Here is a 144,179-nt window from a genome sequence, read left to right as displayed (position 1 = left end):
TGATTTTTAGCATTTCTTGAATTTTGATTGGAACATTCTTTGTTAACATATATGACAAACTCTTTAAAACTGAACTCAAATTGGTAAAACAAATTACTAACAAGAACACATTAGGTGTTAGTTTTTTTCAAGTTGTGATCTACAGTAGTAAGTTACTTTAATTAAATTGATGGTAGAGACAAATGTGTATTGACTACTTAAAACCTAAGCCTTTAGTGTCATTGAGATCTCCAGTTATGTAATAATTGTTTCAGTCAAGTAAAATGTATAAATTGAATCTACTTTTTACTTCTGTTTGCATTTTCTATTTCTATTAAATTAGAGACTGCTTCTTAAATTCATATTTCAGTCTATATTTTAGGATAATCTTCCCCCTTACACTTTTTGTTCTTTAAACTTTGTTTTTAATTTATTGTCATAATTATCACTAGTATACTAACAGGTAAGTTACTTATTTAATTACAATCCCAAGTGCTTGTCATATAATAGTAGAAGACCAAGTACATTTGCACTAAGTGAAACTTAGTTACTCTAGATTTTTTCTGTAAGATTGAGACTTCTATAATTCTAAGCATCACTCTTCAATTACATTGTGTTTGAAATTACCTTAACGCATACTTTTATCACTTACATTTAAATATACCAATGGAAGGATCCAGGTATATTGTAAAATGCTGCGTTTTCTCTTAATAAGCCTGAGAGACCTGGTGTGACTTCATTTATTTTTTCCTTTTAGTTACAGATGTATTAGTGCTATGTATTCAGAATGTTGCAAATTTGTTGTTAAATGTTATATTGTGCTCTCGGGACATTGAATTAGAATACTTCAGTCATCCGTTGCTAATATTTTTTCACTTTCAGTAAAGGATAATATATGACATTTAAATATACTAAGGTAATCTTCAGGAATAGGATAAGGTATAAGAGCTAAATATACAACTGATAAAATAACTGAACTTGTACTATATGGGTCAAATGAAAAGAGATTTAAGGATGTTGAAATTTGGTTGTCTGGAATCCAAGCTATAAACATTTAGAAATACCTAGACTAGTTTTAAAGAAGGTTTCAAACTTTTGAGAGTACGTATGTGGGTGCTGTTGTCTGGCTGTTTTCATGTGGTTAGTACTTCAAAATTACCTGAATTCTGTTTCACTGATACTTACAAAAGTGCCATTCGGATTACGTTTAATGGGTCTTTCCCTTTGATTAATGGAATGGAAATTGTAAAAGATTTTTAATTTATACAATGAATTTTAATGTGTTTAAGAGCACATTTTTTTTCATAAGTTCACTCATAGATACAGAGATAATTCTCTGGATTTATAATGCTAAAATCAGGGCTTCATTTCCCCTTGGTGGATACAGCAGATAGCCAGAAGTGGCTTTGTTATAAAAAAAAATGCAAATAATCCTTTAATAACGTAAAATACAAAAAAAGACTTAAACATTTTTTATCTTGATGAAGTAACTCTCTGTTATACACTTTATGTTCTGTAGTTTGTGTATGCTACAAAATTAATCATAAATATTTTATCCTTTAAACTCTCAAAATGTCACAAAAGGTTAAACACTTGTCCAACTAATTGTATTGCTTTGTATTTTAAAACCATACAACAAAATTACAAATCAAGAATTAAAAATAAAAAAATGAATCCAATACTACCCTGTAGTAGACATATGACTAACTAAACAAAAATATATATATTTGTAGCTTTTATAGTGTTGTGTTTGTTTTTATTGATGTTCATAAGATACCGTGTTTCTCCGATAATAAGACCTAGTGTGATTTTTGGGGATAGTTTTAATATAAGCCCTACCCTTAAAATAAGCCCTAGTTAAGAGTGGCAGGAAGAGGAAAGAAATAAAAAAAATTAATTTATTAATTAGTTTAATAGTTAGTTAATTAGTTTAAGTATTAATCAGTTAGTTTAATAGTTTAATAATAGTTTATTTTAAATGGTTAGTTTAATAGTTTCACTTTGTAACTTCATTTTTTTAATATATCAAAATAAGACATCCCCCGAAAATAAGCCCTAGTGTCATATTTTGGAGTGAAAATTAATATAAGCCCTGTCTTATTTTCGGAGAAACACGGTAGTATACGAAGAAGTTTAAATTATTACATTGTCCCCTAAGCTTGAGAGAAAAAAAAACAAAAAAAAACGTACGAATTTCAATAGTACACTGTTGAAAACACTTACGGAATAATCAGTTTTATAACTTCTAGTTTTAAGAAAATAAGATTACTGCTATTAAAATCCAATCTGTGATCTGATGAGACCGAATTTAGAAATTTGGGTGGGGCCAGAGAGTGATATCATGATTTTTTAATATTCAAATTAGAACCAAAAAAGTATTTAATAGAGGGTTTTACTGCCACATTATGTATCGTGATTAATCTCGGACGAGTCTCTGATTTATTATGGTAAGTACGCTGCGCATTAAGATTTAAAATAACAAGACATTTTTATTTTTATTTAGAAGTTAATGTCAATATGCATCAAATTTATATTTGCCGACAAAATCGGTATCAGTTTTCTTTCTTAACACACACATTTTAATATACAATGAATAATACAATTTATAATAACCGTTATTACAAATGGCAATTAAAAATAATGGTTTATATACAAACCATATTAAGTCTTCTATCTAGTCTAGGACTGAATATTTTATCAACAGCCCAGGTACACGACGATAAAATGAATTCTAAGTTGATATTTTTAACCTAGCTAGCTTGACTGGCCTCATGCCATTTTTAAGATTATTATTTTGCCGACTAAGATATTTCATGCCCTCGTAGAAATACTAACATCTGAAGTTAATTCACTAAAGTTGAACGGTTCGTAATGCTCGAAATCAGTAAACGTTCCAAGTCACATTCGGTAGTTTTACGAAGTAGTTTTACGATTAATAAGCGTTAACCGCAATTCTAGTTTTCGAGGATGCCTGTAGCTCATCAATAATATTATATTACTGTTTGTTGGTGCGTCGGTTTATATATTCTAAGACGAAATTATCGAAAGTTCAACAATAATCAGTGATGACGAGAAACCCACTTGTTGAGAAAATTTATATGCAAAAACGGCTCGTTTGGGCTGAGAAAACACTTTTACATAGAAGAGCTATGTAGCCGTTTTTGCATATAAAAGTTCAACAATATTAGAAGATACGTTAGTGTTTTCGTAAAATATATATTGTTGATTTTACATTCGAGAATCTTTACAAATTTATAGGACAGGTGGGACTTCCCAATACACAGTTGACAATATCCATTATATTAATTAAATTGAAAAAACGTAGATATTAAAATTTACTGTATGGCAGTAAATCCGCTACAACTCCTTCCTTAGAGATTTAAAAATTGGCGTTAAGTACTTTTTAACTAAGTTATTATATGTGTGCATGTATATAAGCATTTGTTTTTTAATTTCGCGCAAAGCTACACGAGGGCTATCTGTGCTGGCTGACTCTAATTTATCAATGTAAGAGTAGAGGGAAAACAGCTAGTTATCACTGCCCAATGCCTACTCTCTTACGAACGAATTGTGGGATTGATCGTCACATTATAACGCCTTCACGGCTGAAAGGGCGAGCATGTTTGATGTGACAAGGATTCGAATCCACGACCCTCAAATTATGAGTCGAGCGTCTTAACCACCGAGCCTAGTTCATTTTTTCTCATTGATTTTTTAACCTCTAATTCTAAGATTTTAGCAATTTCAAACAATTTACCTTTGTTATAATTTTCTAGTTCTTCTAGGGAAGGTGATTCAAGAAAACCTTGAAAATTAGACATGACCAAATATTTTTTGCACTGAAAAATATAAATTGAATTATGATTTGAATTTCAATTTATTTCGAATTTTGTCTCTGATTCAAACCTCGGATACGAACCCAAAATATGTTAGGTTACAAAAATAAATTTATCTCGAAAAAGTCCCCGATTTATTATGTTTCGTACACTATGTATTAAGATCATCAAATGGCCGGAAATTTTCATTTGAATTTAGAAGTTAATTGAATATCAACATCTATCAAGTTTATAATATTTGCCAACAAGATTTATACATATAATTTTATTTTTTTAATAAAAGTACCACTTAATATACAAACAATTATACAACTTATAATAACGATAAGGCCCGGCATGGCCAAGCGCGTAAGGCGTGCGACTAGTAATCCGAGGGGCGGGAGTTGGCGCCCACATCGCGCCAAACATGCTCGCCCTCCCAGCCGTGGGGGCGTTATAAAGTTACGGTCAATCCTACTATTCGTTGGTAAAAGAGTAGCCCAAGAGTTGGCGGTGGGTGGTGATGACTAGCTGCCTTCCCTCTAGTCTTACACTGCTAAATTAGGGACGGCTAGCACAGATAGCCCTCGAGTAGCTTTGTGCGAAATTCCAAGACAAACAAACAAACTAACAAACTTAACCCGCTTGAGTTAGCTAGCTTGGCTGGCCTCACACCACTTATAAGCTGACTCTTTACCGACGAAGGTATTTAATTTCCTCGTAGAAATATTAACGCCCGAAGTTAATTCACTGAAGTTGAACGGTTTGTGATGTTCGAAATTTATAAACGGTTCTGGTCTGCAGCTTTTGTCCCGATTAATAAGCGTTAAAAACAATTATAGCCTCTGAAGCCTATAGTGACTGTAGCTGACCAGTAATATTATACCACTAAAGGATTAAATTAGTTGTTCTGATGCATACTGAGTTGGTAGTCCGTGAAATATAAAAAGTAATTTACTTTGGAAGTATTGTAACTCTAAATCAAATTTGATAGGAGAATAAAATGCTGAAAATAGGTAATTAAAATACAATAAAACAACATTATTTTGAAAGTTTAGTGGGGGAGGCACCTCAGCAACAATTTAAAGGATCATAACGCTGAAACTCGAGTTTCAATACTCGTGGGAGCACAACACAAAATGATTTGTGTAGGTTGCACTTAGCAACAAACAAACAAAGGTTTGGCAACATTGTCCATACCATGGTGTCGCTGGCAATTAAACTCTAAAAAAGTTTTTCCTATAACATAGCCACATTGAGCTATCTGCTGTGTCCACCTAGGGGAATCGAGCCCCTGCTTTTAGCGTTGTAAATCTGTAGACCAACCGCTGTCCCAGATGAAAATGTGTCCTGTAACAACATTTTAAAGCACATGTTTTTTGTTCCACCTTTGGAAAGGTTTAGGTTTATTCTTCACAAGGCCGTGAGAAACGTAATGCTAGTCAGGCCATAAATTAACCGCGTTTTTCAACATGTATAGTTACAAATTATGTATTAATAGTTGCTTCTTTTAATTCAATACATTGTGTTGTAAGTATACAGTATTTGTAGTTAAAATAGTTCAAGATTCAATCTTATAGCATTAAATTTTCATACATCATCTTGGAGACATGTCCTCAGACACTCCTAGAAATGGCATGCTTGGCATGCCAATAGTATACTTTTCAGCCATTGAGTCACATTGTTTAGCCATGGCAATGCTTCATAAAACGTTTGAAGTACTTAATTTTGGGGCTTGTTGAATTGGAAACTCTCAAAGTAGACAAGTAAGCAGTCCACTTTTTGAAGTATTCATAAATTCATGGTATTATGAAGAATTTTTCTGGTGGGCGGAAGCCAAATGTGTTGAGAATTTACATTTTTTTAGGCAAAGCTATTTCCCACAGTACTGCAATATTTTCTAAAGTATGTTATGAAAATGAGAATACATTATTCTTTATCCCATATTTCCCTGAGCTCCCTAATTGATCCCGGCCTTCGGGACTGTAGCACTCCTGACCCTTCTCTCATCAGGCCTGCAAGTAAGTACTATGAACAACTTTCATGGATAAATTAATATTCATCTAATAACTGAAAATTATTTTTGAAATATCGAATACTTTCAGCATCTCATCAAATAATATACATTCCAATATTCCATGACTTTATTTCATTTTCGATGGAACAGATCGCATCTTTGATCTACTTTTCTTTTTCAGTTGAATAGTAATACCAATGTATCAAAACATAGTTTCGTCACTGTTCTTGGGATTAATTTTGAATCTCAACTAATGTTTGGAGAGAGAACGATCACTACTACTTTATAATCAAAGAGATTGGTACGTCATATTATTTAAATATTAGCTGATTTAGCTTATAAGATAAAACAACAACAACAAAAACGAGTAATACAACAGTTCGAAATATCATTTAGTTGTTTCTGCAAAAGTCTGAACTATCATTAGTAACTGAAAATTTATTATTGAATGTTTTTTTGTACCATATTTCATTAAAAGAAAACTGAGGAGAAGTTTGTAGTATTGTTGATGTAGCGTCAATAGCAGCGTTAATTGTTGTTGTTTCTTGAGCAATTCGTTTATCCTGATTTTCGTACGTTATAAAGGTGTATTGAAAGATAACAGAAGCTCAGTAAATTTCATAAGTACGGAAACTTAGAAGTTTTCATCTAGTTTTCTCACATGCTACCTGGATAAGGAATGACGTAGTTTCATCTAGTTTTCTCACATGCTATCTGGATAAGGAATGACGCAGTGATCGTATTACGAAACAACGTCATATTGAAACAACTGAATTTTGAAGCCTTGCGTGTTCTGCTACTTCTCGAGTCCTTAAAATGATTTTTGATAGAGAGATATGACCTTATAACCGATTCCATAAAAGTGGCAAATTAAACACTTATTTTGAGGAAATAAAGTCTGAAATCAAAATATATAAAAATGTTTCTCACAGTGATATAGATAAATCGACGTTGTTCGAAAATCTTTTAACAACTCTCGTAGTGACGTAAGTTTCTTATTTATTGAAATATAACATGTTTGAAAGGCTAGTAGTAGTTGTATGCATAGCTGAAATATTAGTAATTTTCAAAATATTATTACACATAATCATGGCTATATTACTGTTCTATATGAAACATTTGCAGTTTTATTTTATAAACAACAAAACCTCAGGTACAGGTTTGGGCTTTGTTTTCAATTTTGTTACACAGCATTAAACTAATTAGAGTCTGTTGCGTTTCACTTTTCAAACTTAGAGAATTCAATGGGTAAACATATCCAACAAAATTACTTCGAATCAGTATGTAATCTTGTATGATCAAGAATAAAGGCGATATACTATGATGACGTTACATATAAGCAGATCAATCTGTACTCATACTGCTAAACCTGCTTGCTATAAAGCTCAACACTGTTACATTGTAATCGACCTCGTGACTCACGTTCGACACTAATGCATTATTTTATTTTTAACAAGAGAAGTTACAGTTATACAGTGTCAAATAACGCTATATTTTCAATATTTTAATTCTAATGTTTACTGCTAGAGAGAGGATGTTATAACGTCTAAATATTTCATGAAAGTAAGGAATCTAGAATTTCATATGACGAGAAATGATACAAATGCCAGTAAATGTAGTATTCGGTGCGGTCCGGCATGGCCACGCGTGTTAAGGCGTGCGACTCGTAATCTGAGGGGCGCGGGTTCGCATCCCGGTCGCGCCAAACATGCTTGCCCTCCCAGTCGTGGGGGCGTTATAAAGTGATGGTCAATCCCACTATTCGTTGGTAAAAGAGTAGCCCAAAAGTTGGCGGTGGGTGGTGATGACTAGCTGCCTTCCCTCTAGTCTTACACTGCTAAATTAGGGACGGCTCGCACAGATAGCCCTCGAGTAGCTTTGTGCGAAATTCAGAAACAAACAGTATTCGGTGAATTAATAAAAGAATCACTTCTCTGATTAAGTTAGTAAGCTAAATGCTGAGTTAGCGTATTAACAAGAAAGTTTCCATGTAAATTAGATATACCACAAGTCCAGAATTTTTTCTTAAACGTTGTTCGTGAAAGTACTTTGTAGCAAACATTAAAAGAGAGATAAACTAATTCGGTTTTGTCAAATGGACTAGACATTGAAATATTTTTCCAAAATAATACAAAAGAATTTGGCTTTTTGCACTGTATTAATGTAATTAATACGAAGTATCTGTTGGATTAATTAAGATATAATAGAGTTTAACAACTATAAACTCTAGAAATTTGTATTTATTTCTTTATTGGACAAAACTAAGATTTATTGAAGTAGCTGTTCTTCTGCTAATTTAATAAATACTAAAAGTCATTGACAGCTGTTAAAACTGTTAAGCTTGATGAATAGCAGCTGTTATCAGTATCACTCTTTTATTTTAATTTACGATATTTGATTACAAACTTTCTCTTGAGTATATTAAGATTTCAGTGTCACGTAGGTTCTATTATCAATCGAAATTTATAACCTTGGCGCTGCTTTTTGTATGAAATTATAATTAATGCGTCTCAATATTTATGCCAACTTGTTGAGGATCGAATCTAGGTCTTGCTGGGCTCTACGCAGAAATGTTAGATAATTAACCCCCTTCTCCAAATGAGAAGTGAAAAGAAAACACTAAAAGTTACTCAAAAGCAATCTGCATTAATTGCTCATAATTTAGAATAGATGGAAGACAACTAATCAACACCAACTCTTTTACCAACAAAAAGTAGAATTGATTATCACATTATAACGCCTCCACAAACGAAAGGGTAAGCATATTCACTGACAATATTCAAACTGAAGAATCGCAGATTATGAGGCGAGTGCCCTAACCACCAGTCTATGTCAGACCCAGTTCATGCTCAGGTCTGGTGAAAGGCTCTAAATGAAAGAAGCTTTATATGGATAACCTTTCTAAAATATATAATCCTCAAGAGTATATATATATATATATTGTATTCTAATATTGTCTGCATAACATATATCATTGTTATTATTGTGCTTTTTTGTTTCGTTTTTTTACTATATTCTTTCCATCAGAACTAGCCGAGGGGGCGTTATAATGTTACGGTAAATCCCACTATTCGTTAGTAAAAGAGTAGCCGGAGAGTTGGCGGTGGGTGGTGATGACTAGCTGCCTTCCTTCTAGTCTGACACTGCAAAATTAGGGACGACCAGTGCAGATAGCCCTCATATAGCTTTGCGCGAAATTCAAAACAAAACAAACCGTCAGAACTATACATTTATAGATCTTTAGGCGAGAGTGAGAAAGATACAGACGTGTTCTCTGAACGCTAAAAAGGAAAGATTGAATAGATAGGCTTCCCCAACTAATACAGCTGAAAAAATATATAACACATTACCAATGCGATTGACTACAAAGACAACTACTACAGCGGCGGACACCTAAAGAAATCACTGACAGCAGAACGGGAAACCACGTTTAAGATCTCACCTGGAGACAAAAATCAGACCAGGACAAACTATGGCAGACGGAAAAAGTACCGATGCCGACCAGGATATACAAAAAACAAGTAAGTCAAGTCTTGTTGGTGGCAAATCGAAAAGTAATTTAACTAGTTCACCATTATTAGCGCTATGTACTATAACTAAAGAGGAACTTAGTACAGCAGAAAAAACAAATGAAAATAATGTAAGAAAAAGAAGAAAAGTCAAAAGAAAAATTATTAAACTAACTCTACGGAAAATTCCGAAAACGAAGAAGAAACAGTTGTTGTTACTAATACCGAGGTAGAGGTAGCTTCCCCTGCAAGTAATATTAACAATAAAATAACTAACAATGTAAAAGAAATAGAAGTAAAAACAAACGCCGTGGATGTTGACAGATCTACCGAAAACACTCAAAATAATATTGTGAAAAATACCATAGACAGTGAGCCAGACACCGAAGATCAAGAAGGCTTTATTACAGTCACATCAAAAAAAAAAAAAAACATTACAGAAAGAACAAAAAATAAGTAACAATATGGCACAAAAAACAAAACCACCACAATTCTCAATCATTATAGAAGGTATTCCAGGCCAGTACAACCAACCCCTACTTGCGACAGAGGTTAAACGCTGCAAGCCGCATGTAACTATTGTTAATATCAAGCGTCTGCCCAGAGGCGGTGTCCTTGTTCAAGGACAAGACGCTGCTGACCTAAACAGATTAGTAAAAGAGTGGCCAGCAAATGCTTTCAAACCAGGAAAAATTAAAATCCACCTGCCAGGAAGTAAGCCGCAGCCTAAGGCCATTGTAGTAAGAGGGGTTCACCAAACCATTAACCTTGAATCAATTATACAAGCTTTAGACGAACAAAAAGAAAACACAGGCACCCACTAATCTTATACGTATAGACATAGACGACAGTTACAACATTCTAAAACTAATAAATAATGTAATAACGCTTTGGTGTAAAAAATACCAAGTAGAACAACTAAAAACTCCGGCAATTGTAGTAACACAATGTTACAATTGCCAAAGATATGGACATGTTTCTGCAGCCTGCTTAGCAACACCGAGGTGCTGCGGCTGTGGCGGGGAACACCATATCAACCAGTGTATAAAAGATAAAGAAACACCCAAATGTTGTAACTGTGGTCAAACACACACAGCCAACTATAAAGGATGTGATAAATACAAACAAATAAAACAACGTATTTGTCACGTAAGAACACCATCATCAGAACAGAATCAACCAAATACAAACAGACTACCAAAAACAGACATATCAACAGAATATAATAAAACAACTAAAACCACATATGCAGAAATGTTAAAAGGAAAAGAACCCCACAAACAGCAAGAACAGAACATTATTACTCAGGATAAGAACACCTTAACACAAACACAAAAGCCACAAGAAAACAGCACCACCATACAAGAAACGAATACACACCAGATAAAACAAGCCTTTTCACAACCATAATCAAAAACATATTTACAGAAATTGTTACAGAATACACAAAACCGAACCAAACAACCAACTGCTTCGAATTACTGATTAATATCTCCAAAAAACGCATCACACCACACATACCCTACATAATATTAACACATACTGGTTACATGCTCACAGCATAATGTTCACAGCAGTATATATCAACATCCAAGGTGCAATAGCTTCCAAGAAACATGAGATCGAAGACCTAATACAAGAAACTAACCCCCACATTATAATAGTAAGCGAAACTCTGATATACAATAACAATAGATTTAAAATACCAAATTATACAACAATAAGGAAAGACAGAATAAACAAAAATGATGAAAATAGAGGCATTATGCTGCTCTACAAAATGGAACTATCAGTTATAGAAATTAAATTGAGCAGTAACAACGAACATGTTACTGTCGATATCCTGCAAAGAAATAAAACAAAAGTAACTGTAGCAGGAATTTATTGCTCACCTAATGAACAACTAGATATGGCATTACTCGGCAACATCTTTTCCCACAACCAAAACTCCATAGTTATGGGTGACTTAAATAGTAAAAATGTTACCTTTGGATGCTGGAGCTCAAACTACAATGGTAGAAGTCTATTACAATTCATAGATGACAACAATATAGATTTATTAAACGATACCACCTCTACACATATAGCGTATGCCACTAACTCCAGTGACATACTTGACCTGTGTATTTGCACATATAATCTGAGCCAGAAAATAATAAAATTTCAAATGGGAAAAGATGTTGACAGTGATCACCTTCCAATATATTGTGTCTTCGATCTCGCCCCCATAAAAATTTAACATTTAGGAAAGAAAAAATTTAATTACAGAAAAGCAGATTGGCAAAATTACAAACAGGAATTAGACAACCTATTACCTAATAAAGTTATAAAAGAAGTTAAAACCCATATTGAAATGGATAACTACTGTCAAACAATTACGGAGAAAACAGCCAAGTTAACAATACCAAAACAACACCATAAAACAACAAACAACACATGTAAACCCACCTCAGAAATAATCAATCTAATCAAAAAACGAAGACAGTTAAGAAGACAGTACATGATAACAAGAGACAGAGAAACAAAAACGCAAATAAACATTAGAAATCACATCAGAACACAAATAAAACAACAAAAACAAGATAAATGGGACAACTACTGCTCAAAACTAAATGATAAAACTTAAAAGACTCACCAATGAAAATACAGACACAAAGAAATATCCTTCACTTGAACACAATAAACAGGCCTGGCATGGCCAAGCGCGTAAGGCGTGCGACTCGTAATCCGAGGGGCGCGATTTCGCGCCCGCGTCGCGCCAAACATGCTCGCCCTCCCAGCCGTGGGGGCGTTATAATGTGACGGTCAATCCCACTATTCGTTGGTAAAAAGAGTAGCCCAAGAGTTGGCGGTGGGTGGTGATGACTAGCTGCCTTCCCTCTAGTCTTACACTACTAAATTAGGGACGGCTCGGTGCAGTGGGCTAACAACCTACTCACTTAAATACCTGTTGAAGAATTCGCAAGCGATTGCGGCCCTATATTCCTTGATGGAATCTAATGGTGATAACTAACTGAACATAATAATACTATAGCACACACAAATAAAGAAATAGCTGAAGCTTTCAAAGATCAACTTCAAAATACTTTTAAAACTCACACTGATCCAGATATGAATACATATTTCTACAATAAAGTCACCAACCATATATTAAACAACAAAAAACAATTTGAACCAATTTTTCCAATAAACATAACTGATACAAATACAAGTTCCGACACAGATTATACATACACATTACTAACAAATGAAATATCTCTTCAAGAATTACTCGAAGCAATAAAAAACACAAAAACAAAGCACCAGATGAAGATGAAATACAAGCTATCCTTCTAAAAAAAGGGCACTCCGAAATTGTTTGACCACCTAAATTCACTTTCTAACCTATCTCTATCCTCAGGATACATCCCAGTTTCTTGGAAGCTTGCAAATATATTAATGTTCCATAAGGAAGGAAAGCCAGCGAATAAACCTAAAATTCTTGAAAGAATAATCAGTAATACACTCACCACATTCTTGGAGATAACATCAAAATTACCAAAAGAACAAAATGGATTCAGGACATTTAGACAAACGACAGATCACTTAATCAGATTAACCGAAACCATAATAAATAGCTTCAATAAAAAAGAATGTACTGTCGCTTGCTTCCTTGATATCGAGAAAGCATTCGACACTGTATGGCACGATGGTCTAAGGTTCCGAATGAATGAAATGGAACTACCGCGAGGAATTATTCGCTGGCTATCTAACTTTTTGGAAAATAGAAAGTGCAGAGTGAATGTTGAGGGTACCTTTTCTGAGTACTTTACTCCAGAAGCCGGTGTCCCTCAGGGAGGGGTGGTTAGCCCTATACTCTTCATCATGTATGTAAACAATATGACACTGAGGGATCCAAATCATGGATTCTCTTCACAGTTCGCAGATGATGTGGCAGTCTGGAAAAGTGCCGCAACACCCACGATAGCAGCCACTAACATACAACCGCAACTAAATAGAATAAGTGAATACTGTCAAAAATATAGAATAAAAATAAACACAACAAAACCACAACTCGTAGTCTTTACGAAATTGACGAAACACAAAAAACAACAGCCAGAATTATATATGAATGGCACACTACTCCAGTAAATACTAAAATGATGTCAGATAATGGACGCATAACGATACAATTTGTACTGTCGTTGTGTTAGTGAAACGTGCAGATACCCATCGGCAAAATTTTTAGGTCTGACCTATGATTCAAAACTAACTTGGATCATTCATGTGAACGAAATTAAAAATAAAGTCTGGCGAAGAACTACCTATGCTAGGAGTCTAACTGGTAAAATCAGTGGAGCATCTACAGATAACATACTAAAAATCTATAAACATATATTAGACCTGTAATAGATTATGCAGCTCCAGCATGGATAACTGTAAGCAAGAAAATAATTAAAACCAAACTACAAACAATCCTAAACACACTCCTCACAACAGCATACAGAGTTCCAAGAACTATATCATCTCAGTTCATTCACAAATACTCGAACATACCAACCATACCAGATAGACTCCTACATAGTACAATAATGTAATAAGAATTGGATGAAAAACGAATTACTATGCGAACTAGACAGGTACCTCATACATCATGAAGCTAGTCCTAAATATCTCTCCCCAGTTAACTTATATTTTAAATATAAAAATAAATTACAAAAATATATATTAAATAATAATAAAAATAATAATAAAATAAATAAAAAAGAAAAAATATAAATTAAAAATAACAATAAATATATATATATATATGTATTAAACAATAAAAAAAATGCCACCAACAAACTTGACATTCTGCTGATAGAATAAAATAATCACTGTATACGAGCCACAATACATGGACATTGACCTGAAAAGGATCAAAATAATATTCAGTTACACACTTATAAATACCAATCCGTCAAGAACATAAGTACGGGGAAGAGGAAGAGGTCATAGAGAACCTGACCCTACAGGGTATGAACTTTTCTTACCCAAACACTGACAGATATTCATATACATTTATAAAAATATATGCATACACGCTTCAGCTGCCTATTTCAACAAGTCAAAAAATGAAAAACAGCACCAAGTTAGTCATTTTTTTAATTTGTGAGAAATGCTTGACTCCCGCCTCTGTCCCACTTCCCCTACCCCTTGATTCAGCGGCAGCTGTAAAGGCTTATAACACTGAAAATCGGGTTTCAGAATTAGCGGTGAGCGCAGCAGATTGTTGGCGGTGGGTGGTGATGACTAGCTGCCTTCCCTCTAGTCTTACACTGCTGAATTAGGGACGGCTAGCAGAGATAGCCCTCGTGTTCTGTTTTAAGAGTAAATAACATCAAAATTAAAAGTAACATATTTCTCTCTCTTGCTTTTGATGTTCATGTCGTATTGTGTTGTAGCCTACATAGTGCATACTTCTTCACGTGATTAATGGCATCCGCACCTTTCACTAACACAACGACAGTACAAATTGTATCGTTATGCGTCCATTATCTGACATCATTTTAGTGTTTACTAACTGACAGACAATACACTACTGCATTGTGGTGCGACTGGTTAAAACAGAACACTTCGCGGAGTTTCTTCTATTAGCGTAGATGCTATGTTGTGTTTGTGTAAGTTTGTTCTTAACAGTGAACAGAATACCTATACCAGGTGGTGAACAGAATACCTATACCGGGTGGTGAACAGAATACCTATACCAGGTGGTGAACAGAATACCTATACCGGGTGGTGAACAGAATACCTATACCGGTTGGATATGTACGTGCGTGCATGAAAAACTAACAGATTTCACTGTCTCACGGCAGTGGTACTGTGCAGTGAACTGTAGTTCAGGACTTTTTTTTTTATCGTGAGTATTCATGTAGTGACTGTGTGTGGCTCGTCTGCTTTCATCATGTGCTCATTTTACTTTAATGTTTACACCAATAACATTACTAAATCTTACACTTCTGTCACTTTGTGTTTAAAGATTCATTTATTCAAATTTTGTTCTCAAATAATATGTATTTTAAAGTTTGTCAAACTGGTAAAAACCAGTTAAAATAAACCGGAAGAAGAATACATATTTAATTATTCTTGAATAACTCTTCGTTAAGATAAAGTTTAAAAACTAAATTTTCATAAGGACTTGTTTTTCAACGCTTTAGAAATGTCAAACACTACTAAACGTGCCAGGAAAGCAAATATAACATGTTCATAAGTTCTCAAAATCATACCACACTGAAAAGTCTTTAAATTAATTCTAAAACAAGATATATCAATAAAAAGTATTCTATAAAGATGAACTGCTACGTTACACAAAATGTTAGTTATAGTGAATATTAACTGTTTTATTGAAAGAACAGTGTCTCTTGGTTTATTATTTATTCTTGACTCTGATGGTATTATAAAAATTATTACTTTCGCATTACTTAATGTAATCATTAAATGTTTTTTTTTATATAGTAACTCGATTTTTATCGTACAGGTAATTATAAGTCATTACTTCTGTACGGATTAGTCACGTTGAAAAAGTTAATCCAGTACATTGAAATAAAATGAATTTATGGGAAGTGTTAATGTGGAATGTAAGAAAGCTTTAGTAACAGATCGAGTTTGACAGTCAAAATAGTTTTTTATATATTTTTATTGTATGCGAGTTACTACACCAAATAGTGTCGTGATTTTATCAATAATTAAATTAGTTCGTGTATAGCCAGAGTTTACGTATACATGATTACTACATTTTAATAGCACGGAAAAAACTAGAACATCACGGTATCGAGCCCAGGAATCGTTTTGATTATTACTGTCCAATAGCTAAGGTAGTTTTAGTCTCTCATTAAGCGTTTAACCTCGTTGAAGTTTCTTTGAATTTTATTTTTCTTACTAAAAAAAATGAACATATATCACGAGATTTTGTTTTTAGTTGTTTTCACCATGCAATAATCGTGACAACATTTAGGACTACGCTTAGTGTTCAAGGCGTTTTTACACTTCTTTCAATTTACCGACTAATACACGCGGAAAAAGAAAGGAAGATCGATATGAATGATAAACAGGTAAAAAGAAATGTAATAAGGAAAGTGAATCATGGAACCGATGAATTACGGAACATGAAAAGAAAACAAAACAACTGGTAAATGGAAATAAACAAACAACAACAAAAAAAACTACACTTGAGTCACGGTTTTAAAAATAGGCCTATCAGTACCAAAAGGGTGGCAAAGTCTACAATGTATCACACTTTCGGCGCGTAAGGCGTGTGACTCGTAATCCGAGGGTCTTAGGTTCGCGCCCGCGTCGGGCTAAACATGCTCGCCCTCCCAGCCGTGGGGTCGTATAATGTTACGGTCAATCCCACTATTTGTTGGTAAAAGAGTAGCCCAAGAGTTGACGGTGGGTGGTGATGACTAGCTGCCTTTCCTCTAGTCTTACACTGCTAAATTAGGGACGGCTAGCACAGATAGCCCTCGAGTAGCTTTGTGCGAAATTCCAACACAAACAAACAAACAAAATCACACTTTCGAAAGCTTCAGTATCTATATTATTGTTATGTATAATAACTTTGCTGTAAACGTTACTATCCCAGAAATTATTAACGATTTCTGTAGATATCTTATTTATATTATTAAAAAAATGACGTTTTACCTGTTTCGTTATACGCACGTGGATTGTTCACAAATCCATTTAGGTAGACATGACAAGCATTTCACATCCACAAGAAGGTCTAAACTATTATTCACCCAATGTTAGATATGCATGACAATTTAAGTGTAATACAATGGTATTATTTAGTTTATATCGTGTGAGTGTTAAAGTTATTTCGAAGCGATAGTTATGGCAAGTTTGCCTATGTAACTTTATGAATCATTTGTTGTATAATTCATTTGCTGGGAATTGATCCACTTCACTCGACTCCTATGTATTTTTCTCCTTTCTTTAAAAGAGTATTGTTATATCATAACGTCTGGTAGTTAGTAGAAAGCTCTAAGTCTCAGTAGAGCAATGTATATACATACATACATATAGAAAAGATCAATACATATAACCGACCAAGTTAGCACAAGTTAAGTAAGTCAGTAAAAGAAAAAAAGACGAACGGCATGATTGTCGGTTTAACTGTACTTTCATTACATGCTTTTTATTATGTACTATTTTAAAACCCTCCATACTAATTTGTACATACAATAATAATCTGTCTTAACTTTTAAACTACTTTTTATTATTGTTGAGCGGATTATTTGAAGTTTTAATAAAAATAAAGCTACATTAATTCCACATAAGGATGACTTCATTTCTTCAATAATGTTTGATACAGGCTACGTTTACTTTGACGCAAGTTGTAGACCCAAACAAATGTTTCAACGTAAAACTCTGGTATTACTGTAAGCCTAATGCATTGTAACTTTCAACATACATTTTCTTGACTGTTAATAAATGGTGACTAACTTACTAATTGCCTTACAGAAGTACTGACCCTTGCTAATTAACATTATTTTATCAATTGTTTCTTGATCGACAATTTCTCGACGATTAACTTGTATTTAAACAGTAATTCTCACTTTTACAAAGCATGAAGAGCTAGATTCTAATTCTACGTTTATAAACGTTCCCGATCTTAAAGTTATGCGTCTTTAGCTATCGTCTAAATTAGACCATTGAAAACACAGCTTAAAATACAATCTACGTGTGTATGATAATAAGGACCTGTGAACTATGTGTTTTAAGAACTATTTCTCCAATAATCATAAAACTTAAAATTTATGATGACATGTTTATGCCATTCTTCTTACTGTTTCATTTGAGTCTACAATTTTATTAACGCTATTTCGAATATTTGATTTCTTTATCACAAAATATGCAAAGAGTATCGTATAGTTTATTAGTTGGAAGTGTTTTTCTAAAGGATGTTTTTTGTTGTTTTTTTTGGTTCATCAGAGAAGTATTTCCTCCAGATTTGTTCTGTACATTTCAATACATATCTTTATCATGAATGTACTTCGGGGCCCGGCATGGCCGAATGTGTTAAGGCGTTCGCCTCGTAATCTGAGTCGCACCAAACATGCTCGCCCTTTCAGCCGTGGGGGCTTATAATGTGACGGTCAATTCCATTATTCGTTAGTAAAATAGTAGCCAACAATACTCTAGAGTTGGCGGTGGGTGGTCATGACTAGCTGCCTTCCCTCTCGTCTTAAACTGCTAAATTAGGGATGGCTAGCACAGATAGCCCTCGAGTAGCTTTGTGCGAAATTCAAAACAAAACAAACAAAATGTACTTCGACATTGTAGGTGGTTGTAAAATGAGGTAATTTTGTCTTTGATAAGGACAGATATCGATAACAATAAACAAGCACAAAGAAGTGATTTATGATTCTTTATTCCCGCAACTTTAAGCAAAGTTTGGTAGGATTCAGGACTTTAAAATTAAATAATATTTGAACAAGGATCTTTCGTATAATTTAAAGATGCTCTATGAATGATACAGCTATGTGGAAATATTCTCTGTAGAACAGAAGAAGTGTTTGTTCCTGACTCATCAGTCTTCTTGTTTTATCAGCACAGTTTAAATATAATGAATAATCATAAAATAAGCTTCTCGCATTAAAAATTGGTCCGACAGTTATAACTTTGCATATTTCTGTTAACTGGCCAATTATTTGAAGCTTTATTATGGAGAAGTATTTTTTTTCAACTGAGTTTATTTCAAACACAGTTAAGTATGCATGCATATAAAGAAGTGTGATAAAAGCAAGCAGTGAGTAGAGGTATATCATGATATGTTTCCTCCCACAATTCGTTTTTCTTTTGTTTCCAGATGAGATAGAAGAATATATAAGGACATATTAGCAGACCCAATATGTCTTTGCTCTAAAAAAAACAAACAACCTCACAACAATTCTTGTTGTTGTTTTTATCATAGGTAACTCAAATACCAAAATAAGAAAATTAAGCTTATATATTTCTCTACTTCTAATTTGTACTATATAAAATTTTGTACGAGCTTCTTGACCATTTAGAGTCAAATATTTGATTTCCTTTGATCAAATAAACCACTGGATTGCCTCTTTTTTTTTCTTTGCAAATGATATCATGTGAGCTTTCTTAAATTATATCACTTTCAAAATTCATTCCTCTTTTTGGTACTAACAACATTCCCTGGCGCATAGACTATTAATGACACAAAATTGATACATACCATAATCAAAGATTTGCAAAAGGGAGTTTTAAAGGAAGTGGTAGAATGCTAACGACAACGTTTATGGCTGAAGTACTTTATCCTTACGAAAGTTTTCCAAACTTACTTATGTTTTTTCTTCAGAGACAACTATTACGGATTTACAGCAACAGATGGCACTAATGCATGAATGTTAAATTGCAATTAGTCGGATGATCCACATCAAAGGTGGAGCTGCTACTACTACGTACAGTACTATGCCTGTTGCATTGATAACATCTCAAGTGACATTTATGTAATTAATTCTGCCTATTAGAACTCATATGCTATTACGACTGTTTCGCAACAATTGGTAAAGCCAATCATAGAACCCACGGAAATATAAAACTGGTAACAATAAAAATAGATTTCCGCTTATAAACTTCACAGTCAGATTGCTAATCCTTTAGTTTATTAGTGACCAACAGATAATTGTCCAGAAATATTTTGTACTATTGGTTTCATAACATTATGATTTACATTATGTGAAATATAAGCTTGGGTCTTATCTATTTTGTAGTGTGTGTTGTTCTTTACAATCAATACTCTTCACAAGCAAATTAAATATTATATTGTATTGCAAATTCACTTAGCTAAGAACACTAAAAATAAATGAAATAAAAACCAAAATACTCTTAATTATTTTCAGATGTTTGGTTCAACAAGATGTAGGACTACACAACTTCACTATTATAGAAAATGCTGTCCAGACACTTTGAATATAATAAACATGTATTTAGTTTGTTTGTTTTTGAATTTCGCACAAAGTTACTTGAGGTCTATATGTGCTAGCCGTCCCTAATTTAGCAGTGTAAAACTAGAGGGAAGGCAGCTAGTCATCACCGTCCACTCTTTTACCAACGAATAGTGGGATTGACAGTAACATTATAACGCCCCCACACCTGAGAGGGCGAGCATGTTTGGCGCGACGGGGATGCGAACCCGCGACCCTCAGATTACAAATTGCACGCCTTAACACGCTTGGCCATGCCGGGCCACATGTATTTAGAGAGGGACCTTATAATATAAACTCAAAACGTTTCAAGTGAAGAAAGCGTAAAATTTATTGCACATGAAAGGTAATGACTGGTAAGCAATTACCAACAGTTTCTTACCATGTGGAAAACGAAGCCTACGTTCATAGTTCCTTCTTTGCTATATTCTTACATCCTATTAGGTTGTCAAGAAATAAATGTTGAAATTCGCACGATGACATTTAGAAGCTGATTATTGATTAACTTATCGTTGGTTGGTTAGCTTAATTCAACGTTTGTCGCTTACAAGGTGTCTTAATTGTCTTCTATTTCAATTCTACTCAGAGTAATTTTCGCAACCCTCGAGACAATATGGATAAGAAGGACTTTCGTCTGATTTTCCTCTACGACTTCAAACTTACAAATACCTATTATTTAAAATATTTATGTGGTAAATAAGTAAGTTTCTGTAAGAAGCTCAGCCGCCTTCACAAAACTAGTCAAGACTGAAAGTTGCATTTTTTTTGTGATTATTTTAAAATAAGAATATTATTTATAATAATACAACGAAATAGGTGCAGAGTGTTGAAAAGTATTTTCTTAATGTTTTTTTTAAATATTTTTATATTACGTGATGAAAACTAATATAAATCCAGATTGTTTGTGAGGTTCAACTATGTAATTTTGTAAAAACTATCAGAATAAATAACATAGCCATGTATTTTGTGATGTGATATTGTAATCTTCGATACAGTGAAAAGGCAAATATTTTTTAAACTTTTATTTACACTAAAAAATACTCGCATTTGAAAACAAAAACAAACATTTGTAATGTAAAGATTGGTTCTTAATATAAATACATAAAAATATAACTTGTTTGAAGACGCGCAGAATAATAAACATAAATCACAAGGCTGGTGATGCCTTTATATCTGAAACAAAACAAGACGTATATATTGAAGAGTAGGTTCAAAGAAACCTTCTAGAAGGTTGTATATATTTCATTTTGTTTCCTTACTTTCATTTTTCTTTTGGCCTCAAGAACATAGTTTGGTTCTCGTAAAACTATGCTTCTTGTCATTCTTGGATCTATTATTTCGGGTAATAGTGCGTGAAAATAAAACCGATCCATATTAAGGAACATTTTTTCATTCCAAAAATTCTCATCGGGGGGGGGGGTGTTCGTTCGATACTTATGTTGAGAGGTGTCTAAATAATGAAATCACAATTTTTTTTTAAACCAGTTATATGAAGTTGACCCTGTAATTGGTAATAATATATACGTGTATCTTTCAGTTTTACAGTATTATCAAATAAAGTACAACAAAAATCTTTAATTGACAGTATATCATGTAAGGGAGTCATTCTCTTAGCTTTTTAGTAGGCAATGAAATAATACCATCAGACCCTACAGTGGCAAACTGCTAAGTATCCATTCGCTATGTCAACAAATAGATCACACTTCTGTAGTTGGTTTCCAGTTTTAGCGGAATAATCAAGTCGGGTATTTCTTTCGTTGATTTTACAATAATATTACAGGTGTAGAGACAGAAGTGTATAAAATTATTTTCACTTTGGAACCTCTTGACCTAATATTTCTCATCTTGTAAAATTCTACAAAATGATAAACTGTAAGTAGTTGTTTCCTTTCTGTCCTCCATGAATAGTTGTTGCACTGACCCTGTGTTTGTTTTTACATATCAATTTGTTGTTATTTTGTAACTTGTAGTTTTTTAACAAATCATTTTTTTAGTTCTATAAACTGTGAATCTGGGAGATCGGACTTTTTTTGACTGATGTTCATAATCCTTCTTTCCATTGTTATCCACAAATAGAAGTTTCTTGGCTATCCAGCATTTCTTTTTTGCCTCAGGAGCTAAAAGTCTATTGCAAACCATCATCATTTGAGTCTGAGTTTTAGCTGTAGGTTTCTTTAACACTCCTACGAAAAGACGTTTCTAGTCCTGATTTCTCCAAGCCCGTTCCCCTGGCTGTGGTTTCGCTAGATAGTAGATAGGGACAGTGGGAATCTCGTTAATTCACTCATTAATGGATTTAAATGGCAATTTCATTTAAATACAAAATTATTAGCCTAATATTAATAACCTTTCAAGTTGCTCTGGAGCCTATTAGGCCCCACTTTTCGTAGGAGTGTTAAAGATCATGTGGAATATCTGTTGTGCTGGATTTCCACGCCATGATGGACCAAGTTGAAATGCTAAACCTGCAACATATGATCTTCTTTTGTAAGATTCTCGTTTTGCTCTGCAGATATATTTGCCACCGATAAATCTTGCCACAAGATACATATAAATTTCTGCTAAGTTGCTTGTTGAATTACTTACTTATCAGACGGTGTGCCTTTCTGACTAATGCATCAACAGCAGTCATTATTCTGCTTATGGTTTTATAAGGTATGTTATTCAAATAGTTTGTTTTGATGTCAGTTGTGTTTTCATGGAAACAGTAATAGGATTTTCACTATGATCACCAAATATATGACAGGATGCATTCTTTAAATCTTCCTTTATTTCCTCTACAATAGTAGTTCTTAACCTGGGTTCAATTGAACCCCAGGGGTTCGGTGAGTCGTATGATTTGTGACGTCATGCTCCACTTGGCCATCATTGGCTGCAGCTGATCACGTCATATCACTTGGCCTTAATATCTATGCTGCAGGGAACTTTGTGCGCTTAGCAGTTGACTTGTGACTGTGGTAATCGTGCGTCATTTGCGATTTTTTTCCTAATCTTTCAATCCCTTCATACTAACTATGTCGAGCAAAAACAGAAAGTGGTCTGACAAATACGTACAATGTGGATTCACGTGTATAACGGAACATGATGGGAGTCAGCGTCCTCAATGCATGATTTGCAATGCCAAGTTGAGCAATTCTAGTCTAGCACCGGCAAAACTAAGAGAACACTCCCTAAAGTTGCATGGAGATGGGAAATACAAGAACACAACGCTTGCTGAATTCAAGGTAAAGAGAGCCAGGTTCGATGAAAAGACTACTTTACCTGTTCTCGGCTTTGTACCCATCGACAATCCGATCCTCACAGCATGGTACGAAGTTGTGTACTTGATCGCAAAGCAGGACAAACCACACACCATTGGTGAAGCACTCGTAAAACCTGCTGCGTTGAAGATGGCGAGTATCATGCTGGGAAAAGCTGCTGAAAATAAGTTATCCCAAATTCCTCTTCCAAATGACACCATCAGCAGCAGAATAGATGGCATAAGCGATAACATCTTGGCTCAAGTAGTTGCAGATCTGATTTCAAGCCAAGCGAAATTCAGCCTTCAACTCGACGCGACCACCGACGTTTCCAATCTAAGCCAGCTTGTTGTATTCGTACGCTATGTCAAGAACGACGAGATAAAAGAAGATTTTTTATTTTGTAAGCCTCTTACAACAACAACTAAGGCAGCCGACGTGAAGAAACTTGTGGATGACTTCTTCAGAGACAACGATCTTTCGTGGGATATGGTTTCTGCAGTTTGTTCGGACGGAGCTCCAGTCATGCAGGGACGAAACTCTGGTTTTAGTGCGCTGGTGAAAGCCGATGCACCACACATCATTGTAACGCACTGTATTCTGCACAGGCATGCGTTGGCAACAAAAACCTTGCCTTTAAAACTGGCAGAAGTATTAAAATTGTAGTGGAATGTGTGAACTTTGTGCGAAATAGTGCCCTGAAGCACCGCATCTTCAAAGAGCTGTGTAATGAAATAGTCTCTGAATTCGAGGTACTTCTGTACCATTTTAACGTTCGGTGGTTATCCCGGGGAAAGGTGCTGAATCGTGTTTTTGCCATGCATGTGGAATTAGTCCTGTTTTTGCGAGAGCACCACATTTGTCATGCAGATTGCTTCAAAAAATCTGAGTTCATTCTCGTTTTGGCGTATATCACCGATATCTTCAATGCTCTCAATCAACAGATGCAGGACGGTGGAGTCAACATCATCAAAGCGGAAGAAAACCTGAATGCTTTTCAAAAAAAGCTACCATTATAGAAACGACGAACAGAGAATGATAACTTCGCAAACTTTCCCCTGCTGGACGACTGTGTAAGTAAGATCAAAGATGTGTCTGAAATCGGAGACATTTCTGTACCCGGGGAACTGAAGCAAGCAATTGCCATGCACTTAGATGAGCTCGCAAAGTCTCTCAACGGATACTTCCTCACCAGAGAGTCATATCCAGCATGGGTGAGACAGACGTTCACGTTTAGTGTTGCGACAGCAGATGTCAATGATGAATACCTGGACGAAATCATTGAACTTCAGCAGAGCCAGGTTTAACAGCAACTTTGCAGAACAACAACGCTCTCAACGTAGCGTACCCTCTTATTTCTAAGAAAGCCCTTGAGATACTCATACCGTTTGTTATAACGTATCTTTGTGAGCAATCCTTTTCGAGGATGGTAGACATAAAAACGAAGAAAAAAGAACAGGCTTTGTTGCGAAAATGATATGAGAGCGGATCTTGCCAAGGTTTGTTTGTTTTGGAATTTCGCACAAAGCTACTCGAGGGCTATCTGTGCTAGCCGTCTCTAATTTAGCAGTGTAAGACTAAAGGGAAGGCAGCTAGTCATCACCACCCACCGCCAACTCTTGGGCTACTCTTTTACCAACGAATAGTGGGATTGACCGTCACATTATACACCCCCACGGCTGGGAGGGCGAGCATGTTTAGCGCGACGCGGGCGCGAACCCGCGACCCTCGGATTACGAGTCGCACGCCTTACGCGCTTGGCCATGTCAGGCCTTGCCAAGGTAAAGCCGCGCATTTCTGAACTTGTCTCAGAAAGGCAACATCAAAAGTCACATTGATTTGCAGTAAATATTCATTGAGTTATGTTTTTGTTTTTGTGTGAAATTCATGTTTGTTGGTTTTGTTGTTTGAACACAGTGATATTGTGTGCAACTGATGCATGGTTCATTTTGTACACTAATAAAATATCTACTAATGTTTTGAATTTGAAAAAAACTCATATTTTATTTTTCCAATTACGAAGGGTTCAGTGAATGCAAGTACGAAACTTCTGGGGTTCAGTACCCCCAACACGGTTAAGAACCACTGCTCTACAGAATTGTTGTTTTGTACATTTTGCTGAATAACTTCACGAGTACATTTTCAAATCTCAGTATTCCGTCCTTGCTCAAGTGTTTGCAGTTTTCTGCACTTTTTCCTGTTATTTGGAATAAAGTGTTCGTGTATAGTCTTACAGCACGATTAGCACATTCCCTTTTGTCTACATTCCTCCATAAGACACATGCTCCATAAATTTTCTATGTACACATGAACCATCATCACCAAACATCTGTCTTCTCTCGAATTTCTCTAGGCCAGAATCGTTGATACCAGCACATGGTTGTCTTTCTGTCACATATGGTAGTTCTTGGGTATCATTAAAACTGAAAAGTAATAAATTTATATAGTGAAGTTATGGCCCACATATAGACCACACTTCTGTTCTATGACTTGTCTTATGTATATGTACATACATGTGTGTGTATACTATGATCAGTCTTTTATATATGTGTGTGTATCCATGTATGATATATATACTGACAAAACTATGATTCGTCTTATGTGTGTGTACTGCTGGTTATATACTGACAAAATTATGGCTTGTCTCATGTATGTGTACATATATATATGTGTGTATACATGTATACATGTATATATTGACAAAACTATGACTTATCTTACGTATATGCACATATATGTGTATGTATATACTTATATACTGACAAAACTATGACCCGTTTTATGTATATGTATATACATGTTTATATAATGATAAAATTATAATTATTGTTATGTATATAAACGTGCAATATTGAACGCATACAAAATTATGATTGACAATTTTGAAAAGGGACCTTTTTTGTGCAGTGGCGAACTGAGTATAAGTTATTTATCCCAGTTAACGATAATAGGTAGAAGTGCAGAACTCTTTGTAAGTGGAAAGATTAGACCCGATCAATGAAATTGACGATGAACTAAAAATTTTGTGCTGGCTGCCATCTATGAGATTTCACGTGAACTAAGCCTCAATGTATTTTCTAATGGCATTTTGTAATTCATCTCTTTTACAAAAATTGTTACTTAAAGAGATTTATCATTTTAAGAGTAAATCATAAACATAATTGAAGTGGTTAATCTTGTAGATGTGAGTGTGCTTGCGTTTGTTTTTTTATGATATTTTAAAATTACCATAAAATTCCATGTTTAAATAAACTAAATTTTAAAATATTACATTGTAAAACCAAAATCGAAAAAGATTAACAAACCAATCACATACGATGGTGAGTAACCACGTACAAAAAATTGGACACTTTAGCCACACAGTGTTTATGCAGTAACTGAATTTCATGTTGAGAAAATAACTTTTTTAAGAATTCATTTAATAAAAGACTGTCCAATAAGTGATCTAATTTAAAGCTGTAATTAAATCTTTAATGTCTTGCCTTTTCTAACAAGTTGTTATTTTTGGAACATTTTATTTATCAATCTCGTAAAACATATGGAACATCCTTTAAACATCTCTAAAAAGGTGAAGGAAACCTTTATGCAAAACTTACTCTTATAAGTCAAGTTCTAGATTTAATAATCACTTTTCTCGAAACTATGTTTACCATATATACATATGTGTGAAACTTGTACTCATATTCAGGTTGGCTTAAGCAATGATCTGTATCACATTAGTGCTTTTATTTTACCTTCCAGATATAGCATAGTTTTATGAGATACACGTGGTCCTCACTTACAATGTATAGAGTGAAAATTGCTGTAGACAAATCTTTGTTTTAAGACAGGGCCCTTAAATCATCATTAAAACATAAAAAATAAATGAAACTTTATTCATTTTACTAAATATTTTCAGTTGTGGTACTGAATTCCTTTAGTCTGTTTGTATATATGTTTTTATTTAATTTCGTGTAGAGTCGTATCAGTTGTAAGTGTTCCCCCTTTTCTGGCACAATGAGCATTTCCTTATCAATAGAAAACGCCTATGAGTGTTTAAAGAACCTTTATCTATAAACATGTCACATGACAACACGCAGCACTGTGATTTGCTACCCTCATCTGCGAGACACGTCATTCTGGGTATATATACCGATATGCTCCATTTTGTATTTGTGTATTCCGATGTGAAACGGTAAAGAGAGAAAGGACTGTTTGGGCATCAGCTATCCAGCTGAGCTCTAAGCTTGCAGCTGGGCGTAAAGCCAAAGCAAGAGGTGGTTTGTTGTAAATTTATTTTCTTGAATTTCTTCTACTAGTTCTGTACTATCAGCGAGTATTTTCACCTCATGTTATGATGTAATTGCAAACGAAAATTTCAAACGCAACAAAGTCGAGTTCAAGTGCTTACCCGCTGATCATTGCTTATGGTGACAGTTTCTAAGGTTACAGATAGGCCTAACTACGGTTTGACTGTGTTCGATTCCAGTTCAGTTAGAAATCTAGACTAGTTGATTAAGTTTTACTTTTAGTCTATGATTTATTATGCCAGAATCGATTACAGTTAAACAAGGTGTTTATGTTGATGAATCTGTTGATATCTCGATGAGGGAACAAGAATCAAATCTTGATCAAGATCGAGATCGTGCGTCTGTTCGAAATGTGTTTACTGGAAGTTGTGGACCTCAAACAGAAATCACCGAAACAACAGGTAAGCTAATATAATTTATTTATTAAGGCAAACAGACTGGAAATTAAGTGTAATATATTTGATGTTTATTTTGTTGTTTTCCAATGCAACTATTACAAGTACACAAGAGCATCAAATTTTTGTCAGAAAAAAAACAACTTTGTAGTTAAACTAAACAATGATCGATTTAAAGACCTGGGGCAGTGCCATACATTTGTGTCGTTAGGTGATGTGTATGGATAGTTTAAATGAAATATTTTAAGCTTTTTTTTATATATAGATAATAGTAGGACAAGAAGCAATGCCTTTGTAGCAGTATAATTCTAAAGGTGGATTGATTTTAAACTTTTTTTTACTTAACGTTTTCAACCCCTGTTGAGACAGTAAACAGAACATGATTTACCATTGCCACAAATATAAGCGTGAATTGTTGTAATCCATGATATTTTTTACTTGCCAGCATTTGATTTTAGAATAGCTAGTTGTTTGCTGCATGGTGTTTCATTAAAAGGAAACTTGCTGTGCTACTTAGTTTTCTATCAAATATTAATATTCATACAATATAAGTTCATGATTAACTTCTTGCCAGTATTTAGGTAAGAGCTAGAGGGTGGTTCAGTCCCAGGTTTCTAACCTTAAATTTGCCACTCTACTCATATTCTAAGTATTCCCATTCACAGGGTTCTATGGATGTACTTTGAGGAATTTTGATACTAAATCTAATTGTATATGTTGGATAACTTTTTCTTTTTTCAATAAAATATACAGAAAATTAATCAAACCTACAGTCTTTGGATACTTCATCACTTTTTTTCTCATGCTTGTGCAAATACAGTACACCTGGTTGAATAAAAAGGGCCTAGAAGTGCATATACTTTTTAATATACATTCCAATCCTTTGTACTTCCCAAAAGTATCTTTTAAAGCTAAATAAGTTATTCTTTCAGCTAATATCCAGTGTAGCTCATTTTGTCAATCTTGTGATAACTATCTCTAATAATTTTTTTTTTTTTTATTAGAAGTTGTTTGGGCATATAAGCTGTTGTCTCTTGCAAATAACTTGCAACGCTTTGTCATTTTGGCAGATAAAGTATACAATTTCTTTTTTGTACACCTTTTTTAAATGCACCAAAGTGCATGTTCTGTCTTGAAAGTTTAGGGGCTCTCCAGGTTACAAATGAACTAGTATTCAAACTTTCCTATACAGCTATTGGAACAGTCTTACTTAATCACTGAATTAGAAACTTCACCTGTTCCATAATATTTTCTTTATTGGGTAATAGATTTACTAATGCATATTTATTTTAATATCTGTTCGTTTTAATTAAATATATGTAACTTATTGTTAAATGTGTACTGCGAAAGTCCTGCCTTTTCTTTAAATATGTAGAAGATTCTTGAGCGTAAGAATCAACAGTGTATGATATGTGTGTGTGTGTGTGTAAAATATCGGTATTGTTGCCATAGTTGAAATTTCTAGAAAACCTCTTCACAAACTTATAAAAGTAACTAACGCAAGGTAGGGAGATCGTGCAATATCGTTGCGTAGCTACAGTTAGTACACTAAATCTCGGAAGCGATAATTGGGATATACGCCTATTAATCGGAAAAGTACAAATATTTGACCGTGAACGTTTATTGACATCGATCGAACATTATAAACTTTAGTGAATTAATTTCGGACGCTAGTATTTCTACGAGGACATTGGATATTTTGTCGGTAGAAAAAAAAATTACATGTGCCCAATATAGCTGCTAACTAGCTTCCCCGTAAAATGCATTGTCTCTGTGTATCAACATAGAATTATTTTGTTCTCCGTGAATTGTCGATAAAAGATTCGGTTCCACATCAGATACTTGGTATTATTTGTAAGTTTGTAAAACTTTTTGTAAATAAATCATTATTTGCAATAACCGTTATTATAAATTGTTTGTAAATTAAACCCATTTGCGTTAAGAAAGAATTGTGTATCAGTCTTGTCGGCAGATATCATAAATTTGATACATATTAACATTTAGTTAACTTCTAACTCAAAAGTTCTGGTTATTTTAAATATTAATACGTAACATAATCAATAGGAGGATCGTCCGTGGTAAATATTAATACGTAACAATCGTATGACAAATGTTTTAGGTGTAAGAAATTATCGGGGTTATAGATAAGTGAAAACTATCTTTTATCAAAGATGAACTTTACCTTTTTAATGATATTTCAAGAGATATTTATATTAATTTTAGCTATTTCATACAGGACAGGAGCCAGAGGGAAATTCATCAGGTGTTCTCCATAATATGTGATGGATAGATCAATGGGAGACAATTTTAAAATTGATTTGTGTCTAAACCTGTGGACTTCTGATAACATATTTTGTACAGACTTTTGGGTTAGGGTAGTTTTTAATCTTTAGTTTCTATATACCGAATATTATTTTCCTTCTATCATCAACTGTAGGATAATTTCTAACTTAACACATATAACATGTAAATTTGTTTAAAATAAGGTATTATTTGATTTAAAAGACGTGACGTGTAAAAAGGTTCACCTGTTATATATGATTGCATTGTTGTTTTTCTCTTGGGCAAGTTTAGTGTCATTTTCTTGTGTATGTGTTATTGGTATTTCGGGAATTAAACATGAATATAACAGCTCCCAATATACGTGTTTAATCACGTGCAAAATTTCTTGTCTTATATCTAGTACGTATACAACTATGTTTCACGTCTGAAGAATGTACCGTTAATTTTGGTCCTAATGATATATAATATCCAGTGCCTTCAAGCTGTAGCATTTCATTACTCGAGTTTCACTTAAAAACAATTTAACGGTCTCTTCTCTAGTTTCAATTATTTTTTTATATATAAATACATGTATGAAATACCCACGCTCTGCTATGAGGTTAAATATCTCATCCCCCCCCCCTTTCACACACACACACCTTCAGGAGTCCCCAGTATACTAGTCAAGAGCCTCCATTATCTTCAGTGACGTCTATACCTATCCCAAAACAACACGCACACACTGGAACGCTCGTATATGATACCTGAACACGTATGTAAAGCTAACTCCTAAACTGTTAGCTGGACGTCAATATAAAAATACAATCTAAATTATTCTCTTAACTCGCTGTGTCACTCGGTAGTTAGCAAATCTGAAATTCTACAGGACAATATTCAATATAATGTAAACCGTGCGAGTCGGAATTTTTGTTTTTCTCGGTTTTCGGTAGTTGCAACTGTTTTAACCATATATGACCGAAATTACTAAGTGACGTGATATCTAATCTTTAACTGTTGTGAAACACGTGTACATAATGGCCTCGTAATAAGTATGCATAATAATATGGCAACTGTGATCATATTTATATCTAACTTTCCCTTGTCTGGCATAGTTTCAGCGAAATGGAAGATTTATTTACTGATGTATATAACACATACCATTTTACACACACACCTACTTGTGTATTTAATAACTGAATGTGATTTATAATTACCATGTAAAAGAAAATAATATATTTTTCAACAAGTGAACCCTCAGTTAAATCAGCTAGTTAAATTTCCTAGAATTGGGCAGTTACAATCTATTTACAAGTTTAAACGTGCACAACAAATGTATACATAACTGCTTTTAACTGGAGAAGTGGCAGGGTGGCCAAGGCGCTCAACTCGTAATCCGAAGGTCGCGGGTTCGAATCCTCGTCACACCAAACATACTCGTCCTTTCAGCTGTGGGGACGTTATAATGTATAGTTAGTAAAAGAGTAGTTCAAGAATTGGTGGTGGGTGGTGATGACTAGCTGCCTTCCCTTTAGTCTTACACTGCTAAATTAGGGACGGCTAGCGCAGATAGCCCTCGCATAGCTCTTTTAAAAAAAAACTGGAGAAACTGAACATACAGTATTCGTGAAACGTAAGGACGAACGCGAAGGAGTTGTCACTGTAGTTTTCTTTGCCATATGTGTTAATTGGCATTTCTAAAATCGTTAAAGTGCTCTTTGGTAGTTTTAAGTCCTCAAACCTTTTATAAGATGTATTTTAGCGTTAGGTATGCTATACATGGCATAAGCTTTAACTGACATCTGTGTTTATATGCAAAAACGGCTCGTTTGGGCTGAGAAAACACTTTTACATAGAAGAGCGAACAACGTTTCGACCTTCTTCGGTCATCGTCAGGTTCACTCTTCTATGTAAAAGTATTTTCTCAGCCCAAACGAGCCGTTTTTGCATATAAATTTCTCAACAAGTGGGTTTCTCGTCATCACTGACATCCGTGTTGTTCTTTTAACATTGTCTGAAGTTGATTTAAGTACGTGTAAAGTTATCACGTGTTCACTCTTAGGGCGGATTATAACCAAGGCTTTAGAAAATTCTGATCTTCCACGGTATAGAAGTTTATGAAATGCTTTGTTTCTTTGTGAAAGTTTATAATTTTCTGTTTTGTTTTTCTTTCTTTTTACAGTGACTGGATGAATATACTGATTCCTCCAAACAGAAAAATGTTTGATTTTCTTAAGATGTAGGATGGTGTCACTTAATTTCAGAGGTTTTATTCGTTTATTTATACAGAAGCTTCTAGCCCAAAATTAGCTCTCTTTAGGTTACATCTCTAATTAAAGGCAAATAAATATTCCTATACTTTCGTAAAACAAACTCGGAAACGGACATTTCGCCAAAACTGTGTGTGTGTGTGTATTTTCTTATAGCAAAGTCGCATCGGGCTATTTGCTGAGCCCATCGAGGGGAATCGAACCCCTGATTTTAGCGTTGTAAATCTGGAGACAAAACTGTTTTATAAGTAGTTTGTTAGAAACTGTTGTTTCTGTATATTTTATTATATTCATAATTATTGTTTGTTTGGATTTAAGGACAACGCTACAAAATAGGATATCTATGCTCTGCATACCCACCATGGGTATCGAAACCCGGTTTCTAGCGGTGTGAGTCCGCAGGGAAGGGAGTTCAGAATTTGAAGTAACGTCAATACCACTCGTTATTTTGGGAAATTTACTAAACTGTCGAGATTAAATTTACCCCCTCGGTGTGGATTCCTGTACGTGGTGAGGGGACCTCCCAGGGAAGGTTCTGTTCTATCTGGTTACCTTCTCTGGGATCTAAACATCCACCCACGTGTTTGCCGTGCGTGGCGACCCGTGAAGGGGAGGAGAGGATCCTGGTGGTTGAGGGGTCCAACCCTAACACACCACTTTGGCCTCGAATTCCTGTAGACGGGCTAGTCCACTTGGGCTAGAGTCAACCAAGTACCAGTGTTGGAAGTCCTCAACGGGTGTTGTGGACATTGTGCCTGATGCTGGTGTTTGGGTATAGTACTCACGAAACCCTGGCGTTGCTGCATTGTCCTTGCATGACTTTGTAGTGCGTCCCCTTGTAGGGCTCCATGGTGGGTAGGGTCAGTGGGTACCGAAACTTTTTCCTTTTCCTATGGATCCTCAAAAAATTTAAATAAAATTGTAAAAAAACAGTCAATGGGTAAGCGACCACGTCTTGAATACTCAGAACAGCAATCTTCAACATCAGTAACACACGTACCTCATTTTCTTATATTACATTCTCTTTCGGAAAAACCTTTAGGGCAAATGTCCCCTTTTTTATTCAAAAGGGACTAGAGGGACTTGCTGGCTCTCCAAAGTCAGTAAAGAAACTTCGATCTGGTGACATATTGGTTGAAACATCCACATCCCAACACAGTGAACTCCTCTTGAATTCAAAGGCAATTGGGGATATACCTATTGAGGTTACACCCCATGCTACCTTGAATTCTTCACGAGGAGTTATTGTTGAAAGGGATTTGAAGAACGTTCCCGAGTCAGAGATTCTCGCTGGTCTCTCCACTCAAGGAGTTTCTGCAGTGAGGCGCATCTCCACTCGCAAAGATGGAGTTACACTGCCAACAAATACCCTCGTTTCAACATTTACTTCACCACGTGCACCTGCCACCATCAAGGCAGGTTATCTCATTTGCAGGGTTCGGCCATACATACCAAACCCTCTTCGATGTTTCCAATGTCAGAGATTTGGCCACTCAAAGACATCTTGTCGTGGTTCCCTGACATGTGCTCGTTGTGGAGGCAAGGACCACGATGCCTATGACTGTGACATGAACCCACATTGCGTAAACTGCAATGGTTCTCACCCCTCTTACTTTCATTCTTGCCCAAAATGGTTGGAGGAAAAAGAGGTGCAGCGTTTGAAAACGACACATAACATTAGTTATCCTGAGGCTCGGAAATTGCTGCCCACAACTCCATTTCGGACATATGCTGCTGCACTTCATTCCACAACTACAGTGGGAGTGCAGACAGACCTCTCTGTGCCTCCAAAAGAATCGTTTTCAAAACAAATGAAAAGCCTTTTGACCTCCGTGGTTAAAAAGGTTGATAAATCGACTTCCACACCCATCTCTGTTCCTCCCATACCTTCCAACAAACCTCAAGATCCACGTCCTTCAGTTTCAAATACAGGCATTTCTTCTGATACATCTTTTTCTCCCACCACAAGAGACAAAACAATTATTCGTTCACGTCCTCAGTCACTGGATTCCCCTTCCAATAACAAAAACCTGCCCACCCGACCCAGAGCAGGATCCATGAAGGTTGATAGACCTCCTCCGACTAAAGACAGTAAAGAAAAAAGACGTGGTCGTAAACCGAAGGGTTCTCCAGCCACTTCACCTATCCGTTCTTAAAAATGGCCACCTTCATACAATGGAACTGTCGAGGTTTACATTCTAATCTGGATGATATCAAAACGCTGATTGCTTCCTACCATCCTGTTTGTCTTTCTTTACAAGAAACATTTCTCAAAACTGCTGATACTGTCTCCATTTGGCAGTTTTCTCTGTACAGAAATGACAGGTTGGGTGATGGTCGAGTACATGGAGGGGTGGCACTGTTGGTTGATCAACACGTGCCCACACTGTCTTTGTCACTCAACACACCCTTGGAGGCTGTAGCCGTCCGTGTTTCCTTGGGTCATACCATCACTGTTTGTTCTCTGTACCTGTCCCCTGGAGAGACATATGATCAATCAGATCTTGATGCTCTCGTTGAACAGTTGCCATCTCCATTTCTAATCCTAGGGGATTTTAATGGACATCATCCCCTCTGGGGAAGTGCTATTATTGATGGGAGGGGCCGATCTGTAGAGCGGATGCTCTCTGATCACAATCTTTCTCTTTTCAATACTGGTTCTTCCACTTACTTTCATGCACCTAGTCAGTCCTTTACCGCTATTGATCTCTCGGTTTGCTCCCCTTCATTATTCTCCTATTTTTCATGGAGGGTTGACAGTAATCCACTAGGCAGTGATCATTTTCCGATCCTTTTGAGAGAGACTGGCCGTGGTCGATGCCACCCTACCCGCGTGCCCCGGTGGAAGCTGGATCAGGCAGACTGGTCTACTTTCACTGCTCTCGCAGAACTTGATCCTGCCATCGTAAATCAGCCATCAATAGACGACTGTGTAGCAGCAGTAACTGACTGTATTACACATGCAGCTGCTCAGTGTATTCCTAAAACCTCGACACGTTTTCCACGATATCCTCGTCCGTGGTGGAATCCTGCTTGCCACTTAGCACGGAAGGCTCCAAAGCTGGCCTGGGATACTTTTCGTAGATATCCCACACTTTCAAACCAGGTTGCTTTCCAACGGGCCCATGCACATGCTAGGTGGGTAAGACGTCAAAGCCAGAAGGAATCTTGGATAAAGTTCACAACCAGCATATCTTCTACCACCAATTCCAAGATCATATGGGACAGGATTCAAAAGGTTAATGGGCATTACAATTCTGTCCTCCTCTCGATCTTACTCTCTGATGGTCAGGAGGTGACTGATGTTCGGAACATCGCTAACACTCTAGGTGAAAGCTTTTGCCGGGTATCTAGCACTTCTGCTTGTTCCTCCACCTTCCTGGCCATCAAGACTCGGGCAGAGCGATCACCTCTTTCCTTTCGAACTGACTGTTTCTTTGACTATAATTGTCCCTTTACCCTGGTGGAACTAAAAATGGCCCTTCATCGGTCTGCCAGTACGTCTGTTGGACCTGATGATATTCATTATGACATGCTGCACCATCTATCTCCTGCTTCTCTTGATGTCCTTCTGATTGTTTTCAACTGGATCTGGCAGGAGAATATTTTTCCTGATGCCTGGTGCCAGGCTATTATTTTACCTTTCTCTAAGCCAGGGAAAGATCCCAAGATTCCTTCAAACTACCGTCCAATTGCTTTGACGAGCTGTCTCTGTAAGACATTAGAAAGGATGGTTAATGCTCGTCTTGTTTGGTTCCTTGAATCAAACAACCTCCTCTCGCCCACCCAGTGTGGGTTCCGTCGACAGCACTCCACCACAGACCACCTAATTCGTCTTGAAACATCTATCAGAGAAGCCTTTCTCAACCGCCAACATCTTGTATCAATATTCTTTGACATAGAGAAGTCTTACGACACAACATGGAGGTATGGCGTTTTGCGAGACCTCCATACATATGGGTTACGTGGCCATCTACCCATGTTTATTAAATTTTTAATGGACAGGAGATTCCAAGTTCGTGTGGGTTCGACACTTTCCCGTTCTTTTGTACAGGAACTTGGAGTCCCTCAAGGCTGTGTATTGAGTGTTACACTCTTCAGTATAAAGATAAATGCCATCACTGAACAACTCCCTCTCACTGTTGCGAATGGGCTGTATGTCGACGACTTTCTCATCTCATGTCAGTCGTCAAACATGAGATATATTGAGCGGCAACTACAAACTGCCCTCAATTGTGTACGGAAGTGGACTCTGGCGAACGGCTTTAATTTTTCTCTCTCCAAAACTGTATGCATGCACTTTTGCCGTCGACGGGGTATTCACCCTGATCCTGAACTTCATATCGGTGAAGTTTTGCTGCCAGTGGTCCCGGAGACCAAGTTCTTGGGGCTTATCTTTGATCGTAAACTGACCTTTTGTACCACATTTAAAGCAGTTACGGGTCAAATGCACAAGAGCACTGAACATCCTCCGTGTTCTCTCTTCTACCAGTTGGGGGGCAGATCGCTGTTCAATGTTAAAGGTATATCGTGCTCTTATTAGATCGAAACTCGGTTATGGATCAGTGGTCTATGGCTCTGACAGACCCTCGGCCTTAAAGATGTTGGACCCCATTCATCACCAAGGACTTCGACTCTGCACTGGGGCTTTCCGTACCTCTTCAGTTCAAAGTATATACATTGAATCTCATGAACCTTCTCTACACCTTCGCCATTTGCAACTATCTTTACAATATACTTCGAAACTTCATTCCTTACCAAAGCATCCCACATGGAAATGTGTTTTCCTTCCTCGGTGGGCAGTACTTTTTCAGAACAGACGATCTGTCATTGCTCCGTTTGGCCTTCGCATCCGGGCGCAATTGGATGAATTGGGTCTGTCCTTGGATAACATTGCAGATTCCACAGGTCGGCCCATCCCACCATGGCTTATTACAGCCCCCAAATGTGACCTTTCTTTCAGTCACCTAAAAAAGGCAGATACTCCAGATTGGAAGTACCGTCCTTTATTCAATGAATATCTTTCAAACAATCATTCAGTTCCCATTTATACAGATGGTTCCAAATCAGGTAATTCATTGGGCTCTGCTATGGTTTGCTATGGGTCAGTAGTTGCGCGCAGAATCCCCTCTACAGCTTCTGTGTTCACTTCTGAACTGTACGCCATATCTCTTGCCCTGGATCATATTGCAGCTGAGCAGCACTCCAACTGCACTATTTATACTGATTCGCTTAGTTCTATACTTGCCTTGGAATCGCTACACGTTAGCTCACATCCTATTCTCGCTGATTTTCGAAACCGACTGGCCCATTTCTCATTAGCAGCTACTTCAATCCAGTTTTTCTGGATACCAGGCCATGTTGGTATTCGCGGGAATGACCTTGCAGACATGGCAGCTAAATATGTCTGCTTCAGCACCATCACTCCTATGCCTATTCCGTACATGGACTATGGTGTTGTCTTCAAGGCTCGGCTCCGTGCCAGCTGGCAGTCCACTTGGAGTGAGCAACGCGACAACAAACTTTTTCAAATCAAACTTAAAATTGGACTTTGGCCATCTAGCTTCCGTAAAGTTCGGAAGGAGGAAGTTGTTCTCGCTAGGCTACGCATTGGTCACAGTTTTTTAACTCATCATTTTCTTTTATCTGGAACTGATGCACCAATGTGTAGTTTGTGTAACACTCAAATCACTATCAGCCACGTTTTACTTTCTTGCCATCGTTACAATTCTCAACGACGTCAATATTTTTTTCCCAGGTTCAGTCTGTAACATTGGACAGAGTTATTGGTGATGGTGACTGTCCACCTTGATAATGTTTTTAATTTTTTAATGGCCATTAATCTTTTTAATCTCATTTAAGTGTTGCATATTTATTCATTACACCTTTTTAATTGTGGTTCCTTTTTTACAGTTTTAATCTCTCTCATTCAATTTGACATTGGACAATGGCCAGAACATTAAATAACTCGACACCAGGACTGGAAAGACCAACTTCAGGTGACTAACACTACTGTTTGAACTATCCGTTTGAACTGCTCGTTAGTCGTCCTGGCGAGTTGTTGTTATACTTTTGCTGCATATTATTTCACACTTTTACTACTTTACTTTTTAGTACTGGCCATATTGACTCATAACCCGGAACCAGGACTGGAAAGACCAACTTCAGGTGACTGACGGTGGTTTTTATACTTACCTGTTAGTCTTCCTGGCGGGTTATGATCATTACCATTCTGCTACAGGTAGTCCTTTACAACTTTGTTGACTGGATGTCACCATTGGTTTTTACACCATTTTCTGTTTTAATTGCTGTTTTGTTTTTACCTTCATTTACTTTTACAAATTTTACTCCATTTACTTGACTTTATCTTTTTACTGGACTTTTGGCTACTCATTGTTACAATTTTGCTATGTATCTTTTAAAACTTCTATTCTTTTACATTTTGATACTGGTTGCTATGACACATAACCCGGAACCAGGACTGGAAAGACCAACTTCAGGTGACTGACGGTGGTTCTTGAACTTACCTGTTCGTCTTCTTGGCGGGTTATGATCATTACCATTTTGCTAGAGTAAATACCTTACAACTTCTTATACTCTGCTTTCTCTCTTAACATTGTAGACTAGGTGTCAACATTGGTTTTATACTTTTTTGTTTTACCTTCATTTCCATTTATGTCTATTACTACATTTACTTTATTTATTATTTATTTTTATTTTTTTACCGAATGTCTGGCGCAGATAGCCTCGCTGCTTTGTGCCATAAAACACTAAATCAATCAATCAAATTAAATTTACCTGTTACATGTGTAAATTCAGTTAAGCTCATGAACGTAGCGTTCAACGTGTCATTACTTGGGTACTTTTTTAACACTTACTGCTCTTAGACTGGGCTGATAACGCCAAAAACTGTATATCAATAATAGCCCGTTGTGTTACTTTGTACTGAACAAGAAAACGCAGAGCTTTGTACATAATTATGGGCAGTTAGAAGTGGATATGAAGGCTATTTTTTTGTAAAGTGTCTTATAATATATATTTAATATAATGTATATATCTTCCATTATGTTCACATATTTTAAACTATCGTATAACTTACTGAACACATTTTGAGTCAGTTTCATTTGGTGTTAATGATTTATAGTTATGAATCCGATTTTAATGTTTCTTTCAAACTTGTCGCATAAGTGTTTGTCACCAGTCTTTAAGTAAAATCAGGCCCGTATAACTAAAATTATACTGTTTATCATTTTTACAAAATCTTGTATAATCGAAGAAGTTTTAAATTCTAATTGTACTTGTCAGATTTTAGGCTTTCTCTAAAGTTTCTTAGCTGAGAAGTAAATGTGTTCGAATGTTTCAGTTTATTTCGCGCATGTTGTAATAAATAGTCGTGTTACATTTTAACAAATAATTCCTGGTATTTCTGAACCTGTAAGTAAAGCGTTTTCAGTTCTCTTCGTTCCAAACTCCTGCGAAGCTAGTACGTTGATTTTATTCCACTACTGCACTTGAATGAGGATATTTACGTATTCTCTCTTCCCGTTAATTTTCTCTTGTAAAGTAGGTCGGTTCAATAACCAGACACGTGTGGGCAAAACAAGGTAAAAATCAGGTTTGTTGCCTTACCCGATTATTACGTTGCGCTTTGTAAGGACCTGTTTAGAATTTTTAAGCTTAGAGAAGCACATGTTAGTAATTTTCAATGAAAAACTGTCGAGAATGGGAGAAAAAATACTAAATATTCGAACAGAAATAAATCGGATAATTCGATCGTTTATCCATGTGCCTTTCCAGGAAAAACGAGTTACTCGGAATGTTTTGGCATTTTAGCTGTGGGTTAATAAATATATTTAATGCTAAAATAAATCGAATCAAAAATATGTAGAAAAGAAAATGTGCGGTAAAAACTTAAAGGAATGAAATGAAACTGGAAGCTATGACATTAAGAATTTTACACCAAGTATTCATTCATTAGTTAAGTCTAGCAACCAATTTGGGCGCAAATTTTGACTTAATTTCTTTAAATCTCATGCTCAATCCTTTTCTTCAACCTAAAGTGTTTTTATTAGGTTTCGTGACTTTTTGTTAACACGCACCAACAAACCACAACGACCCTCTTATTTGGAATATACCTTTACTTAAAAATCTAACAACATTCTTTGAAATATATGATGGTATATTTTCCTCTCTAAAACAGTGTTAATAACGTCATTTAAAATAAACGCTTTGGAATCTAAATCAATAGTTTCTTGTGATCACCTGCGTGTACTTGGTACAGCTGTATCAAGAATCGTTACTGATAATTGCTTAAGCTGATAGCACATGACGTTAAACGCTCTATGATTAGAATAATTTCATAAAACTTAAACTTGTATTGAGATGTTGGTAAAGAATAGTCAATAATAACCGTTAACCTTTGATTCCATTGAAAAATTAGAAACTGCTAATCTAGTTTTCTTGGCCGAAACAATATTTATGTATTTGCATGTCTTTCATCCGAATGACACAAAACTAAATACTGCCCACTTTTACTCTTTTGAAGCTGTAGTAAAAACATTACAAACTGATAACTCACGTGATTTTTTTTTTTTTTTCATAGGTGCGAACAAAAATTTTGTTTGTCAAATTTGAGTAGTTTTTGTTCAATACATTTTGTATATATGGCTTATATTTAGACCAAATTTGACACTTTAATTACAAGTTTTAAATATCCCGGTGTATTTAATCTACAAAAAAAATCCAAAATGTTAAGAGTTTCTATGAAATAGTTTCCGTACTGTTGGTGCGGGCCCTGTATGGCCAGGTGGTTAAGGCACTCGACTCGTAACCTGAGGGTCGCGGGTTCGAATTCCGTCACACAAAACATGCTCGGCCTTTCAGCCGTGGGGACGTTATAATGTGACGGTCAATCCCACTATTCGTTGGTAAAAGAGTAACCCAAAAGATGGCGGTGGGTGGTGATGACTAGCTGCCTTCCTTCTCGTCTTACACTGCTAAACTAGGGACGGCTAGCGCACATAGTCCTCGTGTAGCTTTGCACAAGATTCAGAACAAACCAAAACCTTTGGTGCGAAGGAAAAATAAGTTCAATCAGAATTGGATTTTATATCTCGTGTATGTTTTAATTGGATTGCCTTAAATTTGGTATGTATATATTTGTAAAGTTAAGGTTCACTAGAGCCTATCCACGGAAAATAAGTGAGTTTGGATAACGACATTTTAAGCTATAGAAAGTGAAAAATCACTAAACTATCACTGCTGTTAATGACACACAGTGTGTCTTTCAGGTTTCACTACCGTGCGACATGAGTTTGAACGGTTATTTCTGGTTCACCATTAGATATTTAAATCTCATTCCAACTCTCCCACACGTTTGCCACCATTTTGTGTCATCATACAGCAGGCTTTTAATCACATGGACAATATAGGAATTAACAACTGACTTGTGTAATTATTCAGGAATTTTTAAGGTTTACAGAATAAGTCCCAAGATAGTTAAGCTAGAATCTGTGTACTTGTACGAACATAATGCTGAACGCCCAATATGATTAGATACAACACTAAATTCAACTCGAATTTTAGATTACTCAACACTAAGCAGTACTCGAACAGTTAACTTGTCAGCTTGCTCATTAGAGAATCTGGAACCACAATCTCACCGTCAGGCTTAACAAATCATTACAGGAATTTTTCTGGTAAATTTAACTCCTCATCCAGAGATTTTTAAAATGGATCTATTACTACGGCTCAAAGAAAAACTACACCAACAGGATAATGACAGAAGTGTCTGAGAAACTCGAACATGCAAACATTTTCTTCATGGTAAAGTTTCTTATGGAAAAATAAAACTTTAGTTGCTTGTCTTTGGCCAAAATAGTGACCGACGAAACGTTGTAATAAAATTCAAATAAAAACAACTCCGTCTGTACCTTTTGTTTTCTTAATTATAAATAATTACACTATACTTTCAGGTCTTATCAGTAACACAATGTTTTTGCATAACGATTTAAATATTGTCCTTATATTTTGTAACTTACATGAATATTATTAAAGTGGTTATTGGCTAAAGTGATTACTTTTAAAAACGTTGTTGTGGAATTGAATGTAAACTGTAACTAACAGTATGAACGACTTTACAGTTGTATGGCAGATACTATTTTTTAGAGAATTTGAAGGTTATATGACTTCCTTTGGATTGCGATCAACTGAAGGTTGAAATGATTTCCTATACATGTGTTACGTACGTTTCTCTTTTGTCGCGGTAGTTTTTTGCTTTTTTAAATATGAATAATAATCTTTGCAACGATTTTATTTGTTGTGTACTTAAAAACTCTGTTTGAATGTTTGTTTTTAAAATGCACTGTTGAGGTATCATAGCAAACTCCCTCCCCTCTATACCAACAACTGAAAAACAAACTATAATACACATCATTGACTTGACCTTGTATGTAGCTGTGGGCCATGGAGCTGCAGTAAGCAGATCACGACTCCAAAACAGCTATCTTTCCGGTAAGTTCTACGTTGGCAGATGGCGCGTGGTCACGTGATATAGACCAAAGAATAATTGTGAATACATCGCTTCGCACTTTTTCGAGGATAATTAGAGATCTAATATACCTCTGATTAAGTTTTAATTTTAAAGTTCTATATAACCTTCCCGATTAATAAATTTTGTAATTTTATATAGGTGTTCAAAATTTGTATTCGAAAATATCTAGTGTTTTTTTTTTTTTTTTTTATTAATTTAAATATGAAACTATTTGTAGATATTGGCTAAATACACATTTTATAGGGATTGCTTTTACCTTTACACCATACTCAATAAACCATTTTGTGCTTTAAGAAGAGCTGAACCTTTTATTTATAGGCTCTGAACCAACAAACAGACACAACATATAAATATATAATGAGGCTTGTAAAAAGGTTGGATTGCATACTTAATTTGCCATACACTAAAAGATTATAATATACTAAACCTAATACCTTTTATTAAATTTCGCAGTTCTTAAAAGCGTTGAATGTCGCCCCAGTGGTAACTGTGGAAATATAATGTTCTATTATTTGAAAAAATCTTGTAAAACAAAACCATCAGCGTAATTTGTGTATGGTACATTTAGATTGTCGTTTAGTTACCATAAGCATCTGGTTATATATAAGTAACTTGAAGGATGTGTTGTATTAATACTACTAACTGACATGTTGAATATATCTACTTTCATATGTCAATATAATAATAATAATAATAATAATAAATTTATTAAGCAATAAATTAGACACAAAAAATCAAATAACAATATAAAACCATCAACAAAGAGTTAACTCGTCCTGTGATGGTTAAACACATAATAAAGTAAAATCAAAACTTACAAAATCAAAATAAAATTCCCAGAATATTATCATCAGTATTTAAGATCCATTGTTTTAAGTATTTCTTTTGATTAACACGATTAATAGAAGATCTTATACTATAAGGAATAAATTAATGAATACGAGGTGCCAATAAAGATATTGATGAAGTGTAACTGTTTTACGTGGTGTGGGTACATTAATTGGAAAAAAAGATTGAAGTCGTGTAAAATATGAAGTGACTTTAAAAAGCCTATTAAAAGAAACATGCATTGTAGATAAAGCTAAAAAATATAAATAAAGTTTATCATATGAAAGAGGGGAGTTAAATTTACTGAAATTGGTATCAAGCCTATGGGTAAAAATAAGAGAGAAAACACTTTTTTGCAACTTGTGAATAGGAATTAAAAAAGTCTTATATGTGCCACCCCAAATTGAAATACAATATTGTAAGAAAGATTGAAAGAGAGCATAATATACACTTAACAAAATATGATAAGGAGCACAATGACTAAGTTCAAAAATTAGCATAGAACTATATTTTAATTTATTAACTAAAGAATTAATATGAAATTGCCAATTTAATTTTCGATCTAAAATAATTCCTAAATATTTAACAGAGGAAACTTGAGTCAATTTGGGACACTTACAATTAGGGTAAGTATAACAATCACTGGAATGATAAAAAATAGAAGGAAAAGCTGGAATGACACCATAAAGGTTAAACTGAAGAAGAAAAGATTTAGATATATTTAAGGATAAGCCATTACAGAAAAGCCAATTTTTAATTTTATTAAGATCACTAGAAATAATGGCTTCATTAATTAGATTTGGCTTACTATAAACAACAGCAATATCATCGGCATAAGCTTGGATATCTACAGAAAACTGTTGGTAAAGAATATCATTTATATAAATGAGAAATAATAAAGGGCCCAGAACAGAACCTTGTGGTACTCCAACATTAATTGTAAGCCAATCACTATAATTATTATGAATACAAACCGATTGCTTTCTATTGTGAAAGTAAGAAAAAAACCAATCAAAAACAATACCTCTAAAACCATAATAAGATAATTTATTTAACAAAATTTTATGATTAACAGAATCAAAAGCTTTGGCTAAGTCAAGAAAAACAGCAATTGGATGAAGATCAGAATCCAAAGCTTCTGTAATACTTCCCACAAGTTTAAGTGTACATTTTAGAACATTCAAACAAAATACTAAATATAAAAGGTTTTAAGTGTCTAAAACTTGATATTGTTGAGTTGCTGATGAAGATTGGAATTTTCAAAATTAACCAAAATTGGTGATAAATGATAAGTCTAATAATAGTAGGGTTTCCTGTTACATTCATAAAAATTCACACTAGGTGGGATTAATACTGATACAGTCTTGGACATGTATTTTACCAGCTTTTCCACTTCTTAAAATAAGGGAAGCATGAACACTCAAAGTATATTGAGAATTCTCATAATACTCATGTTTTCCCAGTTTAATTTGTACCCAAAATTATTTGTTGCATGTGAAATCTATAGTAGTGTTTAAGAGAGAATGAGACTAGATTACATACATATGTTTGTTTTCTGATAACTTTAACTGTGTACAGGGACTTTGTAGGAAAATTATAAATGCATACAAATTTCAGTTGTGTTTATCTTGTGGTTTAAGATACTACATCCAAGAATGGTAATGTCACCAGCAAGCCTGAACCCATTCCCATGCAGCAAGGAGAGCGAAAGAAGAGGAGGAAGAAGAAGAGAAAAGAGCCCAGTTTGGCAGCCAGCACCTTTGAAGGTATATAGATTGTCATTGACAGATATTTCCAGTTCAGCATAACCATGGCAGACTGTTTCATCTTCATTTAATTGAATTATACTTCTATTTTGAGTGTCACAATTTCACAGTCTGTTTTTGCAATGAATTTAGGGTATCCTATCTGCCGTCTTTTATTACGTAATGGCGATTTGGGTGACACTTCAACAGTTCATTAATTTTTTATTTTTTTTTTGTCATATTATTTCAGAAGAAAAATATTCCCTTAATGTCAAAAAGAAAGATCCAATTGGATGTTAAACATATAGTAAACTTGAATGTTGTGCTTTATAATAAACTGAAACATCAATGTTTTGTTTATATGATACAAATTTCATAAATATCATTTTCTTAGGGTAAAAACTAGTTTGACTAATATTTGTATACTAAGGTAAAATATTTAGTATATTGATTCAGTGTTGTTTTCTAGATTTGTACAGACTGACAGAAGAAATACTTGGAGAAGGAGCATATGCATCTGTCAAAACATGTGTTAACCTTTACACAGGGATTGAATATGCTGTGAAGGTAAAGTTTATTCTTTGCTGCAGTGGATTCAGAAAGAACTGATGTTACAAGTATGTTATATATAACACTACTCTTGATGTATCTGCAAATCATTTGAATATACATATACCAGTAGTTTCAGTCCTTTAAACAGAGTGGTTGGTTGTCTGTTGGGCAGTTAATATTAATAATTATCAGTTTTTCTCTTCCCCCCATTGCACCTAGAAATCTAAAACTTCTGTGCATTTGTATTTTAGATTATTGAAAAAGAACCTAACCATAGTCGGGCACGTGTGTTCCGAGAGATTGAAACATTCCACCACTGCCAAGGGCACAAGAACATAATCCAACTTATTGAATTTTTTGAAGAAGAGGATAAGTAAGTAAATCTAACCTTTTCCAGGTTCTCAGATGTTACTTAAGAACATGTAGATCCAGGGAAGTTTAGAGTTAATTAGGATAGAGTGTTAGGAGATTATTATAAATAGGTCTCTACATATAGGGTGAACTTGATCTAATAGTGTATTGAAATAATAAAAGTACAGAGAATTTTTTCTTGCAGTAATATCAAGTATGTATTGAAGTTTGTGTCTGAAGAAACATTTATATTAATGGTATTTTTAGGAAGTATTTCATATGTAACAAATTTCAAATTATTATAAGGCATTTCTTGTTTTGTTTCCTAAGAAGCTAAAATTGGCACTTGTTTCAATTGTATTAGGCATTTTTTTGTACAGGGTGTTTGGAAAATCACTGTGCAGTTTTGTCTGTTAATAAATATATAAGTGCACAGTGACTTTCCGAACACCCTGTAGTTAGATTTATCTCCAACTTGCATCTCTTTTTAAAAATTTGTATATTAAATGCTATTGAACAGTGTTTCATAATTTCTTGTATTCCAGTTTCTTTTGAAGAATGTTAATTTCTGTTCTTATTTTACAGGTTTTATTTGGTTTTTGAAAAAGTTTGTGGAGGTAAGCAAACATTTTATTATGTATGTAGGTGTGTGCATGCATGCATGCTACATTATTATGTGTGTATGTATGTATATTTTATAAACAAGCCCAAAGAAAAGTAAAAAATGCTGCACTAATTAAAAGGATCTCCTGGGTACAGACTATAATGTGGGATATAAAATGTACCCTAATTTTTGGAGATGAATAAAGAAGTAGGACCCACATTGTGGTGGGGGTACATCATTTGTCAGTCTTAACCTCCATTCACCAGTCTTGTGTGAAAAATAATCAAAGAAATAGAAATTAGAGCAAGATATGGGTGCTCAAGTCCACAATTCCCACATATCTATCACCCTTCACTGTCTACAGACAACTGTGGGAAGGTGACTCCTCTCCTAATAATAGCACCTTGTTATGTTTTTTTTATTTTTTATCTTTTTCTTTACTTTGGAGAGCAGTCACTTTCCCACAACTATTTGCATGCAGTGAAGGGTGATATGGATGTTGGCTTGAGCATTCACTCTCCTAATTTCTATTCCTTTGATTATTTTATTTAATTATTTTTCATCTAAGATGGGCTAGTGTTAAGACTGACATGTGGTGTATCACCGACTGCAGTGTGGGTCCTTCTTTTCATTCACCTCCAAAATCTAGGGTACATTTTTACATCCCACATAATGGCCTGTAGGTTGGAGATCCTTTTAATTGATAGAGCATTTTTGATTTTTGTTTTGGCTTGTTTTTAAATTTAACATAGTCCTTCTTTTTGATTTGATTTTAACTCATCAGTAGTAAGTCTGTGTGTGTGTGTAGTTATGTGTCAGTTTTTAATTATTTCTTTATCATACTTGCTATAATGTTGACAAATTTACTAATATAGCTGTTTTACATGAAGCCCTAATATATTACATAACATTATACTTGTGCATTTTCTGTCTTTATTGTTAAAAAACTCATTTTCATCAGTAGAAATTGTGGAGTCTTTGCTGAAATGACAAAACTTTAGTGTTTTTTTTATCATTTAAAGGTTTTTTTTTTTATCCAGATTTGTTCTTTAGGTTTCCTGATAAAAGTTAACCAAATGTGCCTGACATCAGAGAAGGAATGTTGATTACTACATGTATCTATATACTATACCTATATAAAATTAAGTGTTACAGAAGTATTTGTACATAAGACATCTGTGAATTGGTGTCAGTTTAACAAGTTGGAATGCTAGGTAATGCTCCTGTGAATATTAAACTTTTGTTCATTGTACAGATTTCATTTGCATATGTTATGGAACCAACATGGTCACCACTTGGCACATGTGGAGAAATGGCTGTCGACCTGTATCAACTTGGTTCTTTATCTCTTCTTTTTTTTTTTTTTAAGTATAATTATTTCAATCAATAAATAATTGAAAACATTACTGTGTATTTTCCTACCCCTATATCTATAAACACTTTTTTTTTTGTCATGTGGCAGAAATGTTAACATTTTCCACAGTTTTTGCACTTTTGAAGAAAAAAAACTATTGGATGCTGCTGCTGTAGAACCTCTAAATTGTATATATACAGTTTTTACAGATTCCCTGTATATTTAATCTGATATTTAGGTTTATCTACCATGAACATTTGCTACGTGAGCCATGTAAAAGAATAGTTAATTTGACATTAAACACATAAGAGCTTCATATGCTAGATTTGACCTAGATAGTTCTATATTTTAATCTTGGCGAGTCTGAATATAAATATAAGATCCAGACCACTTATGCAGATGTTATTATTTTAAAGATAAAATTAACTTTGATAGCCATTGTGTGAAATACTTATTTAAAATTCAAAATGACAGTAAGGTTTACACAGTGCTTTTAAAAAACTGTGAAAGACACCTGGCCTTATGTAACAACTATATGTTTCAATGGGTTGCCATTATTAAAAAGGATATTTAACCTTTCTAATATGGATTGGTGTATTCTGCTCAGTCCATATTCTCTAAAGTAACCACAAAGCAGTTATATTTCATGATATATGTATATATCTTCACAAAATCCTTTAGATTATCAGTAAATATTACAAGGAATTAAAATGAAAAGTATCGGATTTCTATTTAATTATTTACTTATGATTTTTTTATCTTTAAATAATAACTGTTCCAACATGCAAAGTAATTTTGATTTTAAAATAAAATACTTTTATGCATCAGAAAATTGTCATAATTCACATGCAAAGTCTCCATAATGTCCCACTATCCTCTAGGTAATTATTAAACATTTTATAAAAGAAATATATGTTATCTGTTATTTTTCACTATTTTATCTTTGTATGGGTTTGGTTGATTCTACTAACCTCATAACCACAATGGTAGGGAAATAGGAAATAGCTATAAATTGTTTTATTTTTTATTCTAAAATTACCATGCATTATAGCACACAACCATATTTTTTTAAGTAGTTTAAACCTCGTAACATTTTACACATTAAAATTTATTTTTATTTTATTTACCTTTCAACAGTGTCTGACTAACATTAGAAGTTGAATGACACTGAGCACATGTATTCATATTACCTTGTCCAGTAATATAAGATTGACCAAAGTACTGGTCCACTAGAACACTACCAAAATATGCATTTTATATACACACATTATTCTTCTTTACAAAAGTTCTAAAGTTTCAGCTGTTTTTCTTAAAACCTAGAACAGTAACCAAAGAGATATAGAAAACAATTCATGTATACTTATGAAATCTGTAATTTTTCTGGTTACTATAACTTCCAAAGTCTTTCCAAATTTCTCAAGTGAAGAACGTAAAACAATTTGTTTTTTATATGCATTTTGAAATGACAAAGAAATCAAATTACTATGTAAATGCTACAGAACTCCACTAATTTATCAGGCTTTGTAGCTAAGCTGTAGCTGGATCTAAAAATGATTTTTAAGCTGAATAATATTATAATATACCATGTGAAATCTGCCATGAAAAGAAAGTGTTTCTTGTATAAATACTTTTCAAAGGTTCAGACACTCGCATGAGGGATGTTCTGAGCTTTTGATTGGTTATTCACACATTGAAGCTGGAAGTAGTGTGTGAGCATTTCTAAAATTGGAAAGAGGGACCATTATGTTTCATTCACTAAGTGTAGCAACATTTCAACAAATTGGAAGCTTCATTGGTATTGTATGGAAGTAAATCATCACCTTCTAATTGTTTGTGGGGACACATGTTTTCTTGTTTCAAATGTCATAATAGTTTTAGACCTTAATACATAATAGGGCTGTACATATTTATTTAGGTTTGAGAGTAGAATGTGTGAAATTCTTATTACTTGTATTAATGATAAAAATATTTCAATTTATTCATTCCCATCTTCTCCCTCCTAGTGAACATTAATAACTAATGTTAGCAGAGGTAAAGCTGTTGAATATGGTGGTGGCCTTTAAATAGTTAATATATTTATTGTAGGTCCAAATCCTATTTGTTTGTTAACTTTTTAGAAATCATCCAAGTGAATTATTATTTAATAGTCAACATAAACAAATGAAACTACACTTACAGTGATTTTTGTGCTATAGAATAATCAATTCATAACATGTTCCTATATTTAACATTCCTGATGTGATTTGACAGGAGCATTTCAGCAAGCAGTACTTTTGTGGCCTGTTATGAATATATCTTAAATATTTCAACCAATACTGTTAGTAAAATTAACATTACAGAAATAGTAGAATATAAATTACAAGATTGGAGGAAAAAAACTTATTTCATGTACTATTGCAAATTCTTTGTCTCTTAGAGAATAACATCTTTGTTTAAAACTTTATATAATTTTCAAAATAGTATCTTGTGACTAGTGAGGGCTCATTAAATATAAATGACTCTGATGGCAAGATCTAAGATTGGCATCTAAACCCTGTGGTGACATGGGTTAGCCATTTACCTGCAGTTGAACTGTAGGATGTTACATGATATAAGAACTTTTACTGTTTGTGTAATGATTTAAACCATTGTGTTCCTGTGTTTTAAGAAAGACTTGATTTTTAGATGGTGAAATGAAGTCTGAATGTGCAATACCAATTTTACAACATGTGAAATTCATCTGACAGAGGTACTAAAATTCATGATTATTCTCTAGGTTCACCTTGGAATTCAAGATAAAAAAAAAAAAGTGTCTTCAAATTATCAATAAACTTCTTATCTTCCTAAGGTCCACTTTTAGCTCACATTGAGAAACGGGTCCATTTTACAGAGCAGGAAGCTAGTATGATAATCGGGAATATAGCAGAAGCTTTGAAGTTCTTGCATAAAAAAGGTAGAGTTTAAATTTCAGAAATTTTGTTATTTATAGTTGAAAACAAGAAATTTGTGAAATGACTTAATATAACCATAGTTTAATATAGGTGAAAGTGGCCTTGGGGATATTTTAAATATTCTTTCAGTGGTGAAAAGCCTTATAACAGGAGGAAATCTATTCATTTAATACAGAATTAATGATAAAAAGTTTAGGTTTTCCTTTACCAATAACCCTTTTTTAAAAAAAATATATTCAGCAGGCAAATATTGAATAGTGGCTACTTTAGCTGATTTTTATTGAAAGTGGTGTTTTTTATAGTTATATTTTTCAACTTAGTTTGAATAAGGTTACATGTTTTGCTGATTTTATTTGTAGGTATAGCACACAGGGATCTGAAGCCAGAGAACATCTTATGTGCCAGTGAAGACCAGGTATAGTTAGATGCAGTATAAATTTTTCTCCTTACTTGTGTAGTTTTTGTAACTGTATTTTTTGGTTCTTTCATTTTTTTTCTAAACTATTACTGTGCCCATATTTATTATGTATTATTATTGTTCTGTTGCTTTATATATAAAAAAAAAAATATATAATGTTTTTTAAACAATGATCCAATTAATATCTGCAATTAATATGTAATGGTTATTTTTATGTAAGATTTTAATCTTTTTCAGGTTTGTCCAGTCAAGATCTGTGACTTTGATTTAAGCAGTGGAATCATCTATGGTGGTACCACTCCAGTCAGTACACCAGAGCTTCTGACTCCTGTTGGTTCAGCTGAGTTCATGGCACCAGAAGTAGTTGAAGCTTTTACTGGTGAGGCCACTACGTATGACAAGCGTTGTGATTTGTGGAGTCTTGGTGTGATCATGTAAGTGGATCTGAAACTGCTATAAAATCTAAACATTTGTCTTTTTTTGGTTAAAACAGCTTCTTATTTGTAATTGAATTTTGAATAAAGAATTCTCTGGTATGTAAGTTAATTGATTAAATTCAAAATCTTTCAGGTATATATTATTGTGTGGTTATCCTCCATTTTATGGACGTTGTGGAAGTGACTGTGGATGGGAGCGTGGTGAATTTTGTGAAGGTTGCCAGGTAAGTGTTTAAAGACATTCTTACTTTACAGTTAGATATTTAATTTCTTTCCAGTCAAGTATTTAGAATGACTTTTTGGTTCCACATGCAGTGTAATATTTGTATTTCATATTGTGAGGAATAGTTAGCATTATTTACTAAAATATTGTTCTGTCTAGCCATGAGCCCTCAAGCAAATTTATAATCTGCAAAATGTAAACTTTTTTGTTAAGTCTCATTATGGAATTCTCCCTGTAATATATCTTTATTTTAAGTGAAGTATCTAATGTTTACAAAAAAGTGTTTGTAGGAAACACAATTATGTAGTAATAACCATAAAATGGTACAATAAATGTAGGGACTATCCAGTAATGAAATTATCTGTGTTTACTGTCCAATGAAAGATTTATATATCAACAATTCCATGATACTTTGGTATGGCAGGCTCTTGTTTGACAGTATGTATTAAAAATAAATGCCACAGATATGAAGTAAAACTAAAGTATATGATTCTTGAGGTCTGGTGCTGAAAAATTGCATATACTTTGTAGTCTGTTGGCATATTAACTAAGCAAAGATCATGTCATTTACACAGATTATTATTATTAGTTCTGTGAGTCAGGTGAAGAACTGAGTAGCAATCAGCCTACTTATGTGGAACACTCTGGTTTGACCACGAAGGAAATCCAAAGGATGTAGTCTAGAAAATGTTGAAGAAGGGGGTAATGTGAATGGAAGTGGTCAGACTTGGTGGTAGTTCATAAATGGAAGAACACATGGGAAGTGCTCACAGTAAGCAAAATATACAGAGGAGATATTTGATGTTGTGAATTGGAATAATAAAATTATGAAGAATCCAACATGGTCCACAATTATTGTAACAGTGGAATGTCTGTGTTGTCTTGTTACTCAGCTCTTCTTAAGATAGAACAATGTTATAAAAACATTATCCTTCACATTGCTAAGGTATTTATTCTGAATGCCCACATGTTGTATAAAATGACAATATAGGGCAACAAATGAAACTATTGAACTGTTGTGAACATGTAACAATTCATCTTCTACAAGGACTTTCTAGGCCAGGGTTAACATACACCCCGAACAGTTGACTTGTTTAATTACCTTGCATATTTATCACCCACTGAAAGGAGAGAAGCCAACTAAACTATATCATGTCTGCACAAAGGCTGGTAGGTGCAAAGAAACCTGCTACATTTTCCTGAAAATCTAGCCTCTGTTTAGATAAATGCTTCAATAAATACTGTGTGTCTCAGTATTGGACAAATAAACAAAACACATTTACACTCATTTTCTGGACATTTTTTTTTTTGTCATTTGTTTGTGATGCAAGAACTTGTTTATGAAACCTTGAAAGAATAAAAATAATAAAATTTGGAAACGTTTATTGGGTATTAATATTTTTATTCATTCAGACCTGGATCGTATAGAATAAGCTTCTTTCAGCTATAAGTATTCATTTTTGTGTTTTAACTACCTCTTCTTTAGTTTTAGTTTGTTGAAGTGAGTTTTGTGGAAAGAAGTTTGCATACCTTAGTGAATTTCAATAGCTCAAATAATGACACAGATTTGATCATGATTATTATGGATTTATGTTCCCCATACTGCCAGCAGATTGCTTTAATTATCTGGAAAGCCAGCATTTTTTGTTTACTTTACAATAGCATAATATTTGCTACAAGTACCTATGTTACAGAGTATACTTGTAGTTGGCAGTCAACAAGTTAAAGAAAGTGTAAAAAAAAATGTTATTGATTTTGTTGAGTTAACCCTTTCACTGTGGGTTCTCTATAATATACATGGGTTCGTTTACACATTTGCGCACATTAAGTATTTGCTATTTGCACTATAACTTTTTTAATACAGCATGTGTATCTTTACAAAATTTAGTAGATTTTAGTATAGATTACAAGTGTTTTGTATACAAAAGATTAGATTTTTTAATTTTTTTACTAAAGATTTGTTTATGAAAATAGTCTTGTTACTAATCTCAGTGCAAAGTGATTTCATGTTATGTTGTCCTCAAAATCTCATATTATTTGCATAATCTCTCAAACCTTCTAAATACACTTCAAACATTTGTTTTCAGTAAGAATTGTTTTATTTTCTATACTCTAACTTTGTGGGATTTTTAACTTGAACAACCTCACAGCCACTAAAAGAATTGGAAATTAATATAAATTATGCTTTTTTTTCATGTTAGAATGACATGTTTATAACAGATACAAATGTTAAATCTAAGTATCTTAAGTCTCATCATGTATTTACACATATTTATTTTTATTATATTAACCTTTCCATTGTTCCTAACTAACATTATATAAGTTGCATTGATATGAGGCACATGCACTTATGTCACTATATCCAGTAATATAAAAGTGACCGTTAAGTCTACCCTGTCTTGTGTGTGTGTGTGTGTACATATATTATCACTACTTAGAAATAAGTGGTTGCATTATTTTTCTTAAAATATAAAAGAATAAATCAAGAAGTAAGGCAAACAATTCTCTTCTTGCTGTGAGATTTGTACTCAGCTGTTGCTGGACATGTTGTTTAGGTTACACACATGTGCACACTTGATTAACCAAAACGTTGTAAATAACTACACTACTACCACAGTATGCCACTATAAATGTATTACATGTAGCAACTACAATGTATCCAGAGTAAACAATGACATTGCAAGCAGACTAAAGACACAACATAACACCTCCATGAAAATGTGGATCAAAGGAACATGGTAGCCTTGCCATGGACTAAAATGGCTGAGAAAACCACTAAGCTGTTGATTGGTTATTCAGGTCATGTACTGTAGTAAGAGGACATTCAAAAAGTGGAAAGAGTTGAATTGAGCCTCCATGTTTTATAAGCCATATCTCAGCAAAACAAAAAGATGTTCTTATTTTATAATCTAGGTTGTCGATATTAGTAAATTTAAATTATAAACTACAATTTGATTTGAAACTTACTGACATAAATTCATAAAATAGTTCAATAAGATTTTGAATGCAACATAACAAACACTATGACATGACCTGTCATGAAAGGGTTAAAGTATATTGCAGAGTGCAGATAATTTATTAGGTCATAACTAAGGCTTTGTAATTAGGTAAACCAGTGATTCATGAATCCAAATAAGTTGAGCTTGCATCTAGTTTTATAGAAATACAAACATCTGTTAACTCTAGATAAACTTGTGAAAAATGCTGGTTTTACAGTAAAACAAACTGGTTAAAATTAGGTAAGGCTTAACCTGATGGTAATTGATAATAATGTAATGTTTTTTATACATATTTGAAAATAATCTATATAGATCTAATAGAAGTATAACAACAAGAATATGCTACTATTTTTTACCTCATTTATTTAATTTTCGTAATGGAATTATTTAATTATGCTACTAAACAAATGTGTGGCAATATATCAAAAACCATGTAAAATTTTTTTTTTTCCCTCTAAGAACAAAAACCTACAAATCTAATTATTAGGCAAGTATTGAAAAAAATCTAATACTTAAAGAACTTATTGTAATAAACAAGAAAATAATTTGACTGAAATTTGTATTTCATACTTGACTGGTTATTCCTGAAGTTTTTATTTTATTCTAACTCATTTGATGCATACTTCTTGTAGGACATGTTATTCACATGTATTCAAGAAGGAGTGTATGACTTTCGTGATAAAGAGTGGTATTCCATTTCTGAGGAAGCTAAAGATCTGATACGCCACTTGTTAGTGAAGAATGTTAGCCAGCGTTATACTGCTGAGATGGTACTGAGTCACACATGGATTAAACTTGGTGGACCAACAAACTTGTTAGACACTCCAAACATTCTGAGGAAGTATGTGAAAGTTTAATTGTCTTAAAACATTTGTTTTGTGCCTTTATAAAATTAGATATTTTTGAATAGATATTTTTAATTATTATTACAGGAATAACAGTGCACGAGATCTGGCAGCTTTTACTGAAAGTGCCAATGCTGTAAAGCGTATGGTTGTACACCATCTAACTTTCAGTATGGAAATGATTAAACCACACTGTTGGGAGGATGATGAAAACGTGATGGAAAATGTATCTTCACCCGTGAGTGACTCCTCTCCACTATCTATCTTTGAATTGTCTCCTCCAAGTGATTCAAAACTAGCTCAACGTCGACTCCTCCGAAATCTGAGTTTGAGACGAGCTGTGGAGTCTGTCATGATGACTTAAATAGTTGGTTTTGAACTTTTTTGCTTCTAAGAAAATTCAATAAAATATTTCATTGTCTTTTATTTTATTTAATGCCACTTTACTTTCTCATCTTAACTTTTCATACCAGATAAAGTTCTATTTTCCAGGATCCAGAAAACTCACAGTTGTGTAATCTTCCTCAGAAAATTTCTTTTAAATCTTTAAGAGGCATAGGCAATCACAAAGTGATAAATTGTTTGTTTGTATCCTGGGATTTTTTAGTTGTTAAAACAAGTTATACAACCCATTTTGCATATTATCAGCCATGAGAGATTATAGTATAAATGAAGTGAAATTGGTGAAAAGAAGTTTCATGTTTTGTCTGTCTTTACTATAAAGCTCTGGTTAAACATGAAACTTGTTTCTGACTGTCTTCAGATTACTCTTGAGGTAGAGCCTTGATTATCCTTTGGCAATATAGTTTGATATACAGTATGACAGGGAGCTGTTTGTAGTAGTAGAGAATTCAACTCCCACTTGATATATTAGAGCGTACAGGTACTGTATGTTCCAGTTGTAATATATCTATTTAAAACTGCTTCAAAAGTTATTTGCTTGTGCTGGCAGTTGTTTTGAAATAGTGTTTTTAGACCAGATAATCAAGGGTCTACTAAAAGTAAATAATCTTGAAATGAGTTTGATTTGACACACCAACTTGGTAACAACTTCTCGGAGCTGTTGTATCAATATAATGGAATGTATAAACCAAGACGTCTCCTCATGAGCTGCACTGTAATTTACTAGACTGTAATTTCAATTGTATCGTGACTAATTGGACTTTGGGGATTTTGCTACTGCAATCTTTATTGTGAAATACAATATTTAGTAGATTGTCAGTATTTCTAATTTAAATGTGTAAGACTTTATTTGTCACAAATATTTTCATGTTTTGCAGTTGTATTAATATCCAGTTATTAGTAGCTTCCTCAGAAGGGGTTATTAATTTTATTAAACACACTTGGTCATGTACACAACATAAATATTTGTGTAATAACTATTTTTTCCATCATTCCTTAAATTTAGATTACAGGAAAAAATATTTAAAAAAATTGTGGGTTTAGTGGTTCTTCATTTAGAATTTGTTTGAAATTTAAAAAAAAATAAAAAAAATGGTGGTCAAAGTGTGAAGTTATAAGTTCAGTTTAAATGAATGCCTGGAAATAATTCCGTCCAGTCGAAGGAGAAGCTTAGTTTATGATTTGATTTTTTTTTTTTTCCATTTGTGAAGTTTGATAAAAATAACATCTGCTCAACTAAGAGTATTTTGAATGGTTTGTTGTTTGTACGTTAAAGCAACTGAACTCTACACTGGTATTCCAAGACAAGGCTATCTTTGAGTAAATGAGAATTTGTAATTGGTTTCTGGAAGATAAGAAGTTTTCAATACTTTAAGTAAACTGGACACATTGAATACTGTCTACTTGGAAGAAAGTTTCTTTTATTAACATTTACTATTAGGAAAGAAAGCAAATTCTCATAGTGGGAAAGGAAAGTCTTGCCTGTTCAATAGTTATGTAAGAGGCACTTATGTATGTCAGAATATGGAAAGAAATAAAGGATGGTAAACTTCTTCATCCATCTTGGTTTCTTTTATTATCTACATTCATCAAACTCCATTTAATCCTGTATGACATGCATTATTTAAATATGGGGGAGGTAAAAGTTGTGTATGAATTTTTTTATTTACATAGATCCATATAGTGTGTGTGTGTGTTTGTTATAGCAAAGTCACATTGGACTATCTGTTGAGCCCACTGAGGGGAATCGAACCCCTGATTTTAGCATTGTAAGTCCATCGACTTACTGCTGTACTAGCAGGGGGATCTATATAGTACAAAACATTTTTTGACATGCATTTTAACTGAAGCATATGTGTACATGTATTAAGTAACAGATATTATTACCTGCATAGCACAATGTACTTTAAAGGGTTAATCACTAGTTATAGTGTACATTAAAAGACTAACATTTGCTATCTGAAAAATGTTCATTGTATAATGTTTTTTGTTTTCTAATGAAAATTAATTTAAGTTCATAAACTAAAATTTTTCCTCTAACTGGGCTTTAAAGAAACTATATGCCCATTGTTGTAACTTCCATTTTTATACAGCCAGAAAGTAATCTCTAACATCTAAATATAAGTAGTTCTGGTTTTTAAGAATCAGCAGCAAAAAAAAGTGGAAAATCGTTTTTATAACAAACGAATAACACCCAGAAAATACTTAACACCAACAAACTGTTTGTTTTTGCTGCTTTTAATCCATGAAACACACCAAGCCAATAAGATATTAAATATTTACTCCTATTATGAAAGCAAGCTTATAAAATATTGGTGGGTAAAGAACACGGTAGTCAAGTTAGTAGGGGAGACTAAATGGGGCAGAAATCAGAACTATGGAATTTTGTAATTAAAGAACTATGAAAGTCGATGTGATTTATATAAAATTAATACCTTTTCCAACAATTATACCATTTTTGAAAAGAAGTCCTTGTTTATGTACAACTTGTTCATTCCAGAGCACTTCAGAATCTCTGCTCTGAGGCCGAGTTCACGTATTATCACTACGTTTGACTTAATCAGGTCCAGGTGAGTTTTCGAGTCAACCAAAGACACTAGTATCTGATAACTGTAGACTTAAAAATATCTTTTCTGTGCTTTTTCCCGTTTTAAAGAGAAAAAAAAAACTACCAGACACTATGGAAATGTGAAGTCAATTCTAAGTTCCTGTATCTTGTAATTGCAAATTGATTAGCACTACACCCTCGCAGCCCCCCGCTAGTGCAGCGGTAAGTCTATGGATTTGTAACCCTAAAATCTATACGAAAACGCATACAGCCTAACATTTGTAAACATAAGAAAGCTTATCATTTCTCAGCATAAAGATTACAAGTATCGTTAAATAACTAAAAACAGAAATCTACTAAACATCACCCCTACCGGATTATACAATCTCTTGTACTCGGCACACGAAAGAAAGTCTTCAAAACTATTGTTGTACGATAAAATTATCAATGAAATCAATTAAAACAATATTTAATAAACATCAATAAATTTGCTTAAAACCGTTAAAAACATTACACATACAGGCCAACAACAGTCATCAACGAACAAACGATAATAAAATTAATGTTTTAGTTTTTTTTTGAATTTCGCACAAAGCTATTCGAGGGCTATCTGTGTTAGCCGTCCCTAATTTAGCAGTGTGAGACTGGAGGGAAGGCAGCTAGTCATCACCACCCACCGCCAACTCTTGGGCTACTCTTTTACCAACGAATAGTGGAATTGACCATCACATTATAACGCCCCCACGGCTGAAAGGGCGAGCATGTTTTGGTGCGACCAAATAAATTCAATGAAATAAGTTATTAAAATTTTGCACTATTGCGTACCGTGTATTACCGATAAAATAACAGATACGTGAAAAAAACAACATACCAATAAACCCTAAACTCGTTCACAAAATAGGGACAAAATGAAAATCCTATAATATATAAAAACTACACTGACAAACATAATGTTAATGAAATACAATGCAAAAACTGCCGCGACATCTATATCGCAGAAGAATGAAAACCAGATCCAAAGGACTGGATACGGATAATGTATCACCCAAATAGTTTTCGTATAGTCTACATTTTTATTTTTTGAAGACATCTTGAAAGTTTGTTTGTTTGTTTCACAGTGAGAAATTAATTATATCAAGAAAATTACTTTAAAAGATTCGGATTGCGAGTCGAGCGCCTTAACCATCAGGCTATGCCAGGCCTGAAACGTGTTTGAATGAGTTTGTGGTCACGAGAAGAAGGTATTCTAGACTTTCTCGTTTTATCTTGTTAATTGAATGGTTAATTTCTCATGACCGAGACTACCAGGTAAGAGGTACCATTGTTGTCGGGAGAATGGAAGTATTAAAGGAACTGACCACAATGGTACCTCCTACCTGGTAGTTTTAATCATGAAAAAATTTGCCATTTAATTAACAAGTTAAGACGGTGTTCTAGGCTTTATCGTTTTATCTTCGAACTCAACGTAAAGTCCCCTTATGGTTTTAACTAAAATATCATTTTCGTGTAATAATAATGATAATTTCCTGAACCTATTCTTAGATATATTTCTTTAAATATTTTCTCTAGTTATGTTTCACTTATCCTTTAATTCTTCCTAAAATTTATTTTTGAACTTTACCCCGTTCAAAGTCGTTTCCTTCCCATAAGGCCCGGCATGGCCAAGCATGTTAAGGCGTGCGACTCGTAATCTGAGGGCCACGGTTTCGCATCCTCGTCGCGCCAAACATGCTCGCCCTTTCAGCCGTGAGGGCGTTATAATGTTCAGTCAATCCCACTATTCGTTGGTAAAAAAGTAGCCCAAGAGTTGGCGGTGGGTGGTGATGACTAGCTGCCTTCCCTCTAGTCTTATACTGCTAAATTAGGGACGGCTAGCACAGATAGCCCTCGAGTAGCTTTGTGCGAAATACCAAAACAAATAAACACACCTTCCCATAATTATTTCCCTGGATTATTATTTTATTTCACTAGGCTATTATTATTTTTCGAATTTATGTTTTATTATTTTTCCGTGTTTATATTTCTAAATCTATTTTAGTTCTCTTCTATATTTTTTCTAATTTTGATGACCCCCAGTGCCACAGTAGCATATCTGTGAACATGCAACGCTTAATTGAAAACAACGGCTAATTTTGATAATAATTACTTAATTAGTTCACTACATTTTTATTAAAATTTTTGTCAACACGTTAAATGCATGTACGTAGAATATTTGTATCATTTTGTAATTAAGAACAAAGCTGTCGAAACCCGATTTTCAGCGTTGTAAGTCCGCAGACATTCCGCTTTGCCACTGGAAGGTAATATTTGTATTCTTTTACATTTCAACGATTTTTTGTGAGTATAATTCCATTGTAACACGGTCTTTACTGTTTGACGAAGAGCATTTGCCCGACACAATTGCACAAAATAAAACTTTTTTTTTTTTTTTAATTTGGATGAATTATTTGATTATTTGTTATCTTTTACCCCTAGTGGCATCATTACAATCGAATCACGTGGTATGTCCATGCGACTTTGAAACTGAGTAGCTTAAGAGTTTAAATTGGAATAAGAGCTAAAGTCAAATATCTATTGCTATTATCTCCGTAAATATCCTGATAATAATTCTGCGTTTTACAGTTAAACAAAACTAACATTATTTATATATAAATGGCTGAATTGCTCTCATGTTTGATGTATTTCCCTTACAAGTTGTTGTGATGATCTGGCCGAACCAGTTCCCAGAAAAGAAAACCGAATTCTCTAAACAAGTACTTCGTCGAATAATTCGAGTTTGTCGGACATTTCAGTTTTTAGAGTGTGAGAATGATGTTATATGATCAACATTAAAATGTTGCACTTAGCGCGTTATTTTTGGCGCTCTTAAGTTCCTTATTTTGTAGACTTGCATGTCGAATGGTACATGCGCAAGCCGGCCCACCATCCCCACAAAACGAACGAAATAAACAAAGCAGTTGACATACTAACCTATATGTCCGTTTCGGATAACATTCCAAGGATACAGTCACGTGATATTAAACACGCCAGTTACTCCAACTGAAACCGTTCTTGGCAAGATGCCAATACGACAGCTGTGTATTATAATTATAATTACAGATAACGGAACAGAGTTTTCTATAACGTCTCTAGTTCAAGATTATTACAATTTAATTTAATACCACTCTACTTATCTACGTGTGCGTGTATTGATTGGTTGTTTTGGAATTAAGCACAATGAGCTATCTGTGCTCTGTCCACAGACGAGTATCGAAACCCGTTTGCAGCGCTATGAGTCCGCAGACATATTCATGAAACGTGTTAACCTTTTCAGACGTGGGTAGTGTAAATAAACAATATAAAAACATACCGTTGTTAATATCTTTGAAGACCAGGCCAAAAATGTTCCATATAAAACAGCGATCCAACCTCAAATTCACATAAATAGAAACATACTAACCTGGTCAAACAAAACGGTCCTCTTGTAGTGAAAATACAACAAAAAACAGAAAAGGATAAATAAAACTACTGCAGTGTTTTATTTTTTACATAGTTTGCTTATTATGCGCAAAATATACATGTTTATTACTCTTAACAAATATTAAAAGTGACAAATGTTTTTATTTGTTTTACATATAATTTATTACGGACATGTCTACGATTTATTACGTTACGTATTACTATTTGAAATAACTGGAATTTTAAATTTGAAGTTATTAAATGTTAATATGTATCAGATTTATGATATTTGCCAACAATATTAAGACACACAATTTTCTTTCTTAACACAAATAAAGAGACAAAAACAATACACTTTATTATAACGGTTATTCTTAATAGTTATTACAAAATTAATACGGCAATGATTTCTTAAATTCGTGAAAGTTTACAGCCAGCGAACATCTGAAGTAATTCATTAAAGTTGAATGGTTTCTAATGTTCCTGATTCCATTAAGTAGTTTTCCGATTAACAGGCGCTAATCACAATTATAGCTTCAGAGGCTCATGTCACACTGACTGTAGCTGACCAATAATATTCTTTCATTACTGTCTATCGGCTAGTTGCTTTTATACGAATCACGCGAGATTCTAGAACGTTCATCAATCTTCGAACACGTTAGTGTCTTTGTAAAATAAATGTTGCTGATTCTTACTCTCAAGAATCTTCTTCAAACTTGCAGAACAGGCAGGACTTACGCAACACGTATGCAACAGTATACGTCACATACATCAAACTGAATCACACATAGGTATTAAAATATATATAACGGTAAATCCCTTACACTTTATCTTAAACTTTGTTTTGGAATTTTTGCGCAAAGCTATACAAGGGTTATCTATGCTAGCCGTTCCTAATATAGCATTGAAAGACTTGAGGAAAAGCTGCTATTCATTACCACCCACCGCCAACTTTCGGGCTATTCTTTCACCAACGAATAGTGGGATTAATCATCACATTATAACACTGTTGAAAGAGTGAGCATGTTTGGCAGATAACCCTCGTGTAGCTTTGCGCGAAATTTAAAACAAATAAACAGACATCCACGAACTTGTCTATAAAAGGATAATGAATTATTAAATAGATATCTGGACAAGAATGAGTGGTGGAGCCCCCTCTAAGAATTATGTAGAAACAGCAAAACCCACATGGAGGTCACATGGCCTACTTGAAAATATATAAGTATGACACTATTATATTTTGCAGTTTCACTCCTGTTGATGACGTTGAAACATCTAGAGTCAATTCGTTGAAGGTTATAGGTTGGATTGAATTTAGGGTTTTTAAAATTGTGTATGTATTTTAACATTGTGTTACAAAATTTTTCACCCTTGAAACGATTTAAAGAGCGTGATATGTAGTTCTGGTTTGTTTTTCGAATTTTGCGCAAAGCTACGCAAGGGCTATCTGCGTTACCCGTTCCTGATTTAGCAGTGTAAGACTAGAAGGAAGGCAGCTAATCATCACCACCCACCTCCACTCTTGGGCTACTCTTTTACCAACGAATAGTGGGATTGACCGTCACATTATAACGCCCCCACGGCTGAAAGGGACGAGCATGTTTGGTGCGACGGGAATTCGAACCCGCGATCCTCAGATTACGAGTCGAACGCCTTAACCCACCTGGCCATGTAGTTCTGGTGACTTGTTGATATACTTATCTAGTGAAATACGATGCAAACAACATTCTCTATGCTAGGGGTGGCCAAACTTGCTTAACGTAAGAGCCACATGCAATAAACATCAGATGTTTAAGAGCCACAAGACATGAACAAATATTACACACACGTTTTTATTGTTACACACATGTTTTGTTATATAAATATTAATAAATACATGTACGTAATAATAGTTATTAATGTATGTTGTTTTTAAACTGTTAACTTGTATTAGTTTCAATAATCACAAAGTACACACACATATATATATAAAATGCTTTCAAAATCCTGTCTGATTATTGTTTTAATTATATTGAGAGTATTTAATACGGTAATAAATTATGGAAACATCTAAGAAAAATATGCAAATTTTCATTTTATTGACATTAAACGAGGCTGCCAAAATTAAAAATAAGAGGTAAAAACAGATATTTTTAATGATATTTATTTGCCTAGTCAAAATATGGAGAACAATAAAATTAGAGATATGTTAATCAGATACAACCTTACAAAATTTTAGTCTTATTGTAATATTTTAATGACACAAACAGACATTGATACAATTATCAGGCTATTTACTGATAGTAGAGAGAGGTCTTGTGAGTTTCCATCTTGGTTGTGTGCAAGTTGTTAAAATTTCGGCTGACATGTTGTCAAGGCTGAAGGAATTCGTTCCATCAGGTGTTGATTTTTAAGGATTACACGATGCTTCGACTTCACAAACTTCATTACAGAGTACAGCGATTCACAGCTGTATGTTGTGCTGAAAATTGAGATGAGTCGCACACTGGTTTTCTTCGGTTCAGGATATTTTATTTCTGGAACTTGCTTCCAGAATTCAATTGTAGAATGGGATTTATGGATCATCTTTAAATCCAGGCCTCCTGTAGTTCTATTAGTTCCATTTCCACAGCAGATGATTCTGTAACCAGAGGTTTGAGAATTGGACAACCATCATTAATCACATCAACCATGAATGGATTTACAAGAAAAGCGAAGCAGGGCTTCAGCTTCTGCAAGTCCTCAAACCTATCTGGGAAATTATCAATTTATCTTCGTAGTCTTCCAGTTTGTGGTATATTTCAATATCAGGGAATGTATTTACTATCCTTTTGAGACTGGGAAAGTAACTGAAGTTTTTTGACAATATGTCTCTTTGGAAAAGTCTTATTTTGTTTTGAAAGCTGAAACTTGTCTGAGTAAGATCAGAAACAATCGTATCCTTCACATGCAGTGCCAAGTTGAGAGTTTGTAGATGATTCATTATGTCAGTAAGGAACATTAGATCTTCCATCCATTTATTATTTCCCAGTTGAGGATACAATATTTTTTTTTCTTCAAGATAAGTAATAATAGGCTCCAACAGATTCACAAACCTATTTAAGACATTACTGGTAGACAGCCAACTCACACTGCAGTATAAAGAGACATCACTGTGTTTATCTTCAAGCTTCAGTTCTTCAATAAAATGTTTTAACTGTCGGTGAGTCTTCGCATTTAAGCATATGAAATTGAAAATTTCAAAAACAAATTTTATAACATATTCATACTTGAAATATCTGGCCGTGAGGTGTTCACGATGAATAATGCAGTGAACAGGGAGAAAACTGGAAAAGTGGGATCACTTTTCATAAATGCAATTAATCCTGCATTTTATATTGCAGGTGCTCCATCTGTTGCAACACTGTGTATTTATCCAGTGGAATATCAGCATTTGTTAAGGTTCTGTCAAGCGCATTTTTAATGTCAACACCACGAATTGTTTCTTTTATTGCCACTAAGTTCAACATCTCTTCTTTCACAGTTGTATCATAGGAAATATAACGAACAAATACCGCCAGTTGTGGGTTATCTTGCATGTTTATAGATTCGTCAATGGCTAAGATGAATGTAAGAAAATTCTTTAAATCATTTTGCCTGCAACATCAGCACTGATCTAAGAGATACTCTCTCTGTAGTGTGGCGTGAAGCTGGTGTTTGTGCTATTAGTTGTTGAAGTTTTGCGTTATTTCGATTTAACACTGCAAACTCCTCAGCTATGTTCTTCTCAATAAATTCACCATCAGAGTATAGGCGTTTAGCACGAGCAATATTTCATGATATAACAAAACTAGCTTCAGTCGTTGTATAAACTTCCTCACTGAACGTTGTCAACAGTGTCTGCTGGTTATGTAGTGATGATTTTAACACAGCTAACTTGTTTTTCCATAATTCTGATTTCAGGTGGATAAACAGGTGAAATGTTTTTGTGATTTGTTTCATAGTGGTGTTTCAAGTTACTAGATCTGTAATGACTGAGAAACAAATTGCAGATAAGACACAAAGGTTCACCTCCTTTAACGGTGAATGCAAAATCCCTCCTCCCACTCTACCTTAAAATTTCTGTTTTCATCTTCATACTTTTGCTTCTTATAATTTCATGACGCCATCTTCCTTCACAAAATTTTCACAGACACTTCTAAAAAATTAAAGTTGTAAGAAACAATAAGCTCCAACAAGCGCAACGCAAACAAACTCTACAGCGCCCAGTATCACACAAACACTCCGTTATTTTCACTGCCCGTAACACAGCCACACACGCCACAATAACGCGATCGCAAGCCACGCCCACTAAAACTAACATTGTCAGCACCGGCTTGTATGATTACTAATTCTCCAACACAATTCCTCTGTAATCCTTTGTTTGCATGATTACTGATTCTCCAATACAATTCCTCTGTAATCCTTGCTTGTGTGATTACTGGTTTTCCAACACAATTCCTCTGTAATCCTTGCTTGTATGGTTACTGATTCTCCAACAGAATTCCTCTGTAATCCTTGCTTGTATGATTACTGATTCTCCAGTGCAATTCCTCTGTAATCCTTGCATATGTGATTACTGATTCTACAGCACAATTCCTCTGTAATCTTTGCCTGTATGATTACTGATTCTCCAACACAATTCCTCTGTAATCCTTGCTTGTATGATTAGTGATTCTCCAACACAATTCCTCTGTATTCCTTGCTGATTTGAAAGCTCTTCAATCTGTGACTCAAATCTAGCATTAAGATTAGGATTTAAATTTTGAAATATATCTACTTATCACGGACATTAAACTTACGTTTTAATCCAGTGGACTCTCAGTGTATACCCAGTAAACAATTATAAAGCTTGAATTTTTTTTATTTACCATTTATATTAATTGTAATGCAAAAAGGAGCTCAGCCAACATATTTCTGCGAGCCGCACATTATATGTCAAAGAGCCGCGGTTTGACCACCCTGCGCAATGCATTACTAAAGTGTTATAGTTTCATATATCCTCGACAGATGACAGCACAATATCTAACTTCAGACAACGTTGTTTTGCTCTACAATTAATTGTATTGAAGGATGAAAGTCGAAAATAAAATAAGATGTAGTCAAGCATTTTTAACATTATTTTATAAAATACCGTTATAACTTAACTTAATAGTTAGTTAGGTTAATTTTCCCGTTACGAGTGTCAAAAATACTTTCTACAGGCATAATAAATATTTAAATAATTGTATTAATTTATGTGACTTCGAGTACAAAAACAATCGTTCGAAATAATCCTAGTGTACACATTTCTAACTAAAGTAAATGCGTAAGTTGTTTGAACTCATGGTGTGTATGTGTTAGTGGGATCGTGGCTGAAAATTTCGTAAATAGCTAGAGTACGAAAGTAATAAATCCACGTGTTATAATTATAGCAAGTTTGTGTTATATAGTATTACATACTCCTAATTAGGTTATCACATTAAATTAACTCGCATTGATCGCTTTTTTTTCTTACTTCTTTTATTTCTAAGTTTATTTGTTTATTTTGAATTTCGCGCAAAGCTACTCGAAGGCTATCTGTGTTAGCCGTCCCTAATTTAGCAGTGTGAGACTAGAGGGAAGGCAGCTAGTCATCACGACCCACCGCCAACTCTTGGACTACTCTTTTACCAACGAATAATGGGATTTACCGCACATTATAACGTCCCCACTCTTGGCTATGCCAGGCCCTCAATTTCTAACTTATTAAGGTGTCTTGCTTCGAACTTTGATCATTGAAAAAAAAAAAAACGCGTGAAATAATATCATATCGTAAAATGAGGCTTAACAAATAACTGCTCTAGTAAATATGTTGTTTGATTTTGAAATAACTTTTAAAACTTAGTTAATGAAAAACCTACAATTTGTTATTTGAGGTAGCCAGTGGCCTACGCTGGCTGTAAACTTCCACGAATTTATGAAATCACTGCCTTTCTGATTTTGGAATAGTCAGGTCATTTCTAAGGCGGTCTGGGGGCACTTCCCCTTGTAATTTTTTTGAAAGTTTAATGTTATGAGATTGAATCTTGAGCCATTTTAACTACAAATACTGCATACACACAACGTAATATTGAATTAAACGCAAATTTTATTACATGAGTTGAAGGTATACATGCTATGAAAAAAGTGGTCAGGCCAAAGCCTGACTGACTTTACCGCTTCACACAACTGTAGAAATACAATATATATAGAAAGTTACTTGACGTTTCTGACGGGATTTGAGGGATTTGCAAGGTTAACCTGCTCCTGTAGGCTACTACTTCTTTCGTTACAAGCTAGTAAGCCATTATGCTGGAAAGTCTTCCACTCTATACTAGTAAGGCGTCTGTCATATTCAGAAAATTGGTTTGTAGCTTATGTGTGGATTATCTCGCTATCTTGTTAGATAACACTGGATATTTAAAATACCCACTGACAAATTTATTTACATATATGAAACAAATCCTGGTAATTATTTAAGGTTTGGTTTATTTTAAATTTCGCGCAAAGCTACACGAGGGCTATATGCGCTAGCCGTCTCTAATTTAAAAGTGTAAGACTAGAGGGAAGGCAGCTAGTCATCACCACCCACCACCAACTCTTGGGCTACTCTTTAAACCAACAAATAGTGGTATTGGCCAACACATTACAACGCCCCCAGGGCTGAAAGGGCAAGCATGTTTGGTGTGATGGGGATTCGAACCCAGGATCTTCGGATTACCTGTCGAACGCCTTAACTACCTGGCCATGCTGAGCCAATTATTTAAGATATATCACTTGAAGGTTAGGACTATTTTTATTTTTGTATTGAGAAGAGTTTTTACTTGATTATTTTCCAGTTGCAATTTGAAAAATGTATGCTGTATGTTTAAGATATGTTTGTAGTAACGATAATGAAAATAATTCCCGTGTTTCTTTATATGCATCCTAAAATTAAATATTTTTTTTGGTGTAAAATATTATTGAGTAAATTAAGTTAAACATGTTTGTTTCGTTATAGAAATTGAAATTCTTTATTAAATGGGGTAAAAATAAATCTCTTTTCTGATACGCACACACCCACATATATTCACAGAGAGAACAGAAAAAAAACAACAGTATTATGCATCACGATTTTTAGGTGAAGCTACTGTGCTACCGAAATATTTCATCTCATGTTTGTTGCAATGATTATTAACAAAACAAAGGCGCATAAACTTACTTCACTTTGTTGAATTTATCCAAAAAATGTAATGCTACTTTATTCGAGTTTGATATTCGGCAGGTTTCAGATAATTGTTTCTGTAAAAGTAGTGCGTAATATCAACGACAGATGGCAATGCGTTAATATCAAAAGACAGTAAAAAACCGTTCATTACAGAATATTTTATATATTGATTGTTTTGAAGTTTGCGCAAAGCCACACAAAGGCTATCTGCACCAGCCGTCCTTTATTATATTTATACATAGTTTATAACTAAATCACGTACATAAAGAAGTAAGAAAATTCACAAGTAATACAACAGTAATGACATTTACACAGAGCTGTTGTGGTAGTGAGTACTTCATTCACATTCCGCCCAGTTTCTAAGATTTTGATCGCAAATAATTGTTTTTGCAAACCTTCGTTCAAGTTTTATTATGTAAAAATTAGTTTATGTGTAGTGTTAACATTGTTATTGTAATCTTGCTGGAGGTAGATGATGTGAAGTATTAACCTTTTTAGTGTAGTTTTCTAACATTAGACTTTGTGCAATGTTACCATTGTTTGTGTATGTTAGATTATGCGAAATGTTGACCTTGTTAGTGTAGTCTTGCTATTGTTAGACTAAGAAAACTAAAAACACTGAGGAAAATCGAGAGTTTCACGTTGCACTTGCTAGTTATTTTTATTATAAATTTAGCATTTTGTATCTAAGTGTAATAAGTAGATATAAACAGTTGTATATCTTTATGAAAGCATGTGTATTCCGAAAAAAATAACTTACCTTCTTATGTCGACGCTTGAGTAAACTCCTATAATTCAAAATATAACACTTTTTTGTTTGTTTAAAATTAAGCACCAAACTACACACTGGGATATATGAGCGCTGTCTACCACGGGGATCGACACCTGGGTTCTAGCAGGATGAGTCCGCAGACATACTGCTGTGCCACTGGAGAGGTAACGTTTTCTTAAACCTAACCTTCTTGCACTATCAGACTCGCACACAAACACCAGCTTAACGAATCTTCTTCTATGACATGTTAGTGACTACTGACCAGTATTTGTTTTAATGCTGTTAAAAGAATATGATCTTTGAATGGTAAAAAAGAAATCTTTTCTTCCGTATGGATATTTTTCTCATTTCATTTAAAAAAAACAAACTCTATTGGTATTTCGTGTTTACGTTTCATCCAGGCAGCATTTATTCTCGGTAAGATTAGATACTGGCCCGGCACGGCCAGGTGGTTAAGGCGCTGGACTCGTAATCCGAGGGTCGTTGGTTTGAATCCCCGTCGCACCAAACATGCTCGCCCTTTCAGCCGTGGGAGCGTTATAATATGACGCTGGTAAAAGAGTAGCCCAAAGAGTTGGCGGTGGGTGGTGATGACTAGCTGCCTTTCCTCTAGTCTTACATTGCTAAATTAGGGACGGCTAACACAGATAGCCCTCGTCTAGCTTTGCGTGAAATTCAAAAACAAACAAACAAATATTAAACACAAAAGACATCTGTTGAGTGAATTTGTATGTGAGAAGAGTAGATTTTTTTAAATTTTAGATTATTCGTTAAAAGCTACTCATTACTCATCCTATAATGTGAAGAACCATTTAACATGTAACAAAATAAATCGTAGAATATTTATCGATGTTGAAAAGATGTGGTATATGCATTACTGCGTTCCTGTTATGACAGTTAATTAAAAATTAGAGTCTTTAATTCGGTCTTTTCGTAACTGTAGTTCCACGCGTACTGAATGTTGAGATGTACGGCATTACTTCTCCAACTTGACAGAAAAACTCGGGCGTCATCTAGCGCCAAAAATCATACTAATTAAAAGTTACCTGCTCGAAGCACTACAAACCGGGTGTTCAGGGAGGTCTGTCTAGTTACGGCGGGAAAACAGTGAAACCGGGACTTCACCTACGACAAGTAGGGAGACTGTGGCGTCTTCTTTAACGTGTGAGACGTCGACGTTTCGGCGTTACTTGCATGATTGCTCAGCCGTACAACAATCCATTTTGAAGCTGTATTTGAAAGTTCATGCTATCCCTAGAATTATTTCTTTGGTAACACCAGTAATTCAACATGAAAGGTAAGACTAACAACGTTATACCTAAAACACAAATTTTAAAGGAATACAAGGAAAGGACAACCACCTAAAGCGATTTCATTTTAATATTCTGTTTTAAAGTGATGAAAGTAGAGAAAAAGTAATTAATATTTTGGCAAAATGTAGAATTGTAAAAAAAATCCGAGTACCTGAGAAGTGAGTACTGTCAAAAAGCAGGTATATCCGATCTGTTTTTGAATGTTTTTCTGTGATTCTCTGATGGCCTTATCTAAAACATTTTTTGCATGTTGTTCAGTTGCAAGAGTTGACCGTAATTGCTTTCCAGTATATTTATTGTAGTGTATTTATATTATATTTATATAATTATATTTGTTGTATATTTATTATATTTATTGTAGTGTATTTATATTATATCTATATAATTATATTTGTTGTATATTTATTATATTTATTGTAGTGTATTTATATTATATTTATATAATTATATTATTGTATATTTATTATATTTATTTATTATATTTATTGTAGTGTATTTATATTATATTTATATAATTATATTTGTTGTATATTTATTATATTTATTGTAGTGTATTTATATTATATTTATATAATTATATTTGTTGTATATTTATTATATTTATTGTAGTGTATTTATATTATATTTATATAATTATATTTATTGTATATTTATTATATTTATTTATTATATTTATTGTAGTGTATTTATATTATATTTATATAATTATATTTATTGTATATTTATTATATTTATTTATTATATTTATTGTAGTGTATTTCATTCTCTACGCAAGATTAATTATTTCAAACAATCCATTAGTCTTAGACACTTGTCTTTAGTGGCAATAAACCTTCCTCACCTCAGTATCTATTACCTGTTGCTCTCAAACAAAAGCTGTCATTGTCTCTTGTATCATGGTTCTTTCATTGTACAAAATCCAAAATAGTATAATCTTTAGAATGGACTCCGTCGGCACTTTAAACAGTTTTTCTAAATTATTTCGGTCTAGCTTTGCCCAATGAATTGTATGTCCGGATCCATGAATTTGAGGGTTCATGGTTTACCGCAAGAGAAAGTGATGCGTACTGTGGAATCGTGGGTGCGATATAAGAAAGACATTAAAATTAAACTATTTAATTATACAAGAACAACGAGCTGGTATTAGGAAGAACATAAAGTGTATCTAATTGTTTGTGATATTAGAAAGAATACAAAATAGATGTCGACTCGTAATCCGAGAGTCGCGGGTTCGAATTCTCGTCACACCATGTATGCTCGCCCTTTCAGCCGTAGGGGCGTTATAAAGTGACGTTTAATTCCACTATTCGTTGGTAAAAGGGTATCAAAACAGTTGGCAGTGGGTGGTGACGACTAGCTGCCTTCCCTCTAGTCTTACACTGCTAAATTAGGGACGGTTAGCGCAGATAGCCCTCGTATAGCTTTGTGCGAAATTCAAAACAAAACAAGCCAAAATAAGTGTACCAAGTTGTTGGTGGTATTGGGAAGAAGACAAAATAACTGTATCTAATTGTTGGTAGTATTACGAAAAATACAAAATAAGTGTACCTAATTGTTGGTGGTATTGGGAAGAATACAAGAGACTTGTACCTAATTGTTAGTGGTATTGGTAAGAATATTGTTGAGATTTGTCAAGTTTATTCTGCCCGTGTCCGACCTTCACAAAACGCGTATGTGGAAAGAAAAGTAATTCGTTAGGTTAATGTTCTTGGGTGTCTTATTTACACAAGAGAATAATTGTTATGACGATGAAGTTTACCTTCAACCTCAGATCTTCGCAATCACGTGATGACCTTGACTTTGTATACGGGTAGCTGAAGTGGAAAGTAGACCGGCAGGTAGTGTGTTTTATTTTCACGAAAAGTTATAAAGTACTTGATGCGATATTTGACATGTCTCTAATCAAATCATTACTGAAATGTACCGACAGAAAGTTTCTTGTTTACTTTCGAAAATATTTATTTTAAATAAAGGAATTACAAAGGAATATGCATATAATTATTGAACGTTTTAATTATCTTGTTATCTTACCAAAGCTGCAGATGCGTTATCAGAATGACAGTCAATCCCTTTGTGTGGACCGTAGTGTATAGGTACTAACAATACTGCTCCCCCTCCGGTAGCTCAGCGAGAAACTTAAGCGGGAAACAAATCGGGTTTCGATACCCACTGTGAGCAGGTAACAGATAGCCCATTGTGTAGCCCTTAAATCACAAATAAATAAGCAGTTTTATAACATATACCTCCTGTGACGTGGACGGTGGGGTGCTGTTGATTAGAAGACTAGTTTGAAATTTCGGTACTAGGACAAATAGCTATAAAATACATATAAAATAGAAGAGAAAATACATAAAAGTGTTCAGTATTATATAATATTACAAGAACATATTTACATACGTAATACGATACGCATAATTATAAACACCTTCTGACCAAAATCAACCACCTGCAAAAATCAAAAGTAAAAATTAACCCAGTATATAAAGTGAGTAATTTAATACTAGCTGGAGTATCCTTCCTCTGAATGGAAGTTATGTAAATACATGATTAATAAAAGGTTATCTTAGGACATGAAAAATTGCTTCCCTTTTACGTAACCACATCAATCAACATAATTGAATGAAACACTTAGAAAACTCTTCCACTATGCGCAGTAGGCTGAGGACTGTTATTTAGAACCATCCTCTCCGTTCTAGGCTTAGAACTGCCATTTAGAATGTTTTCCCGTAGAAGGCTTAGAACTGTCATTTAGAACCTTTCCCCGTAGTTGGCTTAGAACTGCCATTTAGAACCTTTCTCTGTAGTAGGCTTAGAACTGTTATTTAGAACCCCCTCCCCGTTCTAGGCTTAGGACTGTCGTTTAAAAATCTTCCCTGTAGTTGGCTTAAGACTGCTTTTTTATAGTAGTAGGCTTAGAGCAGTCATTTAGAACCCCCTTCCCGTTATAGGCTAAGACTGTTGTTTAAAACTCTTCCTGTAGTAGGCTTAAGACTTTTTATATCCCTTCTATAATAGGCTTAGGTTTCATCTAATTGGAATTGTTTTAAAGTGGCGAGGTTAGAAGAAAGTGAAGTAATTGTAAAAACTGTTCATAAAAAAACTGCAAAACACAAAATACGAAACTGAAAATTTGTATCTACCTCTGCATAGATCTAATGAACCTTCATACCAATTTTGTTGAAGATTCATCTACACCCTGTGAAGTACAGGGTGGCCCGTAAGTCCCTACCCATGCATATATCTTATATATCCAGTGTATCTGTGTGGTGTCACCAGTATTCTTGCGCTCATGTACCCACGTACTTGTCACAATACTTCATGCTTCATCTTAAATCCCAGGGTTCCATTTCCTTATAAGCATTTTTGTCCACTTGCATCCAGTGTCGTAAGTTTGCCGTACCAGTTTCGTGGAGTGTAGCAAGTCAAAAGGCCCGAATCATAACTACAATTTCAGGGAACTAAATCTAGGAGATCCAACTATTTCTCTTGCAGTGGGGGCTTTTATAATTACACCGCTGTTTGCATAAACACGCAACAGTATTGACTCCACTTATTGTATAACTAATATTCAGTCTTTTATGGACTTGTCCATTTGCAGTTATAAAATAATCGTTCCAACAGTCTCTATATTGAGAATTTGTACAGCTTTGTTTGTTTCGAAATAATTACTTGATTAACTGCAGAAGGCCTAGAACGTATTCTTGTGCTACAATGGAAAAGGGAACTTGGACTGTTCGACGATGAAGTTTAGGTTCGTTGTTATATTCCAGTTCGTTAAACTTGTATAAAACTTTTTTCTGAGATAAAGTTATTTCTCTAGATCAATTTATCAAACACCAGTCGTGCTCTTGTTGATGAGGTTGCGTGAATTGGATCCTGGTATTATTAAACAAAAAGTATTCTTGAGTATATATTTCTTTTATTTGATACAAAGAATGACCGGGTGTGTCTCCGGAACACCCAAGCTCGATGTCGAACGGGTTCTTTGAAGATTATTTTGTATACAATAATAACATCGCACTTTTAAAAATAGCCGACTTGTATCAATCATACCCTGGCTTAAGGGCTGTTTTTCCGAGTTGAAACGTAGAACCCGAGGCAACTGCCAAATATCATGATTATCGCGTCTCTATTGTAGTTAGGGAAGAGTTATATCTACTCCAACGCTGCGATAGATTGTGTATCATACAACAAAAAGCACGTACACTCACGCTATGAATAGGAGTGAACACTGTTTACATATATAGTGTATTACTATGAATCGTATTTAGTATGTTTACTTTAAGGTTCTTTCAAGAGAAAGAGAGGTCGTACATCATCATTACAATGTAATTCTGTGTAACACTTGTAGCACATAATAAAACACGAATGAGATAAATGTCATCAATGAGCCATTTAGTCTACAAGAAAAAGCATAGGACACTTAATGTCGGTTCATAGACAACCATTTTCATTTTTGTCTGGGTCGTGCAAAGAACGTTCTGAGGTTCATCAGTTTGTTTTAGTTTCTGAATTGAGTGTAGTTCTAAGTTAGCAGTTTAAGTGCTTCCTGTAATAGCAGTGACCAATGATTGGATATTCTTATATGTTCAGGTTATTTGTAGGAGTCCCTGTGTTGATTTCGTATTTCTTCCATCCGTTGCCTTAACGTTTTTATTATTACAAATACATGTAATTAGATATACAGGATCCTTTACGAAACAAGCCTGTGTTGTTTGTACAATGGGATTCGTCAACTTGTGGATACCGCTACTTCAAGGTTACCATGACTGATGAAACTCTAGATAATTTAGTCGTAACTGTTATTATCGTTCTACAACAGCCAGGCTGGTATAACAAAAAACTGTTTGATTATCTTCGATGGCTCATAGATACAATGGTTGATGTTTCTGGTTGCTTTTTTATTTTTCTGTGGCTATAGCTGTCTCATGACAACAGTGTTACTGGATTCTGTTCGTCTTTCTGTGCCTAATGTTGTTTCACGACAACACAAATCGGTTGATGTTGCTAGATTCTGTTTAATTTTCTATGGCTTCTGTTGTTTCGTAACAACAATGGTTGATATAACTGGATATTATTTGCCTTTTTATGGTTTCTGTTGTTTCATGGCAACAATGTTTGATGTAAGTGGATGATGTTTGTCTTTCTATGCCTTACGTTGTTTCATGACAACATATACTGGTTGATGTTGTTGTATTTTGTTTATTTCTCTGTGGCTTCCGTCGTTTTATGACAATGGTTGATGTAAGTGGAGGTTATATCCCTTTTCATGTCTTATGTTGTTTCATAACAACAGTGATTGTTGTTGCTGGATTCTGTTCGTCTTTCTCTACCTTATGTTGTTTCATGACAGTAGTGGTTAATCTTGTTGGATTATGTTTGTTTTTTATGTGCCTTATGTTGTTTCATAACAACACACACTTGTTGATGTTCCTGGATTCTCTTTATGTTTTTATAGCTTCTGTTGTTTCATCACAACAATAGTGAATCTAACTGGATGCTATTTGCATTTTTTATTACTTTTATTCTACAGTGGTTGATGGTTTTTGTCTTTCAGTAATTTAATAGTGTTTTACAATTACTAAAATCAGTGTAAACGAGTGTTGTTGAGGTGTGTGACTTTAATAATATCATACAAGAAAATTGTTTGTTTGTTTTTTGGAATTTCGCACAAAGCTACTCGAGGGCTATCTGTGCTAGCCGTCCCTAATTTAGCAGTGTAAGACTAGAGCTAGTCTTCACCAGCTAGTTATCACCACCCACCGCCAACTCTTGGGCTACTCTTTTACCAACGAATAGTGAGATTGACCGTCACATTATAACGCCCCCCACGGCTGGGAGGGCGAGCATGTTTGGCGCGACTCGGGCGCGAACCTGCGACCCTCGGATTACGAGTCGCACGCCTTACGCGCTTGGCCATGCCAGGCCTTAACAGAAAATAAAACTCAACTACTGTTCACATGAGTTACGGCATCTATTCTACATAGGTTTATAATATGGGAAACAACCGTAAAATTATTGGGCATGTACGTTACAATAGCTAGTTTACTCAAGATTACTCTTACAACGACAGTCAATAATTTGGAAAATGTAACACATATCATCAGGTCATCCCTTAAGTAATGATTCAGGAAAAGAGAAAGGATTTCATATGCTTATAATATTATTTAATCAATAATGTATATTCCATTATTATTAATTACTTCTTGCCAACGATTCACAAGCTTCTAAATGATACTTCTATGAAATTCTTGGGGTTTGAAGGAAAATAATGTAGAGATGGTAGTGTTGACGTCTTCATGTGTTTCAAGCTCTTTTCCATCAAAATAGTTCTGCAAACTTTAAAATAGATGATAATCAGATGGAGCAAGATCTGGAGAATAAGGAGGATGTGGAAGTTTTTCCCAGTCTGGCTCTTCAATCTTTGCAGATGTGATCCTTGCTGTATGTGGCCGTGCATTATCCTTGTGTAACACAACACCTTTACAATTGATCAAAGCAGGCCTCTTTTCTTTCAGTGCAACATTCAAGCGCTCTAACTGTTGACAATAGAAGTCTGATGTAATCGTTACAATGAATGACAGCAACTCAAAATGGATCACACCAACAATATCCCACCAAACGCTTAACAAGACTTTCCTAGGGTGGAGTTCCATTTTGGCTGTGCTTTAGCCAGTTTAACTGCACTAAGCCATTGTCTGCAGTGCTTAACATTTTTATAAGATATCCATTTTTCATCTCCAGTCGCTAATCTGTTCAAAAAAGGTGAGTTACGTTCACGAGAGCGCAGAGAAGTGGAAATGTCCACTCTTGTTCAAAGTTGGCTTCTGTCAAATTATGTGGGACCCATTTTTAAAGTTTTGACACCTTTCCAAGCTGTTACAGATGACAGTGAACTGTTGAATGGGTTGAATTAAGCTTCAGTGCTAGTTCTTCAACTGTTACAGCACAATCTTCATCAAGTGCAGCCAGCAGCAAGTTATTATTAAACTCAACAGGACAACCTGAACGTGAAAAATCACTTAAGCTATAGTCACCTGGTCTAAACTTCTGAAACCACCTTCAACATTTTCTTTCATTGAGAGACTCCGCACCATAAACACCTTGAATGTTTCGTGGTTTTTGCTATACTATTGTCTTTTTGAAACTCATAAAGCATTATATGCCTAGTGTGTTCCTCAGACACATCCGTCTTCATAAGGGTTTATTTGATTAATGATCTGAAAAAGTGGAGTTGGGTTATTTTCTTTTATTTGGCTGAATATTTTTATACATGTCCCACTAGATATTTTAGTCATTAAAGCCTTCTACAAAGACAGAAATGATGATGCCCTTTTTGTATTAAATTTTTTAACATTACTTATAAAATGACCTGATAGTTTAATATATTTTTGACATTATCAGAACGTTTGGTTCGCTGAATATTCTACTCTTTATCACTTTGTTATAAACCTTTTCGAACATTTTGATTTCTTCGTTTGAAAAGTTTTATTTTTTGTCGTGAATATAGTTTTCTCCACCATTATTTTGTCCTCCTACATTTCTATCCTGACAGCAAATATCTGTTACGTAATTCTTTCTTAATTGAACCATGTAAATTCAATTTTGTTTTTAATTTTAATACTTAAAGATTATTTTTTTAGGCTTAACAATACAGTCGCAACGTTTTTGCTCGGTATGTACGTTTTAGTGCATTTCTGCATAACAGGAGATTAGGCTGGGAAAAAATAAGCACAATTCGTATCGCTCTTTTTGTTCGACCTCTTTCTCCGTTTTGGGGGGATGCAGATTTTAACAATATTTTTCTAGCATAGAACTGAAAGTTATTTCTTATGGCACAAATGATAAACTTTTTCCCTGAAAAATACCTCCGAAGACTCGTATGATAAACCAAAAGTAGACTGGCTCCTCACTAGCAGACGTTGTACAAATTGATACATTTATCAAGGGGCATTGACCGGAATCTTGGTGGTGGGTATTGGCTGAGTGGTTTCAACAGGTGACAAGGTGTGGGGAAAGAGACCGCGACCCTTAAGGGAAACACTATAGTTAGGTTCAAACATAAACTTGACCTTTGCCAATTCAACAACCACAGTTACAAAAGGACTAGGCTAGTGTATTTATTCAACCCGTAGCGGATACTAGCTAAATCGTTACTTTAAACCGTAATGAAAATGAGTAAGTTATCTAAATCATAAGATTAAGCTAAAGTTCAGAATCTACTAGTTCCTAAGTTGTGGTCGTTAGATTTCGCTTGTAGCTTTAAAACCACACCAAAAATGGTCTTGAAATTTAAATTGCACTGGTATCTTCATAGATAAACCAAAATAGTTGATAGTATTTGTTTAAAATTTATTCCTGTAATTTCGTAATCACACCTGAATGGTCAATAGCAAATAGTTCGTAGCTTCAAAATCACACGAAAATAGTTGGTAGTTGTTTAATTTTATTATTGGTCGTTAGGTTATACTCGCAGCTTCAAAATCACATTGATACAGTTAGTTGATAGTTAAAATAAAAGTATAGAAGAATAAAACATAAGTAATATTGATGAGTAACAAACTGTCAGGTCCGTGACTTTTTTCGTTGTTTACAGACAGAATGTTAATTAATTCAATTATTTCGCAGAAACAACAAACCGGCATAAACCAGTTTGATATGAACATTAATCATTAAATTGGTTTGCGGTAACAGTAATAACGCTTTTTTTTCATATTTGACTTGATAATTTGATAAAATATATGTTTAATTAGTACAGCCGCTAGGCGGCTGAAGGCGTTACGTAAACAAAGTTTATTTTGTACTAAATATGTTCAACCTACTGAGCCGACTGTTTTCTTCAGTTTTATTAAATTAGATTGCGAGTTTAAAAAATAACTGTGTTTACAGTCCAAGAACATTTTTATGCACCTGTTCAAAGAAATTCAGAAGACAATATGGTCTTTATTCTCTAATGGAGAACTAAAATTTACAGATCACTCAGAGCCACAGAAACTAGTGGAACTCTGGATTTAATTTGTCAATACAGTACTGTTTAAAGCGGAGAGTTGATAAAACTATCATTGTTTAACTAGACAGAAGGCATAATTGAAGAACGTATAATAAGTACAAACAAAGAGGTTTTAAATTAGAATCCCATTGTTGACGCGTTTTCTGTGTTTACGCTACAAGCGTCTAACACCGGGTGAATCATACATGATTTGAACCACAGCAAGACGGACTGCGCTCATACACTACAACACATACAGTTCCATCTCTCACAAGTTCTAGCTTCTATGGACAAATAATTTTTACTCTTAATCTTTCAGGCTTAATCTTTTACTCGAAATGTCGTAAATCCTCCTATAGAAATAGTTATTCAAAGAAACTGGAAATTGTATGCTATCCTTCGTTTTCGTGGTAACTTTTTGTTTGGGTTTAGTGGTGTAGATGTAATGTTGTAAGCATTACTGGTAAAGTCAAGAAATGACACGTACAGTGTTGGATTTTAAACATTTAAAAATAGAGTGATCCACGTTCTTCAATAAAATGTCTTCGTGTTTCTATGATTTATCTTTAAAAATTAAAAAAACACGAAACCTTTATTGTGGGTTTAGTGTAGTAAAAACATGTTTTAACTTTGAAATGTTTATATATATATATGTGTGTGTGTGTGTTTTGGAATTAAGCGCAAAGCTACATAAAGAGCTATCGGTGCTTTTTCCCATCACGAGTATCGAAACCCGAATTCTAGCGGTGGGAGTCCGCAGACATACCACTGCCCCACTGAGGGACGTGTGTGTGTGTAATGTAAACACATACATTAATTAAACAGTTATTATTTTCATCATAAGGAAGGACTCCGTTTAAAACGGTAAGACCAAATCATTGATAAGTGAAAATATTATTTGTTCCCTGGTGACATTAGTTTGATTATGTAGTGTTTATTTTGTCGTTAAGGTTAGTTTTGTATTTTTGTCTGTTGTCTATCTAAATATAACAGTACTGTCTCTTGTATGTTATTTATCTAAATATAAAATATTACTGTTTGTTGTACGTTAGATATACACTGCTGACCAAAATATTAAGGCTAATGAACATAAACAAAAATATGCATTTTACGTTGTTAGACTCAACCACTTATTTGAGCAGAGCTTTGAAAGATGAAAATAAGAAAAGGGAAAATAAAAAACTTTTTAGAATTTAATGGGGAAACTGTGAACACTACGAAATTAGCCTAAATACTAGCTGGTCAAATGTTTAAGACCATATCAAAAAGAAGTCCTAAATAGGGTAGGAAATGCCCAACAAGAGGTCTTAGTAGTGAGTTGCACGGCTGTCATTGCGAATAACTTCAAATATTCGCTTTGGCATGGTCGATATAAGCGTTTGCAGAAGGCTGGCTGGAATGTTATTCCAAGTGGTGAAGATGGCTTCACGAAGATCATGCACTGTTTGGAATTGACGTCCATTTCTATGGACTTCCCTTGCCATCCACCCCCACACATTTTCAATGGGGTTCAATTCGGGTGAACACGCTGGATGGTCTAAAAGAATCACGTTATTCGCCATGAAAAAGTCCTTTGTCCTGCGGGCATTGTGGATTGCAGCGTTGTCCTGCTAAAAGATCCAATCATTTCCACACAAGCGAGGGCCTTCAGTCAATAAGGATGCTCTCTCCAACATGCCAATGTAGCCAGCTGCTGTTTGACGCCTCTGTACAACCTGAAGCACCATTGTTCAAAGTACCCCAGATTATGATTGAACCTCCTCCACTGTGTCGTGTAAAAAATGTCTCCAGTGGGATATCCTTATCGTGCCAGTAACGTTGGTAGCCATCTGGACCATCCAGGTTAATTTTTTTCACATCAGAGAACAAAACCTTCGTCCACCTTTCTACGTCCCATGTTTGGTGCTTCTCAGCAAATTTTAACCGAGCTGTTTCGTGGTGTGGAAGGAGACGTGGCCTTTGAAGACGTTTACGGTTTTAAAGCATTTCTCTCGTAGATGCTGTCTTATCGTTCTTGAGCTGCATTCTGCGTTCGTAAGGGCTTTAATCTGGTTCGACGATCGGCTGGTGTCACGTTGGACAACCCGTCGAATCCTCCTGCTCAACGCCGGCGAAATTTTCTTAGGCCGATCTCTTGAAATTATCGTTCCATATCCCTCAGGGTTTTTAAAGAACTTTGCAACAGCAGTTTTACCACGCCCAATCTTACCAGTGATTGCACATTGAAAGAGATCTCGCTTTTGCAGCTCGACAATTCTGCCATGTTCAAACTCTGTCAACTTTTTAGCATTTGCCATGTTTTTACCCAACGTAACACAGGAGATGTTAGTCGGAGATGTTTACAACGCTAATGCTTGAACACAAATGACTAAATTTCGTTTTGTGTTTACCGATTAACGCTTCGTTTCAGTATGGTCTTAAACTTCTGACCAGCTAGTATTAGACTAATTTCATAATGTTTACATTTTCCCTATTAAATGCTAAAAAAAAAATATTTTTATTTATGGAGGTTTGTTGGGTTCATACAAGTAAAGTTTCATTTCTGCGGTTTTTAATCGGCGTATTTTTGTTTTTTTACAGTTACATACAAGGAAAGCAACTTTGCATGTCCTAAGATAACCATTCACTTATCATGAATTTATATAACTTCAGCTAGTTATAAATACCGGTAAATGTGATATACTAATTGAAAAATTGTAATTGTTTTATTAAAGACTCATATTTTCACTGAAAGTATTTTTAACTTGATTTTCTATAATGGTTAAAATAAATGTAAATTAATCAATGTTTCACTTCCTTTTTGTCAATATTTTATCCTGGCCATGCTTGTTATAACAACAATAAATATAAACAAAAGCTTCTTTGGTTTTTTCATTCATAACATTTTAGAAAAACAAAATCCATTAGGTGGATCAGTGGAAAATTCATAGACTAATAACGCTAAAAAGTTTCATGGTTTGATTCCCGCGACGGACTGAGCGCTAAAAAACAACAAAAAACAAACAACTAAACAAAAAAATATTGTACGAGTCATTACCTGAAGACGCACACCACGGTTTTCTACATTTTTTCCCTTAAATCCTGTTCGTATGTTTTTTTAAGTTGCACTAGAATACATTTAGTAATCACTATAAACTTATTTAATTTATTTCTTAATTATGACCCTCTCTTTGTTCCTACTGGTCTCGTGTTGTGACGCCTGTGTGATGTTCCTGAGAACTAGAAGCTTTCTCAGAAGTCCGCATCTAAATTTTTGTTGGCATGGAAATTTGTGTTAATAATATTATTACCTTGTGCAGATATATTGCGTTTGTTGCTTGAGTAACAGAGAGCTGCAAACTTTAGTACATTGTTACCATTTTATTTTATTATTTCTTGATCTCTAAGATAATTATGGTCATTATCCACTTTTGTTATTATTATTTTTTCTTGTAAGAAGTAATATTTCATGAATGTGTGTGTGAGTGTATTCAAATGCAGCGTATTAAGTAATGAGTCATGAGATTCATGAATACCTGAATACCGAAGAGTACAAATACCTATAGAATTTTCTATATAATTATGAGGTTGGTCATGATGCTCACAACACACATATAACTCAAAATAAAATTTAAAAAATAATTTACAGTAGAATCAATACTGTGAATAATTCTAGTATTTGAAACGCCTGAACAGCCTAGTGTCGATTGGCAGCCATAGTTACTTTTTACGACAATACAGAATTTAAAACGTTAGTAATAAATTTTGATCAGCCAAGTAATGATAAACCTTTACCATTTGGTTTGGGAATGGACCGGCCACACAAGTTATTTCCTACCATGAGTTGATTGAGTAGGGAAGGATATATTGCAGGTATATAAAACTGCCTAAATAAGTGTTTATTTATGTTTCAGCTGTATGCTCGTTTCCACCGCAGGGATCGAAACATGGATCTTAACGTATAAGCCTTGAAGGTTATCCCTGAGCCACTTTTGTGTACGTTTGTTTGTGTAACATATTCCCCTTTCCGTTGGTTTATTTCAGGATAAAATAAATAATCACCTTTTTTACTGTTACTTAACTTTCTTACCCAGTTTAATAAAAACAAAGAGTTAGTAATTATGTGAAGTAAAGGGTATAGAGGGCGCTTTTGTATATCTACCAGACATTTAAAATGTACTGATTTGTAAGAAAACAGTTTCGACATGCATTATCTATAACAAAGTTAGGAAGTTAATCCATGTTTGTTTTGTTACAAATGCATTGTATCTTCATCGATAAAACATTTCTAAATTCAGATTTGCGCATATCGCTTATCAAATATCCTGGGTTTATTACAGATTATAATCAAGGTTTATGAAAACCTTGAATTAATCATTAATCTTTAACATTTTATACTTCTAGTATACTGTTAAGTTATAATAGTGTCTTTTAAGATTTAATCCTCAGGATTGCCGTTACGATACTAGTTAAAGAAGATGGAATAGGGAAGTAATGGCTTTTTAAAGTTCAAAATAAACTACTTTAATTATGGGAAATGTCAAATCTCTAATACACTAGTCGAACTTCCGCACTCGCGCCATTTATGTTATTCATAAACTGTTTTCTAATACAGGGCCTGACTCGAGCACGTCGTACAATATTAAACTGAGTGATACACATAAGGTGTTTCTTTATGTAACATTTCCTGATTGTATGCGTTGCACGTAATTTGCTCTTGGATACTAAATTTGAACATATGTTAACTACTGTAGGCCCTACTTCTTGTACATGAACATTAGTTTCTAATTACAGTCCCTCTTAAACCATTCAAGTCTCATCACGATTGATTTGTACTCGAAACATTCTAGTCCTCTCCTGTAGAAATAGTGTCCAGAAATATGAACCGTAAATCTTTACAATTATAACCTTCGGGTTATTAAACTCAACAATATTTGTTCACGACTTATATAACTGTCTTAGAACGTGATTGAACAGGTCTAGTCGTTACATACAAAAGCCCAGACACTTCCGTGACAAACTTAGCCATACCCTTGTTTGAGCCACTTGACCTCTTCCTAAACGCTACTTAGGCAATGAATCCATCTATAAGAATATCTGTGCAAAAAAACGAGACAAAGCAATAAGCGAAACCTAAACTGTGATAGAAACAGTACTAACAGTGTAAGCCGAGTTAAGCCTAAATATAAATCAACTATAATCTCGTGAAATTAGGAGCAATGAGCAGAAATTACGAGGTCCAACAATTCACAAACGTATTTCTAAAGAATTACAAAATACGTCGGCAACTGATTACCTAGGTAACACAAAATTTGTTCCTGGATAGTATGTATTATTTCTTAATTGTTTATGTTGTAAATGAACAGAAAATGGCCATTATTCTCTTCAAACTTTGCTTTTGTGGCCTGGATAATGAAATTTAGAAATTAACCTATTTTCTATGTAAAAACGGGCAAATTTGCACATTTTCATTTACATGAGGTCTGAAGAAAACAAGATATGAATCAAGATTTACATGTATTTATACTAACGTAAAACAAAAATGAAGAAAAATGTTTAGAAGTGAGTAATTTTTCGAGATTTCCGACTGTAATGTAAATCACTTTCACGTATCAGCCCCCAAATACAGTTTTCTGTCATGTTTTCGATATACGCTCTCAAGTCACAAAAGCAAAGTTTGAAGAGAAAAATAGGTCTTTTCCATTTACTTTAGCAATTGAGAAATGACACTTTCTGCCCAGGAACAAGAAAAAGTAAAAATTTTGTTACATAGTATTATCTGATTTTACACTAAAAAACAACCATTAGCAGTAAGAATTAACGTTATCAAATACTAGGTTTAGTTAACTTAGCCGGTCACAGTGTACATTTTATTGTCGCCATCTTATAATTTACGAAGCAAATTTTTCTTATATTTTTCATGTTATTTTAGTGAGATTTCAGACAGCGTGAAACAATTGTGTTCCATTGAGTTCAATGAAAAACTTCTAGTGTACTTCAATCACAAATCATGGATACTCCTCAGTTCGCTGATGATGTGGCAGTCTGGAAGAGTGCACCAACACCAACAATAGTAGCCACATATATACAACCATAATTAAACAGAATAAGTGAATATTGTAAAAATACAGAATCAAAATAAACACTAGTAGTATTCACAAAGTTAACTAAACACACAAACACAACCAGAGATCTATATGAATGTAGCATTCCTTCAGTCTGCTACATCTGAAAAATTCTTAGGACTAACATTCGACTCTAAATTAACATGGATAAACCACATAAATAACATTAAAACAAAAATTTGGCGAAGAACAAACTATGCTAGGAGTCTAACTGGTAAAAATAGTGGAGCAACGACAGATAATATCATAAATATATATATATAAATACATCAGACGCGTAGTTTACTATGCAGCCCCTGCATGGATAAATGTAAATAAAAAAACTATTACAAGCCAAATTACAAACAATACAAAATACACTTCTTACAAGAACTTATAAAGTACCCAGAACTACCACATCAGAATTCATGCATAAATACGCACACATAGAAACAATAGTAGATAGACTCCTACATAGTACAATAAATTATTTTGAAAAAATTACAGAAAAACGAACTAGTAAGCGAACTAGACAGATACTGTGTACATGATGAGGATAGACCTAAACACCTTTCCCCAGTAAATATATATTATCAAAATATAAGAAAAAGGCCACCTATAAGCTAGACTCCACATTAGCTAGAGATTAACTAGTCAATGTTGAAAGGGATTTATGTAAATGTTTTATGGTTAATGCCTATCTAGTGATAGTGCAACTTGTTATGGAGCTATTAAGAGAATTGATATATTTGCACCAAATGTATGTGTAGATAGTTCATGGACATTACCCTGATAGGGGCCTGAGTACGTGCGGGTTACTCTGGCTCTCGTGTAAAATACATAAATACACTTGAAAGCTGCTAAAACCAATAAAAAAGGAGGAGGAAGAGGTCGACGTAACCTGGTCCTCCAGGGTATATAAACATCGATACCCAAATAACCATAAGAGAGAGAGATAACTACTTTATTTATATAGGGACCCGGCATAGCGAAGCGCATAAGGCGTGCGACTCGTAATCCGAGGTCGCGGGTTCGCGCCCGCGTCGCGCCAAACATGCTCGTTCTCCCAGCCGTTGGGGCGTTATAATGTGACGGTCAATCCCACTATTCGTTGGTAAAAGAGTAGCCCAAGAGTTGGCGGTGGGTGGTGATGACTAGCTGTCTTTCCTCTAGTCTTACATTGCTAAATTAGGGACGGCTAGCACAGATAGCCTTCGAGTAGCTTTGTGCGAAATTCAAAAACAAACAAAACAATTATTTATATATTATAGTTCATTAGAGATTTTTAAAAACTGAAAGAGTGTGTGGTAATAGTATTCCAACCACACCTAACCCAAGTCGTAACATTTTATTATATATGGAACAACTTTTATGAGTCAGTATTAACTACATGTAGTAATAAAGAGTCTAAACAAACGGGAGGTAACATTAATGGTAATCAATAAACTAAATCGTTTCAGTATGACCTTAATCAATTTATAGGAAGAGTAGACGTGAAGGTTTGGAACAGGTCGTGACATTTTATAAAACATTGAAAACAATAAATGCTTTTCCTGATTTTGTTTCTTCTTAAGTTCGTTTGTTTTTGAATTTCGCGCAAAGCTAGACGAGGGCTATCTGCGCTACCCTTCCCTAACTTAGTAGTGAAAGATTCGAGGGAAGACAGCTAGTCATCATCACCCACCGCCAACTCTTGGGCTACTCTTTTACTAACGAATAGAGGGATTGACCGTCGTATTATAACGCTCCCACGGCTGAAAGAGCGAGCATGTTTGGTGCGACGGAGATTCGAACCCGCGACCCTCGAATTACGAGTCGAACGCCTTAACCCACCTGGCCATGCCGGGCCTCTTAAGAACAAAGCTACACAATTGGCCATCTTTGTCTGCCCATCGTGAGTATCGAAACCCGATTTTTAGTGTCAATAAGCTCACGATCTTATTACTAAGCCACCGTCGGGAGTCCTGTAAAAGATTTTAGAATTTTCGCACAAAACTGAATGAATATAGTGTTTAAAATGCAATCGGAAAATCTTCGTTAAGTGAGTCTCAGTTTATAAACTTTGTACTGTAGAACAAATTAACTTGTACTTAATAAGTAAGCACGGTAACATAACGTATTTGGAAATGCAAAGTTTATAACTTTCAAAGTTGAAACTGTCCATTATATTGAAAACCCTGAACTTGGAAGTTTGATTAACGGTGCTGATATGTAAATCCAGGTAATTTGCTTAGTTTTTAGTTAGTTTTTCGAGAGTGAACTTACTTGGATAAATTTATTCTGCTCTGTTAAGAAAATCTTAAACCCGTTATCTAATTTCTGTAGTGCATATTGGTGTATAACAAACATTTTTAATATCAGTAATAAACGACCTTATAAGATCAGATTTGTTATTTTTATTTAATTTAGAAGCGATACGGTTTGTGTTTTTCTGGAACGCCCTTAAAGAATTGTTGTTGTTTTTTTTAATTTCGCGCAAAGTTACACGAAGGCTTTCTGTGCTAACCGTCCATAATTTATCAGTGTAAGACCACCCACCGCCAACTGTTGGGCTACTCTTTTACCAACGAATAATAGGATTGACCGTTACACTATAACGCTTTAATCGCTGAAAGGGCAAGCATATTTATTGTTACGGAGATTCGAACCCGCGACTCTCAGATTATGATTCGAGTGCCTCAATCACCTGGCCATGCGGTGCCTCGAACAAGCTGTAGGAGTAAACGTTAAGTGTTAGTTAAAGCAAAATAACGAATTTAGTACTATAAAGTCGCTTATTTCTAGCTTTTGAAACCTTGATAATCAGATATAAGATATCATAAATGGATCTACAAGTTCGATGCTCTAGTACAGGTTTTATTAATAATATTTATTATCTATGAAAATTCAAGTTTGAGTACATTTAAATCTGTAATTTCAGTAAGGCTGTTGGTAATAGTGTTCTTTGGATCAATGTTTCTAGTTGATTTGTTACCGTAATTAAGAGCTGTTTGATTCTTCTACTTGGTGTTAGCCACTAATACACCAATGAACAGGATTGTGTTTTGATAAAGATAAGTTTCCCAAAGGAATATTAAAAGAGACTTTGTCTCTCCTAAAAATATGATGATGAATTAGACATTTTTTGCGATATATACCTCTTTTATGTTGTTGTTGTCGATGCTGTTTCGTTAAATCCAATATTTTTTTTGCTTCGCCATCTCACTTCTACTGCACTGGTGTTGTATTTTAGATAAGTTTTTGGTAGAAATACGCTTAATCTGCTTATCTATTTTGGTAGTGAACGTAAGGCCTTCTGGAGAGTGACACAAAGTAGCACAAAAGGAAGATCTGACAATTTTGTAACATGCCTAATTTAAAGTCTTTAGAGCCCTGATTAATACTAATTTAATAAGAAGCATCTGATTTACAGTATTTTGTCATTTTACGGAGAATAACTCAGACATAGTCGCTGTTCTGGGTGTAAGTTGAAATGATTTTTTGTTTTGTTTCAGGTTCATCTTTGTGGAGAGACGTTTTGATAGTGTTCTTTGTATGGAATAACACGTGGGACTTTGTTTACCCTTGTAAGTATTGACAGTACTTAGCTTCACGTAAATATTGAGATAAACAGAAATAAAATAGTAATAAATTACCGAGGTAATAAATACTAGTTAAATGGTGGAATTTTTCCCGTTTCATTTTAAAACAATTGTTTAATTATGTCGATCGAATAATTTAGGGGTATATATACTTGTTTGCCATACATTCTCACGTCTTGGCATCATAGACAATAGCAAGTATTAATCAAGTTTAGATAAAGTGCTCCTGTTGTCCTCGGAAGTATTTCCTCAGTCAACATCGTAGCAGAAGAGATGAAACCCTGGGGCAGACTGTTCTTATTGGATAGGTTGGAAGGCAACTACCCAATAATCTTTGTTCTAGGCAAGACTAAGTTCAAAAAAGTTTATTTTATTTGTCTTTTATCATCACCTAGCATCAAGAATATTTTTAAATGTTAAATTATAATGATAATTAAAATAAGTTGCAATGTAATATATTCACAATAATGATAATTAAAATAAGTTGCAATGTAATATATTCACAATAATGATAATTAAAATAAGTTGCAATGTAATATATTCACAATAATGATAAATAAAATAAGTTGCAATGTAATATATTCACAATTACTATTACTTGATTTTTATTTTTCTCATGTCTTCTCCTCATTAAGACATCAATCATGTATTTGAAGGTAGTTTACCTAGTCTGCTTTAGCGCGATGCAACCAAATCTTCGCAGTCTTCACTGATCCTCTAAATTCATTCCCAAATCCCAGTAGTATTAACTGATCCTTTGAACCCATTCCAAGTCCTCGCAGTCTTCACTAACCCCCCCCTTTCCCCGGACACTCAGTATTTACTGATTCACTGAGTTAAAAAACCGTTTCATCATATTCACTTGAGAAAATAGTTTGCAACTGTCAAGGTATTTCTTACGAATGCCATGTAGGTTCTGTACATATCTATAAACTCGATGATAAAGAACTACCAACATCTGGGCCAGGATTATTACGGTGGGTACTTGGGTCATCTCGCTCCCCAGAGCTGATCACAAACCAGAGAAAGTTGAGATGCCTTTTCTATTTTTTCAAAAGTTTCTCAGTTCATCGTCTGCTAAAATGTTGGATTACACACCGAAAAACAAATTGAAAGTATTTCTGTGAAGCTAGTCGTTTATTTTGTTTATATTTCAGTTGAAAATACGTAATTAAAAAAGACAAAAATAAACAAACACCAACTATAGTAATAACTCTGTCGGGTTTTTACCTTCACGTTAAATATGCTCTGAGGAAATTTTTGCTTCTTTTCTCAACAAATCGTTCATTGCAATATTCTCTAAAGTATTCAAACTATGACATGCGTATAATTTATTTTAGTGTGAGAAGGGTTTGTATTAAAATGACAAACAATTGATTTTATTTTTTCATATGCGCTAGATGTCAAACGTTGCTGCACAAATAAAAAAATGATGGGGACCTGTTTAATATTAAATAACACATCTTTCTTTACTGTCCCATTACGTGTTTCCAGAACGAAAAGAACGTACAGTGGTAAATCAGCTGGACACTGCGTGTTACTCGTCACTACTGATGAGACACAATATATATGTTTTGTGTTTTTTATGATACACCACTCTTACTTACGATGTATATCGGCTCGGTTGGGGAGCATGATTCGTTCGTTTGTACTTGAACATGACATCACAATGAGACTATTAATTACTCTCCAAAGAACGCTATATGATAATGTTTGCCACAACAAACCCATTGTCTATTTTCTAAAGAAGTAAGTATAAAACACAGTTTGTCATTCGATTTAACACTTGTCACCGAGTTATGTCACAAGTAACCCTGTACAAGGACAAATCGAAAGAATAAAACTGCCGATCGAGTGTATATTACCGTATTTTACGCCTTGTAAGACGCACTTTTTTCTTTAAAAATTCCCATGCGTCTTCGAAGACAAATGTGATGGGTTAAGGCAAGAGGTTAGCATAGAGTGTACTCAAAACGGCCTCTCGTACAGATCGGTCACCCGCTGGTACAGCGGTAAGTCTACGGCTTTACAAGCTACAATCAGGGGTTCGATTCCTCTCGGTGGACTCAGCAGATAGCCTGATGTGGCTTTGCCATAAGAAAACACACACACACATATACAAATCGTAATCTCATTACTTACCAATTACAAGTATTTTTCAGTAGCATAAAATATTTTCAATTTAATTAATATTGTCGATATACTGTGAAGAATATTATGTATTTAACAGTATTTACTCAGTAAGTTAAAAAAAGTCAAGTCTGCATCAAGGTGTTGGTTGCTGAATCAAAATATTTTTTTTTAGAATTTTCTTTCCAAAATTAGGGTGCGTCTTCCACAATATAATGTCTTACAAGGCGTAAAATACGGTATTTCCCCTAAAGGTGGCCTAAAACTGCCTGGAAAAGTCGCCTGTTTTAACTACTCACATCATCATACAGTAGTGTGATGTCTGTCAGTCAGTCAGTAGACACTAAAGTGGTATCACATAAAGGACCTCTAACGTTGCAGTTTGTACTGTCAGTAAAGTCTACGCATACCTCGAATCACGAAAAGGATACAACACAGCATGGCATATGAACTAGAAAAGCAAGAAATAAAAATATTTGTTACTCTTAATTCTTGAAACACTTTCGGGGTCCTAGTAAGTATGTTATTTTGAAATGACTTTTACCAATACACTAATTTTAAACCAGAATTATCCGAAACCGGTACAACTCGGTGATGAGTTTTACGTTGAAGGATATATTGGACTTATCTCTCATAATACTTCACAAGAATAAAATTAGTGAAATCAATGGTGCGTGCGTTCGAAATTCGCACTTAAATGTAAGATTATTATATAAGCTAAAGACATATCAAAACACCATACAAATTCATTCTCTATTGATATTTAACCAGAAACGGATTACCACATACTTTGTAATAAATTTTAAATCAACTCGCCAGCCGCCAGTGTACTCCGTCCTCGGGCAAAGGTCTGGCTCACTTCATTTATGCCGCTCTCGTCCAGTTCTCCCGTCTTTCCTCTCACTCACAAATACCTCACTCCACCTTAAAAATATCAAAATAAAAGTAAAGGAAAACCCCCATGGAAATTTTAACAATTTCTCACGTAAGGGGACGAAGAGGAACTACAATGTTCCTGAACACCCCAGTTGGAGAGAGAATTCTTCAGATTTCTCTCTCTCTAAACTAAACCCCTGTCACGTTAGTTTGCGTTTGCATACTTTGTACCATCACTGTTGACTTGCTAATTTTCTCCAATGTCGTCCTAGCCACCTGGTCTTGTCTCTGTCCGCTAAAAATTTCTATTGTCAAATACCAACAATCACTAAAATTATCATTAACCCCCGATCTTATTAATCAAATTTAACATCTCCGTGCGCGGGGCGAAGGGGGATAATACTGTCCTTGAACACCCCAGTTTAGGAAAATGTGAGATGCTTCATTAAAAACTAAATCCCTGCCACGATTTGTTTTTGATTTTTGTTTTGTTTTACGTGTTTATTCAGTCATGTTAGCTGTCCAGACATCTCTAGCTGTACTTTTCTTATTAGCCGTCATATTAGCCGTCCAGACATCTCTAGCTGTACTTTTCTTATTAACCGTCATATTAGCCGTCCAGACATCTCTAGCTGTACTTTTCTTTATTAAGCCCACTGCCACTAATCCAATGTCCACGTCGCAGGTAATAATCGATAGTCTACCTCTCGACTTTTCTATCCTGAAAGTGGAGGCGGACCTTATCCAGAAGTAACCACTGATCGCCCAGGCCGTGAAAGTGGGTTTTCTCGGGTACTCCCTCCCCACCCAGCAAAATTATCGTCTTGAACCGTTGAATTCTCTGATCCCGGCCCTGAAAACCTTTAATCTCATCTAAAGTCATTTAAAGTTACAATTAAAGTCACTCAAAGTTAAAGTCACAACCAAGGTAAAAAACAACAACAATAGTTTAACTAACATTAAGTCTAAAATCCTATTTCAATCAATCAGTTTATTGTGTTTGATTTGTTAACCCAGGAACTCGATACTTCACCACAACCTTCCATGGCCCACGTGACCGTCCTTTAAGCCAGCTTTCCTTCCATTCTCTTCTTTCCATCCTGGCCCCGGCATGGCCAGGTGGTTAAGGTACTCGACTCTTAATCTGAGGGTCACGGGTTTGAATCCCCGTCACACCAAACATACTCGCCCTTTCAGCCGTGGGGGCATTATAATGTTACGGTAAATCTCACTATTCGCTGGTAAAAGAGTAGCCAAGAGTTGGCGGTGGGTGGTGATGACTAGTTGCCTTCCCTTTAGTCTTACACTGCTAAATTAGGGACGGATAGTGCAGATAGTCCTCGTGTAGCTTTGCGCGAAATTCAAAACAAACCAATATTCCCATTCTATCTCACAACTTCCGCTTTTAATTTTAACGTTCTTTCATATCTTCCTCAGCCAGTATCTGTCATACCCTCAAGTAAGACCAATATTCTTCCCGATTAGAAAAAAACTTCAATTCCGCGAGCGAAGCTGAAGGGAAACAAACGTTTGTGGGTGCTCCTGGTTGTCTCGCAAGCCACTCCAGGGCTTGGGAAATATAAAACCTAAAACACTGCCAGAAGGTTTGCAAAACGGAGGAAGACTCCTGCGATTTAAGACTAGAACAAACTAAGAAAGAAAGTAACAGGAATTTAGTTTCTAGAGATAAGAAACTTTCCCAAATTGGAGAGTTCAAGACTTCGTACGACCATATACCAACTGTGGAGCTCAAATCCACCCTTAGTTTGCCATACTTAATAAAGTTTAGGTATGGAATGTTGATTAGTCCTTCACCTCTGAAGAAATTCACTAAGTTTTCGAAAAAGCTGCACACTCTAGTACTTAAATGTGTTTAATATTCAGGAAATGTCTAAAGAGATCAAGTACTTAAATGTGTTTAATATTGATCTTAATAAGTTTTTTTTTTCCTTTCAGTTGGATGTGTGCCAGAAGGTACCACCTTCATTCGAACCCCGTCTGTCATGCTACCACTTAGTGTCTACACGAGTTCTGATGACTACATACTTTTAGCTAAGACCGATCCAAGCCAGTGCTACAGATTGTGTTACGACAGTGAAGATTGTAAGGCCTATTTCTTGGATTACACTAACCACACTTGCATACTAACCAGAAAAGACCACACGGCTATCAGGTCACATCTAAAACCACATTTAGCTGGAAGCTACCACAGGAAAATCTGCCTATCAGGTATTGCTTATAATGGTTAATGTTTGTATTGGTGTATTGGTTATAATTAGTAGTGTTTCTGTTGGTCTATTCGTTATGATAAATAGTGTTTCTGTTTGTGTATTGGTCATAATGAGTAGTGTTTCTATTGATTTATTGGTCATAATGAGTAATGTTTCTGTTGTGTATTGATTACAATGAATAGTGTTTCTATTGGTCTCTTGGTTACAATGAATAGTGTTTCTATTGGTCTCTTGGTTACAATGAATAGTGTTTCTATTGGTCTCTTGGTTACAATGAATAGTGTTTCTATTGGTCTCTTGGTTATAATGAGTAGTGTTTCTATTGATGTTTTGGTTACAATGAGTAGTGTTTCTATTGATGTTTTGGTTACAATGAGTAGTGTTTATGTTGATGTTTTGGTTACAATGAGTAGTGTTTCTGTTGATGTTTTGGTTACAATGAGTAGTGTTTATGTTGTGTATTGGTTATAATGAGTAGTGTTTCTTTTGGTTTTACCTTTATTTTAGTAAACCGTATTCTGTTGGACATGCGTAATAAACGACGCTATATATATGGTATTTCACCAAGCTTTAAAAAACAGTGCTAGCGTAAATTTGCTGTTTGTTGCTGCACTGGTCAAATTTAAGGTCACAACAAAACAAAGTGAAAACCAGGATATATAGGGAAAACTCGTGGTTTTGAACCCTCTTTCAAGTTTTGTTACTTAGCATTTGTTTAATAATTTTTAAATTAAATGGAATATTTCCTGTGTGATATGTTTCGTGATTTTTGCATGAAGTTATCATAATTCATGCCTAATACAAGTTCTTTGTTAAATTATTTTAGGGCGAGTTGGGTGTTTTTAGCCGAGAGCACTAAGAGTATGGTTTTCCGTTAAATAAAACAAAAACCAACATTAAAGTCATCTCAACAAATTAAACAGCCTTAGATTATTTAATATAGTTGCACGTTAAGCCTTTTATTTGGAGAACGGAAGCCGACATCTTTAATTTATCGTGTCAGTTGTTCTGAAATTATTTGTGTGACAACAAATGTCTTTGTGGTGATTGTGCTTCTGCATCATGAAACTTGTTTGGAGACTGTTCATTATCACCTTTTTATGTCCCTACATAGGGAATATTGTCTTCATAACGCTCTCTAATCCCCTATTCCGCAGGCGTACGAACGGATAATAAGAATAAATGAAGTATGGTATGAAACGAGATATGGTATATTTCTTTTGTTTTTTAATACGATTCAGAATAGACTCGCGTCTGCTTAGATGTCAACACGATAAAGATATTTAACGTTTATAGCTTCAAACTGGTGTGAACAGACTACAGGTTTTTGTAGAACGACTTTAACGGTGTCATTAAAGGTATTATAGTTTCAGTTAACGTTGAGGTTTGTACTTTTTATGAAATTATTTTCTTTACTTTTTGGTTTTCCCTTTTAGTAAAAAAAAATGTGACATTTTATATAGGTAATGAATATAGTAGAATATGTAGTTTCAAATTATGCATATATAATAAAAAGCAACCAGTTGTGATTTATGTAAAAAATCTGAAATCATGTTTATGTCAGTGTTCGCGCGTATAATATCAATGAAGAGTTAGGACTAACTTTTTAAATAATTAGTAGATGGACAGTTAAGCCTTTTAGTTTGGCGAATTTATGGTAAAGCTTCATAAAAGAATCGTGAAGTATGATAACAAATACGCAAACAATGATTTATAACGGAAAAGTTTTATTGATGATGGAACATGCTTCATGTTTCGACAAAACGTTGATATATCTTATATATTCTTCAGGTATAATCTGTAGTAAGGAATACAGAATTTATATGTAGTAACAAAGACAAAAACACGCTTTAAATGTGATGGAATTGATGTTAGCATGTGACAGGATATAGGTGAAGGTCGAGCCTGATTAAGCGTAGGAACAGTGAATAGACCTCGTCAAATACGACTGATTAGAGCCATTATCACGGTTTTGTAAGAGGTCCTTCACTGTGATGGGTTTTGTAGTTGTTAAACTTTCCATTTTTATATGGAATAGTTTATATACCTTGTTTTTGTACCTTTAATATGGATTCTTTAGTGTCAGTTAATAAGATGTTAATTTTATGTAAAGGTTTGGATACAGTTTTTGTATCAATGCTAAATTATTAAAATGTTTACTGATTTTATGAGTAATTTTTGGCACGAAAGGGAATGAAACAAATTTGCCTTGTCCTGTGTTGTTGGTAGATGAAAGGTTAGAGTTAAAATAATATTTCCCGCTGTTTAGAAGTCTTATACAAGCACTACCTATGATGTTTGGGTTTAAACTGCTAGGTAATGTGCTATATTAGTTAACAAGTTCAATTAAATAAGTACGTCTTCATTTTGCATACAAAGTTATGTTGAAAGATTTACATAGGTGAAGTAGAAGGTAATTTTCTGTGATAGTTGGCGTTTCGATTTTATCTGTGACGTCGTGGTAACAATGGGGTTTTCCTTTCTCTACTGGTGGTAATTTTGTTTATTATCTATTTTTATATTAACATTTAAAAAGGGAAAACCACTATTAGATTATATTTCATGTGTACAAATTACGGCAAGTCACAAACTTGTGGCTAATATATTGTTAGTAGCCCTGTAACTGACACGTTTGTGATTAATATATTGTTAGTGGCCCTGTAACTAATATGCTTCTGAGTACGATACTGCTAGTGGCCCTTTAACTAACACGCTTGTAATTAATATATTATTAGTGGCCCTGTAACTGAACCGCTTGTAATTAATATACTGTTAGCGGCCTCGTATCTGACACACTTGTGAACCATGGGCGCCCACACAACTATTTTTGGGGGTAAGGAGAGGGCAAAACAGCTTTCTCAGTGTAAGTCAACAGACTAAAGGAATGTGTGTTGCGCGTGCTTAAACATAAACACAAATGTACAGTTTTAATAAACAATTGTAAAACTATTTAGTTCGACTACATTGTTAAGATTATATTATAATATCTACAGTTCTTTTAGTGAAATGTCAGGAGGGTAAATGAACGCTCCTTTCTGCGGGCGCTCATGCCGTGAACACATAAACTGGTTGAAACATAAATAGTTTAGAAACTTGGTGGAATGTGGATTCCATCAGTATTTCTACGGTCAAGAGAGAATATCTTTGGTAACATGTAATGTTTATATAATTTTTATCATACACATCTGTTTAGAAGTGAAATCTCCTGCGTAAAACTGGAATTAAGGACAATAACATTTAAAGGGGTCACTTCGAACTCATCCACACTGGGAGGCGGGAAATCTTGAAAGGCCGTGATATGGTGGTAATATCACATGCAAATATGATCCTTTCAAATGACTCTGGCATGTTTAGCTGATTTGATTTATATTTTTTTTCAAGACATTAATCGATTTGCACATTTAGTCACGTGGGTGACCCTTAATCAAGTTGGTTAATGTCGTGGAAGCCTTAAGCAAAGAAAAGTTTGATAACGTTAACATTTCATGGTACAAATTTACGGAAAACGTAATAGTATTTAGAAGATCAAACTAAACGTAAGAATATTAGAAGAATTAACGCACACTTCTTCAAAATTTCATGATTGTGGCATAAGATTTACACTTTGCGAGTTATGGGTCGAATCTAGTCACCAAACATGCTCACACTTTCAGCTATTGAGGCGTCATAATGGTAGAGTCGGTCCTAATATTCCCTAGTAAAGGAGTAGTTCAAGAGTTGGCGGTGGATGGTGTTGACTAGCTTCCCTCTGGTCTATCACTACTAAATTAGGGACAGATAGTTCTCGTGTAGCTTTGTGCGAAATTCGAAATAAATCAAACCAAATCACGCGTCTTCACGTGATAAAATACTCTTCCTTTTGCTCCAGGTTTTAGATGTAAACGCCACTGGACATTCGATGTTGTCCCCGGAATTCGATTGGTTGGACAAGAAGACAAGGTTGTGCCAGACATTGGGTCCGAAATCCGATGTATCGAGGCGTGTTCGTTGGAGAAAAGTTTCACATGTCGTTCCACAGTTTACGATTTCTCTTCAAGAACCTGCACCCTCAGCGCGTACGATCGTCGACTGGCACCAGAAATCTTTAAAATAACATCTACAGAAGTTGATTATCTCGAAAACCAATGTGTTTCAGGTAAAGAAATCGCTTGAAATAAAGCGTCGTTACTTATTCGTCTGTATAAAAATAGCTAAATTCTAATTCACTTTTGTATTTTCCTCTCCATTTGTCATGAAACATTAACATTAGGCCTATTTACATTTTTAAATATTACCTTCTTTATGTAGTTCCTTGAAAAGTTTTAAGAATTAAAAGAATGTACAATAATATTATTCCAAAACACAATATTTGCCAAATATGTTGCCGAATGTAACTGACAAACGTAATTGTGGTCATTCTTCGCCGGTTTGTAAAAGGCGTACGCATCATGACAAGTGTTGTTTCTATGTTTATAGAACCAAGTCAGTGCACTTTTAATCAACAAAATGGAAGGATGCTAACCCACGCACATGTTTATTTGTCACGCTCATCTACTACCAGGGAGCGCTGTCAAGAATCGTGTATTGAACACGTCGATTTTCGCTGTAGGTCGTTTATGTTCGATAATTCGCGTTCTTTGTGCCTTCTAACACCGGAAGATTCCTACTCATCACCAGAGGGCTCTACGAACATAAAGGAAACATCAAGTAGCGAAACGTACGAATTAGGATCGTGCATCGATGGTGAGTTTATTTTAGACCATCCCCCTTTCGATTACCATTTAATCTAAGTTTAAATAATTTAGCTATACACTTATTAGAGAAAACTTCAAAGAATATAATTTATCATTAGTAATTATACCTGTTTTTATCATTGAGTGGGAATAAATGGACTTGACGTGGCATGAAGTCCACCAAATTTTGAAAAGATGTTAATTAAATTTTAGAATTATTGCATAACCGTATAAATGTAATATATTTCAAAACATTTTTCATCTGAGCTACCAGTCACGATAAAAAAAAAAAAAAGAACAATTCGTTATTAGACTTAGAGAACAGACACTAAACCTGAACTGTATTTTAAATACGATAACAGAAAGGTGAGAACGTTGTAGCCAAATGGTTTGTAATGCGCAGATCAGCACGTCACGTCGTAACTCCAGCCGGTATAAAGTTGCAGTGGAATAGAATGTGTCATAACTACATTTTGACTGTTTAGCTTTAAGAAGATAGTGTGATAATGCTAAAAAGTGATCATTCTGGGGAAGGGTATATAACAACCCTTACCGACACAAAATTTTCATATACTTGTATCATAATGACGTGTTAAGATTGGGGATTTAGAATTTTGGAAGGTTGGAATATCGCTTTTACTGATTAGACTTGGAAACAAAGGAATATGAACCAACTAGGTTACTAGGGCGATCAGAACCATACAGGTAGAGACTTGCAAAAGTCGCATCCCAGCCATGTAAGAAACGTACAATGGCTTGTAACACGTGAGAGTTCACGAACACAGAGTTCGGTGGCAGAAAAGCTTTCCACGTGCTCCAGGCAACAGTACACAACATAATAATGAAGGATAACAGTCTGAAAAGACGAAATAATACACACGTACAAAAGTCACTTCCATGGCGTAGTCGTTCAACTGTCGCATATCTTAAACGTTTGAAGAATGAAACTTATTTGTACACTAGATGAATTATGGCCAGCACGCAGGGTGAGATTTGAACATGACAGTCTCACGGCGAGAAGTAACCAGACATGGTGGCATAGATAGTAAAGACGTAAGGAAGCTCTAAATTTGTTTTAACATAAGTCAGTTAACTTCTGTGGAATCACTTTAGTTACCTACAAGACCGAATTACTTATACACGTTCGCGTGTTAAAATAAATAACCTTTCGTGATCTTTTTGTTTTCTACTAGTGCCCGTCGTATTGAATGAAACGTGCATGTATGCGTGGAAGCGACAAAAGACAAGAACCTTGAATAAATGCTTTTCCTCTGTGACTCTTTTAGTTCCCCAGTTGATTGTGTTTAAACCCGGGTATATCGTTTTACAGGTTCCTAGCTGAAACAGAAAAATATTTAAAATCGATTGCTGCAGTATTTCTATGTATGCAGTGTACATTTAGAGAAAAGTGTCGGAATAAAACTGTCAAATAATACTTATGTGAATATAAACTTTGTCATTATATGTATGTATAAGTATCGCTCTATTTGCTAGATGTACTTCCGCAAGACCCCGGTAAGTGTTGTGGTTGTAAATATAACCAAAATTACGAGTAACAAATATTTTTTAATTTCTTTAATTTTAAATTCATATGTCATGTTGTCTTGTAGTCTACAGAGTGGATACTTTTCTGCAGATTCATGGCATACTCACGTTTCAATGACGTTACGACAGCACAAATTGCCACATTAAACATTCCTTATTTGACGCCATTTTAATGTATATTGACTGAGTGAGAGACAACATACTACTGTACAGTGACGTGAGTGATTATAACAGATGACCTCATCAGATAGCCTAAGGCTCCCTTTCAAGAAACTTATTTACTGAACTGTAGATGTCTCTCAAATATGCTCTATGGACGCTAACGAGTAATGTAGGTATTACAATAACATGGGTAATATCGTTAGATTAGGCCTGGGTCAGTCGGACAACATTTTGTCTAAAACCAAGAGACATACATGTTAATAACAACTAATAATACTTCTACTGGTTAAAAGAAGTTTCGCGCTTGTAGTAGCAGCTGTGAGATATTTAAAAGTTAAGTAGAAATTACAAAAACACAAAGCATAATATCGTTTACGTGCACGTATAACACTCACTATGCTTAGAAGAATTTATAACCATCTGAAGTTTTTATAGTACTGTCGTGAGTTTAACTAATGGTAGAATCCTGCCATCCAATGGCACAGCAGGATGTCTGTGGACTCGCACCGGTAAAAACGGGGTTTCTACACCAGTAGTAGGTAGAGCAAAGATAGTCCATTTCGTAGCTTTATGCTTAATTCCAAACAAAGTAGTAGAACCTCACAATATCTGATCGTGTTTTGACATGATCAAACAAATTACTAACAGGAACAGTTGTAGAATAATATATGGATTGAAAACATAATTATTCATACAAAGTTCTCTTAACTTGTTTCTATAAGTAATTTTGGTATATTTTTAAAATTCGTAACGTATTCACTCAGCTTTATTGCTACCATAGTCTTGAAAGAACGAACAAGTTAACTTAAAAAATGACGGATATCAGTGTTTTGCTTTCCGTAAATCACGTGATGTGGAAAGGTCTATTATTGTTTCTGCCGAAAATACTGCCCTGACCCATCCACCATTTTCGATGTTAGGCATCGTCTTTAGGTATATTCCGTCTATGTTTTCTTATAGCAAAGCCACATCGCGCTATCTGCTGTGTCCTCCAAGGAGAATCGAAGACTTACCGTTGTTCCATCGGGGGACTCTGGTATATTCATTCAGCTTTTCATGATGACAATAAATCCACTTGAAGTAAAAATGTAGTCTAAAGACGGCTGATATGGGTATTAAAACATTAATTAAAATAAAGTACAGAACAACGTTTTTATCTTAACAAAAACAGTTTTGGTTCCCTTAAAAGAAACTTTGTGTGGACTATGACCACCAGCTTGCAGAGAAAAACTGTACTGTGAGGTTTGCGACACTCTCACCTACGCTCAGAATACTGGGAATCAGATTTATCGTCTTCTCTCCCTCACCTCTCATGAACACTTCATACTTAGTTTATCTTTTACATTTTGGAATTAAATTAATTACATTTTTTCACAAAAAAATGAAGAAATGTCCACTCAGGATAACACTCAGAGATACATCTTTAAGCGACTGGTGTAGTTTTACGGACATACCAGTGATGATGACTACTTAAATAAGATATGTGTTGAAAACATAGATACTGCAGACAATGGACTCTGATAAAAAGTAGTCCCTAACTTACTACGTACATACAGACCATAGCTATCGATATTGAAGCAGGAGAAAGCACGCAGCTTGACCAATTGTATCTGAGGGATGCGAATTGAGCGAAAGTATGTGATTGGCATTCGAAAGATTTATTGGAGGTAATAGAAAATGATTTAAAAAACTATGTGAAACTACTAGTACGCTGTCCAGTAACTCATACACGACTCCAATGTGGAAAATAACAGCAAAGAAATCCATAGAAGATGATGATAGAATGGAAACTATTGGATCATCTGCCAAAAAAAAAAAAAAAAAGAACTTTTGCTGAATCAAAGTATGCTCAGTTAATACTGTTGGTTTTATTCATGTGCAATAAAATACTGTAGAGTGATTGGTTTATGCCGTTGCATCTCTTATATATAAAAAGTTGTGTAACTGTATGTTGACTGGGATGAAGTCCCTGTCCTCAGCTTGAATGGAATAAAATCTGGTCACACCTAGAGAGCACCTTCGATATGAGTAAAATGACTGTAAGCTCAGTTTGTCTTCCTTTCATACGACGATCACACTGTCTATCCAAAGCTCTTTTGCTTTGGAACTTACATTAAATAAAAAAAATTCAGATGACAGTTTCTAAGACTAGTGCCATAGCATAGTGGTATGTCGCTATATTCGTCTTACAGTCAGGAAGAAAACTGTCTGACTAATTGTTTATTTACACCGAACGAAGTTGAGGGGCATTAAAATATTTCCAGGAACATTAAAAACCGCTGGAACAGGATTGCATCTTCAGGAATTATTTTTCGCTTGAAGGATCAATAAGATGAATCGTGAAAGTGTGGTTGTCTGGAGGCTCTTAATATTTATGCCAAGTTGCCAGAAGGTCTTTATCAGGTGATGGGTCATGAAAGCGTGTTTTTTGTTGTTGTTTTTTTAGATACTGTTATTACTTATGGCAAGTTACACTCATATTAATATTAATTATACGATCAGTCTTTGATAGGAAGTGCTCTACGTAATTTATTAAAACATAATTAAATACTAACCACGATGAAATGCGCTAATAAAATATGATTAATATCAGGTCATCCCATAAGTAATGTCCGAATATTTAATACAGAAAGTGCATCATTTCTGTCTATGTAGAAGACTTTAATGACTAAAATATGTAGTAGGACGTGTATAAAAATGTTCAGGCAAATAAAAGAAACGAACCCAACTGCACTTTTTAAGATCATTAATAAAATAAACCCTTATGAAGATGGACGTGTCTGAGGATCACATTAAACATGTAATGCTTTATGAGTTTAAAAAAGACAATAGTGCAGCAGTAGCTACACGAAACATTCAAGGTGTTTATGGGTCGGAGTCTCTCAATGAAAGAAAATGTCGAATGTAGTTTTCAGAAATTCAGATCAAGTGACTGCAGCTTAAGTGATGCGTCACGTTCAGGCCGTCCTGTTGAGTTCAATGATGACTTGCTGCTGGCTGCACTTGATGAATATTGTGCTTTAACAGTTGAAGAAATAGCACTGAAGTTTAACTCATTCAACAGATTACCATCATCTGCAACAGTTTGGAAAAGTGTCAAAACTTGGAAAAATGGGTCCCCATGAATTGGCAGAAGCCAACCTTAGAGCAAGAGTGGACATTTGCTCCTCTCTACACTCTCGTTAACGTAACTCATGTTTTTTGGACAGATAAAGATGTTAAGATGGCTTGTTGCAAGTAAACTGGCTAAAATACAGCACAAAATGGACCTCCACCTGAGGAAAGTCTTGTTAAGCGTTTTGTGGGATATTGTTTGTGTGATCAGCTTTGAGTTGCTGCCACTTAGTGTAACGATTACATCAGACTTCTACTGTCAACAGTTATGCGTCTGAATGCTGCACTGAAAGAAAAATGGCCTGCTTTGATCAATCGTAATGGTGTTGTGTTACACCAGGATAATGTCCGGCCCCATACAGCAAGGATCACATCTGCAAAGATTGAAGAGCTAGTGTGGGAAAACTTCCACATTCTCCTTATTCTCCAGACCTTGCCCCATCTGATTATCATCTATTCTGAAGTTTGCAGAACTATCTTGATGGGAAAAGAGCTTGAAACACATGAAGACGTCAACACTACCATCTCTACATTATTTTCCTCCAAACCCCAAGAATTTCATAGAAGTGTCATTTAGAAGCTTTTGAATCGTTGGCAGGAAGTAATTAATAATAATGGAATATACATTATTGATTAAATAATATTATAAGCATTTGAAATCCTTTCACTTTTTCTTAACCTAAACTCGTACATTACTTAAGAGATGACCTGATGTTTGTTATTAATGGTAAATTATTCATTAAACGTCTTCCTGAAATTAGTTTTCAGTCAAAATCGACATTCGTTTAGTTATGGAGTCGTACCACGTGACATAGCTGTACTATCAGTGTTTACATACATGAAACTGTCTAGTCACTTAATTAAATAAGTAGAAAAATGCGAATTTCTTCGCCCAGTGCATTTGTTGCTCGATGAAAGATCCAGTAAGAGGGCCGAAAACTCTCAGTAAATATCGATTTATAATTCTACATATTTATCCGTCTATGTTAAGGGACTTAAACAACAATGTAATTAAATGAGTTATGAAAACCTGAACCGTTCGCTAATACCCGAATGACTTAAACAACCTTATCTAATTTTGTCTTCTATTTCAATTGTGATTTTTTGATTGGTGCTAAATAAGACATGCCATAAGGTTAGCACTCTAAAGAGAATTATCAGCTTGATTGAAATGCTACAAATTTATATTGATCTTCAACCAAAGATGCTATGTTTGTTTGCCTTGAATTTCACGCAAAGCTACACGAAGGCTATCTGTGCTAGCTGTCCCGAATTCAGCAATGTAAGACTGGAGGGAAAGCCGCGAGTCATCACCACCCATCGCCAACTCTTAGGCTACTCTTTTACCAACGAATAGTGGGATTTACCGTCAAATTATAACGCCCTCACGGCTGAAAGGGCAAACATGTTTTTTATGACGAGGATTCGAACCCGTGACCCTCGGATTACGAGTCGAATGCCTTACCACATGGCCATGCCGCGTCAAGATGCTACATAAGTGTTCTCGTGTTTGTTTAGAGAACATTTGGCTAGTTACTCCTACCTAGATTTGATAACAGTTCTTACAAATAATACAATAAACTAAACATCCAGATGTAAAGGTGAAATGACTGTTCATAGAATACGTTGCGGCAAAGAAATAATTATGTACGACGTGTGACTGGTAACGATAGGGGGCGAAACTTTATCCTTTGAATAAAAATAAAATAAAAACTTGGTTATTGTTCAATCTATTATTTAATTTTGAAAGTCAGTAGCAACCAAGGTTCGAGCCGAAGTATGCCGCCTTATACACTTCATTCACCTTTTGAACTTTATAATTGGGAAAGTCAATTCTGTTATTCTGTTAAGAGTAGCCACATGATGTGCGACTGGTTGATCTCTCTCTGGTCATCAGTTCTAAATTAAGAATGACTATGCCTGAATGTTTGTGACTTATGACATGGTCATTTAGTCCATATGCCATAAGGCGCCGTTCGGGTTGAATATCGCTTTGACCATGCTCTCTCTATCGACCACGCTATATTTCTACTCTGTATAATGAGAATAAGATATTCCTGGCTGGTACATGCAAGTCATTCCACGCTCAAGTATTTCTACTATAATAACAGGTTCATGGTTAAAGGTTATATATAATTTAGGCTACTGCCTCAACCAAATCTTGGAAATGCAGAGATTTGGTTGTTTATTTTTTTAATCTCGAGACTATTGAAGTAGTGGTCCCTAATTTCCTGTTTCAAGCTAGAGTGATGAAGTAGTTGGGAGATAAAGTTTCAATCAGTTCTCCTAACACTGGCCTTGAATTCACTGATGCACCATCGACCGTGTGTTAAGCGTCATTGGTATTTTAGAAAGAAAGCCACGTCCTCTATTAACTTTGTCCTTGCACAAAATGGTTGAAAGGCCGTCACGTGCTTTGCATTTTCATGAGACTATATGTTTATGAAAAGTCGAGCTATCTGGTGAATAAGTAGTTTTATTAGGAGGCGTTACCACTTATCACAAGAAGAAAAAAGTATGTTTTTTATTTTATTTTTGTACGTGAGAGATGTGAAATTCTAGGTTCACTACAGAAAATCGGGTTATTAAGCCAACTGTGTAGTCCAGATGTCGGCAAACTTTTTTGGAGACGAGCCGGATTAGAAATATTTTTATGTTTTGCGGGGCAAGGCGAATAAAAAATGAGCCCATGATCATACAAGGCTATAAAAACGGCTTGTTTTTTTAATTACTTTAATGTTTTTATTATAGGTGCATATACCTACATAAACTTCCATGTACTATCAATCAATGAGAACTATGATTTATTTTGGGGGGAAGGGATAAATATTGTCAAATTATGGTTCATATTTTGTGGTTCCTGTAACCAAAACTGATTGCAAATGGCGATCACTTAACACTGATCTATAAACAGATTTAATATACTTCATATTTGAAAAAGTTTTTTCACATAAATAGGTTGTGCCAAATGCTGAAACCAATCCCCAAGCAAAGGATTTTAAAGAAGTTTATCCTTCGTCTGGGAGGCATTTATAAAAGTCAATCAAGTTTTTCCTTTTGTACTTGTCTTTTATCATGTCATTTGACTGCAGGTCAGTGTGGTACAGTAAATCTCTAATTCCATCTTACAGCAGTGTGGTACAGGAAATCGCTATATTCCATCTTTCAACAATGTGGTTCAGCAAATCTGTATATTCAGCTTTTATTTCTTTCAAAATTTGTTCTTTCAAAATTGTTCGAAACTGGCGATGATTGAGTGCATGCGATCAAATAAAATCCACTGTTGGTACGACTGGTTCTATCACACGTGACAGGTGATACGACTGGTTCTATCACACGTGACAGATCAAAATGTTTTCCACAAAGTGCCTGCTGATAAATGATGTTGTTATACTGAATTGTCAGACACATTTGTTAATTGGTCAAGAGCCAGAGAAAACCACTGGAAATCTTGTCCTTCATTGTTTAATTGGCACAGGATGGCTCTATGTCTTCGACTCTCCTAGTTACTGTTTTTGCAGAAAGACTAATATTCTTGAATAAATCTATTTTTTCTGGACATACCTCTTCAGCTATTGTTATCATACAATATTTAATTAATTCACCATCAGCAACTAAAGCTAGTTTGAAAGCAGCTTTATTGTTAGCATTTATCCTAGTGAAAAACGACTGTTGTGATAAAATACTCTGTTTCAAGGTTTCATATTTCTCATGATGTAGCTTCCCTGTCAGATGAGAATAGTGAGGTGAATGCTTTGTTTGGTAATGTCTACGTATATTATATTCCTTTAGCACTGCAATAGCCTCATTACATATTACACACAATACTTTGTTGGTTTTTTCAGTTACAAAATATACCACTCTCCAATGTTCTTTAAAGACGCGAGATTCAGAGTCAGTTTTTCGCCTTTTCTCTTGTGACATTATGAATGATGGGTAACTACAAGCACAAGATATGTGTAAGCTATAAAAATTATTAAAGCAGTTTAACAAAAAGGTTTTGAACAAAATAACTGACCACTTTAAAAACTAATGATTAAAAATGCTTCTTATCAGAAACAATGAAAAGTTTATATAGGAAATAATTATGAAATAGTCCACAACATTAAAAAACCGCAATCAAATAGTATTTTGAACTTACCAATAGATGCAGCCAACAACATTTTACAAGGAGAGTACTTTATACAAGTTAAGGATGTTTAACAAATAAATATACTGAATTTTCTTTAACGAGCGAAACCACAACACATGAAAAGTACGATGAAACTGCCGCCATAAGTCTGTCCACTGACTAGCAACAAAATTAGTGCAGTTTTTAAAAAACTACTCATTTACTAAAAATACATAAACATGTCTAGTGTTGTGATATGATGACTGAGTGAACATTATAGTATAGTATATAAGATTGTTCCTAAATGTCTTTGATTTTTTCATAAAAACTATGTCAGAACTCTTATTCAGCTAATAATATTGTTACTTACCTGTAAATAATCCACATACACACGAAAAGAGACCGTATAATAGAGGCTGTTCGAACAGCATAGACACGGACAAAATGTAGCAAACACTGAACAAGTTCAGAACTTGTTAACGTGTCCGAGGCCCGGCATGGACAGGTGTGTTGACTCATAATCTGAGAGGCGCGGGTTCGAATCCCTGTCGCACCAAACATGCTCGCCCTTTCAGCCGTGGGGACTTTATAATGTGACGGTCAATCCCACTATTCGTTGGTAAAAGAGTAGGCTAAGAGTTGGTGGTGGATGGTGATGACTAGTTGCCTTCCCTCTAGTCTTATACTGATAAATTAGGGACGGCTAGCGCAGATAGCCCTTGAGTAGCGAAATTCAAAAACAAACAAACACGTCCGAGACGGCGTCTGACAACACTAAGCTGCTTGTTTTGTCCTACTAGCGGTCCAGTATGTAACTAACCATAGAAAAAACTTTAGTTAGCATTTAATGACGTAAAAATCGGTATGTTCCATGTATGACACGGCATGCAGTGAAGTGTTAAAACATTTTTACCTTCAAAACGTTGATCCATCTGAGGCCACTACAGAAATGAAACTTTTGCTCTATTTTTCGATACTGAATTTTATTGTTCGCTAACCAAAGATAAATAAGGAAAACAAAGAATTTTTGTATGCAACGTTACATATTCAATGAAGTCGGCGGGCCGGATGAAATGAGGCTGCGGGCCGTGGTTTGTCGACCTGTGGTGTAGCCGATTCGTTATGAAGCTGAACTAATATCCCCTGCTGGTACGTCGGGAAGTCTACGGATTTACAACGCTAATATCAGGGGTTCGATTCCCCTCGGTGGACTGATAATCCAATGTGGCTTTGCTATAAGAAAACATGCATATACGCGTAACTGAACTAAATATCAGATACATTAGTGCTGCTTGCTAACAATTTTCTTGTTTAATAAAATACCCTAGAACAAAACATGTATTCAAGTGAATATAACACTTGTTCGTTTTCATCCATACATGCTCTACAGGAACAAACATATACAACTTTGATTTTTTGGGTCGTGTTACACTATATATTGTGTATTAGGACTACTTACGTTCTTCTTAGTTAACAGAAATTAGTTGGATATTCTGCTCCTATCTTGAACTAAAATTATTTAAAAACCCACATACGTTTTCTTTCGCAAGAAGGAGAACTCACTTTTCAAAGACCAGTGAGTTTCGGAGTCACTTTAATTATCAGGAGGGGTCAATATGTTAGCTACCTGTTATTATTTATTATATTTTTATTAATCATTACAACCTAGTACTAATTAAGATCTGCTGCATTAATTATATATGTTCATTATTTTTCTGGTTAATTATAATATTCCTAACATATATTCCTCATTTATTATTATTTTGTTTACCATTCTTTATCTTAAAATTAAGTGAGGCATAATTTTCGTTCACTTACTACTTTTTTCCCTCTTTATTGAATAGTATTGCGATACTTCCGAGTTTACATAAAAGAAAAACTGTTCGAAGCTATTATTACTAATATAAGGCAACAAATCCACTGGAAAACCAACTGCACTGTTGCATCTTCTCTGTCTCATGGATATACAGATAAATGTAACATCATACTATAATGGAACTCTTGCTTGCATGATACTGGAAAAAAAAAATTATTACGTGATGTGCAACCCCCCATTTGCGAAACGTTTATCCTGTGTACCTGTATACTTGCTATAGAGGTTACAATTTTTTCGTTTCCCGTTACGGAGAACTTCATTTTTGTCCATTCTCAAGGTGCAGATATGACGTCATGAATGCGTCTCACGCGGATCTAGTGCATTGTCGCTATCTATAAATATCATAGTACTGTCTGTTGTATGCGTATGTAAATATTTTGCAGGGCGTAAATATATAAATATTTTTGCGGTTTGTTTGTTTTTTTACCAATACTTCGCCCCTGTTGATGTTCACCAAATTTGGCGTAAAGGTTTGTTGGGTCCATGAGGATATACGTGAAAACTTGTGGTTTCACATTTCTTATTTTGCTTTTTTTATGGGTGTTTTTTAAAATTATATATAAAGGAAACAACTTTTTATGTTCTAAGATAACCTTTCATTAATCATGAATTTTACATAACTTCCGTCCAGGGTAGGAGTATTCCAGCTAGTTTGGGCTAATTTTATGACCAAATAGTAGCTTATAAAAGGATCAAATTCGAAAATGATTTTGTTTGTTTGTTTCGAATTAAACACGAAGCTACACTGTAGGCTACTTGTGCTCTGCTCACCACGGTTTTTAGTGGTGTGAATCTCCAGACATGCCGCTGTGCCACTGCGGGAAGGCTAGAAAATGGAACCGTTGACAAAGCTACAGGCCCAAGTCTATTGAAATGATTAAACATTCAAGAAAATTTTCAAAGTCCCCTCACTTACCAGTACCCAAAATAACAAATATAAGGGAGGGACTCATCTCAAAATATTCCCCACAATATCTAGAACAGGGGTGGGCAAAACTACGGCCTCGTGTAACATTTCTGCTCTGCCCGCCATCATGACTCCTGGCACTTACGGAAAGAATACAATTAGGTCTTTATACAAACAAACAACAAACTATGGCAGGTATTTAGTTTTGAGGAAATGTACTTCACTTTCCCAGCTGGGGTGTTCAGGGATATAGATTATCCCCTTTTGCCCTGTTCATGAATAAATGTTTGAAAAAGCTAAGAAATTTCTTCTTTTGGAGTCCATAGAAAGTTCTGTTAATACATCTTGCAAGATTTGATAAGATTAGTAAATGTCTGGAGGGCTTCGAGGCAAGCAAAGGCTCAGACTTTCAGTAATTGAGTTGGTCACTTCCATGATATTGATGTAGTTGTAAAGAAAAGAAGCAAGATGGCAAGACCTTGTCGAACCATGAACTAAAATGGTTGACAGACCTTTGTCAGGGCCACCTGGTGGCAGGGATCTAAAAATCCAATGCCTAGGCTAGGATAAACTGAACGAGACAGAGAATTAGTTGTGAGGAGAAACGGGAGATCCCGAGAAAACCCACTTTCACAGAATAGGCGCCGAATAATCTACCTGTTCTGTGCACATGCCTATAAAGGAAATGAACACAGTTATAAACATATCTGAAGTCACTTCAGTGTGTTTCTAGTTGTTTTAGTGACAGGTACAAGTTGTATGGGGATGTTGTTTTGTAAGTAGCGCTTGTCATTGTTTTTAGGGTGGCCGTGAGGGGGTTTCGTTGTTCTGCTTTGTTGAAAGAGAGACTAGCCTCAATGTTGCATGATTTATGTAGATAGGCAGTCGGAATGTATTTGGGGAGTATTAAGACTAATATTTTAAATCTGTTTTGTTGTAACAGTATCATGTTTTCTATACCTTTTGAGCAGTTGAAGGTGACTTGGCATCCATACTGCATAACCGGTCAGATATATGCTGTGTATATTTTGATTAGGATTTTGGGGCTGCATTCTTTATTCATACCTGCAGTTATTTTTAAGTGGACAATTCGCTTGCTTACGGGTTTGTTTATGCGTTTAAAATGTGCGGACCGTATCAGACATGTGTCAAAGGTAATAGCTGGAAATTTGGCCGTTGGGCTTATTTGTATTTGGTTCCCTCTGAGTTGGATTTTCACATTTTTAACATTCTTAAATTGTTTGTTTAAGCTATGGCGGAAAATAACTGCTGTTGTTTTACGGGAATTGAGGGTAACTCTTCCGTTGTCACACCACTCGAGAATGGTGTCTAGAGATTTTTGTACTCTTTCTGCAGCGATTAGAGGATTTCCCGAGGTGATCCAGACGACAATGCCGTCTGCGTACTTCAAGAAATAGGTGTAGGGTCGGCTAGGGAAGGGGATATTGTTGGCAAACAGGATGTATAGTAGAGGAGAGAGAACAGATTCCTGAGGTACACCTGCTGTAATAGTGAATGTGTTAGAAAAAGTATTGTTAATTTTAACCATGGCCGTTCTGTCTACGAAACAATTAATGATCCATCTCAGGATGGTGCAGCTGATTCCCATATTTTGTATACGATATCTGAGGGCGATATGCTACACAGAATCAAATGCTTTTTGTATGTCTAGAAAACTGCAATAGTGGCTTGATTGTTGTACATCTGCCGGTGAGGTAACTTAATCAACAAAGTATAAATGTGTGACCTTGGCGAGTATCAAAATTCTTGTTATGGGGGAGTCTTGGAATTCTCCTCGTGCGAAAAGTATTGCCCATTCCTAGATTGAACAGTCCTGTTATTCTAATATTCCGAGAAAAAAAACAACTAAATTCTCTGGCAGAATTTACGAATTTAGTGTAGATGGAACATGAAATGTACATGCGATTAAAAACTCAACAGTTATGATCACAAAGCTGTTGTTTATGCACATAAAGTCAGTTTCTTGACCATTTCGAAAGTTTTGTAACTTTTGTAAGCCTAACACCGAACGTTTTGTGATATTGCTTGTTAAGTACTGAAGTGCTAGTCCTATTTATATAAAACTATGAATATCTTTAACAGTTGAGATGCAGTGTGATTCCACATCGATGACTGCGATTCTTCGCGTCTCTACTCCTTTCAGAGGGCGAGTTTACGCCCTGGGACATCCTTACGAGTGCTATGCTCTGACTGCAGGAGACAAAGGAGAAATCGCTATCACGCTTCCACTGCACGGGCAAAGATGTGGAACGAAGAACCTGGTAAGAAACGTTGAGAATGCTTTTTCAGTACGCTGTTCTGTACAGAGAAGGCAGTAGGCCTAAATGGAATGTTGTGGTATTGGAAAATTGATATAACTGCTGTGCTTCTACGCCAGTTTTGTTTTTATGTTTTTTTATGGATGATGAACTAAGGATTACTAATAGAACAGTATTGCACAAAAAACTGTAAAGTATCAGAAGCTTGAAATACACTATATTAAAATTTAAATGTAGCTCGATCAGCAAGATAAATAATAACCGAAATCATCATAGAATAACATGAAAAGATCACAAGTGTTTTCTAATACAAAGGGTCATGTTTAATGTTGGTGATAAAATCAGTGTTTGACTGCACATTCTCCCCTCCCGAGATATAGTAGGAAGACAATTTAAATTGTGTGGTGAACTTCTGCTACGAACATCAAGTCTGCTTGACACGCTCTTACAATGCTCATAAACGCATAGCTTGAACGTTTAGTATTAAAATCAACTTGTAAGTTAAAGATGAAAATATAATGGAGCAAATAACATGGATTTTGAGGGTGGTTTTTAAAGTAAGTTTTGCGAACTGAAAACACATCTAGGTCGCGAATGTATTTTTGTTTTACATCTTATTGGTTTGGACTATTTCTTAGGGAAATGGAACATTCATCAACAACATTGTCGTACAACATCATCCTATCGTACTGAAGAACAGTGACCGCCATATTGAAGTAGCGTGCGATTACGATGAAATCAAAACAACACTAAGGTCTGGAAAGCACGTGCAGGAAGGGTAAATAATATATATATATATACGTTTTATAATATGTTTCATTTTGAAATACAAACTGATTGCATCAATAGATGTTATTGTGCTAAAGTTTATTACCATTTTAAAATTTCTATATACCAGTTTCAAATGTTAGTGCTTATAAACCACAAGATGGAGTTTCCTCTTTGTCACTTTGTTTTTTTTTTTTTTTACTGTTTTTTAAATAATAAATAGATGTAGGGAATACGTAATAGACGTCTTTTGTTTGTGGTTAATATTTACGTTCATATTACTGTTCGAATATTTCTCAACTCATCTTTATTTCCTTGAAAGACGAGCGTACCTTTAAAAGTTAGCATTCCGAACTGTGAAACTAACAGTCTGTGGCTTTTATCCCTTCGTAACAAACTCGCGCTTTTGTGCTGTGTGTGCGTTATAAGTGTGACGGTCAAATTCCATTTTTCGATTAAAGTAATCCAAGATTTGGTGATAGTTTGTGTTCAGTAGCTGCCTTCCCTTTAGTATGTCTTTTCATACTTAAGAACGGCTAGTGTAGATAGTCAACATTCAGTATTGCCCAAATACAGAGATTAGATCCTTTATATTAAAACGATCACGGAATCTAACCATGTTTTTACAGTCCATGCCGCCACGTTTTGTCGTCCTCTCTTCCGTGCATCTTGACAATAGATTGCAAGGTTATCATGTTCAAAGCACAGCCGTACTCCCTGTTTGCTTTCCATAATCCCTGTAATGTACAAGGATGATGGTTTCTCAAAGTGTGTTTCATCAGTTCGATTACACGAAAATCCACAAAAGACTTGACCGCTATATCTTAATAAGGAATGGCACAAATACTAATTTTATTCTCCAGATACATATGAGGTATGCAATGCAACGGATGAACGGATATGCTTTAGGAGCAACTTGTGTACTCGTGAGTTGTATTGATTTTCTGAGAAGGAGGTATTTCTCGATTATATTATGTATTGTTGCATGGGTCACGTAGTTTTTGCCACTGTTCTTTTGTTTGTGTTTTCTCACATGCTACAATATGTTACATTGTTTTCCAGTATCGTTCAGTATAAGAAATATCCACGTCTTATAAATTATAAATACGCGATCTGAATACATCTTTATGATATATATTTGCATGAATATTTTTTGTCAGAAAGGCCTGTTACATACCATTGCTCATTTTTTGTGGCAGTATATTAACTACGAAGTGCCTAACAATGTTAAAATGTAGTTCTGATACATCCCGTTCCAACGTGACTTCATATCGGGTGTAATTGTCATTTAAACTGCTGAATCGTTTTAACATAACGCACTCATTCGTCTGTTTCCAAAATAAACAATTTTTATTTCCTTGAATAATGTCGTGAGTAAATTAACAGTCTTCTTTTTTTAACTTCTTTTTTTTCGCACCATCTATACTTTTTAATAACATTCTGTTTCCCTGATAGATATAGTTTAAAAACAAAAATTGATAAAGATTAACTTCAGAAAAAATGGTAATTTTGATTTACAGAGAGTTCCAGAAACTGTCTCAGGTGGTCACAGGCTTAGCCCCCACCCCTTCAGTGCAGCTCCGAGTCGTTAATGGAACTGGAGAAGACATCAGTGGAGTAGAGCTGGGAGACCCTCTACTTCTTAAAGTAGAGATGCAAGATGAAAGTAAGATGTGCTTATTTAATCTAAAGGTTGATTCGAGAGAAAGATGTGGTCACTATTAAAATTTTCGTCCAGCTAATGGCACTGAAGTATTAATTCGTCTGGTGACCTCTCTTCGTCGGGTACATCTAATAGACTTGGAACTCATTGTCACTAAAGAACATAACTCATAAACATTTCGGTCATTGTCATTAGCAGAGAGAGAGAGAAACAGAGATTCAAAATAATTCCTTTCGCTTTCCGAAAGAACACTCTAACTGTCTCCAGGGAAAATCACCCGAAAAAGCGGTCTTGTTCGTTATTGAATTAAGGGCGGCAGTTGGAAAAAACAGCCTTACTTGCGATCGGCAAAACCTGTCGAACACGTGTGTTTGTTTCAGTGAACTTCTCGTATTTTCTTTGACGTTTTTGTACCAACCCTGACTTTTTCTCGCTGTCGTCGTTGGAAACTTTTAAACCCTAGTTTTTAGACTCGGATACTTGTGTTTGTTCTGAGAATGTTGTAAGTTTCGGAATTTATAAACGTTACGGAACACGATTAACACTTAACATGCAATATTTCTTACTTCCCTCGATAACACTGAATAACTCTCCCCGGTAGGACAGCGGCAAGTCTACGCATTTACAGTGCTAAAATCAAGTGCTCGATTCCTCTCGGATATACATAGTAGATAGCCAATTGTGGCTTTGATATATATATGCACACATTGAATAACATGCAACATTTTCCTCGATAACGTTGCTCAATCGCTGTTATATATATATATATTTACTTACAATCCCGTGCCTAACAGGATGACGCTACGTCATTTCTACTGCTCAAACTAAGAAGATCACAAAAAGATTTAGTTACACTTGAAGTGTAAATTTTACCATAATTACGAGTCATGTCTAATAAATTTTGAGTCATTAGCAAACATATAAGCTATGGGGTAATTAGCAATAATTATTATTACAAATAAATTTTCCGTTATGATTCTGGTGTTCAAGGAACTTTCTGACAGTAGCATATGAGTAGGTAAGTAGACTGACGGTAACAGATGAGTAGATAGACTGACAGTACGAGATGAGTTGGTAGGCTGACAGTAACAGATGAGTAGGTAGGCTGACAGTAAGTAGTGTGCGAGTATTAAATAGTCATTTGGTAGCTTGCTGGTAAACTCTGTTCATCTTACAGGTATCTATGGAATACGTGGAAGTAGTCTTGTGGCTCGAAGCGGATCAGAATCGGAAACTATGCTTCTAATTGATGATCGAGGGTAAGTGAGGTGTTCATCTTTAATAAAGTATAGTATACTGAAAAATGTGTCCTTCCACTGTTCCGTGTTTAAAGGAACAGGGTTACACTTGTTAATTAACCGAAGTACTTTTTAATGTACATTGATGGGATTGGGAATGATGGTTTAGCGATGAGCAACACTATATCCCTATATTAACTACAAAATCAGATATAAAGCGTTTTATAAACATATTTTACGAGAATGTTAAAAAGAAAGATCAAAGTAAGTGTTCGTCCAGTAAGTTACGTCACACGTTTTAACATGGTCACTTTAATTTTTATGACAACATTACGAAGCATTGCGTAATGGGGCATAGTGGTTTGCATTTGGCCATGTCCTTCCAGCTCTTGTGAGTAGAACGTCTCAAGACTTGGACGGATGGACTCGCACCAATCTCATACAACAAGTACTACGTACAAAGTTTGAAATGTGATTAAATTTTGGAGATTATGAGTTAAAAGTCAAAGGTCAATAAATCCACACCGGCCTTGTGAACGGGTTCCACATCATCAAACTTGGGGACAGAGAGATTTAATCATACAGAATAAAACTAACTGTGACGTAGATGGTTCAGAAAGTCGGTTAACACTTGTTCTATTCTGGGTTTCAATGTTCACGCTACCAATGTTTGTGTTAATCAAATATTTCAGTTTTTATATTGTTATACGTTGTCCTTGTTACGTCCTTATCGTGACAACGCGATAAACTGTAATGGGTGAGGTTTTGTCCATATTTAAAATAAGTATTAACCAATAAAGAAATAATTATTATATTATATATAACATTAAGTCTATTTTCCCTATTCTGAATTATGATTATTAATAATATTAAAACAGTATTTTTAAAGCGTTTGTAGATCTTACGTGACACGAATTCGAGGGATACTATGACGTCATATTCTTATTTGTTTCTTTTGTTAGGTGTCCCGTGGAACCCAGTGTGTTCCCCTTGTTAACTCCTGCCCTTGGGTCGAAATCTCTAGAGGCTCCATTTCAGGCCTTCAGGTTTGCTACTGATAGCACCGTTAAGTTTCAGATGACGGTGTCATTTTGTCTGGACAGCTGTCCGTCGGTAAGAATCAAACAAATACAGTTAGAACCAAGAATAAAAAAAATGACCATTTGTCTTTGAGAAAACGGTCCCTCAGAAATAACCATTACTTTCTGCTAATTAGAATAAACCAGTTGGTGTGACAACGGTAAGTCGACGTACGGACAACAAAAAAGTCCGTGGTTCGATACCCAGCGGCGGACACAGCAAATAGCCTAATATTTTTTTTTCTGAAACAGAAACTAACAATAGAACAAACGTATAAAAAGAAGTACTGTTTTCACATAATGAACTCTATCTTATATAACGCAGACGCATATTAACTAAGGACGGGAAAGTGTTTACAGGAATACTTTGAGTAATGAATCAACTTGAACAAGAATATAGATGTTTTATGTAGTAACCATGTGGTTAAAGCAAGGTTATTGTACGACTATTAACTTTACCAATAATTATGTTAGATATCAGTACACACGGTAGTGTGTCATGCGGCCAAAACAACCTGTGTGTTATTAACATAAGTGATAGTTTAACGATTTCTCACCTTCTGTATCTTAGACTGTAGTAATCCAAGCTAACACATATTTCCAGTGGATGTGGCCTACTGGTCTCTTACTTCACATATCAGAATACAAGACAATCCATTAAAAAATGCACAAGGTATGAAATGTCGACTTTTGATTGCAATACTTTCTGTTTTTTTTCTCTAGAATCTCAATGTACGAAAACTTTATTTAATAGGAAACATGCTTAACTTTTACGGATTGTTTTCTCAAATTTGGTAAACAGAGAGATCTTTACAATCTACAATTAGATATATAAACATATGATACATGTACCAAGTTATTGAATAAAAAACACTCAAGTTTGATAATAATTTAAAAAATTGCGTACATCTATACAAAAATTTCACGTGAGCTTTCGCTCTAAAACTTTTATTGCAGCTTCATCGAAGAGTAAAAGTGGACAGCTTTTAGTTTTATTCCATTTGAATTAAAGACGATTGATTTAGAGCAGCAAAACTGTAGGGTGAAAAACACGTACAGATACACAAGTATTGTTAGGCCAAGCAAACTAGATTATCAGTTTCTAGTTCAATGTTTCAAAAGAATCAAACGGGTGGACGGATATTATTCTTTATTAACTGCTAACACAAGTTTGTTAAATATTATGAAGAGCTCCTAATTAAGGAGCGTTTAGCCTTGACAAGGCATGTGGATGATGATAAGAAACTATTAATCTATATTCTGCAGCGTTACTATAAAGGAAGTTATTTTAGATAGAAAGAACTATCACCATATATGTTAAAGAATTTGGTTGAATCTGTAAAGTAGAGGTAAAGTATGTTTAGAATAATAAGATTGCAATCCTAAAGCCAATAATAGTTACTATCGAGTGTCACTTTCTTACTTGCTGTAGTTTGTTGGTGTGTATTGATAGAAGTCATTCTATCTAAATAAAAATAAAAGTTGCGGCCACAAACGAACATAGTATACGACTTAAAGGATCGAAATATAGATTAGCTGTCAAACTGGTAGCTACACTTACAGCACTGATAACATTTTGCAGTAAATATTTATTAATTAGTTAGTTAGGCTGTGTATTATATTTTACAAACCATTATGCCTTAAGTTGAACAACAACAGAAAACGCTGCCAACTAAGTCCGAGATTCTAACATTTTAGATATAACCGTGTCTAATTTAAAACTGTTGAAGGGGGGAGGACAGCTCGTTAATAGCACAAGCTTTCTTTACAATGATTCTTAATAGAATACCAGCATTAATCATTAACGACTTTTAATAAAATACCAACATTACGTTTTAGCGACTCGTCACAGAATATCAGCATTAATCTGTAGTGACCTTTGATAAATACCGGCATTAATCTGTAGTGACCTTTGATAAATACTGGCATTAATCTTTAGTAACTCTTAATAGAAAAACAGTATTAATTTTATAACAGCTGAAAGTGTAGAGCATATCCAGTGAGATGGAGCAGACTAGAACCTTGAATCTTTCAAAACTCAGTTTGGTATGCAAATCGTTGATCATGCTCGACCAGACCAGAACCTTAGTAGGCTTAACTCCTTTTTTTTTTTTTTAATTAATGCCTTACTTTTATTAAAATTGTTTTATTGTGTCCCAGGTGGATTGCAACAGTAACGACGGTGCACAAGATATTGATAACAAACATCGAAGATCGATATCTGCAGCTGACACCTCTATTCTCGAGTTACAGGCTGGTGACGTCATTAATGACGTAATCACGGAAAGCGTCTTGTTCACTGTGACGAGTTTAAAGTCAGCATCCCCTGTGGGGCAGCGAGCAAGAAAGTTTAACGTTCGGAGTAAGTTTTGATATTTTAAAAATAGTGTGATAACTACGCATCAACAAAGTGAGTTTGTCAACAATTTGAAATTAAGTGAAATAAGTTATTTATTGCTCGCGCGAAAGAAGTTTTCTGATAGCGAAGAAGTGAAACTAAATCGAATAACCTTTTAAGTCGTATCGAAAGAGAACCGCTAAAACTAAATCTACGAGAGTTTTAATAATTATAGTGTTGGTGAACAACTTAAAGACGAAAACAAAACCACCTGGCTTAGTTAGTTCTTTCCTAGAGCTGTAATAGCCACCGAACTGAAGAGGGCCGTTGTTAAATCTCAAGTAGATTTTTTGTACATATAATATTATTCACTTCTTTTAATCTTATGCCTCGAGTTAGACAACAGTTTCAGTGAGATGGCGCCTTCTCTGCCTTGTTCTTTTTTACCATCCTTAGCGTACTTTGTTTCTTCATCTTGTATCATTAAACATCTTTTACGCCTCCTGTTGATGTGACGTTGATTGTGGTTAGCGTAGTTTTTAATTATTTTAAACCATCATTAACATCGCCTGTGCGTCTTTAGCGTATTTATTTACTTTATATCATTAAACTTCGCTCACTCCTCGTGCTGCCATAATGTTGATTATTACTAGCGTATTTCTTTATTGTATATCATGATATTCGCTTTTCCCTCCCGTTGCTACGAAGTGGAGTGTCGTTAGCGTATTTATTTTACATCGTCAAACTTCACCTACACCTCGTATTGCCATAACGTTGACTACATAAGCTTATATTAAACTTAGAACTTTTGTTTTATCAACTTATAGAGCATGCAGCCTCAGATTACACCTTTACTTCTAAAGATCGTCAAACCCTGAACAAGGTTTAACAACCGGTGAGAATACTGCTAAGAGAGCCACAACATGTAGACTTGAACAGTGCATATATGAGCACAGAAAACACAGCTGCTTATTACGTTAAGTGCCGTATCATTTGAAGTTTTTTTAGAAACAAATAAACGAACAGTCGATTTTACTTTTTGAACCAACCCCAATTTTGCGTGACTATGACTATATTATTATGCTACGTGAATTTTACACAAAAGTGCGACCGTGACCTTTGCTCAATTTCCTATATATTTAGCTTGCCAACCACTCAATCTAGGGACACCTTCATAAGCCAAGGGCTGTTTCTAATGTCTAAGTACAGCTTCTTCCAGTACCTCAAGTGCCGAAGGCACTAGTTTAAAGTTTTCGACAGTTTTTTACGTCTTTTAGAACTAGCATTGATCACTTATTTGTTCATTAAAAGCACTCGCTTGAGACAGATGATTAGCGTGAAAGAAGTTACATATATAACCAAACACGATTTCTTTGTTTCTTTTACTAGATCTTTGATGACGATTTATTTTTGACGTAAATCCCTTCTTTATTTTATACGAGAGAGGAGGTCATATGTCGGAAGAATTAAAAAGACGACGTTTTTCACCTTTCTGCTGCATTTACCAACTAACGTTGACGACCTCCTGTCCACACCTAACTCTTCGGCCTTTTCGTCCAAATCGACCCAAGTTTGTAACAAGCTTTCTCTAGTCTCTTTTGTCTAAAGTAACTCGAGAATTTTTACAGACATTTCCTGGTTTCTTACTCCAACCAACCCTAGTATTTTACAGACATTTTCTACTTTCTTACTCCAACCAACCCTAGTACTTTACAGACATTTTCTAGTTTCTTACTCCAAACTAACCCAAGCACTTTTACAGACATTCTATAGTTTTGTACTTCAAATTAACCTCAGTACTTTCACTTCCTCTAGTTTTTTTACTCAAACCACTTTTACAGACAATTTCTAATTAATCTATACTCCATTGCATTAAACTTTCTACACTTCTTACGTTTACCAGAACTGATGTACTAGACAGTTCTAAGAATATTATCATCGTCTCTCTGCTGTTTGAGTTAGGAATCAAATTTATGTTAACTGTATTGGTGACCTTACAAAAATAATCCGGGTACTTCTACCATGTTCTTTTTCGGGTCGTCCTGTAAAATCTACTGTAAGCACGTTTGGTCAGTTTTAATATTAGTCATACAATTATATACGACCGTTTTCTAATCTTTCTGCCTGTGGCTAGTCAGTGAGCAATTGTCCATAGTTTTCTTGGTATGTCCCCTTTCGAGTTAAAGAAAGAACATTCGGCCAGCAGGAGACTCTTTTTAAGTTTGTTTTTTCTTTCGGTGAATCCAAGCCCATGGTCATTGCTCTTGAAACTAGAGTTTGTTCCGTGATCGATACGCCAACGTTATCTCTCTTTTGTGGAGATCTTGTTATAATTTTGCCGTCGAAAAACCAAAATGTCAATTGGGTTAAAGGCAATTCTTGTCTCGGAGGTTTTCTAGAAAAGAGGGGTCAAAAACCTTGGCGACGTTTGTATTATACCCGGCCTTAGGTTACAGAATTAGTTCCATGTTTGGAAAGAAATGGTTCCCTTACGATCAAAGTAATATTTTTGTTTAGTTTCAGATTTGGAGAATTATCTTGACTTTTGGGGCATTTTTCGAAATGAGCACGAGAATGTTAAACTTCTACCTTTTTGGATTTGTAGAATTATCACAAATGTTGGGGGCCTGGCATGGCGTGCGACTCGTAATCTTAGCGTCGCGGTTTCGCATCCTCGTCGCATTAAACATGCTCGCCTTTTCAGCCGTGGGAGCGTTATAATGTGACGGTCAATCCCACTATTCGTTGGTAAAAAAGTAGCCCAAGAGTTGGAGGTGCGTGGTGATGACTAGCTGCCTTCTCTCTAGTCTTACACTGCTAAATTAGGGAGGCTAGTGCAGATAGCCTTCGAGTAGCTTTGCGCGAAATTAAAAAACAACAAACGCAAACGTTGGGACATTTTTCGAAAGGAGAATGAGAGTGTTTCGATTTGTAGAATTATCTTAAATTTGGCACCTGTAAGATGTTTTAACCACATTTCGTTTCACGGTCGTTTCACGTAATTTGAAAACTCGAAAACTGTCATTCTTCCACTATAAAAAAACTTACTTAATTTTCTACAAGATATTTTCCTTTACAAGTTAGATACGACTGATATATTTTCATTCATAAATTGTATAAGTGCCAAAAAAACAAACAAATGAAGAAAACGGGGAGGGGGGGGAGAAATTATTCATCGTAAAGCAAAGCACAGCCAATAAGAAGAAACAGTTGAACTGCTCTTTTAACGAAAAGAATGGCACAAAACATCGAACAATATATGCCAGTCACAGAGCAATTCGTGGGCCATACAAAGAGCGCGGCATGGCCAGGTGGTTAAGGCACTCCACTTGTAATCCGAAGGTCGCGGGTTTGAATCCCCGTCACACCAAACATGCTCGCTGTTTCAGCCGTGGGGGCGTTATAACGTGACGGTTAATCCTATTATTCTTTGGTAAAATAGTAGCCCAAGAATTGGCGGTGGGTGGTGATGACTAGGTGCTTTCCTTATAGTCTTATACTGCTAAATTAGGTGACAGCGAGCGCAGATAACTCTCGAGTAGCTTTGCGCGAAATTCAAAAACTTAAAAAAAAAGTGTCGGTGAAGAGGATACCCAACAGTCGTACATGTATGTATTGGTATTTAAATGTATATTAATAACACAATATTTGTACAAAAAATTAACCCTATAGCCCGCTTATTTATGGGCAATTTATTTATAACTAAAATTTGTGTATGTTTATATACATGATAAAATTTCGTATTAATTACCACTTTCTTGCTAGAGAAAACGGAAAATACCGAGAGATATTTTACAACTTTTAAATGTTTCACCAGTGATTAAGTGATTAATATCACTGTTTAAGTAATGCTTTGTTTCTAGGTAATCCTTTCACCGAAATCACAGAGAAGGGATTTTGTCTGACGAAGGCTACTGTCATAATAGCCTCTGTGGTCATATGTATCCTCCAGGTGGCGCTGATATGTTTCTGTATCCCATACCTTGTTTTAACTGGAAATCACGTGGATATCTCAGCAGCACCCATCAGATTATCAGCCGAGCATCCACTACTAGCAACATGAAACTTTTCAATAATAAATCTTAGAATACGTTTTTATGCAAAGTAGTATTCTTTCGAATACTAAGATATATGCTTGTGCAAAAAAAGGAAATGACGAAACGGAACCTGGTGTTTGAATTTTTCATTATTCTATAATTAAAGGCTTATGTTTCTATCCGCAATATTAAGTTAAGTATCATTTTAGTCTCGATATATTTTTAATGCTAATTAATTCTCAAGGAAAATATTTCAAAGCTAAAACGTCAGACGTGTAATTGGAGACCTTTTGATAACTATAAGTTATATAATTTTGATAGTGAGGTGTTGCTAAACCTATTATTGTCGTTCTGTACTGTATGATGTAAATACAGCTAACCCTACCTGTGTATTCTTTAGTTTGCTACGATTTTTTTCCAGTTCGTTTTATATAATATCCTACACAGAAGTCTTGGTTATTTATACCTTAAACATCTTAAATGTTACGCGTAAAATCGGTTAGTTTAAGTAATTAAAACCTGCTTCGTAAGCATTTCGTTTTTTACAGTAAAAAGTTTTAAATTTCACATTCTAAAAGTCGTGACTCAATACGAAACCATTTCTTAACTAGGTTGCTTTTGTACTAGAATATTTTAGGTTTCACATATTAAAAATATTGACTTAAGGCAGTTTGAAACTACTTTTAAACTAGTCTGTAATAATGCAGCAACAATACTTACTTTGATAGTTTTGTCCAGATTTTGTAGATTCTAATGCACTTAATGGCATTGATGTAACTTTCGACAATACTTGAAACTGACTTGATTTTTCACTACGTAAGAAAATATTTCGAAAACAGAACTAATTTTAATATGATGTTTAAAAAGTAATTGAAATAAAAACGCATTAAGTCACATCAAATAAATGTTCAATGAATTTTGATTTTACCATAATAATAAAAAATCATAATATAAAATATAATGAAACTAGTTTTAAAATTCATAAAGCTAGATTCAAAATCCAATACATAATTATTGATAATTATGTTTTAAAGTGTTTACCTCTTAATTTTTATTCTTTGTTCTCCATTTCATTACAAATATTAACACATTCGTTATTGGATAAAAATTACACAACTTAACACTTAAAAAATCAATACGATTTTTTTTCTGAAAGTATCAATTTGAAAAGCTTTTTTGTTTGTTTGTTTATTTCTTGGCCGCCAGGACGGTTGTGTTTGAAGGGTTAAAAAGGGAGGGTTGTGAAAATAGGTGATGGGATAATAATTTTATTAAAAGGACATTTTCTGTGCTTATTCTTATTTCATTGTACAGGACATTTGATATAAAGTTACATCACAGAGATACAGAGCTTCTATTTCGATGGTCAAGTGGTGAAGTGTTTGTTTTAAAAAAAACATATTGGTGTACGTTTTGCTTTAAATGTAATAAAGATGTCTATACATTATAATACGAGTTATTCATTTTTTATGGTATATAAGACATTACCTAACTAAATAACTAATAAAACAACAAGGAATATGTAACTTCCTAAACAAACGTATAAAATATTATTTGAAAGCCTTTTTTGTACTGGCTGGAGTTGTCTACACGTATTTATACATTTGAAAGCTGGAAGAAAAACAAGTATACAACACAATATCAATAACGAACAGGATGAGAAAATAAACATTTACCGAAAATTACAAAAACAACTATTTCTTGAGAGAACTTCAAATGTATAAGTTTCTTACTGTATGTATCATGAAAACAAATTTTTCACGACGGAATAAAAAAAAAGTTTCACTTCACAAGTTTGAAATGAATAACAAATAAATTACTCCAAGCTTCGCGTTCCCAAAATATTATACTGCATTTGTAAACGTCATAAGTTGATATGAATAACAAATACGCTACTCAAAGTTTCGCGTTCGCATAATATTATACTGCTATTGTAAATTCATAATGTGGGTATGAACGTCAAAAATACTACCTAAATGCTGCGTTAGTAGAATATTATACAATATTTCTTAAACTCCATAAGAAGGATATGGATAACAAATACGCAAAGCAAAACGTGGCGTTCGCATAATATTATATTACCTTCAAACTGCATAAGGTGGGTATGCGTAACAAGTACTCTAGTCAAAATTTGGTGTTCGCGGAATACTATACTACTTTTCTTAACTTTATATAATGTGGATATTTATAGCAAATACAGTACCCAAACTATATCTTTGTAGAACATAATATTACACTTCTTAAACTTCAGAAGGTGGACATGGTCCTGAACATGCTCGCCCTTTCAGCGGCAGGGGCGTTATAATATTACCGTTAATCCCAAGAATTAGTGGGTTTTAGTCTTTTCTTTAGTATATAATTTCTAAATTAGATACGTTAGCGCAGATAACCGTCGAGTAGCCTTGAGCGAAATTCAACAAAAGGTGAATATGGTCACAAATACACTGAAATGTGTTATATTTTTTTCGTTTCGTTATTTTAATAGAATATTGACAACACTTAGACATGCCTTTCCTCACTGAATGCCAAATTAATAGTTATAATGACTTATTTTCTCCATGTTACTAGAGAGGACAAAGGTAAGGAGAGTTAGCGTGATTCTTGTTTTTTCAGTTGAGATAGGGCAAGAATTTGATGGAACAGATTGTTTGTTTATTTTGAATTTCGCGCAAAGCTACACGAGAGTTATCTGCGCTAGCTGTCCCTAATTTAGCAGCATAAGACTAGCTAAAGGCAAGGCAGCTAATTATCATCATTCTTGGGCTACATTCTTACAAACGAATAGTGGGATTGACCGTCATATTATAACGCCCCAACAGCTGAAAGGGCAAAAATCTTTGATGTGATGGGGATTCGAACCAGCGACCCGCAGATTACGAGTCAAGCGCACTGTTTATTTATTTTTGAATTTCGTGCAAAGCTACACGAGAGTTATCTGGTGGAATGGAAATGTTTATAAATTACAAAAATAGTATTAAAAGATGTAGAATAGATAATAAGTAACAGAGAGAGAGAATTGTTCAGGTGGATGTAAAGTAATTAGGTAAATATTGTTCAAGTAGATGTAAAATAATTATGTAAATTGTTCAGGTAGATGTAAAGTAATTAGGTTACTATTATTGAGATAGGTCTAAAGTAATTAGGTTAATATTGTTGAGGTATGTTTAAAGTAATTATGTAAATATTGTTGTGGTAGATGTAAAGTAATTAGGTAAATACTATTCAGGTATATGTAGTTATGTTTCAGGTTAGTGTAAAGTAATTATGTAAATATATTTTTCATCGGGGCACTCGAAGTCGTGAACTCTTCATAAACGTGTAATAAATATAACTTAAGTCTACATGAAACTATCACATTGTTTATGGAATTACTAACAGAAGTGATTGAGAACTGCAAAATTAACATATACAGAGAACATTATATTTGGTTTCACGTTGCGGTGGGTAGGTGAAGCTCTTCTTGAATGAAATTTATTATTCAGTAAAGTTCGGCCTAAAAAAAATAGTAAGAGCCCGGCATGGCCAGGTGGTCAAAACACTCGACTGGTAATCTGAGGATTCCGTGTTCGAATCCCTATCACACCAAACATGATCGCCATTTCAGCCATAGGGGCGTTATAATGTGATGGTAAGTCTCATTATTCGTTGGTAAAAGAGTTGGCGATGGGTGGTGATACTAGCTGCCTTCCCTCTAGTCTTGTAGTGCTAAATTAGGGACGACTAGCGCAGATAGCCCTCGAGTAGCTTTGCATGAAATTCAAAACAAACTAAACCAAAAAACAGTCATTGAATAAAACCTGGGTCTTCACGTTTTTACAAAATACAACGTGAATCAGAAACGAATTTTGCCTTTATTGAATGGTGTAGAATATGGGTTATTTGGTTTACCTAGTACATAACTAACCCTCGATAACAAGAAACTTCGTAGAACGTTTTTATTCACACAGCTTTTAAGATATTGCTAAAAGAAGCGGCTTTGATTTACCGCTTGTATGTGTGTATGTTTTCTTACAGCAAAGCCACATCGGGCTATCTGTTGAGCCCACCGAGGGAATCGAACCCCTGATTTTAGCGTTGTAAATCCGGAGACATACCTCTGTACTAGCGGGGGGCTTACCGATGGAAACATATTCGGTAAGAGTCAGTACATTTCGCCTTGGATTGTTACTTATAATTGCATTGTTTTTCCTTGAGCACCCAAGTTCATATGTTATCGAATGGCTTTATTACTTGAATTACTTCAATATGAGTACTTTAAAAATCCCACTGGAATTGGGAAGTAAACTTTAACTTTTACAAGAATATTAAGAAGGATTTTAATCTTAAACGAAGCTTATCGGTTTTAAAAAAAGATTTCGATTCCTTATTTATCGCTTTTAATTTTTTTACCCGAAATCCTAATTATGGCAAATATCTCTTTTGATTTTGCTCTAAATTTTCGATTATTCAATAAAAATCAACTTTTAAAGTGTATATAATTATGAAAAATTAGAATGAGAAATAAGAAACTGAATAAGAAATCATTCGGCTGAAATAAACCAGCTATTTATCTTCTTACATACTAAGCCTTTTCTGATTTATTAAGTGTTTATTTTCTATTCTCTTACCAAAAAGACTTAAATGAATTAACATGTTGAGACATGTTAAGTCACGTGAATTTTGCATCCATTAACTTCTCTTTCGTTGTTTTTCCCATTAAATAAAATATATATAGCCCCCGCTAGTACAGCGGTATGTCTACGGATTTACAACGCTAAAATCAGGGGTTCGATTCCCCTCGGTGGGCTCAGCAAATAGCCCGATGTGACTTTGCTATAAGAAAAACACAAATAAAATATAGGTTTGCCCCCTCTCAACATTATAAAGTGATCACGACGTCATTACTTGTTAAACCCTATCGATTTAAGGAGCTTTCTTCTGTCTAGTGATTATAAAAGTTAATTTTATCACTATACATAATATCGGCAAATTTATTGTTTATGTAACTGTTAGTAACCATTTCTTATGATACAGCTGATTAGAGCGATCACTGACACAGTGTTAAAAATTATTATGTGGCCATACCCGAAGAAAACAGTTCAACGTTCTGCTAAAAAATGTAGCGTATTTCCCCCAAAAATAAATTCATTTATTATGCATATAAATCACTGTTTGCCAGCTTACTATTTTTCTACCATAACATACTCATATACTCTAGCACTCAGAATATGAGTAATTATGTAAATATTGTTCAGGTAGATATAAAGTAATTATGTAAATACTGTTCGAGTAGACATAAGGTAATTATGTAAATATTGTTCAGGTAGATATAAAGTAATTATGTAAATACTGTTCGAGTAGACATAAGGTAATTATGTAAATATTGTTCAGGTAGATATAAAGTAATTATGTAAATACTGTTCGAGTAGACATAAGGTAATTATGTAAATATTGTTCAGGTAGATACAAAGTAATTATGTAAATATTGTTCGAGTAGACATAAGGTAATTATGTAAATATTGTTCAGGTAGACATAAAGTAATTATGTAAATATTGTTCAGGTAGATATAAAGTAATTATGTAAATACTGTTCAGGTAGATATAAAGTAATTATGTAAATACTGTTCGAGTAGACATAAGGTAATTATGTAAATATTGTTCAGGTAGATATAAAGTAATTATGTAAATATTGTTACCCAGAAAACCGCCTAAAAAAAAAGAAAACAAAACTATTTGTTACTCTGAATTTGGATTTGTTTACTTGTGAGCCGTTCCCCGCTGGTACAGCAGTAAGTCTACGGATTTACAACGTTAAAATAATCAGAGGTTCGATTCCCCTCGGTGGACTCAGCAGATAGCCCGATGTAGCTTTGCTATAACAAGAACACACATTCTCTTGAGACAGAGCGCTTTCCGATATACTGTAGAAGTACATTAGTTTGTATGTTGTTTGTACATTATTGTAATTGTACAAAAAGTGTCGACTGAGGTCAAGCCATAATACTACTGTGCCTGTCTTCAAGACAGTGGCAGTAAGAAAGATGTTAAATTAGATTGAACAGATTTGTTTTTAATGTTTATACTCCCCCTCTGGTACAGCGGTAAGTCTATGGAATTACAACGCTAAAATCAGGGGTTAGATTTCCCTCGGTGAACTAAGCAGATAGCCCGATGTAGCTTTGATGTAATAAAACACACGTTTTAATGCTCGTAATCCATTTATTGCCGTACCTCAGAACGGCTGGTATGAGTATTAACACTTTTATTGATAAGCAGAGAACAACGTTTCAACCTTCCTAGGTCACCTTCAGAAGTCTCTCTCTCTGCCTATTCATCAACATAATTCTTTTCGAGTCTTTATTTCCTACATTCCTCTACTATCCTTCGCCAATAATCTTTCAGTCTCTCTCCGCGTCAAAGAGTCCAACCATTTCAGGCATCAACTTCATACGAGACTTTGGAGTAATAACGTAGTTCCTCCATGACAAACAAGGCTTTGACTCTTCCATTTTGTGCACACGTTTTTCTCGTCCCACACTGTATCAGAAATGGGAAGTTCAAATTAACAGATTCGAAACCTAATTAGTTCTTGTTGTAATCGCGCTTACACTGAAATTTAAGACAAATACGCTGTAATACTGAATCGAATGAACACTACTATTATTATCTCCACACATATATCTAGCTAAAATCAAAATTCGTTTCAAGGTTGAATACTGAGCTGTGCGATAATTAATTTAACTTTTGATCAGAGCGAAACTAAAAATTAAACAGAAAGTTTCGTATACACGGATTATTGTCTGATAATTGTAGATACAAAATCTGAAAAACTTGGATGCTTTCCTTTTTTATTTTGTTTTTATATTCTTTAACAGATTTGTAAATGGTTCATGGTATTCAACAACTGCAAGAAAAAGTGATAAAACAGAAATAAAAGAGAGGGATATAAGGAATTACGTAAGTGTATAATAGTGAAAATCGGGAAGCGTCACCTAGTGGGCCTCAAATAAAATTGGCTAATTATATAATTATTACTTGTTTTAACTTGATCTTCGGGTCGTTATGCATGATGTACACGTTCATCCGAACAACCTCCTGGGCGCTTAATGGACTTTATTTTCTCATCGCAGACAATTATATTTGTTCAAAGAAACCACCCGGTGAGAAAAAAAAACAAACTATAATAAATTCAAATTAAATACCAGTTACTTTTGGATGACTTGGTAACCTAATTTTAAGTTTTCTTTTTTAACTTCAGTACGACGAATTTATTAAACATATCGACGCATTTTATCTGTTACTAATTATTTCTAATTGTTACTTGAAACCTTGGTTCGAGTTTTACCTAAACCATTTAATTTACATTAAATCTGAGAACCACCCTGCATATACTGATAATAGACAGAATATAATAGTAAGGAATAACAAATAAGCTTAGTAAAATAGACTTTACTTAAATAATTTTGTGTAGGTGTATACGTTGATAAAATATCACTTATTGTGCCTTTATGTGGGTTCATTTTTATGTGACCATAAAAGCTTGATCGATGCGATTTGTTAAATTACTTACTTTCTGCTATTGTATTATTTTCAACCGCGGCACAATGGCTCATAGAACGGCTCTTGGTTGTTTTTGTTCAATAACAAATGTTTAGCTCATAGCTTCATCTCCTGACCGAGTTGAGATCTAATTACAGCCACGTCTACTTAGTATTCCCTTTTGTTATTTTCTAAGTAGGCTTGAGCTTGTAAGAATATCATACTCCATATAATCTTGAAGCATCATATTCTTACAAGCTCAAGGTTTTGATTCTGAAACAAAGTTATATTACTGCTTACTTGTCTCTTTATGTGGTACTTCTGCTCAGTAACCAATCGGAATCGTTTACAGTAGCTCTAATTGGGCAGTACTCCAGTGGATCAGTGGTCCAGCTTCGTTTATTGTTCTCATTTCCTTAGTCGTGAAATTACACTTTTCTACAAAACCACGCAGGATTGTTAACCCGAGCCTCAGATTTAAATCACGATTTACAATTAAATTAAAATATAAAGTAGGAAAATCGATTATTTAGATCATGTCCGTAAATTTAGTAACCACCAATTTAAGATAAAAGTAATGATAAACGTTTAGGCTTTAAGATTTGTTTTATTTTCTTTTATTTGTTTTGAATTTCGTGCAAAGCTACTCGAGGGCTAACTTTGAAGTGATAGATTATAAAGAAGACAACTAGTCAACACTTTATCAACAAACAGTGAGATTAACCATCGCATTACAACGTTCCTACGGATGAAAGGGACAACGTTTTACCAAAACCCTGGATGTAGTTATGCAGTTTTTGGCAAGATTCTGGTCGCTGGTAAATGTTCACAGTTCTCTCATTTTCTCGTAGGGGTCCGCAGAAATGTTTCCTGGGAGAGGGGGCATTTAAGAATATAAACGTTAAATTGTGAAGTGAATAAAAATTTCATACACATATGCTGAACGAATAAAGGATTATGTTTCTCATATTTATTAAGAATAAGTGCCCATGCATCTTCTAATTATAAATAACTTTGTCTAACAAAATTTGCCTCGCATTGGCACAGCAGAATATCTACGGACTCACACCACTAAGAATTGGGTTTCGATAGTTGTGGTGGGCAGAGCACAGACTGGCCCGGCATGGCGAGGTGGTTAAGGCACTCGCCTCATAATCCGAGGTCGCGAGTTCGAATTCCCGTCACACCAAACATTCTCGCCCTTTCATCTGTGGGGGCGTTATAATGGGACGATCAATCCCACTATTCGTTGGTAAAAGAGTGGCTCATGATTTGACGGTGGGTAATGATGACTAGTAGCCTTTCCTCTAGTCTTGTAGTGCTAAATTAGGGACGGCTAGCGAAGATAGCTCTCGAGTAGCTTTGCGCGAAATTCAAATCAAACCAAACCATAGCACAAATAGCCCATTGTGTAGCTTTGTGCTTAATTCTAAACAAGCAAACTAACTAATAGAACTTTGGGAATGACATTTGTCTTACATTTTACTTGCAATCAGTAACATTTGTTAACATTGTATTTATTCCGTAGGACTATTTTAATAACCCTATAGAACTGCTAATATTATATCTATTCCGTGGTATTTAGGAACTATTTTGATAGTCCTATACAACTGTTAACATTATACTTATCCCGTGGTATTCAAGTACTATCCTGATTTTTCTACAGAAAATCTTTTACAACAGTGATTTGATTTCTTCTTTAATTTTTTAAGATGTTATTTACGTTCTTGATATTACGTCATTTCGGTTAATAAAACAGACGGTACAATCGTTGTTGTTATTCTTCAATACGTCTGATGAATAGAAATTCTTGATTGAAGAATAAGTAGAAAAAAAAATTGACGGAACGAAAAATCCACAGAAGTACTGTCAACAAATTAATTACCCTTGTTAGAATATAGATGTTATAAAAACCGAAGGCAATCTCTGCACCTAGTATGAATGTTCTCGGGTTATATTTAAAAAAAAATAAAAAAGTAAAACACCAGGAATTTTGCTGGAAATTTCTTTAAATGGCCTGGCATGGCCAAGCGTGTTAAGGCGTGCGACTCATAATCTGAGGGTCGCGGGTTCGCATCCCCATCGCGCCAAACATGCTCGCCCTCCCAGCCGTGGGGCGTTATAATGTGACAGTCAATCCCACTATTCGTTGGTAAAAGAGTAGCCCAACAGTTGGCGGTGGGTGGTGATGACTTGCTGCCTTCCCTCTAGTCTTACACTGCTAAATTAGGGACGGCTAGCACAGATAGCCCTCAAGTAGCTTTGTGCAAAATTCAAAATAAAAAATTCTTTAAATCTAAATTTTGCAGCAGTGATTCGAGTACCGTGTTAGTGACATCACATCCTTCTCAGGAGATTTTTATAGTGATGTTAACAAATGACTGTTTAAGTTTGATACGGATGTTATGATATAAATAACTTAAGTCTAGTTAAATTTAGTTATTTTTACAAGCGATAGTTTATCGCATTTTTGTTTACGTAGCTGTTTAATAATCATACTTTGTGAAGTTCAGTTGTTCTGCATTGGTGCTTGTCGTATTATTGTGTCCATGTTACCGGAACCTTTTAATCTTACTCGTTGTTTCAGTTTAGTATTGTTGCGTCATAAATCTCGTAATATGTTGGAACTTGTGAGTTTAAACATATAGTATAATGGTGGTTTCTAAAAGAATTTTTAATCACGGGTTGTATCACAATAGCAGAGAGAAAATAATATTAATTTGGATTGGCAATCGTGTTCTAAAGTAAATGAAGAAACCTATGTAATTTTTTACAAAAAGAGACAGTTATTCAAAGCTCTGGATACAATTGTGATTGTTAATTGTGTAACGAACATTTTTATATAAGTTTAACTTGTTTTAATATAATATTTTAAAACAAGTGGACTGTGTGCTGTTTGTTTATTGTTGATATTTATCGGCAGTAACTCACAGATACCTATTGTAAATAATCCTGACCGCATACTCATAAAACCTTCCCGTGTCTTGATATTATTATTCGTTTAGTAGAACAGACAGGTAAGTGAAAATGTTTTGAGATTATTATATGTTTATTGGAACAAACAATTAAGTGAAGGTATTTCTACATTGAAAGTAACAGTAAAAAACAATGAGTTATATCTGATATGCCGTAACAATGTAACCAACAGCAATAACGCTGAATTTCCAGAAAGCATTTGAGTGAGTGATGGATAGGCCGTCTCAGAAGACTTTCGGTAATTTCCAGGAAAAGCCGAATTCCACCTGGTATGAGGCTATTAGGTCACCTACCCACAGTGAAAGTTCCCTACAGCTTTGCTAGAGAAACTGTCTATTCACCCCATCGGCAACAAACAATACCATAAGCTAGCTATAGCTAGAGAAGGATCTTGGGGAGGGGGGGAGGAAGTAAGCAACGACACTCGTTCTATTCTCGGCCATTGACCTTAAAACGAAACGAACAGGAGTGTTGCTGGCTCTAAGCAGGAGTATATTTGGGTCCCAATAAGGAAACTGAGTTATTTTCACTACCACTCCAAAAAAAACAACAAAAAACCTTAAATTAAGTATGTATTAATATTATTGTTAAAAAGTCGTTTCTACTCACACATTGACACATTCACACCGGTGTTTTTCTCATCTCATGCACAATGTGTGTACTGCACTTAGATATAAATCAGCGCATGCGCACCGTACTTGTACCTACTGAAGTATTGCAGTTGCAAGTTTTTAACGTCCGTATTAGAGGGATATTTTGGGTCGATTTGTATTCTAAAGACGGCTTGTATGGGTATTGAAACTTTAATTAAAATAAAGTGCAGAACAATGTTTCGACCCTCTTAGGTTATCTTCAGGTTAACAAAAAGAGTTTGTAAGAGAGTAATCCAAGAGCTGGCGATGAGTGATGTTGACAAGCTACCTTCCCTCTAATTTACCACTTCAAAATTAGGGACGGCTACATACAGGTAGTTATCATGTAGTTTTTAAAATAAAAAAAAAACTAAAAATAATAAAGTCGCAGTTTAAAGAAATTATGAAGCTGACCAATTCCACACTCTGTTTATTAGATACTTTTACTTTTTACTAACCTTTGTCATCCCTTATTTCTACTCTAAGGTTAGTTCCATTAATGTCTTTGAATTTTCACGGTCCGACATGACCAGGTGCTTAGGGCGCTCGACTCGTAATCTGGGGGTCGTGGGTTCAAATCTTGTCACACCAAACATGCTCGCCATTTCAGCCGTGGGAGCGTTATGGTGTTACGGTCAATCCCACTATTAGTTGATAAAAGAGTAGCCCAAGAGTTGGCGGTGGGTAGTAATTACCAGCTACCTTCACTCTAGTCTTACACTGCTAAATTAGGGACGGCTAGCGCAGACAGTCCACGTGTAACTTTGCGCGAAATTAAAAAAAAAAAACCAATCAAATTTCATACTTTGGAAATGGACATAGTCATGGACTTGTCTTTCAAGAAATGTGGATTTGGATTAAAACTAGTGATGAATTGGCATTGGGCAAGTACATGGGAAGCGGAGCTTTTTCTAGTGAAGTTTAAATTTGCCCATCTTCAAGGCACGTCACTCGTTTTAATCAGCCCGTTAGTAATAGAATAAATCGTGACTTCCGTTCAGCTGTTGGTTGTTGTGGGTCATTATTTAACTACTTTTTTATTCAGTTAATGCTTACTTATCCCTGACATCTGACTTTTTGCAATAATTCCTTACTTGTTGAACTAGAAGAAACTACATTAACAATTTTTAGTTTATCATTTCTGGTCAATAGAATATTGTCTCTCGAAGGGAAAGCATTAAGTCTACAACTTACATCTAGGGTTCAGTGCAACGTGGTGGACACACTAGATAGCCCAATGAAATTTTGCTCTAAAAACAAATAATACAGAGCCTAGCGTCGTTATGTAAAGGGTCCCCAGCATTTAATCAGATATTTAATAAATGCACTTTAAATGGACAGATCAGAAACCTTAAGACTTAGTTACCTCTACAAAGCCACAAGAGAATTATCTGCGCTAGCCGTCGATAATTAAGCAGTGAAAGGCAGTTGGTCATCACCACCTACCGTTAACTCTTGGGCTACTCTTTTTACCAACGAATAATGGGACTGACTGTTACATTATAACGACTTAATAGGCGAGCATGTTTGTTGGGACGGGATTAGAACTCGCCATCTTCACATTGCAGTGAAGCGCTCTAACTACTTGGCCATACCGGGCCAACTTTAGGTAAATCTGCAAGCTTTCATAGGCCAGCGTTGTCTACTTTTGATTTTAGATTCAGGTGGAGTTTTTTGAGAAAATTTCAGCATCCCAGAAAGCTTTTCAGAGCCGCTCGGTGTGGATTCCTGTACGTGGTGAGGGGACCTCCCAGGGAAGATTCTGTTCTTTCTGGTTACCTCCTCTGGGATCTAAACATCCACCCGTGTGTTTGCCGTGCGTGGCGACCCATGAAAGAGAGGAGAGGATCCTGTTGGTTGAGGGGTCCAACCCTAACACACCACTTTGGTCTTAAATTCTTGTAGACGGGCAGCCCCCCTTGGGTCAATCGGCTGGTCCGCTATTGGTCCACGTGGCTAGAGTCAACCAAGTACCAGTGTTGGAAGTTCTCAACGGGTGTTTTGGACATTGTGTCTGATGTTGGTGTTTGGGTATAGTGCACACGAAACCCTGGCGTTGCTGTAATGTCCTAGCATGACATTGTGGTGCGTCCCCTCGTAGGGCTCCATGGTGGGTGGGGTAAGTGGGTACCGAAATTTTCCTTTTTTCCTATGGATCCTCGAACAAAAAATGTTAAAATAAAATAGTGAAAAATATTCAATAGGTAAACGACCACGTCTTGAAGACTCTGAGCAGCAATCTTCAACATCTGTAACACACGTACGTCATTTTCTTATATTACATTCTCTTTCGGAAAACCTTTAGGGCAAATGTCCCCCTTTTTTATTCAGAAGGGACTAGAGGTACTTGCTGGCTCTCCAAAGTCAGTAAAGAAACTTCGATCTGGTGACATATTGGTTGAAACATCCACATCCCAACACAGTGAACTCCTCTTGAATTCAAAGGCAATTGGGGATGTACATATTGAACTTACCCCTCATGCTACCATGAATTCATCACGAGGAGTTATTGTTGAGAGGGATTTAAAGAACGTCCCCGAGTCAGAGATTCTCGCTGGTCTCTCCACTCAAGGAGATTCTGCAGTGAGGCACATCTCCACTCGCAAAGATGGGGTTACACTGCCGACAAATATCCTCGTTTTGACATTTACATTACCACGTGCACCTGCCAACATCAAGGCAGGTTATCTAAATTGCAGGGTACGGCCGTACATTCCAAACCCTCTCTGATGTTTCCAATATCAGAGTTTTGGCCACTCAAAGACGTCATGTCGTGGTCCCCTGAAATGTGCTCTTTGTGGTGGCAAGGACCACGATGCCTATGAGTGTGACACGGACCTACATTTCGTCAACTGCAATGGTTCTCACCCTTCCTACGTTCGTTCTTGCCCAAAATGGTTGGAGGAAAAAGAGGTGCAGCGTTTGAAAACGACTCATAACATTAGTTATCCTGAGGCTCGGAAATTGCTGCCCACCACTCAATCTCGGACATATGCTGCTGCACTTCATTCCACAACTACAGTGGGAGTGCAAACAGATCTCTCTGTGCCTCCAAGAGTATCGTTTTCAAAACAGATGAAAAGCCTTTTGACCTCTGTGGTTAAAAAGGTTGATGAATCGACTTCTACACCCCCCTCTGTTCCTCCCATACATCCCAACAAACCCCAAGATCCACATCCTTTGGTTTCAAATACAGGCATTTCTTCAGATACATTTTTTTCTCCCACCCGAAGATGCAAAACAGTCATTCGTTCGCGTCCTCAGTCACTAGAATCCCCTTCCAACAACAAAGACCTGCCCACTCGACCCAGGGCAGGATTCATGGAGGTTGATAGACCTCCTCCGAATAAGGACAGTAAGGAAAAAAGACGTGGTCGTAAACAGAAGGGTTCTCCAGCCACTTCGTCTACTCGTCATTAAAAATGGCAACCTTGATACAATGGAACTGTCGAGGTTTACGTTCTAATCTGGATGACATCATTCCTACCATCCTGTATGTCTTTCCTTACAAAAAACATTTCTGAAACCTGTCGATACAGCCACCTTTCGGCAGTTTTCTCTGTACAGAAATGACAGGCTGTGTGATGGACGAGTACAAGGAGGGGTGGTACTATTGGTTGATCAGCATGTGCCCACCCTGTCTTTGTCACTCAACACACCCTTGGAGGCCGTAGCCATCCGTGTTTCCTTGGGTCATACCATCACTGTTTGTCCTCTCTACCTGTCCCCTGGAGAGACATATGATCAATCAGACCTTGATGCTCTTGTTGAACAGTTGCTGTCTCCCTTTCTAATCCTGGGGAACTTTAATGGACATCAACCCCTCTGAGAGAAGTGCTGTTATTGATAGGAGGGGTCGCTCTGTAGAGCGTATGCTCTCTGATCACAACCTTTCTTTTTTCAATGCTGGTTCTTCCACTTATTTTCACCCACCTAGTCAGTCCTTTACTGCTACTGATCTCTCGGTTTGCTCTCCTTCATTATTCTCCCACTTTTCATGGAAGACTGACAATAATCCACGAGGCAATGATCATCTTCCTATAATTTTGAGAGAGACTGGCCGTGGTCGATGCTACCCTACTCGCGTGCCCCGGTGAAAGCTGGATCAGGCAGACTAGTTCACTTTCACTGCTCTTGTAGAACTTGATCCTGCCATCGTGAGTCAGCCACCAATAGACGACTGTGTGGCAGCGGTAACTGACTGTATTATACAAGCAGCTGTTCAGTGTATTCCTAAAACCTCGACACGTTTTCCACGATATCCTGCCACATGGCATGGAAGGCTCAAAAACGAGCCTGAGATACTTTCCGTAGATATCCCACACTTTCGAACTGCATCGCTTTTCAACGGGCCCGTGCACATGCTAGGTGGGTAAGACGTCAGAGCCAGAAGGAATCTTGGATTAAGTTCACAACTAGCATATCTTCTCCCACCAGTTTCAAAGTCATATGGGACAGGATTCGAAAGGTCATTTGGCACTACAATTTTGTCCCCCTCTCGATCTTACTATCTGATGGCCAAAGGTAGCTGATGTCCGGAGCATCGTCGATACTCCAAGTAAAACCTTTTGCGGGGTGTCTAGCACTTCTGCTTGTTCCTTTACCTTCTTGGCCATCAAACCTTGGGCAGAGCATTCACCTCTTTCCTTTCGAATTGACTGTCTCTTTGACTATAATTGTCCCTTTACACTGGTGGAACTGAAAATGACCCTTCATCGGTCTGGCAGTACATCTGTTGGACCTAATGATGTACACTATGACATGCTGCACTATCTCTCTCCTGCTTCTCTTGATGTTCTTCTAATTGTTTTTAACCGGATCTGGCAGGAGAATGTTTTTCCTAATGCCTGGCGCCAGGCTATTATCTTACCTTTCTCTAAGCCTGGGAAAGATCCCATGACTCCTTCAAACTACCGTCCAATTGCTTTGACGAGCTGTCTCTGTAAGACCTTAGAGAGGATGCTCTCTTAATGCTCGTCTTGTTTGGTTTCTCGAATCAAACAACCTCCTCTCGTCCACCCAGCGTGGGTTCCGACGACAGCACTCCACCATGGACCACCTAATTCGACTTGAAACATCAATCAGAGAAGCCTTTCTCAAACGACAACATCTTGTATCAATATTCTTTGACATTGAGAAGGCTTATGACACAAAATGGAGGTATGGCATTTTGCGAGACCTCCATATATATGGGTTACGTGGCCATTTATCCATGTTTATTAAAAACATTTAATGGGCAGGAGATTCCAAGTTCGTGTGGATTCGACACCTTCTCGTTCTTTTCTACAGGAACTTGGGGTCCCTCAGAGCTGTGTTTTGAGTGTCACACTTTTCAGTATAAAGATAAATAACATCACTGATCAATTCCCTCTCACTGTTGCAAATGGGCTCTATGTCGACGACTTTCACATCTCGCGACAGTCGTCGAACATGAGATATATTGAGCGGCAACTACAAACTGCCCTCAATCGTATACTGAAGTGGACCGCGGCAAACGGCTTTAATTTCTCTCTCTCTAAAACCGTTTGCATGCACTTTTGCCGCCAACGGGATATGCACCCTGATCCTGAACTCCGTATCGGTGAAGTTTCGCTGCCAGTGGTCCCTGAGACCAAGTTCTTGGGGCTTATCTTTGACCCTAAGCTGACCTTTATACCACACTTAAAGCAGTTACGGGTCAAATGCACAAGAGCAGTGAACATCCTCTGTGTCCTCTCTACCACCATTTGGGGAGCGTATCGATGTTCTATGTTAAAGATATATCGAGCTTTTATTCGATCGACACTCGACTATGGATCAATGGTCTATGGCTCTGCCAGACCCTCGGCCTTAAAGATGCTGGACCCCATTCATCATCAAGGACTTCGACTCTGCACTGGGGCTTTCTGCACCAACCCAGTTCAGAGCTTATATGTAGAATCTCAAGAACCTTCTCTGTATCTTCGCCGTTTGCAACTGTCTTTGTTATATTCTTCGAAACTTCGTTCCTTACCAAAGCATCCCACCTGGGGATGTGTTTCCCTCCTCAATGGGCCATACTTTTTTCAGAACAGATGATCTGTCATTGCTCCTTTTGACCTTCACGTCAAGGCACAATTGAATAAATTGGGTCTGTCCTTGGAAAACATTGCAGAATCCACTGGTCAGCCCATACCACCATGGCTTATTACAGTCCCCAAATGTGACCTTTCTTTTAGTCATCTGAGAAAAGCAGATACTCCCGATTGGAAGTACCGTCTTTTATTTACTAAACATCTTTTGAACTATCATTCCGTTCCAATTTGTACTGATGGTTCCAAATCAGGTAATTCTGTGGGCTCTGCCATGGTTTGTTGCGGTTCGTTGGTTCTGCACAGAATCCCCTCTATAGCTTCTGTGTTCACTGCTGAACTGTACACCATATTTCTTGCCCTGGATCATATTCAAGCTGAGCAGTACTCCAACTGCACTATCTATACTGACTCGCTTAGTTCTCTACTGGCCCTGGAATTGCTTCACGTTGACTCACGCCCTGTTCTCACTGATATTCAAAACCAACTGGCCCATTTCTCATTAACATCTACTTCTATCCAGTTTTTCTGGATACCAGGCCACGTTGGTATTCGTGGGAACGAGCTTGCAGACACGGCAGCTAAATCTATCTGCTCTGGCACTATCACCACTGTGCCTATTCCGTACATGGACTATGGTCCTGTATTCAAGGCTCGGCTTCGTGCCAGCTGGCAGTCCACTTGGAGTAAGCAACGCGACAACAAGCTTTTCCAAATAAAACCCTATATTGGGCTTTAGCTGTCTAGCTTCCGTAAGGTTCGGAAGGAGGAAGTTGTTCTGACTAGACTACACATTGGTCACAGTTTTTTTTTTTAACTCATCGTTTTCTTTTATCTGGAACTGTTGCACCAGTGTGTAGTTTGTGTAACACTCAAATCACTGTAAGCCACATTTTACTTTCTTGCCATCTTTACGACTCTCAACGACGGCACTATTTTAAACATGTTCTGTTCCAGGGTTTGTCCATAACATTGGAGAGTGTTATTGGTGATGGTGACACTGTCCACCTTGATAAAGTTTTTAGTTCTTTAATGGCCA

General features: G+C 35.2%; 3 protein-coding genes across 5 annotated transcripts in view; all 3 read left to right on the top strand.

The window, feature by feature from the left end:
• Positions 1-21, top strand: part of LOC143257063 (apoptosis regulatory protein Siva-like) — a 9,774-nt gene extending 9,753 nt beyond the window's left edge. For both annotated transcript variants that reach the window (XM_076515192.1, XM_076515191.1), the window contains one exon: positions 1-21. This exon is cut by the window's left edge and continues 182 nt beyond it. The gene's annotated coding sequence lies outside the window, so the exon portion shown is untranslated.
• Positions 22-27,632: 27,611 nt separating this feature from the next.
• On the top strand, positions 27,633-58,527 carry LOC143257062 (MAP kinase-interacting serine/threonine-protein kinase 1-like). Of its 2 annotated transcripts, none has more exons than XM_076515189.1 (11): positions 27,633-28,207; positions 45,751-45,876; positions 46,325-46,422; positions 46,659-46,780; positions 47,344-47,375; positions 51,544-51,648; positions 52,006-52,061; positions 52,302-52,498; positions 52,635-52,725; positions 56,356-56,564; positions 56,656-58,527. In XM_076515189.1, exons 1-11 carry the CDS (start codon positions 28,042-28,044, stop codon positions 56,930-56,932), a joined length of 1,479 nt encoding a protein of 492 aa, XP_076371304.1. In that variant the 5' UTR covers positions 27,633-28,041; the 3' UTR covers positions 56,933-58,527. The 2 variants fall into 2 exon arrangements, with proteins under 2 accessions (XP_076371304.1, XP_076371305.1); XM_076515190.1 differs by having other exon boundaries at positions 56,634-58,527.
• A 13,457-nt stretch (positions 58,528-71,984) lies between these two features.
• LOC143257058 (uncharacterized) lies at positions 71,985-127,414 on the top strand. The gene is made up of 12 exons (XM_076515180.1): positions 71,985-72,229; positions 90,812-90,883; positions 95,861-96,133; positions 100,004-100,270; positions 100,591-100,857; positions 114,666-114,844; positions 115,480-115,619; positions 117,130-117,275; positions 118,450-118,531; positions 119,473-119,623; positions 121,750-121,951; positions 125,791-127,414. Exons 1-12 carry the CDS (start codon positions 72,223-72,225, stop codon positions 125,988-125,990), a joined length of 1,986 nt encoding a protein of 661 aa, XP_076371295.1. The 5' UTR covers positions 71,985-72,222; the 3' UTR covers positions 125,991-127,414.
• The last annotated feature ends 16,765 nt before the right edge of the window (positions 127,415-144,179 follow it).

Source organism: Tachypleus tridentatus, chromosome 7 (assembly GCF_004210375.1).
Source record: "Tachypleus tridentatus isolate NWPU-2018 chromosome 7, ASM421037v1, whole genome shotgun sequence".
NCBI lineage: Eukaryota > Metazoa > Arthropoda > Merostomata > Xiphosura > Limulidae > Tachypleus > Tachypleus tridentatus.
This window is presented reverse-complemented; position numbering and strand designations above follow the sequence as displayed.

Excerpts from the sequence above, each read along its gene's own strand:
- LOC143257062 (XM_076515189.1), top strand. The coding sequence starts at position 28,042 with ATGCCAGAATCGATTACAGTTAAACAAGGTGTTTATGTTGATGAATCT. Across the intron at positions 45,877-46,324 it reads GGCAGCCAGCACCTTTGAAG|ATTTGTACAGACTGACAGAA; the intron begins GTATATAGATTG and ends GTTGTTTTCTAG. Across the intron at positions 52,726-56,355 it reads AATTTTGTGAAGGTTGCCAG|GACATGTTATTCACATGTAT; the intron begins GTAAGTGTTTAA and ends TACTTCTTGTAG.
- LOC143257058 (XM_076515180.1), top strand. Across the intron at positions 96,134-100,003 it reads CAGGAAAATCTGCCTATCAG|GTTTTAGATGTAAACGCCAC; the intron begins GTATTGCTTATA and ends CTTTTGCTCCAG. Across the intron at positions 117,276-118,449 it reads AGTAGAGATGCAAGATGAAA|GTATCTATGGAATACGTGGA; the intron begins GTAAGATGTGCT and ends TTCATCTTACAG.